This window comes from Camarhynchus parvulus, chromosome 26 (assembly GCF_901933205.1).
Source record: "Camarhynchus parvulus chromosome 26, STF_HiC, whole genome shotgun sequence".
In the NCBI taxonomy this organism is placed as follows: domain Eukaryota; kingdom Metazoa; phylum Chordata; class Aves; order Passeriformes; family Thraupidae; genus Camarhynchus; species Camarhynchus parvulus.
Genome location: NC_044596.1, coordinates 2383619 through 2501149, shown reverse-complemented (window position 1 = coordinate 2501149; position 117531 = coordinate 2383619). Strand labels below are relative to the sequence as shown.

The following is a 117531-nucleotide window of genomic DNA, read 5'->3' as shown; positions in this document are numbered from 1 at the left end:
GGAATCATGTCGGATTTGCAATTCAACATGGCAGCCGGAGCAAACGTGGTGGGAGACGCTGGGCACGGGCACTCCCGGCAGCGCCAGCGCAGGGTGGGGGCACGGCAAGAGCGGATGCACGGACAGGGAGGACGAGAGGACAGCGGGGCGGACAGCGGGGCGAGGTCAGAGCAGGAGGATCATTTTATTTCATTTCATTTGAAGGGGGTGAGTTGCACCAGGAGCGGTCTGGGAAGGAGGGAACTCAAGCCGCCTGGTTTTGTCAGCATTAACTGTTTAGAAGCTGGCTGGTTCCCCACGCTGGCACGGCGTGCCCGGGCGGGCGCGGGGCTGGGAGATGCCCGGCAGCGGGGTGGGACGGGGCACTCCGGAGGCGGCTTTTCCTGGAGCCACGGCGGCCTCGGGGATGGGCCGGGCGCTGCTGGAGGAAGCCCTGAGAAGGCTCGGGGTGGAGGAAGCCCTGCGAAGGCTCGGGATGTTCCCAGCCTCTGCTGGAGGGAGCCCTGCGAAGGTTTGGGATGTTCCCAGCCTCTGCAAAGGCTCAGGATGTTCCCAGCCTCTGCTGGAGGGAGCCCTGCGAAGGTTTGGGATGTTCCCAGCCTCTGTGAAGGCTCAGGGTGTTCCCAGCCTCTGCTGGAGGGAGCCCTGCGAAGGTTTGGGATGTTCCCGGGCCCTGCGGCTCCTCCGGCCTCGTGCAGGTTCGCGCCTCGCACCGGGGCGAGGTTTGGCACGGCCGAGGCTCCGCAGGGTGGCCCGGCCCTACCCGAGCCCAGGGCTTGCCCCAGCGTGGGGGAATATGCCCTCTTTCTGTCAAACTTAATTTAGGCCTGGCTGGGACACAACAAAAGCAGCTTGTTTGCAGGGCAGGGTCCTCCTTCCTGGCTGCTGCGCACTCCGCAGGCGCTCGGAGCCATGGAAGCCACCCCTCCTCCTTCACCAAATTTTTCCTCCCCGCTCCTCCTCCTTTTTCTGAAAAAAAACCCCTTTTTCAGTGAGTAACGCATGGCCCTACAGTAAAACCTTCAAACTGGCCACAAAGCGCCCAAATGCTGCGGCCCTTCTGTGCCTCTGTGACCCAGCAGCCTGCGCTGGCTGTATCAGCCCTGCCCTGGGGACATTCCCAAAACTGCCTTACCCACCAGGATGGTGACAGCCTCCCAGAGAGGGTGTCCTGGGCATTTCACATCTTCCTGACCCCACAGGGAGCTCTGTGGCCTCGTGCACCCTGGTTTGGTGGCTGGGACTCTACGGTCCTGTCCTGGACCTTGCTTGTTGTGCTGTTTCCACAACACTCCACGGCTGGTTTGGCATCTGAAATCCCCCCATTGTGAGGGATTTCAGGCATTTGTGGGGTCTGACCCCCAAAATGTGCCAGGATGGTCTCTTCAGCAGAGCACGTGGACACAGTGGGTTACATCCAGACCCTCGATTCCAGTGAAAAGGCAGCACAAGTGTTTTACTCATCATTGCAGCTTTTCCTTCGCAGATTATTTACACAAAGAGGGGCTGGGGTGAAACCAGACCTTTCCCAATTTGCTCACAATCCCTATTGCTTTCCTGTGAAAATCTGGTGGAGAAAAAATATTTTTAAAAAAACCCCAAAACCCCACTGAAGCTCCTGCAAGCAGCCTGAGAGGAAAAAAAGTCTGAACTCAAGCAAGGCTCTTCTGACGTGTCCTAAGCAAAACATCTGGCACCCCTGGAAGAGCCATCCAGCCAAGGGACACAGCTGTTTTATTCCACAGCTCGCAGCACAACAGGGCTCGTGCTTCCAGAACATGGCTCAGCAGAAAGGGTGAATTCTTGAAAGGGGGAGTCAGATCTTTCTGCTGTTTATTGCTTCTGAATCCCCAGTTTGCTCTCAGGCTGTTCTGGTGTGAGCTCTGCTCCATCTCCTGGCAGGAGACCAGGAGCTTTGCTCTGAGGCTGGAGCCTCGTTCAGCTGCTGTAACCCCCAGCAGGCAGCAGAGCCACTCTGGATTTGCACAGACATTCCTCACAGCAGGATCAGGCCCCCAGGTTTCTCGAGGGTGGCTCTGGGTAATTTCCTTTCCTTAAAAGGACCAAGTTTGGCCAAGGCAGAGTTTGAATTGTGATTTCCTTTTTTCTTTTTCCTCTTTTTTTTTTTTTTAATCCCCTACAACTCACAGCAAAATTTGTATTGGTGAGAACTGCCTGATTTACAGCTGCAGAAAATGCTGAGCTCTGTGTCTCCACAGGCCAGACCTGAGGGGGAAAGGTTCCCCCATGCTGGACCATCCATGTAAGCAGCTTCACCACTCCAGGAACCACTTCTGGTGGGGAAAGAAGGGGTAAAAGGCAATGAAACTAATTTGACCTCTGTGGGCTCCACCCTCAGCCTTTCTACTAATTGTTCCAAGGGATTTGGGGGTGCAAGTTTCATGAGATCCTTGCAGAAGCCCATCCAAGGCAGAGCTGATGCTGGCAGGCTCCCTGGGGAACATGGTGCCTGAGCACAGCCAGATTGAATTCACCCTCTGTACCACCCCATAGAAGAATCAATCCCATTTATTTTTCCCTCTGCAGTGTTTTTCTCTCTCTGCCACCTCTCCTCATTTCTCTCTACCTTTTTTCTGTGGTACTGGTTTTTTATGTTGGAGTTGCTCATAGCTACTGTTTAACTTTGGTGAGAATTGGCTCTGTGAAAGGTGAGGTCTGGGAGGACACAGGAGGTGACCAGTTTGTTATTGTAGGGCTGCTCATGGGCACTGAGCTGTGCTGTCTGGCTCTGCAGCTGGAAAGCCCAGGAGACACGCAGGGTTTGGCATGCTAAGGCTGCTCTCCAGATAGTCCTGGCCACAGGAAATGTGAGAGAAGTGGCCCTGCAAAGGACACAACCACCACTGCATGAAGTGAGGTCTGCGCAGTCAGAGGGGTGGGGGCTGTGTTGCTGAGGTGATGGCAGCCAAATGTCACCCTGGGGGTGGCTTCACTGCACCTCTGCTGCTCATTCCCACACCAGGGTTTCCCCCAGCACTGCTTTTCCCCTCTGTGGTTGCTGCCAGCATCACCGTCCTGCTGGGCTTGGGGGCCCTGCCCAAGGGAGGTGGCCGTGCATCCCTGGCTCCTGCAAGGCTGGGCAGGAGCTTTCTCCTCATCTGCACAACAAGCATTGTGCTTCTTCCTCCTTTCTCCTTCCTCCTCTTCCCCCCAGCTTTAGGGCAGCCACCTTTATCTCAATTTTGGGTCTGGTGTGGACTCACAGGATGGTCCATGCTGATGTTTCATTGCCAGATGTGAAGACCTGAAGCAGCTTTGTAGCCTGGCAGTTTCTGGGAGTAACACCAAGAGTTCAGGTTCTCTCATCCTTCAGTCTGGGTTTGCCTGGCACTGGGCATCAGCTCTGATGAGGGGAAGGGAGGCTGTGGGGCAGCACAAGGCATCCTGGCACATGAGCCAGAGTGAATCTGGGTGGGGAGCAGGCACAAACATGGGAGCATTAATTGCATCAATTTTGGCAACAGAAAGGTGAGCTCAGGCTGGTAGTGGAGGCACCCTGGGCATGCAAGGGGAGAAGGTCCCAAAATCCCAACTCAGAGCAACAAGCTGGGTTATAGAGTTTTCTGAGCAGGAAACTCCTCACAGAGACTCCACCCAAAGTCAGGGCAGCTGCTGATGCCAGTGTGATTGATAGCTTTAGTGTCTGCACATCTGCATACCTGCTCCCAGAGCTCCAGTTTCTGGGAGGAGGGTTGGGCTAAGGCCCCTGGAGCTGAGCAGCCCCACAGGGAGGATGCCTGGGACCATCCCCACAGCTGCTGTGTGACAGTGGTCACAAGGGTTCTCGGATGAGGGAAGAGACGAGAATGTTGACTCTATGTTCAGAAGGCTTGATTTATTATTTTATGATACATATATATTACATTATAACTATACTAAAAAGAAAAGAAGGAAAGGTTTTTTCAGAAGGCTAAGCTAAGAATAGAATAGGAAAGAATGATAACAAAAGCAGCTGGCTCGGACAGAGAGCAAGAGCCAGCTCTGCCGTGACTGGTCACTGAATCAAAACATCCACACGAGACCAACCATGGATCTACCTGTTGCATTCCACAGCAGCAGATAACCATTGTTTACATTCTGTTTCTGAGGCCTCAGCTTCTCAGAAGGGAAAATCCTAAAGAAAAGGATTTTCACAAAAATGACTGTGACACTGCTGTGTGTTGGGAGCACTTTGCTGCCTCTGAAGAGAGCTGGGATGAACACAGAGGGACATGGATAAAAGGAGGGCTTTGCTGCTTCCTCCAAGGTGGCACTGCACAAAATCCAAGCTGGTGATTAAACCCATCCACTTGGCATGTTTCAGTGTCCCAGATATAATACAGATGAGGTTTCCAACATCACCTCCCAATTCAGTCTGGCCAGCCATCCCACAACGTGGAATTGCTTCTGCTGCTTTAAATCCACAAAACTTCCTTCTCTCCCTGTCCCCAACAGCCACACACCAAACCCCACCCTCGGGGCAGCTGCATCTCAGCAGAGATGAGGAGACACACAGTGAATGATGTGTCAAACCCAACAGTCTTTGTTGTTGGCCTTGCTAACCCTGAAATCTTCCTGGCTCTTCAGAGAGGCAGCAGCAGCAGAAGAGCCTGGCTACAAACTCACAGAGCAGGGAGAGCTGAGCTGATGGAGCCGGGCTGTGCAGGATCTGCCCCTGCCCCGGGGCTGGTCCAGCCGTGCCTGAGCACGGTGGGAGCTCCCATCTGGATGTGCATGTCAGCTTTGCAGTCCCGGCCCTCCCCTGCCCGGGGGATTAACAGAGCTGCGGTTCCCAGGGCGGGGGAGGGCCTAATGAGCACAGACAGGATAACCAAGCAGGTATGGGCTTCCTGTACTTTAGGGCTCAGGAGGAAATCCTGCAGCTGGTGAATCTGGATACGATTAGTGTCCATTTCTCCCTGTGTAATCAACCCATCTGTTCATCCTTGTGCATCAGCCACGCACGCCCCACTGCAGGCAGATGCCTCTGGGGCACTGTGCTCATCCCTGCCACAGCCCCACTGCAGGCAGATGTCTGTCTCAGGCACTGTGTCCATCCCTCTCTGCCCCTCTGCAGGCAGATGTCTGTCTCAGGCACTGTGTCCATCCCTCTCTGCCCCACTGCAGGCAGATGTCTGTCTCAGGCACTGTGTCCATCCCTCTCTGCCCCTCTGCAGGCAGATGTCTGTCTCAGGCACTGTGTCCATCCCTCTCTGCCCCACTGCAGGCAGATGTCTGTCTCAGGCACTGTGTCCATCCCTCTCTGCCCTTTTCTCTGCCCCCTGCAGGCAGATGTCTGTCTCAGGCACTGTGTCCATCCTTCCTCCTCCCCCCACTGCAGGCAGATGTCTGTCTCAGGCACTGTGTCCATCCCTCTCTGCCGCAGCCACTCAGGCAGGATGGGAACAAGGCTCGCTCTGAGCCCGGCCAGCCCGCCTGCTCCTCTCCCTGCTGGGTTGGGGCAGCCCTGGAGGAGCTGCAGCCAACACAGCACAGTCCCAAACAGCAGCACCCAGCCCTTTTCTGCCTCCCCTTGTCCTTTTTTGCCATGTGCTTGAGCCTCATGGGGCAACTTCCCGCAGCGGGCGGTGTCGCAGGTTGATTTTTTGGGAGGCAGCAGGGCCTCCAGTGCAGGAATTCCTGCCAGCTCGCCTTTGTGCCATCCTCCTTTGGCTTTGGGTGTCTCATTTGGATGGAGCCTGGCATTCAGGAAAAGCCACTGCTGTGGCAGGAGGGAGGGTGGCTGCTCCTGAGGGCCTGGAGCAGTTCAGAGGGATCGCTGTGACACACAGATAAGCTCAGCTTTCCAGACTCTGCCTGCTCATCCCAGCTCAGCTGTGCCACAAGCAGGTAAAGGTGGATTATGTTTGGCTGCCTGACTTCAAAGCCTTGTTCATCCCATGGGATGCTGAGCACAGGACACACGGGCCCCTCATGGTCAGGAGAGGGACTGAACTCTCAGTCCTGCTCTGTAAGAACACTGGGAAAGTTCATAGGTGCTGTGCAGGATCCTCAGGGCTCATTTCAGCTTCTTTGCCTTGGCAAATTTTGTCCAACTATGCCAAAAAAACGACAGCCCTGTGGTGGGTTACAAATGTCAGGTAATGCACCAGCCTGGGCTGAAATGAAATCAGAAGAGGAGCTGGTGTGTGGATCAGTGGGTGTTATTTTTTTGTAGGGCAGTGGCTGAAGTTTGCATGGTCCTTTAGGGTCTTCTGAAAGGTCCAGCTTGGTGACAGAGGTGGGACAAAACTCAGGGTTACAATTCCCAGTCCTGGTGTCCTGACCCTGCTGTTGACCTCCACTGAAACAGCCCTTCCTGGTGGTCACTGGAGTGTCCTGGGGATCTGTCACACCAAGTGCTGTCCATGTGAGGGTGAAGGTTGTCCCTACCCAGGGCAGTTCACATGCACAGCCCAGTCCTCCCCCGTGTGAGGTGTTCAGGGATGCAGGCACCTGAGCTCCTGCCAAAGAGTCATTACAGCCAGCAACAATCTCAGGAATGCAGCCCAGGTTAAACATTTCATTTGCTTTCAAGGGCTACTTGTTGCTTCATTTCTAAATGCAACCTGTCCTCAGCCCCCCGGGCTGCTCTGTGGCTCCTAAATCTTCTGATTTTTGTTTGGTTTGGAACGCACTGATTTACCATAAGGAATAAATGAAAAGCAAAAGAAAACAGCAGTACTTGTTTGCATAGGCCCTACGTTGTTCTGTGCTCTGCTGCTGCTGAAATAGGAGTGACAAATCCCAATCCCTGGACAGAGGTTTTTTGGGTGGTGGCTGTGTGCAAACAGGGCTGGGGAAGATAAACAAGCAGGAAAAAAATGGGTTCAGGAAATGACAGTTGAGGATGGTCAATCAGCTGATGGGTCAAAGCCAGCACAAGACCATCAATTAGCAAAGCCATATTGATATTGTTTCTCCAAAGCATTTTTGCATCCACAGAGAGGTCTGAGAGCTGGATCTGTGGTCAAACTTGGCTGCAGTTAGGAATCTGTACAGTTTCTATGTTGCAAAGGGGGAGTTTTAGAAAGGATTCTGCCTGTAGAAAATATGTCCACAGTTCCAGAAGGGCTCAGCCAAAAGGGTGATGAAAATCTGTCTGTTGGTGTCATCGTCAGAACTGCTGGAGGTGGGAACATTTGCTAATCTTGCTTATTTTAGGGGCCCTGCTTTCAGAAGCAGTTCAGTTCTGAAAATGCAGCTCTGAAAACTCAGCTCTTCAGAGTCTCATACAATACACCTCAGACTAGACTAAAGAGGGATGAATTTTTCAGACTGTAGGTTCTTGCTTGCTTAATTATGATTTTCAGCTTCTTTCCATTCGGTCTTTGCATTGTGTAAATGTGACACAGAAGGAATAGCTGTGACATTGCCTGGTGTTTTCTGTTCCAGCTGAGGAGGAGCCAGCTAAACCTGCAGGGTTGGTGTGGAAGGAGAATTTAATTTCACATTTGGGAATCAAACTCAGTTCCCTGAGTAATCTAAATTGTCACAATTTCTCTTCCTCCAGCGCCCTCAGGCCTGGGGACAGTGTCACTCTTAAGGGGTAACTTTGGCACCCTGAGGCAGTGCAGGCTTGAGCAGGATTGTTGTATTCATACCAAACATGAATTCAAGCTCCTGTGGTTACATCTCTATTGGAACCTTTCAGTGGGTTAAAATCTCCACTGTGGGCTTTGACTTCCCTGTTCAGTTGCCTCAATAGACACATTAGGTGCCTGAAGCTGCCGAAAATGGTTTTTGGATGAGCTCAGGACTGGCCAAAGCCTAAACTGGTTTGGCTTGCAGGATTTGTGGCAGCTGCAGCTCCAAATCCAGCCTGGGATGGGTCCCGGAGAGATGGACAGAGAAGGCATGTCTCACTTCAGAGAGTTCTCTGCCACCATCCAGCTTCTGGAAGAGAGAGGAGGAGCAGCCCTGGGTGTGAGCAGAGCTCCAGAGCAGGGTGAGATGTGGGTCACAGACTGCTGGGCATGAATTAGAGAGGTCAGCAATGTTGTCAAAACCCTGGCTTGGGGTTTTTCTGGAGCCCCAGAGCTCGGTCTGTGATGTGGCAGCTCCATCTTCATCCGTGGTGGGAGCAGGAAGGAGCTTGGATGGGCTCAGCCTTTGTACTTCAGGAGTGCCAACAGTATGAATAATGTATAGAGTTCAATTCTTCTCTCCCTGGCCAGGGGCAAGGTGTCCCAGCTGATAAGAACTGGGAGCCCAGTCTTGTTAAAGCCAGTGTTAGACTTAGACCTTCATGAGATCCACTGCCTCAAGCAATTCTATTGTTCAAAGCGCATTTGGTTAATTAGTACATTAACTAATAACCTTCTCAGCATCCCAGGTAGGGAATATCTGTCTCCCAAAGGAGGAAACAGGCAAAGTGACTCACTAAGACTGCATGCAGAAGCTTAGCAATGCAGCTGTTAAGTCTGGGTTTTTCTGTCCCAAATGGTTTTGTGTGACTGCTGCTGCCTTATGCACATAATTTCCCTGAGACAGAAATGGAGGAGTCCTAAAAACTCCCAAGAGAGTGCTGAGGCCCAGTGAGGGAAGGTACCCCTGGACAGACCTGAGAAGAACTGAATCCATCCAAATACTCAGAGGACGCAATTTGCTTCACCCACATGCACCAGCTGAGGAATAAAACCAAAACAACTTCTCCTCATTTTCAAGGAAATTTTTTCTCACCACTTTGGCTTTTCACTCACATCTTCATCTGCTCTAAATTTCATGAGCAAATGGCCAGTGTGGGGAGGAGAGAGCACACGAGGAATGGCAGTGGGGCTTTTTGTACAGGCTCCCTGGGATGGGATCAGAGCAGAGGGATAATTCCTGAAGAGATTCAGACAAACAGCCAGAGGGGAAACTTTGATGCTGAGGAAGCCCTTCAACTCCAACACATGATGGTGAGCAGCTGATTTACACAGCTTTGCAGCGTGGTTGGAAAATACCCTGAGCTGAAGCACAAGGGCAGAGTTCTTTGGCTTGCCAGACCCATGACAGCACCACAGACCCTTTCTCACGAGCCCTGATCCCAAACAGAAAGGAGAAGCTTGTTCCCTCCACCCAGCTCTGACCTGAAGCCTCTCAAATGACAATTCTCAGCAGTGAGGATGTGTGTGCAGAGGAATGAGAACCAGCTCCTGCATGCAGGGATCCATCCCTGAGGAGGAGAGTCTCACAGGGTTTAATTGTGGAGCCACGTGTGCCTTATCAGTCTGCTGGCTTCCACCAGCCCAGGCAGCCACAGCCCTGCTCAACACTGGAATGTCAAGGGAGTGCCTGGAATGAGGGACTGGCGAGGTCACAGAAGCAGAAGGCACCAAAGCAAGTGGCCTGTCCTGTAGGAGGGACTCCTTTCATGACCACAGCTTAATCCACCACCAGTTTGCTGAGCCCACAGCAGCCCAGATTGGAGGCTACAAAAATATCCCTGTTCAGCAACTCCTCCCTTGTCCTTTGTGAAGCTCCAGCATTTTAATCATGTTCACACCTCCCTCTCCTGACACAAACCATCTCAGCTCCCTCCCAGGTCCACAAAACCTGTGCATTCCTGGTCTCATTCTCTTGCTGATGCATCAGACACTCTCCCCTCCATCAGCCTCCCAAAAATCCCCATTTCTTATTCTCTGTATTCCCATCTTTCCCCTCCTGCACCCTAATTTGACTAAGATTTGAATTTGACTAAGAGTTGAATAACCAGCTAGTGCTGAGGGGCTACATGCAGCTCTGGGGGTGCTGCTGATAGATTGAGCAGCCCCAGCCCCTGGCATGTCCCCAGTTCTGTATTTCTCCATCTCAGGACCACCAGGAAGGTGCTGCTGATGTAGGGGAGCTGTTATTGGGAAAGGCAAAACACCCCAAATGTGTCTTCTAAATGTGTCTCATCCTGCTCTGTTCATTTTCACTCGGAATAAGGGTAAAAACAGAGTTCCTCAGGTTGTTGGGGGTTTCTAGAAGAGAATATTGGATGCCAGAGCAGCTGAAATTGGTTTTCATTCTTAGCTTCAGCCTGACATGCTGCATGTGGCCATTCTTGGTCTTTTCCATGCACATCTAGAGCCCTTTGAGCATCATTCTCCAACCTGTCTTGCTGGTTTTCCTGGAAGAATATTACACAAGAAATGCACTATTCTCTCCATGCACAGGTGTTCTCAAGCAAGCCTTGTCTTCTCAAAGCCCAGTAAAATAAACCAGACTTGGATCTCTCAAATTCCTTCAAAATTCCCAGACTTTGAGGTTAATACAAAGGGCACAAACCCACCTGTGGGGTCACATGGCTCCGCATCAAACCCATACCAGAAATCAGCAGGCCCTCAGTGGAGTTTGTTGCAGGTGATACTTCTTTTTAGGGACATTTTAATAAGCCTAATCAATCGCAACAAATTACTAATAAATCATAACAATTTTCACCTGGAGATCTTAGGTTACTCTGCCAGAAATTGCAGTGAGGAATAGTGGTTATTAAAAAAGATCTAAAGATTTAACTTTTTTCACAGAATAGTTCAAGATGTTGCCATTATGCTTCTGCTCTGAATTACTCTGCAGAGAAATTACCCTCCCCACTGGCTTGAGAAAGCTGAGCAGGTCCAGCCTCCTGTGCTTAAATTTATCCCATGTAAATATGGCACAAAGTGCCTCATCCTATTGACAGCCTTCCTTACAGGCTTTTCCTACAGGCCCTGTAACAGCTTCACAGCTCTGCTGGGTTTTGGCATTTCCAGTTCCCTGCATCCTTAAGGGATAGGACTTCTAATGGGGAGATCTTACCAGTCCTAAATCTTTGAATACTCCTGATTTTCACAGCTTGTCCCATCTACACAAGCAGACAGCCCAGGGGCTATTTGATTTGTGTCCTCCTAAGGGTCTTCCCATGCCAGGTACTCCCAGACAGGTTTGTGATGTGTTTGCCTTGCTGTAAAAACCTGTCATTTGTTTTGGTGAGGATTTGGAGGAACATCACACCTGTGGTGGAGGGTGGGATTCATCTGTGTGTCTCTTTGGATGAAACTGGGACTTCAGCCCTGTGCTTTTGGGAGAAGAGCGTCCAGTGAGAGGCGTCTCTGGTTCCTCAAGCCATGGGACAGGCAGCTGTGGTGCTGCTCTGTGGAAAGGCAGCAAGATAAAAGTTGTGGAGGCTTTTTGTGGGCACAAGGTGCTGCTGGAGAGAGCCTCTGCTTCTGAGGCAGGTTCGTCCTGGCGGGAGCGAGAGCGAGCGGGGAAAGCCGGGATTGCTGCTGGGATTGCTGCTGGGATTGCTGCTCCCGCGGGTGCCGTTGGGATCCGAGCTGTGGAGGCCACGCTGTCCCCAAGGCGGGTTCCTCTCCCCCTCTCTGCAGGTGTTATTTACACCATTTCCTGCCCAGGGAAGTTCAGGAGTTTGACGTTGCTGCGTTGGTTTCCGCTCTCCTGCCTGGTTCCCTTCGGGAGCTCTCGCAGAGCCCGGCAGCAGCTGGGCTGGACCCCGCGGGCGGGATGGCGGTGCCAGCCTGGCCCAGGGAGGGAAATGTCACCCACATCAGCCCAAGCAACTTGGGCTCAGCCATCTTGGGAGGGCTGGGAAACCAACCCTGCGTCCATCCCTGCGGCTCAGTCCTGCTGTGGAGGAGGAAGGAGGACGCGCCCGGGCATGGCTGCAGAGCTTTTGGGTTCCTGCCGAATCGACGCCCTCCCCTCTCCCCCCTCATCCTTCCCGCCTGGCCTGCGTCTCCCCTCCCTTCCCTTCTCCCTCCCATCCCGCAGCAAACAAAATGGCTGCTCCATGGCCATTTTGTTTCCCGTCTGGAAGGGGGAAGCCGGGACGCTGGGACTTGGCTCTTTTTTGGAGGCTGCGGCCATGTCCGAGCCCAACTCTCCCGTCTCTACGTGGCACCGGCTGTAGCAAGAGAGAGAAAGGGAAAGAAAAAAAAAAAAAAAAAAAAAAAAAGGACATTTTGGAATGAGACCAAAGGCAGAGGCAGAGAGTGGGTAGTTTTGGCGTATGTTGAGCACTGAAAATGCCTGGAATTGCCAAACTGAGCTTTTGTATGAGCAGCGTAAGGGCTACTCGGTGCACGCAGAGCCGCGGGGCTGCACGGAATAGCCGGACAGAAAGGTTTGTTCGCTACATTCAATAAAACAGCCGTCCTTTCTTCTGGATTTATAAAGTACCAGAGAGCACTGTTGTCTTAATTTGTTTTTGGACGGGCGGATGGTTTTACACATCGGCTTGGTATGACCAGAGCCGGTCACTGCCGGACGGTAGCGTTTTAACCTGTTGTGTGTCCTCTTGTTTTTGGTGCTTACGGGACCTGACCTTTCCACCGAGCTGGCACTGCCTGGATTTAGCTGATGTAATCCGGAGGATATTTTTTTAGGGATTTTTTTTGTTTGTTTATTGCCTTCTTGCCTTGAAAGTTTTCATCTCAGGAATAAAAACATCTTCATTTAAATATTTAAAGCAATAGCTGTTCTTGGCTTTTTAAGCCCTTGCTTTTCTCCCAAGGCTGGAGCTGTACTATGCTCACAAGCTGTTTACTGCACTCTGTGTTATCCTGCACACGTTAAGGTGTGATACACAACAGAAACACCATCAACAGGAACACGCCTTGAAAGTTTAAAGCAACTTGGTGGCGTTACCGTAAAATTCTGCGCAGAAGCAGGGCAAAAACACCAGAACATGCGCCAAATAAAAGTGATTTTTTTTTTAAAGTGATTCTGCATTTCCTTCAGTAGCCTGGATGTCTTGGCGTTAGTAGCCACGTCACTTTGTTCGTGGACACTCTGAGGAGCAGATCCCTGCCCTGTGGCACGGGGAGGATCAGGCTCTGATAAGGTGCTGGAATGATCATCCTGCTGTTCCTTGAGTGGCTTTCCAGACATGTGGAGAGAAGCAGACACTTCCAGAGCGGAGCTGGGAAGGAGAGCAGAAAGAGGTGAAAAATGGCTTTCCTTGCACAGAAAGGTATTTGATTTGCCTCCATATCCCCTTGGCTTGTTTGCAAACAGACAATAGACAGAATGGCAGGGCCACAGTGGTCCCGGAGCTGGGGCAGCACGGGCGGGTGCTGGGCGGGTGCTTCACGGTGCAAATTTAATGTTTTGGTCCAAATCTGCGTTAGAAGTGGACATTACCTGCACACCTTTCATGAGCAGCTTATGAACTCAACATTGAGAAGGTTAACAGTATTAATAGAACAGTTTTATAGAGTATTACAGAAAAAAAAAAGGTTTTTTCTTTCAATTTTTGAGTTAGACTATAGAATTGAGTGCAGAACAGGTAAAAATAAGCCTGAAGGATATTTTTTCCTCTTATTTTTAGTATTTAATGAAATTACACTGTGAAATATCAGTCGCGGCTATCTTTTATGACAAAAATTCTGGGGCTTTTTTTGCTTCAGGAGAGGGTGAGGTATATACAAATTTAGAAGGAAAATACTTAGAAAATATTTAGAAAAATTTAGGAAAATATTTAGAAAAAGCATTACCTTTATGGTCACCTTTAATAATGCATTTAGGAAGGGTTAATAAAAGATAAGTCATATAACAAGCAGGTTACAGATGCCTGCATTATAGATAACAATATCAGATTCATTGATAATGATCCAGATGTTTAGAAACATCTGATAAGACTCAAGACAACCCCTTAGTGATAAGCAATTGTTTATAAAGATACCTGCTAATTGTTTAATAATAAATGCGATGACAAAATTGGTGTGAAACATTCCCTATGTCATTAAAAGTGTGTGGAGTAAAAGCATTGCTGAGAGACACAGGCTGTTGCAGCATTGAACTGTAAATATTTTTACTTCCATTTCTCTTTCCCTATTCATGGTGTCTTTGATTAATTGTTTCAAAGTGTGATATTTAATATTGACTTTAGGATGGGGCGTTTGCGAAGGTGGTTGGCCTTCCTTTGCTGAGAGGTTTTCCTGGCCTGGGAGAAGTTATAAACAACATGTCTTCATGGCTAGTTTGGCAAATGTCATTTTTTATTGCTTTCCCGTGGCACAGGGTGTGGCCAAGATGGGTTTTTGGTTTGTTTTCTGCTTTTTGTGTGAGCGGGTTCCTCGCTGCCGGCCGGATCGGCAGCTCCAATTGGCGCTGTGGGTCCCCACAATATTGGGGAATTACTGAAAACCTTCCACCCTTCTTTTCGCTTATTTTTGGTTTGAATTTTATTTTATTTTATTTTATTTTTTGGTCTGTTTGGGTTTTTTTGTTTTTCCAGCCAGGTTGGGAGGACACGAAGCCAAGAGAACAAAATGGCCACACTCGGCCATTTTGTGCCAACGCCGCCGTTCCAGGGAGCCGGGGCTGGTTCTGCCCCAGCTCCAGGAGGCTGAAAATCCTCTTGGACACTCAGGGTCCTGATTTCCCACTGAGAAGCCCTCCCTGTCCCTGGCATGTTTCGGCACCGACACAAAGGCTGAAAGTGGTGTCAGCTTTTAAAGCAGAGACTTTGTTGTTTTCTGGTTTCCTCCTCCCCCCTCCTCCATTTCATTCAGTGCTCCTTAATGAACCAGATCAGCTCCTTCAGGCTTCAGAGCCTCTCCAGCTCCTCTCTGAGGTGGGCTCCTTTTAAATGCAGACACTTGGCCGTGCTCAGGAATTTCTGGTGCAAAGATGTTTCAAAATTTGGGGGACAGCATCTTGGGTTTTCTGCTGGGGTCATCTCAAGCCACCCTGACCCCTGATAAACAAGGAGCAGTTTAGGTCACTTGGATCCCAAAAACAAGTCTGAAAGCTGGACTGCAAATGCCATTTTTATTGCAGCCTGGAGGATCTTGCTGTGAAAAAATACCCTTTACCTCCCAATTTTCCTCACCCCTCCAAGTACCCGTAGACAGTGGGACCATGTAGTGACACACTCTGTGCACAGGGACCTTCATGCAGTGGTTTGCAGAAACTAATGAAGTGTTTTCACAGAAATCAGATTTGATCAGTTTTGAGAGATTCCTATGAATCTGGAAAGTGGAAATTACAGGGCCATTGCCTTAAGGCCTGCATAGAAAGTGGTGTTTTTGAAGAGGTTCTTGGCAACCAAGGATCCAAAAATCTTTCAAAACTGGGTTTCATCTGAGAAGGCAGTGAGAGGCTTTGGGTGTGGGTCTCTGACCCCTACAGACCCTGTTGGCTGTTTTATCCAGAATTTTGCATAGCTGCTTCACATCCAGGCAAATTTGGGCACATCTCCTTCCTTCCATGTCTTTTGTCTTGATGGTTTAGACCTCGGGCCATGAGCAGAGGGAATTCCTGTCATTGCAATTTGTGTAGGACAAACAAGTGTGGCAGTGATACTAAGGGTAGGATGCTCTTAGTCATCCTTTCTGGGCATAAAAAACTCCCCCTGTTTGATCCATAAATCCTCCTGTTTGACTCCTTTCTTCACAGATCCTGTTAAAATCAGGATTCCAGAGTCAGCAGCTGGGTATTCCCAAAACCTATACTCATTAAGACAATTATTATAATTAAGTCTTCTGTTTTCAGGTTTACTTATAGAAGTCAGAAGGGATTTTTTTTTCTCTCTCCATGTATAATTACATCTATGTGAGCTCAGAGTTATTTAATGTAATTTTCCACCAACAGTTTGAGATTGGCCCAAATGCCTGCTGTCTGCAATGGTATCAAGAGTGACCTTTGAAATGCCTGCCTGATACATCTGGCTTATGTGGTTAAAGTAATAAAAACCACCAGATTGGGAATCAGGAAAAATTATTCCTCCAGGCAAGTTGCTAAAAGTCTCCTTGGAGAAGACAAGCATCCTCTGCCTCTATGCATCACCCAGGAGTCATCTAGACCACCACCCTCCCAGTCCCTGACCAGTGCAGCATCTGGTGGTTTTCTTGCCACCCTTCTGCTTGATGCTTGTGGTAGCATCTTAATTTTTGGGAAGCTGAAACATTTTGGTTTAAACTAACCCTTCTGTCCCCAAGGAGCTGAGCAGTGACAGACCTGATGGACCCCAAAGCCTGGCTGTCACCTCACCTCAGCTCTGGCTGGTTGAGGAGGGATGTGCAACCCCTGTGCATCACTTTCTGTGCTGATAAAACCAGGAGAAACAGCATTTCCCATCAGGAGGCTGTTTGGGATGCACTTGGCACCAGGGATGGGCTGGGCGCTCCAGTGCTGTAGGATCCAGTTCTGCCATGTTGGGTTTTGATGTTGTTCATGCCCTGTTCCACCAGGAGAGGCCTGGGCCAGGTGGTCCAGCACAGTGGGTCACTCCCTGTCAAGGACCAGTTTGGCAAAGGAAATGAAGAGAATTACCTGGACTGTGCTGAATGCCAGTGAGGAGAGCCTGTGGAGAGCTGTGGAAGAGAGCACTTCCCAGCCCTGCTGCAGAGACACCCTTGCACCTGAGGCCATCCTAAACTCCCCCAAGGATTCCAACTACAGTAGTTGACCAAAGCTTTAGCCTGTTGCCTGGTAGCTGTGGAAGCACAAAGCATTAGGCAGCTTTTATCCCTTTGGAAACTTCTCCCTGAGCCCCCTCCTCTCCCACCACAGCGCTCAGCAGATGCTTGTGGAGGCTGGGGACATCTCCTGCTGAGCTCCCATGGGAAGTTATCCTTTGGGGCTGTGCAGGGCTGCACATGCAGCCTGCTTGGCGTGGCTCCCTCGTTGTTAGGGCCTCTTTCATCTCCAAGGGGAATTCTTTCTTCTCCTTGCAAAAGAGCCTCACACGTTCCTTTCAAACTCCCAGATTAATACCTCGCCTCTGTATTTGGGTGTACAGAGAGTGAAGAAGCCTCAGAAGGTGAGCCAAGGGCTTGGGGGGAAGCCAGTCTGTCTCAGATCCATGCTAATACTGCTTGGCTGGGCTGCAGCATTAGAGGGACAGCACGGCTGCATGTTGCTCATTTGTTTAGGAAATAAGATCTGCCTTGATGTACTCGATACCATTACATTTGCAGCCTAAAAGCTTCCTTGTACTTAGTTATTTCTAATCTGCTCAATTCCCTGGAGTGCACAGCAGCTAAATTGATGGATTCTCTTATCTGGTCTGGCAGGTTTGTTCTAGATATGCTGTGTGTTCAGGAGGTGAGGTCAGCCTGGCTGGGTGCGCTTGGCGCTGCTGCAGCTTCCCGAGAGCTCTGCTATCTCCTTGTGCAGCCCCAGGTTCCAAGGGCAGGGCTGCTGCTTTTCTGCACCCTTGGGTGCAGGAAGTCTGCAGCTGGTGTGATTGCCCAGCACAAGGTATAGTCCAAGTGGGCTGAAGGAGGTTTGAAGAAGGAGAAAGTGCTCCAGGACAAGGCTGGTTATGAGTCCTCTCCCCTGCCATCAGGAATTCTGATTTTTCATGCATTCCTTCTTGCAGGACCTGTGGAGCAGCCAATGCCTGGATAAGGCTCATCCCAGTGCCTGGATAAGAATCATCCCAGTGCCTGGATAAGGATCATGTCAGTGCCTGGATAAGGATCATCTCAGTGCATGGATAAAAATCGTCTCAGTGCCTGGATAAGAATCATCTCAGTGCCTGGATAAGAATCATCTCAGTGCATAGATAAAAATCATCTCAGTGTCTGGATAAGGATCATCTCATAGCCTGGATAAGGATCATCTCAGTGTCTGGATAAGGATCATCTCATAGCCTGGAAAGGATCATCTCAGTGTCTGGATAAGGATCATCTCAGTGCCTTAGGCTGCCACGGTCCCAAGCTGTCCTTGAGGCTGAGGTAGTAGATTGAATAGTTGTGGAGTCTGGTCCTCCCTCTGAGCTAACTATACAATCTACTGTCTTTCCTAAGGAGACAGTCAGGTCTTCAGCTCTGCTCATCCACTTCTACACCAGGTGTGGGGCAGGTGGTGCCAGAAAAGCACATCCATGCCCGCGACCCGTCTGTTCTGCTCTGTGGAGGTGAGGTAGTAGGTTGTATAGTTTGGTGGGAGGGATTTGATCCCATTTCAGGTGACAACTATACAGTCTATTGCCTTCCTTAAAGAGCAGCAAAACCACGGAGGAGCTCCCGAGGCATCGCTTCTTTTGTTGAGGATCCAAAAAAGCAGCATGGCATTGTTAAACAACTCAGTGGGTGTTTCTCTTACAGCATCCAGAATTGCATTCTTCCAGGAATTGCTTCATGCCTCAGGCACTGGAGCATGGAGCCACCTGCTTCCAGGGAACCCACCTCTCTTTAAGATTCCAGAGAACCAGGGAAATGGGTTTGCACAGCAGCTCCCAGCATTCAGTTCTATTCTTTTTTTTTTTTTTTTTTTTTGCAGGAGATGGATTCAAGTTGTAAAGTGTTTAAATGTGTTGATCTTTTCTGGTCTCTCCTCAGGTCTGGAGGGGAGCAGATACTTTTGTATAAATGGGACAGATCTGAGCTCATGATTTAATTTTGTTGTGCCCAGTTCTGAAGTTTGGGTTCAGAACCAGGCCCAGGGGCAAGCTCAGCCTGTGGACTCAGAGCCCTGGGAGCTGATCAGATTTGGCTGCTTGGCCCCTGCTCAGGAAGTGCATTTTGTTTTGGCCAAGTTCCCAGCCTGTCCCATGGAACAGAGTTAGAGGGTGGTTCTTTCTGATCTGATAATCCCTTATCAACTGAACTCCCTCACATGCAAACCCTGTCAGGGAATTTTGGGGCTCTTGGGTATTTACATAGGATGAACCAATGATTCCAACTAAAATGTTGTCCTAAAGTGGAGACAGGTAAGGAAGAGACATGAGGCAGAAGGAGCAGGTTCTAATCCTTCTGGGTTCTCCCCTGACAACAGGCATGAGAGAAGTCATCACGCCTCAGAGCTCCGGCCCTTGGCAAGGGACAGGGAACTGTTAATTCTTCTGTTTCTTCGGAGCAGATGGGACGATCCCTCTGCCGTTTTCCAGAGTGAGTAGGATCAAGACCAGGAGTGGAGCTGTAACACGATCAGGGCTGCACCAGGAAGGCCATTTCAGGCCATTATCACGACCATCTTACTGCCAGGGAGACTGTGAGACCCGAGACTCCGGGGAGCGAGGGCAAGCAGAGGACACCTTCTCAGATGAAGTGGGAGGGAGAGAGCACAGAGAAATTGGAGCCCTCCAATTTCACCCTGAGCAGAGGCACGGGGAGGGCCAGAGCTGGCTGCTGGGATCCCCAGAGTGAAGCAGAATTTCAGGCCCCTCTGCTGGGACAGGGCGGAGCTGCAGCGGGGCCGGGACGCAGCTGCTGGGTGGGGATGCTGCAGCTCCAAGCAGAGAAGGAATGCAGCCCTCTCTCCATAAATCTGGCTTTTCAGCAGTCCTGGCGACTTGCTGTGCAAAACTACAGCTTGGTCCTCTGAGCTGCATTATTATCCTCCAGCTGCTTGCTCAGGGGCAGGGCTCCTGCCCACAGATTGCCTGGAAGGTACCAAAATAGCAAGGATGGGAACAGGGCAGCATATCCACTTCATCTGGAGAGGTGTCCCCTGGAAAGAGCTAATCCCACATGTCCCAGATGGAATCCCTTCAGCCCCCCCCACCCCCCATGCCATTGATATTAACTCAGAGAATCTCAAACAGTGGAACTGTGCGAGCTGGAACCCATGAATAAAATATTACTGGACATATTCCCTCATGAAAATAAACTTGGTTTGCCTTTTTTAAAAGCAGAGTCTTTTTATTGCCCTGAAGTGAGCTTGGCTGGTGAACTGGGTCCTGTTGAGGGGTGATCACTGTTCCTGACTGACCAAAATCCTGGGTGTGAAGGGGAAGCCACAGGATGAGGATGTGGGGCAGACTGAGACCATGTGTGTTGGCTGTCAGCAGGTGCTTTCCTGACACAAATTTTCAGCACAACTCTTACACAAAGCCTGACCTGCTTCCTCACCCTCAGTCAGATCAAGGGTTGCAGGTTGGGCTTCCCTCTGCCCTGGATAGCCCTTGCTATAAACACATTTATAATGTGTATACCAGCAAGAAGAGAACACAGCGTTCACTAACCCAAATAAATCCCACCAAGGGCTAAGAAACCAGCCCAGGTAATGTTTAATTGCTCCAGTGGATCCTGGCACAAAGGAAAGGGCATCTTTGCCCAGGAGGAGGGTGACCAGCCTGGCTGAGCTTACACCCATGGATCTGTGGGACACAAACCTGACCCAGCAGCCAGGATCCCAGAGCACATGGCACTGGGGCAGCCACATCATCCCTGACCACAATGGCAGGCAGGAATGGGCACCTCCTTTTAGCAAAAAGCAGCCAGGAAGCAAGATCAAGAAAGGTGGGTTGTCCCCAGAACCTCTTAAGCCACAGTGGGACGAGAGCATTTTCAGCCCAAACACTCTGAGGGAACACTTGGAAGCTGGATGGAACTGCCAGCAGCATAACCCCAAATACCCAGCAGGGTGTCGGTGCTCACCCCAACCTTTCAGACCCACTGCATCCATGGGAGATCCAGGAGCTGAAGCAAAGGAAGCTCCTCTCACTCAACCAGCAGCAAAAACCTCCCTGCTGGAAACAGGCCCAGGGATGGAGGGAACCCAGCAGGTGAGGTTGATAAAGAAGCCAGGCCTCATGAACACCACAAATGCCACCATTTCACCCCAGGTGACCAAGACCTCCTCCCAGAAAAAAGGCCATAAGGGTGTAAGAACCTGGCAGAATCTTTGCCAGGGTCACCCCAGTGCCAGAGTCCCCTTTATGCCAACCCCAGAAATGGAGTGGAAATGCTGCAAAAGCCTGCCTTGAATGTTTCTGTGCACCACACCAAACCCTGCCCTGGCCTAAACCCCCACATTCAGCATGAAGCCAAGCCCCCCAAACGCCTGTGTGGGCAGGCTCAGCCCTGCTGTCCCGGGGAGCAGGGTAAGAGGAAAGCGGATTTCCTTCTGGGTAGGAGTTTTCTCCTGCAAGGATCTCTATAAATAGGTCCTTGCACAACAGCCTGTCCCCACAAGTCAAAACCTCCAGGAAAACAAAACTCAAGGGTTCTCACAGCCCCACATCAGTGATAAAACACTGCAATCCTGGAATTCTGTTGGTGCCTGATAATCAGCAGCAGCAGCGTTGTGCCTCCATGGCTCTCAGCAGGGTGGGGGATCCAGCACTGAAACAAATCAGGGTTTGCCTGAGTGCCCTGATCTTGCTGGGAGGAGAAATGCTTTTCTGCTCTTGGTAGTGTTTCTAGGGAACTTGTAGGGAATGCCACACTGTCCGTCACTCAGATGCAAAAGCAGAGGAGGTCCTGAAATGCTGTCCCAGCTCCGAGCCCTCTCCCCTCGCAGGGCTGAGGAGCAGCCCCTGGGGCTGTGTTTTTATCATCTGTCCACAAGGCACGGAGGGATTTCTCCCCCAAGGCAGCTTGGCAGCAGGAGATAAGAAGCAGCCACAGCACCTGGGCACGAGGTTATTTCTAATCTGATTCTTAACTACACCTGAGGCTGGCAGTGAAATAAAGCTCAGAGCTGCGGGCAGGGCGTGCGGGGAGAGTTGAGCTGCCAAGTTCTCAGCGGTGCCTCTCCCAGTGCCATCTGCTGGTCACCTCCTGGCTGGGCCGGGCTGGGCTGGGCCGGGCTGGGCTCAGAGCTCAGAGCAGCCTGCAGGCAGCTGGGCTCCTGCTGCACTGCTGGGGCTGCCCGGCTCCTGCAGAGGGGCTCGGGACATAGGGAATGAGGAGCATCAGGGCAGCTCTGCTGGGAAAAGCAGGGGCAGGAGGATGGGGAAAAGCAAAAGGCAAAGTCAGATACCAGCATCAGTGCAATGCTGATTCTGCCTCTCAAGGTCCTTGCCCCTTATGCTGCTCCCAGATTTGTGTTCTGATGTGAAAACACTGCAAAAACAATCTGGGGATGTAGACTTGGAATTTAAATTTTTTCTGTGCTGCAAGGATGAAATTGTGTTTAGGGTGTGAGAGACTTGTGCTGGGCTTCCTAAAACAGGGAACCAGATGTGCTCCAGCCATAGTTTTTATTTCTTGTTTTGCTCCGAGTTCTTTTTCTCTTGCTTCCCTTGCCCAAGAATTCCTGGTGGGGACACATTTTTACTTTACACTCAGCTGGATGCTCAAGAAAAATTCCCTACGTCATCCTCAATCCCCATGGCCTCCTGCTGCTTTTATAAAGGTTTAAAAACATTAAGTTACACCCTTAGAAAAGGCAGCACATGGATGCTTTTGGAAAGCCCAAAAACCCCTTCAGGACCCACAGAAGTCACGTTGTCTTTTAGCAGTTCTATGTAAGCACATAATTAAGAGCATTTTAATAGTAAGCAGCTCCCAGGTGTCCAGATCCCCAAGAGAGAGAGTGAACAGACTTTCACAACAGGATTTATTCAGTGCATGCTCTGGAGATGCACAGGACAGAGCAGCAGTGGAGGATCTGAATAATGGCCTTCAGGTCATCCTCCACCTCATCTGTAAGAAATGAAAAGCTGCAATGACCAGAGCAGGGGCTGTACCTCCCCATTATCTTCCTTCCACCTGTCTGCAAAGCTTGGCACAGATTCAACACACCTGACTGGGAATCCTCAGGTGAAGGGAGGAGAGATTTGGGGTGACAAAACACAGTGGCCCAGACAATGCCAGTGGTCCTGCAAGAGGCCCAGGAGCCACCAATAACCTCTAACAATGTCACTTGTACCTCTGGAGCTCAGATTGTACCAGCACAAGTGGGGACTTGTTCTCCTTGACCACACACACACAAGTTACACGTCAAGAGGAATCTGTATCTAAATTCAAATACACTGAAATTATGCAAAGAATGAAGCCATGCAGGGAAAAGCTACATGAAGGAGCTGGTGGCCTCTCTCAGCTCTGAAGGTTTCTCTTCTGTGTGTGCACACAGGTGCAGGCACAGGCGTAAAATGAATATTGGGAGGAGGCAAGGGCTGCAGAATGGAGGAGGAGAGGGGAGAACAGCTGGGCAGTACTGGCCAGAGCTCCACCAGAACCAGGAGGAAACAGAAATCCTCAAAACAGCCACTCTCTTTGGACAAGAAGGGAAAGAGGTAAAACTTGTCCAAAATTGAGACAGACACACTGGGAAAGAAAAGAGCATTCCTGCTGGGAAAAAACACCAAAGCCAACCACTGTGTCTCATCTACAAACACCAAAGCCAACCACCATGTCTCATTGTCCCCAAGTCACCCTGCTGTCCCCGGGGTCAGGCTGTGGCAGGACCTGCCAGCCATGTGGGCAGATGGGTGGGAGAGCTCAACACTTCCAGCCTGGAAACGGAACGAAAGCCAGGAAAAAGGAGAAGCATCCAAGGTCACCAGCATTATGGCAAACACCCTCCTGCCCTCAGGTCTCCTCAGGAAGGGGGCAAAGCTCCCCCAGCATCAGCTGCCCTTGGCTCTCTGGGGCTGCAGCAGAGAAGGCAGCACAAGGAGGGAGCGCAGGAATTGTCCAAGGAGCTCCTGAGCCTGCCAGGGCTGTGGAACAACCAGCGCTGACAAAAGCCTTGGTGAGGGGTGCAGGGAGAGCTGAGGAAGACCCTTCAGAGCAGAAGGCCCACCAGGATGGCACTGGGGAGGAGGAAGAGCAAGAGGCCCAAGCAGGTACTGGGGGCTCCTCCTTTGAGTGGATCCACACTTGTCTGGTCCGAGTTTGTCTCCAGTTCTTCTGTGTCCAGGGCACCTGCTGGAAGAAGAGAGGAAAATGTGGGGTTAGAGGGGAAGATCTGGCAAAGGAGAAGCTCCCACTCATGCAGGTGTGTCATGACGTGCTCCGTGAGGCAGCAGAGCTCTGTTCCAGGGAAGCTGTGCGTTAGTGGGAGCAGGCTGTGAACGGGACCATGCTGCAGGGATGGGACATCCAACAGCCCCTCAGGGTTAGAGCAGAGAGTGAGGGAAAGGCTTGGTGCCACATACAAGAGGAGGATCCAAAGGACCAGTCTGACACTGCTCCTCCCAAGCCCTCTCCATGCTGCTTGGGGATCTCTGAATGTCCGAGTGTCCATGCCAGGACAAACTCCATGGTCGCCTTACCTGAGAGGGAGGTCTGGAAATGGGGGCTCGGCCCTTTTTTGTCTTTGGAGGATGATGTTAAGCGCAAGAACGTGGGCTCTTCAGGGCTGAGGACCACTGACTTGGAGGGGGTTATGAGCTCAGCTCTATTGAAACCTAGCTTCATCTCTGGAACAGCTTGGCTGAGGGATGGAGATGGACTGGGAAAGGCTGATTTCTCCTCCCCATGCTCTTTGACACCTTTCTTTATTTCTGGGACTGATCTGGGGCTGAAGGCTGTGCCCATACTTTCTAATAAGGCTGGATCCTCTGTAGTGAAGGAGCTTACAGGCTCTCCAGTGTCTGCCTCTGGAGATACTTTATAATCTGGGTCTAAGGTGGGCTCAAAGGAAAGAGTGATCTTGGTTGCCTCAGTAGGATCAGGCCTTTCTGGTTCTGGCTTTGTGGTTGTGGCAGTTTTCAGTTGTGTCTTTGCTGTTGTGGCAGGTGCTGGCTTGGCTGTAGTGGTGGTGGATGTTGGGGTGGTGGGTGTTGGTTTGGCTGTGGCTGCAGCAAGTTTTGGCTTAGCTGAAGTTGGGGTGGATTTTGGTGTGGTGGGTGTTGGCTTGGCCATAGTTGTGGTTGGCTTTGGCCTGGCTGTAGGGGTGGTTGTGGTGGGGTTTGGTGTGGTGGGCGTTGGTTTGGTGGTGGTGGGTGTTGGTTTGGTGGTTGTGGTGGTGGTGGTTGTGGTGGGTGTTGGTTTGGTGGTGGTGGTGGTTGTGGTGGGTGTTGGTTTGGTGGTGCTGTTGGTTGTGGTGGGTTTCAGGGGGGTGAGTGTTGTCTTGGTAGCAGTGGTGGTTGTTGGCTTAGTGGCAGTGGTTGTTAGGTTGGGTTTTGGTGTGCTGGGTGTTGTCTTGGCCACAGTTGTGGTGGGCTTTGGCTTGGCTGCAGTGCTGGTGGCTGCTGGCACGGTGGGTTTTGGCTTGGCCATGGCTGTGGTGGCTGCTGGCACGGTGGGTTTTGGCTTGGCCATGGCTGTGGTGGCTGCTGGCATGGTGGGTTTTGGCCTGGCTGGGGTTGTTGTTGGGAGTGTGCTGGCAGGTTTTGGCTTGGCTGTGCTGAAGGGTGCCTGTGCTGGGGGTTTGGGCTTGGCTGTGGTTGGGAGTGTGGCTGTGGGTTTTGGCTCGGCTGTGGTAGACACTGGTTTTGTGGGCTCAGATTTGGCTGTGGTGGACACTGGTGAGGGTTCAGGTTTTGCTGTGGTGTGAACCAGTGTTGTAGGTGCTGGTTTGGCTGTGGTGGACACGGGTGTGAGTTCTGGTTCAGCTGTGGTGTGAACTGGTGCTGTGGGCTCTGGTTTGGCTTTAGGCTCTGGTTTAGCTGTGGGTTCAGGTTTAGCTGTGACTGTGGGCTCTGGTTTGGCTGTGGGTTCAGATTTGGCTGAGGGCTCTGGTTTGGCTGTGGGCTCTGGTTTGGCTGTGGGTTCAGATTTGGCTGTGGGCTCTGGTTTGGCTGTGGGCTCTGGTTTAGCTGTGGGTTCAGGTTTAGCTGTGACTGTGGGCTCTGGTTTGGCTGTGGGTTCAGATTTGGCTGTGGGCTCTGGTTTGGCTGTGGGCTCTGGTTTGGCTGTGCCTGAGGGTTCAGGTCTGGCTGTGGGCTCTGGTTTGGCTGTGGGCTCTGTTTTGCCTGTGGCTTCAGGTTTGGCTGTGGGTTCAGGTTTGGCTGTGGGCTCTGGTTTGGCTGTGGGCTCTGGTTTGGCTGTGGGTTCAGGTTTGGCTGTGGGTTCAGGTTTGGCTGTGGGCTCTGTTTTGGCTGTGGGCTCTGTTTTGGCTGTGGGTTCAGGTTTGGCTGTGGGTTCAGGTTTGGCTGTGGCTGGGGTGGATGGCCTTGCCTTTGTTGTCACAGAGGCCGGAGTGGTCTCTTCTACAACGAGTTCTGGTGAGAGATGAAAAGTGCTGTGGGTTAGGGCTGGCTCAGCTCACCTCAATGGATCCCCTGCACTGAGCAGGTCCAGCAGAAACCAACAAGGGGCTGAAACAGCAGCCGACGCCTCTCGGGTCACTCTGGGCCATCCCCCACTCTGGGGTTCCCAACCTGGGGACATCTCATGGCCCTCACAACCTCCTGCCATGCAAGGGGCAAATAATGCTGCCTAACAGGGTACAAGCCCCTCCTTATCTTAAGGCAGTTGTCCTGTCTCATGGTCCAGCCCTGGAACTGCAGTTCAGGGGCTTCCTGACAGCTCCAGGAGGGTTCAGAGCTCAGACCAGCCTGGGGTCTCAGTCCCAACAATCCCCCAAAGCCATATGTGGCTCTGCTCACTCACCACACAGGTTGTTCACACAGACTGTGTCCATGGGGCACATTTTACATGAGGGTCCTTCCACGTAGGGCTTTTTGCCTTTCATGTTACCCCTGGAAGCAGAAAATGCCAAGATGAAGAATGTTGTGGTGTGATGTGCTGGCCTGTCTCAGTCATCCCAGTTCTTTCCCCAGGTGTGCCAATCACCTCTCCCTTCCCCTCCCTTGCCCCTGCTGAGAGCTGTCCGTCAATCTTGGCATTCCAGAATGGGCGTTGTGTGATTGGCGAAGTTCAAAAGATGCCTCTCAGCCCTGGGGACATTGGGCCATCCAGGTGTCATTTGTCCCCTGAGACTTTGCCCCCCTTACCTGGTTGGTGGGATCCCTACCCCTTCCCTGCCCCTCTCCCTGGGGTTAAAAGGAACAGCAACCACGGGGTTCTTTGTTCTGTTGGAATGCCAAGATTGACAGACAGCACTCAGCAAGGGGCAAGGGAGGGGAAGGGAGAGGTTGTTGGCACACTCGGGGAAAGAACCGGGACAACCGAGACAGGCCAGCACATCACACTGCAACAAAAGGAGACATGAGGAAAGGGGGAACACCCATCCCAGAGAGGGGGCTGATTCAGCTGGGATATCCCAGCCAAGGCAAAACTTGGGATTAATGTAGAAAACAGGTCTTGGTCTCCTGCCACAGCCTGTCAGGGCTGTTTACTCACCAGCCTGACCCCAAGGCAGCTAAAGCCAGGGCAGACAACTCTGTGGGGTGAGCAGATCCCTCACCCCCCTCAGAACAGAGCAGGGGATGGACATTGGGACAGGGAATTCTGTCTCACTTCTGCTCCAGACCCCAGGAAGTTCAGCAGCCACCCGCCACTCTTGGTGCTCTCAGCAGCTCCAAGCCAGTGGTGCCAAGGCTGGTCCCAGGGCTGGGAAGGGGATACCCAGCTCTCCTCCCACATCCAACCCTTCCTGCTTCTGCAAAAGGGCTTCTCCACCCCAGGGAACGGCTGCTGCAGGCAGGGAAGAACAAGGCCCAGGGCAGGGAGAGTTTGTACCCTCAGCTACTGCCACCTCAGCCTTGAGCAGCTCTCGGGGAAGAAGGTCCCTCCCTGGGTGTGTTCCAGGAGCTGAACCAGCACTCAGCAGCAACAATCATGGGCCAGGATCTCCAGACAACCTTTCCGTAGTCTGGGACCAACCCAAGATAACAGAAGCATTATTTGGAACTTCTATTTCTGACCAAGGACAAACCCTGCTGTGACATGAGGGCATTTCCAGCACAGAAACCCCACTGAGATGCACCAATCCATGCAGGGCCTGGGACTTACGGGGGATAATAGTTGCAGACCAGCAGGTGCATGTTCTCTGTTTCAATTCCATCGATCTTCTCGCAGAAATGTGCCCCACAGCCAATCTGATGCGTGCTTGACCAGACCACCTAAGGCAAAGACCAGGTTGGAGGTGAGGGGATTGGGTGAAGGCAACCTATCCCTTAAAGGCTGCTCCAAAGACCTCCTCATCCCACAGAGTGTGCCCCAGATCCCACATCCACACATTGCTTTGGCATTCAAGATCCACCACTGTCACCCTGATTTTTTAAGATTTTCTAAGCCTTCTGATGTTGACATTCTTGTAGCGAACTTTCTCACACACTTTCTGTAAATAACTGATTGTTTTGCATTCCTTTATGGAGGAGGAGAAATGTGATGGACTGTTGGTTTGTCCAGTGTCATTGGAGAGGTGGCACTGCCACCCTCCAATCCACTGTCACTTTTGGAAAACTATAAATGTTGGAGTCAGCAAATAAACTTCCCTTTTTTTCTTCACCTTGAGAGCAGCAGTGTGCGCTTGTGTTCTTTGGTGTCCTATAGCGACACACCACCATCTCTGCTCCTACCCAGGCTGTGAAGAAACACTCAGACTTCATCTTTCTGAGAAATTCTGGCACCCAGCTCTGCTGAGCAGCCACCCCTCCACCCCAGCAGCTGTACCTGGGTGTAGTGGCCACACATCTGCCCGGGGACACACGTGGATGTTGTAAAGTTGTAGAATTTCTCCTCCCCATTCCAGTCTTCCACGGCGAATTCCAGTTCCAGGGTTGGGGCCATGGCAAAGAGGTTTTCTCCCCGTCGGCCTCTCTCCTTGTTGTGGTCCCAGATGCATTTCTCTGCATAGGATTGAGCAAGGGCCTCCAGCTCCTTGTCCCAGGTCTGAAAGGAGCTCAGAGTCAGCACACAGGGAGGGACACTGGGCTCTCCAACAGGAGCAAGGCACTCACCAAGGACCCCTGCACTGTCTGGCCAAAGTTTCCCCATGCATGAGGAAAATTCAAACCCCCACCCAACACAGTCCTCAGGAGAGGGGAGCTCCGTGGTCAGTCCCAGCACAAACTGATCCTTGGTTTATGGGTCAAACAGGAGAAGGTCAGGGCACCAGCACAATTCTCACAACATCTCCTGGAGCTCATCTAACACCATCATGGAGCATCCTCAACTCAGCATGGAGAAACCATGAAGTCATGGAAGAAAGAAGGAAACCCACTGTGGGTCACACCAGAGGGGTCTGGGGCCATCCCTCCTCACCCAGGGTGGGGACAGGAGGGGAATGGGACACGTCTCTCCTGGCAGCTGAACAAAGCCTGGGAGCACAGGCTCCTGGAAACATCATCTGTTTGCCTGGAGCCCAGACGTGGCTGCCAGCCAGGAGCCCCCTCTGGAGCAGCAGTGGCCCCACCACCAGCTGAGCTCCTGGCCACAGGGATGTGCAGGAGGAGAACAAGGAGGAGGAGGAGGAGGAGGAGGAGGAGGTTGTGGAGAGCTTTTCTCACTGGGATGCATATGGGTAATCCTGCACTGCAGCTGTTTGGACCATCCTTGATGGAGAAAGCAGCTTGGCCCTGCAAACAGGGTCCTGAGGGGGAACCTTCCTGGACAGAGCCAGGGCTGGATCCAAAAGGTGCCGGACAGGAGGACATGGCACCACTGGGGTGTTGGGGGGATGGGGACAGGCCTGAAGGCACTGGGGGAGGAAACACCTGGATGGGACACAGAGTGTTGGTTCAGCTCCCACCATGGCCCCAAGCCACACTGACAGAGATGGCTGGAGACCCAATTTGGGGAGCACACACCCCCTGGCACAGAGCTGGGCTCCATAAATGGGGGACTCACACCTGCAGATTTGCCTCATTAGCAAAGGGGCTTTAGGCTACAGATTTCCCCCCTCAACTAAATATTTCCAAAGCAAGCAGCCCCATGTCCCAAAAGGAGGCACGGAGTGACCTCAGCCAGGCACAGTGCCACGGCAGCAGGTGAATCCAGAGCAAACTCAGCCCAAGCAAATGTCCCAGGAGGGAGGTGAGGACGATGTTCTCATGGAAAACCTCTGCTGAGAAATCATCAGGGCTGCTGTGAGCTAAACATTTGCTGGGCTTCAAAATGAAAAAGCCTTTGGCCCCAGACCAAGAGCAGGTCCTGTGTGTTCAAGCAGGAGCAGAAGCTGCAGAGGGAGCATCTCGAAGCACAGGGGCTGCAATCAAAGATTCAGCCAGGAGCAGCCCCCAGAGGTTTGGAATTGACTTAAGGACCCTGAGAGATCATTTCCCTCAGGCTTTCTCTAAGACTTTGGCTCCAATGCCCTGATACTCTGAGTTTGCTGTGCCTGGTGGGTTCCATGGGATCATGTTGATGAGGGTTCTGTCTCTGTCCCCTTTGATTCTGCAGTCACTGCTCAGGTCTCCTCTCCCTGAGTTTAACTTTTTGCTTCTTCTACTTGTTAAGCTCCCACTTGCCAGCCCACAAAGGTTTTACTCATTCTGGGCAACTTCTGGGCCAGGCAGGGAGGTGTCCTCCAAGCACACTGCAACCCAAAGAGGAAAGGGCTCCAACTCTCCATGATAAACAATTGTTCTTCTCTGTGTGATTTGCAAACAGTGAGGAAAAATCACATGTGGTGCAAGATAAAACTTCATAGCCAAGTTATAATCAAATCAAGAGTCTGAGCAAGACAGAAAGCAGCACCAGCACCAAGCTTGCTTTTGGTCCTACTACAGGTCCCACTGATGACCTGACTTGATTTCCTCAAGCAAAACAGGGGATCCTGCACCTCCAAGACACCAAGTCATGGTGAGGATTAGGAGTGTGATGAGCCCAAATAACTGAAAGACCTTGACTGACAAGTTGACATTTCCTCCAATAGATAAAAATACATTCACCTGCAAAGCCAAATACAGAGCACTGTGTGATGTCCCACATGGCAGGATTCCCCCACCACCTCTTGGCAACAACCATGGCCAAGTCTCCAGGTCATGGCACCTGCTCATGGCAGGGTCTCACCTGCCCTTCCTGCCATCACAGGGAGCTCCAGCAGGCACTCATGTGACTGAGAGCTGCACCACTCTCATGGAACAGCATCTGGGCACTCACTTCACGCTCAGGAACTTCCCGAAAATGATCAAAGACAACTCCAAAGGTAAAGGAAACTCTTCTGTTTAGAGGCAGTTTAGGGAACCCCTCCATTAACACCTACTTGTAACCCTTCACGAGAATTGCTCTGCCTCCCCTAAGGAACTCCCTGACCCCTCCTTGCATTAAAATCGAGCCTTGGACCACACAAACACCCCAATATTGCTCTGTAATAAAAGCCACTTACCATCTTCATCATAGCCTGGGCAGGAGGAGAGACCTGGGAGCGATATTTATTATGCTCATCCAAGATGATCTTCTTTTCTTCATCACTCAGGCACCAGCTCAGCTCCAGCACTGAGAGCACCAGGAGAACGGGAGGAAGACCTGAGCTCAGCATCGTGCAGGCAGCTTCTGCTCTCAGCAGCCCACGGCTCTGGCAGTCAGATTTAAAGCACCTCCCAAAAGCAAGGAACACCCAACAGCTTGAAGACTGGGGAGGAAATGTATTTATTAGAGTTTTGGAGCCATGCAGAACACACCCATCTCACATATCGGCCTTGATGGGGAGGCAGCAGTGCCAACGACCACGCAGGGTCCTCTCCCTGGGACGGACCCTGTTCCTAAATCCCAATCCCTGGATTGGCATTGTTCATCCAAACCTCTGCTGCTCCAAACCTCAGCCATCCCCTGAGCCCTCAGTTGCGGGTCCTCTCTTCCACCTCCTGTTCCATTTCTCCTAATCTGTAACAACAATCCCACAGCATTTGACAAAGCCCTGTTTCCACACGGGTCTTCCCCCGTGCCTGGAATGCAGCTGCGTTAGAAACAAAGGCAGCAGGATGCAATTGCTGAGAGCAGTTTGCAGCACAGCAACTCCCCAGACAGAGGCAGAGCCCACCTCTGTGATGGGGGGGACAGCGTTTGGCAGCTGAGCAACAGCCCCTGGGCTGCCCAGCCTGCTGGCAACAGGGGCAAGCTGAGGGGTGATGCCTCTGCCCTAAACCATCAGGAGAGGGGGGAGCAGGAGAGGAAGAACAGGGTACAGAGCTGAGATGGCCCCAAACAGGAGGCTGTGGCTGGCTGGACTAACCAAGCCATGGCTCTGCGGGGACAGGCTGCGCTCCCTCCCGCAGACACCTGGGGGGTTCCGCGCCCGAGTCCCGCAGCCCCGGAGCTGGAGCGGCTCCAGCCTCGGTTCCCATCTGCGATTGTGCAACGGCCCGGCCCGGCTCCAGGAGCTCCGCTGGGACCGCAGAGGATCAGCGGGTGGGCAGCTCTGAGAGCGGAGCCAAGTTCATCACAGCCGCCGGCTCTGCCTCCCCTCCCCACTCCCCAGGCAATGCTCTGTCGGTTTTCCTCCGGTTTTGGGCCACACGGGTCACCTCTCCCACCACAACAGCTCTGCTGCTGCCCCCCAGGTCTCTGAGCTCTGTGCATTATTTGTTCTTCACTAGCTCTGCGGTCAGCCATGCCCTCAATTGTCCAACAATTCCTGCAAGTGGGGTCTGAGGCCACGATCTCACCAGGTCTTCAACTCAGATGGTCAAACCAGAGACTCCCATGTATTGCTAAGTTAACTCTGTCTCTTAATGGAGACAACCTCCACACATTTGTAGTTATATCTCTGGAGACCTGGAGAAACATCTAGAAAACATCAACACGGGCTCCAGCTCCTGCTGGCCAGCTCACCATGGCCTGGCTTACAAGGAACAAGGCAGTGCTGAGAATCACAGAGCCATGGAATGGTTTGGGTTGGGAAGAACCTGAGAGCTCATCTCATTCCAACCCCTCTGCCATGAGCAGGACACCTTCCACTAGACCAGTGCAGGTTCTGGTCTCTCCAAAGGTGATGTGGAGATGCAGAGCAAAGCTCCCCATAGCCCCTGGTACTTCAGCATCCTGGCTGAGCCCTGCAGGAGATAACATGGCCACAAGGATGAAGGAAAATGGGATACACAGAGCTTGTGGGGAAGAGCAAACAGCCCTGGAGGAGTCATCACCAGGGCATGTGGCTCATGGGGAAACGTGAGTATGAGCTGATGCCTTTGGCAAGTGCAGGGCGGCTGCCAAAGGGGTGCAGGGCCATTTCTCAACTCCCAACCTGCTGTGACAGCTTCTTCTGGAGCCAGTGTCAGAAGCATCAAGATTAGCAGTGCAAGGTCCAAGCCCCACCCTGGAGCTGAGACTCTCGTGTCCAGCCGGCATTAGGTAAGTGTGTGTGGAATGCAGCTTTCCTTCTGCTCACTCAAGGAACAGCCCGTCCCCCACCCTGGGGAGCAGCAGCCACTGCATGGGGACAAGGACAGGAGCCACACACCAACACCTGACAGGCTCTGCTCCAGCCTGCTGGCTCCAAAAGGCCCCACTCTGCAGCACAGAAGTGACCAAGCCTGGGTTTCTACTGACTCACATCTCAAGTGGGGCTGGCCGGTGTCTAACAGGCTCCTGCTCTGCTGTGGGAGTAACAGGATCTCTCTTTTCTCCCTACTCACCCAGATTTATGAGCTCTGGAGGAGTTTGTCATCTTCCACACTATTTATCCATTAATCCATTCTATTATTTAAAAATGCTGGGACACAAGGGTTGACAGGGAGTTCCTCTGAGCTGGGCAGGGTGACAGTGGGGTATTGTCCAAACCAGTACAATGAGTGAGTGCTAAGGAGACCTGAGGTGAGGGAGGCCACGGTGAGACACCTCATCTGCGACTCATTCAATTGTGTCTGTCACCACAATGCCTCAACAGTTGCAGGAACAGCCCCATCCCCACCCAGTTCCACCTCAGCAGGTCACTAGGAACACCAGGCTCTCTAGGGAGGTCCCAGCCTCCTGCAGCCTTTCCAAGCATCTGTGAAACTGGAGCTCAAGATGAGGAAAATGACCAGGGCTCACTTGCAGCTCTTTGGCCAAGGTATCAAAACCTCCCCTTGGTCATCCCAGTTTTGCCATTCTGGGTTTCCCACCCTGGCAATGAAGAAGGTGTGAGCACCACTCCCCTCTGGCAGCAGAAGACAGGAGCTACTCTGGAAGCTGTGCTGCAGACTGGGGCTTGGCAGATTTGGAAAAAATAGATCCCTTACTCCCAGGAGAACTGCCCTCCTGTTTTAGTTTTGCAGATGGCTGCAATGGCCTGGAAACAGGCCCTGGGATAGAGGGAACCAAGCAGGTGAGGTTGATAAAGAAGCCAGGCCTCACAAACACCACAAATGCCACCATTTCACCCCAGGCAGCACAGCTGATGGGTAATGCCTTCTCCTCCTTCCAGTAAAAAAGGCCATAAGGGTGTAAGAACCTGGCAGAATCTTTGCCAGGGTCACCCCAGTGCCAGAGTCCCCTTTATGCCAACCCCAGAAATGGAGTGGAAATGCTGCAAAAGCCTGCCTTGAATGTTTCTGTGCACCACACCAAACCCTGCCCTGGCCTAAACCCCCACATTCAGCATGAAGCCAAGCCCCCCAAACGCCTGTGTGGGCAGGCTCAGCCCTGCTGTCCCGGGGAGCAGGGCAAGAGGAAAGCGGATTTCCTTCTGGGTAGGAGTTTTCTCCTGCAAGGATCTCTATAAATAGGTCCTTGCACAACAGCCTGTCCCCACAAGTCAAAACCTCCAGGAAAACAAAACTCAAGGGTTCTCACAGCCCCACATCAGTGATAAAACACTGCAATCCTGGAATTCTGTTGGTGCCTGATAATCAGCAGCAGCAGCGTTGTGCCTCCATGGCTCTCAGCAGGGTGGGAGATCCAGCACTGAAACAAATCAGAGTTTGCCTGAGTGCCCTGATCTTGCTGGGAGGAGAAATGCTTTTCTGCTCTTGGTAGTGTTTCTAGGGAACTTGTAGGGAATGCCACACTGTCCGTCACTCAGATGCAAAAGCAGAGGAGGTCCTGAAATGCTGTCCCAGCTCCGAGCCCTCTCCCCTCGCAGGGCTGAGGAGCAGCCCCTGGGGCTGTGTTTTTATCATCTGTCCACAAGGCAGGGATGGATTTCTCCCCCAAGGCAGCTCGGCAGCAGGAGATAAGAAGCAGCCACAGCACCTGGGCACGAGGTTATTTCTAATCTGATTCTTAACTACACCTGAGGCTGGCAGTGAAATAAAGCTCAGAGCTGCGGGCAGGGCGTGCGGGGAGAGTTGAGCTGCCAAGTTCTCAGCGGTGCCTCTCCCAGTGCCATCTGCTGGTCACCTCCTGGCTGGGCCGGGCTGGGCCGGGCTGGGCCGGGCTGGGCTGGGCTGGGCTGGGCTCAGAGCTCAGAGCAGCCTGCAGGCAGCTGGGCTCCTGCTGCACTGCTGGGGCTGCTGGGCAGCAGAGCCACCCGTGACTTGTAACAGCATCACTTGTACCTCTGGAGCTCAGATTGTACCAACACGCGGGGACTTGTTCTCCCTGACCACACACACACAAGTTACACATCAAGCAGGGTCTGTATTTAAATTCAAATACACTGAAATTATGCAATGAAGCCATGCAGGGAAAAGCTACACGAAGGAGCTGGTGGCCCCTCTCAGCTCTGAAGGTTTCTCTTCTGTGTGTGCACACAGGTGCAGGCACACATGAAAATAAATCTGTGGCATTGGAGTGACTGAGGAATGGGATATGTGCCAGAGAGCAAGACAGAGGGAGGAGGCAAGGGCTGCAGAGTGTGAGGAGGAGAGTGGAGAACAGCTGGGCAGTACTGGCTAGAGCAACACCAGAACCAGGAGGAAACAGAAATCCTCAAAAAAGACATTCTATTTGGGTAAGATAGGAAAAAGATCAAATATGTCCAAAACTGAAAGAAACACACTGGGAGGGAAAAGAGCCTTTCTGTGGGAAACTCCTCCTGACAAACACCAAAGCCAACCACCATGTCTCATTGTCCCCAAGTCACCCTGCTGTCCCCGGGGTCAGGACCTGCCAGCCATGTGGGCAGATGGGTGGGAGAGGTCAACACTTCCAGCCTGGAAACGGAACAAAAGCCAGGAAAAAGGAGAAGCATCCAAGGTCACCAGCATTATGGCAAACACCCTCCTGCCCTCAGGTCTCCTCAGGAAGGGGGCAAAGCTCCCCCAGCATCAGCTGCCCTTGGCTCTCTGGGGCTGCAGCAGAGAAGGCAGCGCAAGGAGGGAGCGCAGGAATTGTCCAAGGAGCTCCTGAGCCTGCCAGGGCTGTGGAACAACCAGCGCTGACAAAAGCCTTGGTGAGGGGTGCAGGGAGAGCTGAGGAAGACCCTTCAGAGCAGAAGGCCTACCAGGATGGGAAGGAGGAAGAGTGAAAGGCCCAAGCAGGTACTGGGGGCTCCTCCTTCGGGCAGATCCACACTTGTCAGGTCTGAGTTTGTCTCCGGTTTTGCTGTGTCCAGGGCAGATATGAAAGGAAAAGAAGAAGAAGTTAGAGTAGAAGATCCTCTTTAGTGAAGGAGCTAAGAAGCTCTCCATTGCCTGTCTTAACCTCTGGAGATGGGTCTAACTTGGGCTCACAGGAAAGAGTGATCCTGGTTGCCTCAACAGGATCAGGTCTCTGTGCTCTGGCCTTGTGGTTGTGGCACTTTTCAGTCGTGTCTTTGCCATTGTGGCACGTGCTGGTGTTGTAGCAGCAGATATTGGCTTAGCCAGAGTTGTGGTGGGTTTTGGCTTAGCCAGACTTGTGATGGGTTTTGGTGTTGTGGGTTTTGGCCTGGCTGGGGTTGTTGTTGAGAGAGTGGTGGCAGGTTTTGGTTTGGCTCTTGTGATGGGTGAGAGGTTTGGGGGTTTGGGCTTGGCTGTGTTTGGCAGTGTGGCTGTGGCGGTGGCTTGGCCATGATTGTGGTTGGAAGTGAGTTCTTGGATGGTGGCTTGGCTGTGGTTATGGTGGCCTCTGATGCTGTGGGTTCTGTTCTGGCTGTGAGTTTTGGCAGGGCTGTTAGGGTGGGTGAAAGAGATCCAGAGATGAAAAGTGCCATGGGTTAGGGCTGGCTCACCTCCACATGTCCATGCACTGAGCAGGACAACAGAAACCAAGGAGGGGCTGAAATAGCAGCCAACCCCTCTCATTGGGGCCATCCCCCACTCTGGGGTTCCCAACCTGGAGACATCTCATCTCCCTCACAACCTCCTGCCCCACAAGGGGCAAAAAACGCTCCCTAATGGGGTACAAGGCCCTTGACCAATCCTCCTCATCTTGAGGCAGTTGACCTCTGTTTGGAGCAGCAGTTGCTCCTGATGTCTCATGGTCCAGCCCAGGAACTGCAGTTCAGGAGCTTCCTGACAGCTCTGGGAGGGCTTAGAGCTCAGACCAGCCCAGGGTCTCAGTCCCAACAGCCCCCCCAGAGCCATGTGTGGCTCTGCTCACTCACCACACAGGTTCTTCACACAGACTGTGCCCCTGGGACACCTTTTACACGAGGGTCCTTCCCGGTAGGCCTTTTTTTCCTTTATATTACTCCTGGAACCAGAAAATGCCAAGATAAAGAAGACATGAGGAAAGGGGGAACACCCATCCCAGAGAGGGGGCTGATTCAGCTGGGATATCCCAGCCAAGGCAAAACTTGGGATTAATGTAGAAAACAGGTCTTGGTCTCCTGCCACAGCCTGTCAGGGCTGTTTACTCACCAGCCTGACCCCAAGGCAGCTAAAGCCAGGGCAGACAACTCTCAGAACAGAGCAGGGGATGGATATTGGGGCCTGGGACTTACGGGGGATAATAGTTGCAGACAAGCAGGTGCATGTTCTCTGTTTCCATTCCATTGATCTTCTCACAATAATTGCTCCCACAGCCAACACGAGTTGTTGCTGCCCAGATCACCTAAGGCAAAGACCAGGGTTGAAGGTGAGGGGACAGGCTGAAGGCAGTCTCTCCCCTAGCCTTAAAGACTGCTCCAATATCTTCCTCATCTCCCAGCATGTGCCCCAGATCCCCATCCCCATGTTGCTTTGGCATTCGGGATCTTCCCCCTTTCCCCCATCTGAACCACCTTCCCAAGGTCATATATTCCAGTGCCACAGCTTTCCTACCATATAGTCTGCCCAGGCAGAGCATCACCACCTCTGCTTTGGTCTTGGAACCAGCCATCCATCCATCCATGCATCCATCCATCCATGCATCCATCCATCCATGCATCCATCCATCCATCCATCCATCCATCCATCCATCCATCCATCCATCCATCCATCCATCCATTACCACCACCATCACTTCTCCTCCTTGCTCCCACCCAAGCTGTGAAGAAACACTCAGACCTCATCCTTGTACCCAAGACAAGCTGGCACTGAGCTGGCACTGCTGAGCAGCCAAAAAAAGTTCTGCAGAACTTGTCTCAAAAAAGTTCTTCTCCAAAAGGCCACTCATGACTGACACCATGCCCAGGTCTGCCTCTATCATTGTGAATCCCACCTGGTTTCCTGTCCTTTTGCAAAGATTTTGGGAGGAACTGGGGCAGTGATCCACCCCAACAGTCCCTCCACCCCAGCAGCTGGTACCTGGACGTAGTTGTTACACGACTGCACGGGGACACACTCGGATGTTGCCAGGTTGAAGAATTTCCTCTCCCTGTTCCATTCTTCAATGGCCAATTTTACATCCAGGGTTGAAGGTGTAGCAAAGAGGTTTAACCTGCCTGGGCCCCCATTCTGGCCCCAGATGCATTTCTCTGCATGCCTTTGAGCATCAACCTCCAGGTCGGTGTCCCAGGTCTGAAAGAAACTCGGTGTCAGCACACAGGGAGGGACACTGGGCTCTCCAACAGGAGCAAGGCACTCACCAAGGACCCCTGCACTGTCTGGCCAAAGTTTCCCCATGCATGAGGAAAATTCAAACCCCCACCCAACACAGTCCTCAGGAGAGGGCAGCTCCATGGTCAGTCCCAGCACAAGCCTTGGTTTATGGGTCAAACAGGAGAAGGTCAGGGCACCAGCACAACTCTCACAACCTCTCCTAATTAATCTAACACCATCATGGAGCATCCTCAACTCAGCGTGGAGAAACCATCACAGTGCTGAGGGTTCTGGCTCTGTCCCCTTTGAGTCTGCAGTCACCGGTTAGGTCTCCTCTCCCTGAATTTTTGGCTTTGTTTGGTTGTTAAACTCCCATTTACCAACCCACAAAGGCTTCACTCATTCTGGGCAACTTCTGGGCCAGGCAGGGAGGTGTGCTCCAAACACATTGTGACCCAAGAAGGAAAGGGCTCCAACTTTCCAGGATAAACAGTTGTCCTCCTCCTCCCCATAATTTGCAAACAGTGAGGAAAAATCACATGTGGTGCAAGATAAGACTTCATAGCCAAGTTATAATCAAATCAAGAGTCAGAGCAAGACAAAAAGCACCAGCTCTAGAGCTTAGTTTTGTTCCTGCTGCAGCCACATGTGATGTGAGACCTGATTTGATTTCCTCAAGCAAAACAGGGGATCCCTCACATCCAAGGCAGCCCTGCACAAGGCATGGGGAGGAGTAGGAGCATGATGGGCCCAAATAAATGACAGATTTGACCAACACATTTGAAGATGATGCTGTGTGATATCCCACACAGTAGGATTCTCCCACCACCTCTTGGCAACAACCATGGCCAAGTCTCCAGGTCATGGCACCTGCTCATGGCAGGGTCTCACCTGCCCTTCCTGCCATCACAGGGAGCTCCAGCAGGCACTCATGTGACTGAGAGCTGCACCACTCTCATGGAAGAGCATCTGGGCACTCACTTCACGCTCAGGAACTTCCCGAAAATTATCAAAGACAACTCCAAAGGTAAAGGAAACTCTTCTGTTTAGAGGCAGTTTAGGGAACCCCTCCATTAACATCTACATGTAACCCTAGATGGGAATTGCTCTGCCTCCCCTAAGGAACTCCCTGACCCCTCCTTGCATTAAAATCGAGCCTTGGACCACACAAACACCCCAATATTGCTCTGTAATAAAAGCCACTTACCATCTTCATCATAGCCTGGGCAGGAGGAGAGACCTGGGAGCGATATTTATTATGCTCATCCAAGATGATCTTCTTTTCTTCATCACTCAGGCACCAGCTCAGCTCCAGCACTGAGAGCACCAGGAGAACGGGAGGAAGACCTGAGCTCAGCATCGTGCAGGCAGCTTCTGCTCTCAGCAGCCCACGGCTCTGGCAGTCAGATTTAAAGCACCTCCCAAGAGCCAGGAACACCCAACAGCTTGAAGATTGGGGAGGAAATGTATTTATTAGAGTTTTGAAGCCACGTGGGACACACCCGTGTTACATATCGGCCTTGATGGAGAGGGTGCACTGGGGCTGGTGCCAACGAACACGCAGGGTCACTGTCCATGCCTGAATCCCAATCCCTGGATTGGCATTGTTCATCCAAACCTCTGCTGCTCCAAACCTCAGCCAACCCCTGAGCCCTCAGCTATGGGTCCCCTTGTTTACCTCATGCTCTTTTTCTCAAAATCACAGAATTTGAGAATTCTGAGCTGAGGTTGGAAGGGCCCTCTAGAAATCATCCAGTCCAACCCCTCTGCAAGATCACCTGGAACAGGTGATACAGGAACATATCCTGGTGGGTTTGGGATATCTCCAGAGTGACAGACTCCATAACTCCCTGGGCACCTGTTCCAGTGCTCTGCCACCCTCCATGGAATGATTTTTTTTTTCCTGAGGTGGAACTTCTTGTATTTTGAGCTTATGGCCATTGCTCCTTGTCCTGTTGCTGGGCATCACTAAAGAGTCTGACACCATCCTCTGACACCTCCTGGATATATTTATCTGGATTGATGAGATCCCTCCTCAGTCCTCTCTTCTTCAGACTAACCAGGCCCAGGTCCAGCAGTCTCCCCTCATCAGAGGGATGCTCCAGTCCCTTAATCTTTATGGCCTCCATTGGACTCTCTCCAGTAACTCCTGTCTTGAACTTGGAGGCCAGAACTGAGCACAGATATGGCCTCCCCAGGGCAGAGCAGAGGGCAAGGATCACCTCCCTGACCTTCTCATCACACTCTTCCCTGCCCCCCAGGATCCCATTGTCCCTCCTGGCCCCAGGGCACACTGCTGGCTCATGGTCAACTCTTGATCCACCTCACTGTCCATTCATCCAATTCACACTTCCTGAGTTTATCCATGGGGATGTTACAGGACAGAGAGTCAAAATTCTGCTGAAGTCAAGGCAGACACCACCCACTGCCCTCCTCTCATCAACCCATCCTGCCATGCCATCATAGAGGGCATCAGATTGGTCAAGCAGGATTGCCTCTGGGTGAATCCATGCTGACCACTCCCAATAACCTTCTTTAACTTTCAGGTGTTTGTGATGATCTTCAGAATGAGCTGTTCCATCACATTTCTGGGGATGAAGGTGAGGCTGACTAGCTGGGAGTTTCCCAGATCCTCCTCCTTGCCCTTTCTGAAGACAGGATTTAACACTGGCTTTTCTCCAATCATTGGGCACCTCTCTCATTCTCCAGGGGTTTTAAAAGATGATGAAGAGTGGCTAAACAACAACTTCTGCCAGCTCCCTCAGCACCTGTGGGTGCATCCCACCATGGATTTATGGGTGTTACCTCTGCCTGGCTGATCTCTCTCAACTTGCTGCGACCAAGGGGAAGTTTTCCTTTTTCCACCCTTCATCTCTTACTTCCAACATCTGGGATTCCTGAGGGCTGCTCTCAGCAGTAAAGACTGAGGCAAAGAAGGTGTTGAGTAATTTCACCTTCTCTGTGTATTCCATGCCCAGGACACCCACTGGATTCAGCAGCAGCCCCACATTTTCCCTACTCTTCCTTTTGCTGCTGATGCACTTGGAGTAGCCCTTCTTGTTCTTGATATCCCTTGCCAGACTCAATTCCAAGTGGACTGCAGCCTTCCTTCTTGCATCCCTACATACCCCAAAGATGCTGCTCTCAGGGCTGGCTGGAATAACCAAACTATCTGACAGGGTATGTGCAATGCAGCTTTCCTTCTGCTCACTCAAGGAACAGCCCATGCCCCACCCCAGGGAGCAGCAGCCACTGCATGGGGACAGGGACAGGAGCCAAACCCATCATGACCCCAAACACCCCATTAACCTTTCCTATGTCTGGTAGTGTCACCTGCTCATCCTTGGGAACCCAGCAGGGACGGATTCAAAGTGTGCAAGGAAAAAGGGCTGCACCCTTTCAACCCCACCACAGGGATCAAGGGGGTCTCACACTGGGTTTAAGCTCCAGAAACCCTTTGTGCACTGTCCCAAAGCTTTGGGATCCCAGAATTACCTCAGCTTTTCCAGGGAGTTTCTGGCCAGAGTCATATCCCTGTTGTCCCATCCCTTCCTCCACCCTCCTGAAGGTTTCTTCACCCCAAAACTGCTGCCACCCAGGACTGTCCACCACCACCTGACAGGCTCTGCTCCAGCCTGCTGGCTCCAAAAGGCCCCACTCTGCAGCACTGAAGTGACCAAGCCTGGGTTTCTACTGACTCACATCTTGAGGGTCTCCAGTGGGGCTGGCCGGTGTCTAACAGGCTCCTGCACTGCTGTGGGAGTAACAGGATCTCTCTTTTCTCCCTACTCGCCTGGATTTATGAGCTCTGGAGGAGTTTATCGCCTTCCACGCCTCAAAGTTTGGCTAAAATCAACTGGATTGTGAAGGGAAGATGGAGATTGTTGCTGGGAAGAAAAGAAAGGAGGGACAGGCGAAGCTGTTGCATCAACTTTGTCCAGAAAATCGGGCTAAAACCTTTCCCAAACTGCTCCTTTATCACAAAGTGTTTCTTATGACATTTTCCTAACAAAAGTGTTCTGACTTTTTATTTAAAATTACACTTCCCTTAGAAAAAGTGTACCAAAAAAGGTTAAAGAACCCCTCAACAGCGGACATGCAACGTGAGAATAAAAATCAGGAAAAGGGAAAAGGGTCATTAACACTTGTATTTAATTGCAAAAATTAAAAACTTTTTTATTCTTCTTACATACAAATCTCATTTATTTACATACTTTACAGGCTTTTCCCAAGTATTTACAAAGTTTGCAATATATTAAATTAGGACCATCCATAAAATTCTGCATTAAGTGCATATTCACATTCTTTTTTTTTTTAATCCATCACTAAGTTTAGTGTTCAGCATTGAAACAGTCTTTATGCATATATAGCTTTACTTCCCAGCACCTCTGAGCCTTTAGAATGTGGCTCCCCTCCCCAAGACAAGGAGATAATGCTAAAAATAAATCACCTGCCATTTGTTTGAATCTCCAAAGCAAAGGGAAGTCCAGCATCTCCCTTGTCTAACTCAGCAGGACACTAAATCTGCCCTTTACAAGGAGGAGGTTCCTGAAGAGGAGGATATCAAGTTCTACCTACAAAATTTACCAAGAGGAGAAAGTTTAGTTTGCAGGAAGCAAAAACTCTTTGTGCACCCATCAAAATGGCCTCACCCCACGAAACATTCAATTCTCTTGGGGGCCATGGGGCTGAATGAGGACCTGGGATTGGGGTGTGGAAATTTCCCTCCTGGAGGGAGGGAACAAGAGGGTTCCAAGGCAGAAGGATCCCCATTTCTGAGACACTGGGGATTACAGAGCTCACATCTCTACCATGAGATGCTCTCCTGCTGCTGCTGGAGCCCAGGAGGCCATGAGGGAAGGGATTTGATCCAGCCCAGACAAAGCAGCTTCTCCTCCAGAATGTTCCAAAAACAGGCCTGGTGGGAGAAGCTGCAGTCTGGAGACTCATGGGGAATCTGACTCAAAGCTCTCCAGGGCCTTGCAAAGAGACCCCTCAGGGGAATCAATGTGTGCAATAACAGTGGGCAGGGAAAAAAATGAAAAGGAACAAAGAAAGCGAAAAAAAAGAATCAATAGAAACTGCCAGGTTGGCTCCCGTGGGGGCCGCTGATTTCCTGGTACTGCAGTAAATCATAATAATCCTTTCTCCTCCTTTCAGTTACCCTGAGTTCAGGACTGACTGACAGCACTGGTCAGTGACCCCTGCTTTGGGGAGCAGCTTCAAACCACGATCCTCCTGCCCAGCTGATGGGGACAGCCTGTCCTTCCAGCCTGGCAAGGGCAGAGGTGCCCCCTCCTCTGGGCTCGTGGGTAGTACCAATTTCTGGTGTGATTTTAGAGCAGCTTTGCAACCTTTGGGATGTGGGGTGAGGAGGAATCCATCTCCCAGCTCACAGGCAATGAGCTCTGAAGCACACAAAGGGATTTTAAAATGTATTAACTGGGAAGTTGTGTGAGCTGGGCAGAGGGGGAGTGGGAGATTGTCCAAACCAGCACAGAGTGCAAAAGGGGAGCTGAGGTGAGGGAGACCATGGTGGGACACCCCCTCTGTGAATCATGGCTGTGAAACCTCAATAGCTGCAGGAACAGCCCTGTTCCACCCCAGCAGGCCACTAGGACCACCAGCCCCTCCAGGGAAGTCCTGCAGCCTTTCCAAGGACTCTGGGAAGCTGGAGTTCTGGATGTGGAAGACGACCAGGGCTTAATTGCAATAAAGGTATCAAAACCTCCCTTTGGCCATCCCAGTTCTGCCATTGTGGCCTCACCTCCGGGTTTCCCACCGTGGCTCCTTGCCTGCCCTGGGATGTGGAAGGTGTGAGCACCACTCCTCTGGCAGCTGGAGACAGGAGCTGCTCTGGAAGCTGTGCTGCAGACTGGGGCTCTGCACTTCGGCCAAAATTGACTCTTTATCAGCAGGAGAACTGCCCTCCTGTTTTAGTTTAGCAGCTAATTCCTTACAGCCTTTGGAAGAGGAAGAGAAAATATACCGGAGAGCTTAAAAACAAATGATGTAAGCTCCGAAGGGAGCGAGGCTGGGACATATGCAATGTATCTGAGACAGAGCTGGAAACTTATGCAGAGCCCATAAAGTGCACTTGGAAGGCTGCTCTGCAAACAGGCCAGACTCACCAGCTCCTGTCCAACCAGCTGCAACTCTTCGAGGAAGGCTGCAACTCTTCGAGGAAGGGAGAAGCACTACGTGAGAACATTTCTGCTAAACAGGCACAAACCTGCCCCTTCCTCCCCCTAGTCCAAACAGCAACTGTAAATAGATCCATTTTCTCTGCTTCTTCCTGAAAGAGCCAGACAGCCACAATGGCTTAAGTGTGACTCTCAAAATCCAGGCATTTCACAGACACTTGGGAATTGTCTCCGCAGCTCTTCTACAAGTTACAGTCAAGGACACTTAGCAGTGACAGTGTCACCAAACCGCCGCAATCTCAGCAAGAATGGCTCCAGCAGCATCTTTGAGCAAATGTTTTACAAAAATGGGTCAGATACAAAAGCAGTAAGAGGTGAAGTAACCTGGTCAGCCTTTGAGTTTGATTTGAGAAGCTGCCAAAGTGTAAATAGCAACAGTCACTAATGAGGCCCTAATTCTGCCATCACTGAACTCCCAAATTTCCATTAACTAAGACCCAGGCTTTAAGAGGAGGGAGAGGGGTGGTGTGTGTGTGTGTGTCTTGGCATGTACAAGATTGAATGTAGTGTCATGAGTGTGAAATACACTCCAAGCAGTGAGAACACTAATGGAAGTTCTATTAGTCCAATTCCCTTTAATACTTGGTAACAAATTATATTAGTCCTTTTCTATCCTGAGAGAGCCAGACTCTCCCCTTTTGGTTCTACTAGATCTGGTGTGTGTCCAGCACCAAGGGCCATGCACAGACTGACACAGGTGCTGGGCTTGTTCTCATTGTTTTGATAGGAGAAAAACAAGGGTTATGCATAGAAATGTTTGTAATGTCAAGGCCTCAGACTAAATTCTTTGGAGCAGGAACTGTCCTCTGCCTTATTCTTGTACAGGAGCCAGAAGTGGTCATCCCACTTGGCAGCTTTTGTCAACTCCTAATCAGATTAGCACAATGTTTGCTCCCATTCTCCTCAAAAACAAAGGCTGGACAGACATTTTCCCAATCTGTCATTTTACATGTACCTAAAATATTTACAGAGAAAAAGGCTCTTGCTCCTGAGAACAGAGTTAACTCGCTGTCAACCAAAACCCCTCCCAACTCCATATTAACAAGTGTGAGAGTATGTCCTGAACTCCAGCCCTGGCCTATGAGTTCAGCCTGACACATCTGTAAATGATCTTCAGCAGTGGGATCAGACCCAAAGGATCAGGCTTGGAAGGGACCGGAGCATCCACAGTCTGCAAACCCCGAACCCGAGCCTCTCTCAGGGCACTGGAGACAGCGCTGCTCCAGCAGCAGGAAACACGCAAAGGCAGCTTGGAAAGGACCCAGGAAAAACCAACGTTCATTCTGAAGACAGAGTTCCAGGTCTGGAAGGAGTCAATGCAAAAATATGCCAAGGAAGAGGGAGGTTTCAGGTGCTCCCAGAGGTACCGTGGGCTGGGAACGCAGGCAGTGCCTCCAAACACAAGGAGCAGCTGAGAATGGCTGGGCAGCTCTTGGTGTCTGTGGTGAAAGCTGGACAGAGCTGCTCTCTCCCAGCCCCAGCTCCATCCACAACTCCTGCACTGCCAGCACCTCTAAGATGTGTGTTGGTGTTTTTGCAGGAAAGGAAGCGGAGGTGAAGAAAAGCACAATTATCATTTGACTCACTCACAACCTGCTGACAGAGAGCTGCAGAAGGGTGATCACAACACAGAGAGGCCTGAAGGGATTCTTTTGGTACAAGAAGGACGCAGTGGGTGAGAGTTTCTGCCCTCAGGCTCAAGGCTGTCCCCATCCAGGGAGCAGGAGCCAAGGTCAGCTCTGCAGGGCTCACACAGCTACGGACGTGAGGGAGAGCTGGGACGCATCACCAATTCATTCCCTTTATAGAACTGGCCTGACTACACAGGCTCAAAGCTTCCTCCTCAGGAGGAATGTACACAGAAATGTCACACACCTCATCCACTCCCAAACCCCCCAGGAAGTTTCAGAAGTGCCATAATCCACAAAGAACATAAGGTGAATCTCATCCTGAGAAATCCATCTGCTGCTCCTGGAAAAAAAACCCTTTGCTGCAAACTCAGGGCTTACCTGAGGGGACAGGGAGGGTCATAAATAGCTTGAGCTTCTCCCAAAATACATTTGAGGAAAGGCAAAGGATTACCTCAAGGGTCAGGAAAATAGTCCTTTTGAAACACTGTAAACATGCAGGGTGGCAAAGCTGCCTGCCCCAGTTGCCCTGGCTTGCTCCTCTCAAGACGTTGCCTTGGCTTCAAAGCTGAAAGTCTTCTTGTCCTGGGAACAGCTCTGTTTTCCCACCCCAGCATCCTTAGCTGGCAGCTCCATCACAAATCACAGCTGGCTCTGTCCCTCTGGCCACGAAGCTCATTGTCCAGTGATCTGTGCTGGCATAACCTTGGGAAGAGGCAATGGAGAGGCTCTGTTAGATGAACCCATCCTTAATGAGTGCTCCCATTTCCCACAAAGGGATGTGGTCATGCTGGAGCTCTTTGGAAAGACACTTCCCTCAGTGGGCACTGGGTTTGTAATACTCATTGTGTACCCACACTGCTCAGCTTGGAGCATCTCCAGTGTTGGAGTTCCAGGTCACAAGCTCCCAGTCCAGGAGGATCACTCCCTGTGCTGTGACAAGCAGGCACACACCAGTCTGGAGGTGACAATGGCACAAACCACCATCCCAGGTGTCAGACAGAAAAGGCCCAGCTGGAAGCAGTCTCCTGATTCCACTCCCAGCCCCTGCAAGCCACAGCTCTGGTACTCACCCAAATCCCCAGCTTCCAGCTCCACCTTGAACACCTCACAGTGTCCTCTGCACGTGTCCAGAGGTGCAACAGTCAGGGTGAGCTGCCCACTCCCAACAGCAAAGAGGCTGTGCAGGCTGTAGCTCTAGGACAAGAGGAGAGGATTTCAAAAGCTTTCCTTGGCTCTGTCTGCCCAAAGCAGGGACAGTCACTGCCCTGCAGGCAAGTGAGACAGAGCAAACAACAAGTTTGCTGCTCCACCAGTTACCAGTGGAGCACAGAATTTCAGCTGAGGTCAGCTGCATGCAAGAGTTCTCCTCTGCTCCAAGGCAAGGCAGGGCCTGTACATCCCCACAACTCAGGAAAACACAGAGGAGGAGATCAGGCCAGTGAAGTGTCTCAGAATGAGACTCACTGCTAGGAACAGCTCCTAAAATGCAGCTCTTAAAACAATTCTGCCCCACTGTGCACAGAAAGACCTCACCCAACTACAGAGCAAGGTCAGACACACGAGTGGAGCAGGCAAGGGGTGTTGGAACAAGGTGATCTTTAAAGTCCCTCTGTTTCTGTGACATCTCCAGCTCCAAGGGAGATGGGCACAGGGTATCTCCTGCCCCAAACTGGACACAAGTGCTGGGAGGCACAGCCACCTTGAGATGCCACTTTACACAGGGATGGACAGAACCCCAAAAGCTCCTTTCCAGGACTGTATCAGCTAAAAATACCCTGCAAATCCCATAAAAACTCAGAACTGCTGGGAGACAACTCATGGACAGAAGAGAATGCCTTTGGAATTAATTTCTCACCTTATTCCCCAAGTCTGGGTGGCGGATGAGGAAGCAGCTCTCCAGAGACACTGTCTTGGGGAAGGACAGCAAAGAGGAAGCAGGGAAAAATTCCTGGAGAATCCGGGATCTATTCACAGACTTGTTCCTAAACAAACCAGCCCATATTAAAGAATCATCATACAATGATAATGTTTGCATTTAAAAGCTACTTTCAGATAAAAATTCTTGCCAAATGTTCATGCTTGATAAACAGCACGACAGACCAGCCCTTGGAGTCAGGAGCAAAATTCAACCTCAGCCTCTAAATCTGCTCCTTCCCACTTTCCTCTGGACTCTTGCACCAGGACTATGTAAAGAGGGAGCAAACAGATCCTTATGGATACCTGAACTTCATTTCCCTCCCCTTTTCCTTTAAAATGATCCAAGTCATTGACCAGATCCATTAATTACAAAAGATGCAGAGAGGTAGCATCATACAAAACCATAACTGAACCCACACTGTGAGGCAGGGGGGATCCAAGCTATTCTCTAGACCAGGAAATGTAACTGGAAAAGGCCAGGTGGGGCTTGTTATCTTTACATCCCTGTCTAGGGGACTGACATGATTAATTCTTCTGTACCCTGACCATCCCTCTACCAGTGCTGGCTCTGAGACCTTAGAGAGCTCTGAGATGCTCACATGTCTTGTTCCCATTAAAATCTTTGGCAAAGAGCTTTTGGATAACAGGAGCAGGAAGAGAGTTGGCTGTATTTCTGCACAAGACCAAACACAAACTGCAGGATTCTTTGACTTCCACTTTTCAGTGTTTGCAGAAGTCATAGCATCTCTTCTCAGTCAGCACCAGCAGTGGAGGATTTCCACTGAGCAGACAGAGGTGATAGAAATGTGAACCAGTTGTCTCAGGTGATCAGAGCACAGCCCAGATGATTTACAGACTGAAGAACAGTCCCTAGGATAATTTTATCTTATAAGGGGAACAATAGCTGGAGACCAAGCACCAACTCTCCATTTTTAGTGCAGAAGTCTCATCCTCAGAACAAATCAGTGCCAGCAAGCAGAAGCAGCCTGAAACCCACTCCTGTACACCTTCCCTCCAGTTAAACTGCAACTTGCAGGCACTGGTGGTTCACACAGGCAGAGCCTGAGCACCCCTACAGAAATGATGTGTCCATCCATCACATGGTTTGTCTGACTCACCAGGGAAAGAAAAATGGGCAGCTCCATAATCCAGCTGAATTTTCTTCTATTATAACCTCTGCCAGTTCTGGATCCTGGGATTGAAAATGCTTCAGTTCTTCATAGGAGAGGTGCTGCCCTGTCTTAAAGAACATGAAACAAAGATAAAAGCTGTGCCCACAGGGTTGCCCCCTGCTCCCATTTCCCTCCCACTAGAAAATATCCAAGAGCAACAGCCACATGGATTGCTAAGTGTCCAAATGCAATGATCATTAGGCAGAGGAACAATGCAGGGAGCTCTCTCCTCCCACATCTTTACAGGAGTGAAATGTCTTCTTAGACACATGTCCTGAATGAGCAGTTTGAGTTCATGGGTGAAAATACTGGGCAGGGGTTTTGGGCTTGTGCTGTTCAAGCGTTTGGACTCATCACCCTCACAAATCCCTGCTGCATTACCTTGATTAGAAAAGGCTGATGCTTCTGGAGCTTTTCTGATAGCTCTCTGAAGTCTGTCACTATGTGAAGGCTTTTCACAGCAGAACAGACTGTGCAGTTTGCAGGAAGTGCAGAAGTGTTCTGTCTGCAACCTGCTGCCCACCAGTCCTGGCATTCTGGGGAAGAAACAAGGGAAACCTCTTCAGTAAGACCAAAAACAGAATGGAAATGAGACAAATTCAATTACAAACTCATTATCCCTAACATGAAACACTGAGATTTCTTATCGTTTCTGATGGCTGTAACTCAAAAAGAAGCAGCTTTACCAGGCAGGGAACTGGAGGGAATGTTTCCAGCACATTTTGGAGATAAGAGATGAAGGTTGTGAGCAATGGGAGAGCTCATGGAAATTCCATTTCTCTGTACATGAGGCACACAAGCTCAGCAACCCTTCCATGAGCAACAGAGGAATGGCAACCATCACATGTAGTGTAATTAAACTGAAACAACTCCATAAGCAAACGAGCAACCCAAAGGTGTTATCAAGGAGGTAACACCCAGTAAACCAAAAAAAGATCCAGGGTGGAAAGAGTAACTCCCACACGGCTGGCACTGGTGTCATGAACCCTGCTAGGATCTACCTGAAATCATCACCCTCCCCTTTACCACTGTGTTAATTTAGAAATTTGTCCCAGGCAATGGTTGCCCAATCTCTGATGTGCAGAAGATGCTGGGAAAATGTCAGATTTCACCAAGACATGCTGCTGCTGTTTTCATTCATCCCATGCATTGACTTGAAGATGAAACTGGGAGAAAAGTCCCAGCACGAGCAACCCCTGGGCCACAGCCACATTCATTTTAAATTCCAAAAATTGTTGTTACACCACAATCAGCTGAACTGGCCTACAACAAACAATCCATATGTTTACATCTTCAAAAATTTAATTTTTACAATAAAACACAACTTGATGCCTCTATCCAGCCTCCCTCCTCCAATTAACAGCTCTCCCCAAAAAACAAAGAAACATTAAAAGAAAGGACTTGTTGCAGCAGGGAATGAGCAGGACAATGCTGAACACCCCCAGGCATTTCTATGTAAAGGATGTGCAGAGCAGCCACCACTCTGAAAGGGTGTGGCTCTAATTTGCAGAACCACACAAAGATCAAATTCCAACTCCGGGCCCTGCACAGAGACATCCCAAACTCCCACCCTGTGTCTGAGAGTGTTGTCCAAACACTCCTGGAGCTCCAGCAGCCTCAGGGCTGTGCCCATTCCCTGGGGAGCCTGTTCAGTGCCCAGCATCCTCTGGAGGAAGAACCCTTCCCTGATGTCCACTCTAAACGCCCCCAACACAAATTTTTCATTTGGAGATACAGCAGCAGATTGTGAGAAATGGGAGAGCTTAATGGAAATTCCACTTCAAACACAAATTTTATGGCAGTGACAGCCTTAATCCAACAGGAGAGGCTTAACTTGGGCAGTGGCAGCAAACCCATCCCAGGCCTGATCTGTCAGGGTGGGTCAGGAAAAACCCAAGGCCTGGGACACATGTGAAATATCCAGGGATCTGTCCTCACCAGCAGCCCACCCTGCCAGCACATGTCAAAACAGCCCCAGAGTCTCCTGGACATGGCTGCAGGCAAGCTTGGAAAAATGGACAGGATGGCAAAGGGAGAAAGAAGAGTGAAGTCTGGCTGAAAAATCAAGTTGGGAAACAAAGATGCACAGCAGCTTTTTGGGGCAAAAAAGACCATGCACAAACTGCTTATCACTGCCATTGCAATTTCCAGCCACACTCATGCTCCTGCACATGCTAAGAAGGGATGAGCAGCACTTCAGAGGGAAACTCTTGTTTTATTTTCCCCTCTGACATCTGCAACGGGCCACGAGGAATGCTACAGAGGATTTATGTTCATTGGGACATAACAACAAGGAGCAGACTGGGATTCATTTTGCTTCTTTCTTGCTGAGTATTTCCAGCTCCCAAATGCTGCATTTCCCACCCTACTGCTGGGATATGGACTGAAAGGGATCAGGATATAACTCCTAGTCTTTCTGGAAGAGGCATCTACACTGCTTTCAGGGAAAGGGCAAAAAAGGCAAAACAAAGTGTAAAATCCTTCTTGCAAGCAGAAGTCCCAGTCCCATGAGAAACTGCTCCAATGTACTTTCCCTCCCCGCTCACAAGAGAAAAAAGAAAATCTTTGTTCCACTGCCTGTGGAAAGCTTCAGTTTTACAACAACAAAAAAACTCAACTCACAAAAAACAGCTGGTCAGTGACAGGAAACAAAAGGCTGAAAGATCTCACCAGAGAAAGGGCAGTCGCTGTGAAGAGAACACGAAAACATCTCTATGGTCTGTCATCAGATGGGGCGTAGCAAGGCTGTAATTTCTCTCTGGGCAAAACTCAGAAACCTCATCCCTAAGCATTAAGCACAGTTGTCCCCAAATTTTCCCTCTGGGCTCAGGGCAGTACCCCACAGAACAGGATGCTAATCAGCTTGACAGTACAGAGCTTGATTCCTCTTTTGAGCCAGGCTGGAATATTTGCATTCTCAATTGCTCGATTCAGGGGGTGATTTCTTTTCCCCATGAATAACCAGAGCAGAGGACTGGCTGAGATGCATTTCAAATGCTGCAAGTGGGGTTGTGGGATTTTTTTTTCCCCTAGTAATTAATCTTTTAGATTTATTGTGGAGGGTGTTAGTCTGTGCACCAGCATGTGTGTGACTGGCATGACAAGTACGGGCAGCGCCTGCCCTTCCCAGGGAGGGCGGGAGGAGAGATGGTGCACACAGGAGCCAACTGCCACTGGGGACCAGGGCAGGATTTTACCCAGGATGCTGATTTTGTCTCCTTACACTCCCTGCATTCCTTTTACATTATCACCCTGCCTGCCCAGACACCCTGGGGATTGCTCTGGTGGAGGCTCGGCGCTGTCTGTGCACACACACACTGCTCAGGGATGCAAATGGAAGATGCTCTTTTCATCCCAGCACAGCCCTCACACCACGGTCCCATCCACTCCCATCCACACGCTGAAGCGCTGGGCGTGGGCAATTATCCCTGAGGAGCTGGAGTGCAGGAGAGCAGCTGGAGCAGTGACACATCCAACTATCCATTACACGACAGAAGTGTGGCCAACTTCTCTCTGCTTTCTCACCCCTTTTTGAGGGGCAGCCTTTGGTTTGTTCAACAGAACTTCAGTTCCCTATCGGCCATAACCACCTCATATTTCCTTTTATGTGTTATTATTTCTCCAGAACAAGAGCTGCCTCCTCCCCCGTGTCAGGAGAGCTCCTAGCAGAGCTAGGGCTGGGATTTTCAGCTGCTAACACAGCACAGACCAAAAGACAACAACCTTCCCTGAAAACACATCTATGATTAATACTACAAGGAGTTTATGACTCTACTTTCCACTATGCAGAAAAATAATTTTCAAGTCACCCTCAATTTAAAATGAGTACCCCGCCCTTCTTGGCTGTTTTCACAGAGGATCTCCCAAATTTTTGGCTGCCCACAGCACAAGAGAGGGGTGTGTGTGCACAGCCCCAGAGATGCTGGGTGTGGATGATCAGATTGTAAACTCAAGGCTCCTGAGAAGATCTGGCCCTGCTTCTGCCCATTGCAGCAAAGCAAATTAACTGCTGGAAACTTGCCCACATGGATGTGAAAGCAGGATCTCAGCAAGCCCTGCTCTCTTAGGGACCATACAGAGGGTGCAGGATCAATCTGCCACTGCAGAAGGTTCAAAGGGAAGCCTCTAGAAGGGGGAACTTTTGTTCCTGCAGGATACAGAGCCTAGGGCTGCTCCTGACCCTAACAAAGTGTTCAAAACACAAAACCTCCTGCTTGCAGGTGCACTGCAGGTGCTGAGGCAGTTTGCTGGCTCCCCACCACACTGGTTTGCTCCCTAGCACTCAGGGCTGCAAGGCTGTAGCAATCTCCACCAGGCAAGTGCCAGCCAGGTCTGCACAGAGAAGTCTGGTCCCAGGGAGACCCCCCAGGACTTCACAGCCCCACAGGTGTTGTGTCTGCAGGGGCTGTTGCTGCCATCACCCACAGTCACTGACAGGAAGCTCCCCAGAGGACTGGCTGATGTACTGAGCAGCTCCACAATGTGCAAAGGCTGGTTCCAAATCCCAGATCCCTCTTTCTGAGGATGAGGCTATGCCCCAGACCTACCACATACTTCACTGGGGCCAATCCTTGGAATATTCAAGCAAACATAGAATGAAATCCTTGGAATATTCAAGCAATTTCAGCACGCACTGGATGAACTCAGGACTCCCAAAAATGGCTGTGCACTGAATATTCCTCAGACATTTCTCTGTCCTTTCTTGTAGTGCATTGAACAAACCTGGGTGTTTCATTAAAAGGGGATTCTGTCTCTCTGCCCTGCTCAGGTGAGACCCCACCTGCAGAGCTGCCTCCACTCTGGGACCCCAACACAAGAAGGATGTGGAGCTGGAGTGAGTCCCAAGGAAGCCCCAGAAATGCTCTGAGGGCTGGAGCCCCTCTGCTCTGGAGCCAGGCTGGGAGAGCTGGGGTTGTTCATCTGGAGAAGAAAAGAGACCTTGGCTCCCCTTCCAGTGCCTAAAGGAGATCCCAGAGAGCTGGAGAGGGATCTGGGACAAGGTCAGGATGAGGGGGAACGGCTTCCACTGCCAGAGGACAGGGACAGATGGGATATTGGAAGGAAATTCTTCCCTGGGAGGGTGGGGAGGCCCTGGCACAGGTTGCCCAGAGAAGTTGTGGCTGCCCCATCTCTGGAAATGTTCAAGGCCAGGCTTGAAGGGGCTTGGAATAACCTGGGATAGTGAAACAATTTAGGCATGAATTCATGATCACAACATTTACACAGGTAAATCCCTTCATTCTTACTTTACAGATCTAGGAATTCCAAGCTCTGTAGTTACCAGCGGCACAGTTTGGAAGAGGCATTTGGAGCACTTTGTTGCACAAGCAATGTTTCCATCTTGCTGCAAATTCTTCACAAGGCTAAAAATTAATTTGATCATTTATAATGTCATGTCAAAGTCAGACTAAACTGATGGGCTCTTAAGTAAGTCAGGCAGGAAACAAGGATTATTAATTACAGCCTGCAAGTCCTGATTAAGGACTGCATTACAGTGGGGCTTTAAATATATACTACAAAGAATGTCCCTGTTCAGCACCAGATCCTCACCCCTCCCTCATATTGAACTTTTATTGTAGCTCTGGGTATACTGAATATATTTATGCCACGACAAGAAAGTACCTCCCAGTTTGGTTCACAGCATTTTTAGGAACAGCTAGGAACAAAATAACAACTACAAAAAACCCCATCAAGAACCCCTTTATTGTTGTTCTGAGTAGAAGTCAACAGCTTGAAGAACTACTCGTTCATCTCACTAATGGGTAACGGCTGCTCCACCAGCACAGGGATCATTAGTCAACCCCGAGCAAAGCATGAAAATGATTTTGATCCAACCAGACATTGTGAAATCAAGTCTGCTAAGCCGAGCCCAAGAGGAATTCACAGTCCACTGGGGCAAAGGAGCATTATTTCCAGGAGAAATCTGCACCTACCATTCTCAAGAATGGAAGGCAGGGGCCAAGCTGTCAGGAAAGCATCCACAGTCCAGCTGCACCTCTGGTTACCTGCCCCAGTGACAGCTTGTGCTGCATGAGCAATCTGCCTCAGAGGAACAGCTTTGGAAACAAATCCCTCCCAGCTGCTGTCACCTGCCTGATGGTGGCCTCAGCCTGTAAAAGGTTTGACATGTCTGTGTCACAAGTGCACAGACAGCTCTGCCAGGCTGCTAAATGCCTCTGCAAGAGGCCACCTATGGCAAATGCTGATCCCAGGAAAGCAAATCCAAAGTAAGGATTCACTCTGGAAATGAGGAAACTAGAAACTTTGGAGGCTTCACAATATAGAAGCAAAAGGAAGAGTATTTTGTGTTCCACAGCACCACAATGGTTTGGGGTTAGTTTACTGCCAGCAAACCCAAATAAACAGCTCACTGGCTGAACCAAGGCCAAAGTAACAGAGTATGAACAGCTTGGCACCACCCCGCCCTGCGAAGTCAGCCGTTTTTTTTCCCCTTTGAACGAGCCAACACATGTCTGCTGGTTGCTTTCAGGTTATATCATAAAAGGGTTGTTTACATACACAAAAGATCAGATAAACTGGCAGCTGTGCAGTGATGGGAGGGAGCCCTGCACATGCTGTGACCCACAACCACCTCCAAATGCTTCAGCCCCCAAAGCGGGCGCATGAAAAACAAGAGCAAAAACCAGCTCAACTCTGCTGAGGAAAAAAAACCAACATCCTTCGAGAGCAAGAGGAGAGGAAACAAGTTAGAAATCAGATCCTGCCTTACCTCCCAAGCAGCCTTATTGCTCAACCCTTCATTCAGAGCAGGCCCATGCTCCTTGGGCTCAGGAATGGGTCAGACAGAGCATGGGCTGCAAAGCCCATGGGGAAAGGCTGGATGAACCCCTGGGTGCTCAGCTCATGGGAAAAGGCTGGATGAACACCTGGGTGCTCAGCTCACAAAGAAAGGCTGAACCCCTGAGAGCTGAGCTCACAGGGAAAGGCTGGATGAACCCCTGAGTGCCCAGCTCACAAAGAAAGGCTTGATGAACACCTGGGTGCCCAGCTCACAGGGAAAGGCTGGATGAACCCCTGAGTGCCCAGCTCACAGGGAAAGGCTGGATGAACACCTGGGTGCTCAGCTCACAGGGAAAGGCTGGATGAACACCTGGGTGCCCAGCTCACAGGGAAAGGCTGGATGAACATTTGTGTGCTCAGCCCATGGGGAAAGGCTGGATGAACCCCTGAGTGCCCAGCTCACAGGGAAAGGCTGGATGAACATTTGTGTGCTCAGCCCATGGGGAAAGGCTGGATGAACCCCTGGGTGCTCAGCTCACAGGGAAAGGCTGAACCTCTGAGAGCTCAGCTCACATGGAAAGGCAGGATGAGCACCAGGCTGCTCTCAAGAAGCAGCAACTCTCCTTGCAAGGCAGGCATGCTGGATGCTTCCCTTCTGCACAAAGCTTTGCCAAGGATAAAACCTCTCCAAGGCTGGAGTGAAAGAAGCATAGGGAAAGGAGTTTTGCCTGCAAAGGGTTAAGATCAGGGAAGAGACAGGGGCTGGCCAAGTGCCAAGGCAAGCCTCCAGCTAAACCCAAGGTGGGCCAGCCAAGAGGCAGAGGCTGCTGCCCTCTCCCAGTAACCAGCTGCTGCCCTCCCCCAGTAACCCAGCCTGCTGTGACCCATCCCCACAAATAGCTCTGGCACCCAGCAGGCTTTAGTAACACAGTGACAGGCCATTTACAAGGTGTTGCTAAACACTGCTCCTCCAGCTGGGCTCCTTTCTCTACAATAATTACACATAAAGCTGTAAACATGATTTTAGCCCTAATGATCTAGGCAAAAAGGGGTATTTAACACTTCTTCTCCATGCTGGGGATAACTTGCACAGGATCTCCTCTCCAGCACTGAGATCCATGTGTGCTTTTGTCTGATTTTAGGTGTGCTGAGCATTTACTGACCCAGCTGATTCTGTGCTATGCAGGATGTGTGTGCCCAGGACCAAGTATCATTATTAAAAGCAAAGCTGGATTTTCCTTGAGGTCATTACAAGCACTGCTACCAGTACAACGTGCAAATTGTCACAGCCTGTTCCCCATTGACAGACCTGCTCTGCTGAGGATTTTGAGCTGCAAGGATGGAACTTACCATGGGCAGACACATGAGTTAATGTGAGAGCAGCTTAATGCTCTGCTCATCACATCATTGCATGGCTGGCAGGGAACAGTTACCAACCAGCTGACATCAAAAATCATATTTAGATATCAGCAAAGCTATAGGGATGACACAGTCGTGAAGGAAAGAAACATCAGATGAGTGACTACCAGTGTGGTTTTAAAATTTCTGTTAAAAGAATAGAAAACCCCTTTTCATTTGGCTTTACTGAAGACTTTGAGAGCTCATGTATCCCTAATGCTTGCAGGGGAGAGAGGAGCACTTGTACCCCTATTTTGCACCAGAGAACTGAAACACAGAGGGAATTGTCCATCCCAGCCTGTGTGAGAAATTAATCCACAATGCACAGGTCCTAAATTTCCCTGGAACAGCATTAGATAGCTGTGAGTTAACCCATCAAAATACACCGTGTTCCTTACAGCAGGTAAACCCAGAGGTCTGACAGCCTGCTGCCATTTATAACCTCTCTGGGGTTATACATGAAGGGCTGATGTGCCAAGAGCTGCAGGCCCAGAGCAGCCAATGTGACCCAGCAACAGGGCTTTCACAAGCTCTGCATAAACACCAGCTCAGGAAGAGCAAATGCAAACCACATTTCCACAGACCTTTTCCCCAACCACAGGGACCTTGCCCTGCAAAAACAGCTGGAAGAGAGGCACAGACCCAAGGGTCTAAGAGTCAGCTATCAAGGAACAAAGGGTGGGAACATAAGGTTTAATATGGGAATTGATCCGGGGAAAAAAGTCAGCAAGAAAAGAGAGCACAGAGACAGGCAAAAAGGAAATTTACTTTGGACTCAATCCTATAAACAATGCAAGAGAGTTTTGTGGATGCTGCTCCTCACCTCAGCTGCTCAAAGGTCCACCCACAGCCTCTGACAGACAGGCAGCCCTTGTCACCCACAGCACATCTCTTGGGTGGAAGGCACAAGGATGGAGGGCAGGCCACCATCAGCAGGAGGGAGGGGGGAGCACATCCTGCACCTCTGCACCTCCCAAAGCCTCACCATGACTCTGACTGGAGCTCTTGCCTCTCAGGGGAAACCCAACAACTGAGCTGCCCTTGTTCTGCAACACAAACCTGGCTGCTCAGCCCACACCTCCCAGCAGAGCAGGCTCCAACCTCAAGCCCAGAAAGCTTCCTCAACAGGAACAGAACCTCAACAGGAAAGCTGCCCCAAAGCTCAGGAGGGACAGCACAGCCCAGGCTGCCCCTGCCTGCCCAGGCACAGAGGAAGGAGCCAGACCACCCATGTCCATGGCAGGGTAACCTGTGCCAGCACAGCCTCCAGCTGACAACAGGTGGTTTCCAACAGGAACAGCCCAAGCTGGCTTTGAACTGGTGCCCAAGCACAGAAAGCTCCAAGCTGCATCCTCAGCCCCCTCAGAATTTTCTTCCCAGAACCCAGATTGGGAAAGGAAGAGGAGTCTGTACGTCGAGTCCCTTCATTAGTGGTTTTCTCTGCTGCTCAGGCACAGTGCAAACATCTCCCTTCTAGAGACAGGAGACTCAGAGGGGATCTCATTAAGGCATATAAATATCTCCAAGGGATGCCAAGAGGATGTGCCAGGACTTTTCCATGGCGCCCAACAACATGTTTTAGCCACAAAGTAAAACACAGGAAATTCCACCTCAACCTGAGGACAAACTTCTTTCCATGGAGGGTGGCAGAGCACTGGAACAGCTGCCAGGGGTGCCATGTCCCCACCTCTGTGCCCATTCCAAACCCACCTGTTCCAGGTGACCCTGCCTTGGCAGTGGGGTTGGACTGGGGGACCTGCAAAGGTCCCTCCCAACCCAAACTATTCTGGCATTCTGTGATCAGAGAACACCAAACCTGCCTGCAAGACCTCCTGGACTTAAACTCTCATCAACAAAGAAGACCCAAAATGCAGCTTTGCCCCTTCCCTTCAGTAGACCACAAGGCCAAAATTAGGGGCAAAATAATACAACAAACAAAAAGCAGGGCTGAAAAGGCTTGGGGGATCACTCAGCCCCAAACCATGGAGCTGCCTCTTCCAGACCCCTGCTGGATGGCTTCACCAGTGTCCTCTGGGCAGCAAGCTGTGATGGTGACACCAGTGTCACTGGGACAGTGTCGGTGGCTGCAGCTGCCTGCTGGGAAGCCAGGACATGAGGGATTCCCACAGGAGCCCAGCCAAGGTTCAGCCTGCGTGCTGCACTCTCCCATTTAAATAGCCAGGGTCTTGTCCAGGATCAAAGTCACTCCAGCCAACCCCAAGTCAATCTGTTAACTGGGAAATGCTGTGGCTTCCACCACAAACAAATTCTGTGAAAAAGAGAGCAGGAACTGCCTCCCCCCTCTCCTCTTTTCCCCAGAATTGGATTGCTGCCCACCCTTTTGCTCATCACTTCTGAAGACTTACAGGACTCACAGAGACATGAAGGATTTTATGAGCATTTAAATAACAACACTGCATCCTTCCTCTCTATACATCCTTCCCTTTTCCCCTGTTCCTCTGGATGTTTCCCCATCTCCTCATCATGCAGCTGGTTTTTCCAAAGGTAGGCCAGAACTGCTCCTGCTCTTATTTATCTTTACAAGGAGATCCTCATGGTTTCAGGCAGCCCTTGTCCTACAAACCTTTAGCTGTGCCAAGGAACCTCCCTGGGCTCTTCTCATCCAAAGGGACCCTGTGGTACCTGAAGGAAGAACCTGTCAACTTTCTGGACAAAATCTGATTGAACAAACACAACAGAACCACAGAATGGTTTGGGTTGGAAGGGACCTTAAAATTCACCTTGCTTCACCCTATGCCATGGGCAGGGACACCTTCCACTGTCCCAGGTTGCTCCAAGCCCTGTCCAACCTGGCCTTGAAAGCTTCCAGAGGTGGGGCAGCCACAGCTTCTCTGAGCAACCTGTGCCAGGGCCTCCCCACCCTCACAGGGAAGAATTTCCTCCTAATGTCCAACCTGCCTTTAAATTTAGGCCATTCCCCCTTGTCCTGTCACTCCTGGCCTTTGTGAAAAGTGAAATGAGCATTAAAATTGGATTCCATCTCAATACAGGAGCAGGGAGGGGTTCACCCATGGAAAAGCTGGAATGCAGTAGATAAGCAGGCTCCTAATGTCAAGTGCTTATCAGAGCCATCTTCTCACCTTTGTTTTTCACTCCCAGAGATATCCTAATCCATAAGGAATAAGAGGAACAATGGGGGATACCCTGTCCCACCCATATAAACTGGAATCAGCAGAAATCCCATGTCAGCAAGAGGGAGGGAGAGAATGCAGAATGGTGCTGGCATTTCAGGGAGCCCTTTTTAGCTCTGGCAGGAAGGTCAGAGCCAACACAGACAACTCCAACACAATGAGGTGCCCAAGCTAAATATAAACATGACAAGGGCACGGCTACAGGAGTTTGTTTTTACAGTGAGCCACCAGACCATCAACATTGTGCCACATCCCTGCTCAAAATAATTCACAGCTTTATCATCACTGACAGTCTTTGTGTTCCAGCAGAGGCAGAGCCCAGGCTTGCATCCACCTGCCAGGCTAAGTCAGTGAAATGATTAACCAAGAATGAGAAATAGCCAAACTTTTCCATTGCTATTGTGCCATTCTAGGAAAATCTAGGATGTTGCTCTCCTGTGATGGGATCACCTCACAGGGAACCCTTATCTGACTTCCTCACACACACACACACTGCCCTCCATGTCACGTAAGCATGACAGCACTCAACCCCCCAGGCCTTTCACAATATGCCACTTGGCAAAAACTCCTTTTCCTTAAACCAGGCCAAAAGTTGAGGTTTTTACACTTTGCTCACAGATATCAAGATTTGGTTGAGAAACTGGTTTTGCCTTACTCAGAAAAAACAAGAAAAGGTGACATTTCCCTAGCAGAGCTATCTCAGTTCTGGTTCTCAGAAGTGCAAAGATTTCTAGAGAAAAGGGAACTCTTGTGGAAGAAAGACCCGAGGTGTTAAAAGCAAGGAAAAGAGAATGTGCAAGAACAAAATTATCAAGTTAGAGATAAAATATGCTTCAGTCCCAGCGAAGCTAGAACTCAGGCTGCTATTTTTAAGTACAGTGGTAAGAAAAGAGAAAACCATGATGCCAAGCCAGCAACACATTTGTGGCACCCTGGAGACATTCGAGTGACTCTTGTGGCTGGCATTTAAGTTGGTATTTCTTGCTAGGCTTCTGTTATAGCAGGGAAAACATTTCCTTACTCTCCAACATGTACTTCTTGGCAATGGGCAGGGACAGCAGCCGGATGTGCCCGACGAGGGAGCCCCAGGCCTGGGCTCTGGAGAGTGGTGCTTCGGGTGGCAGAGGGTTGTAGGGCTGGATCACCAAGTAAACAGTCAGCAACACCAAGCCCAGGGTGAGCAGTCCCTGCAAGGGAAAACAGGCATGGAGTTAATTGCACTGCAAGGAGCTGAGGTGTCCTCACACCAGGACACACCTTCTGCTGGTATCAAAGGGCTGTGGCTGTGCACCACAGCATGAACACTTTTATTTTTGCTGTGTCTCCTCGTTCAGCTGCAATGCTATTTATGTACACAGAGTTGTCAGCCAGTTTTATTATTAGGGCTGTCCACAGATGAAATTAAGCAGCCTTCAAACCCAAGCCACACAAACAGCTTTGTTCCTGTATTTTAGCACTGCAAATAATCCAGCATGAGATCAATCAGGATTATCTACAGATAGTTCCTTTTCCTCTCTACCTAATCAAATAAAAGCTTGCACTCTTGCCATGCCTCTTACACAAGGAAAACCCTGTGGCTTTTGCAAACATCCGTCAAGCCTCGAAATACTTTGGCAGAGTTGGCACCAGCTCCCTCCTCCATACCAGAATCCCAAATAAGCCTTAAAGAGATGACATGACGCATTTCTCCCCCTGGCCAAAGTCAAACTGAATCAACAGCAAAAACAAGAACAGAAGCTGAAAGTTCAAATTTGCAGTTTCCTGTTCTCCTGCCTCATTTTACAGCTTTTTATAGGACATGAGGAAGAGAGCTTGAATTTTTTTCCAAATAAAATCCATTGCAATGAATTTGTAGAGATGACACTAAAGTATTACTGAATATTATGTCAGTGGGAAGCTTTTTAGACTTGAAGCAAACATCTAGTCTAGTGGAAGGAGTCCTGCCCATGGAATGGACTTGGAACTGGATCATCTTTAAGATTTCTTCCAACCCAAACCAGTCTGGGATTGAATGGTCTCAAACCTACCTAACAATAGCATCCTTTCACTCACTTTGTAAAAGTTTTTACAGAATCTTTTAGTTAAGGCTTTTAAAACATTTTTCTACCATCAAGCATGATGACAATAGCTTTATTCCATAGACCAGAAGGAGAATAAAGACATTTAGAAGTTTGTGGCAGGGTCAGAAAGAGAGCCATGTTCACTTCGTGACTCAACCCTGAACTTCAAGGATCTCTTTCTTTCCTCACATTTCCATCCAGGATGCCAACACCAGGAATCTTAGTCTGAAAAATCAATCCAAATCTCATTATTTAATAATTTATGGGAGAGGAAGATGTGGACAACATAAATTTACAGCACATATGAGCAATTCCAAATCTTGAGCAGATATCTCCTGTTCTCAAAGCAGCTCATGGCATGAAGGAAAGAAGCTACACTTCACAGCTTTTTAAATAAAGATCTCGGAAAATTCATCAAGAAAAAGTAATGGGAAATAAAAAGCTCAGGTGCAAAAGAGAACCCTGACCCTCAAATGCTGTGTTCATGCACAAAAGTCATCTTACCTTGTAGAGAGCCACTAAGACAGGGTAGCGTGGAGGGCCCCTCTGGGGTTCGTTTCTTTCCAGGAGCTGCTTGATGAACTTCTCAATGGCTTTTTCTGACATGCCACACTGGTGGCCAGTCTGCCTCACCAGATCAATGGTTTCTGAGAGCTTGTCATAGATGCTGAGCTCGTTGGCTGAAAGCTCCATGGCCTCCAAGGAGAAATCCCTGAGGAGAGATGGGGTGTGTTAACAGGAATCAACTGCAGCCACACAGCCCTGTAGCACAGCCATCCCAGGAATGTGGCAGTGCCCAGGAAAGAAGGAAGGCTCCTCTGGAGCAAACCTGCTCCCAGCCAACAGCACAACACTGAGCTGCACTCTAATAGTCTCTGCTGCTTCAGGATCTCCCACCGACTCAAAGAAGCCGTGAAATTTCCTGACAAGAGCAGAACCGGCCGAGATTCGCAGCTTATGTAAATGAACAAAGCTTCCCAGAAATCCATGAAACTCCATTTATTCATCTCCTCCAAATGAATCCGTCCCATAAAGCAATTGCTCACCGAGTACAAAAGCCAACAATACAAAGCTGATCATCACACACAGCAGCCCTGCTAAGCCCTCCCGTGCTATGATTTCAGTCGCTTATTTTAACCCAGACTTGTTTCCATTAAATCCCCCGTCAGCAGTGGGACAGGACAGAGAAACAAGCAGAATGAGTCGGGCAAAGTTCGGCAGTTTACAATTTGTTTAAATTTTCGCAACCTAATGTCAAAGCCAACTGATTATTGAGTAACAGCAACGGTGAGAGCAGCTGCCCTGCAGGCAACAAAGCCCCCACCTTCCTCTCCAAGTTTGCCTGCAGGTCAGAGATGCCACAGAACTAAATATCCCAGCAAGAAGTGCATTGTGCTGGGTGACAAAATGGCATTTGACAGCAAATTATTTCTCACTTATATAAGAACATACCCATGAGAGATCAACATTAAGTTGCAAAAAAAAAAAGTATATTCCTCTACCACTTTCACTTTGCCACAAAGGCCTCTTTGAGAGCAGCTGATGGGCTCAAGAAAAGATGTAAAGAAATTGCTGGACAAGGTACAAGCTGCCAATGTGAGAATCACGCTGTAAAAACTTTTCCCATTGCCTGGGAAAAAACACTGGCACTGCCTGGGGGAAAGGCAGAATCTGCAGAGTTTTGCTTTGCCTCTTGTTTCTGATGTGGGTAACACTAACCTGATCAAACTGGGCCAGCTGGGAGAGAGCTGAGCAATGCTCTGCCCTGAGAGCACAGCCTGAGGATCATCACATAAGAACACAATAATCACAGCTGAAAATTGAAATCACACCCCTGTCCCCATTTTGCTCTACAGTTTCCTGGCCCCAGGCACCAGCTCACGAATCCACTTCACCCAATTCACCACAGATTCTGTCCCTGCACTGTGAGAACTTTAACTATTGACAGGGCTCTGGGAAAGCACAGACCTGCTCTGCTCACCTGAGCACACACAACCAGCCCTGAGTAACAAATCACCTAAACTCAGATTTGCTCAGCTGTGATTTGTTCTGGCTGCTCCCACGGCACAAATCAGCCACAACTCTATGTATGGACAGAACTAGAGACACGATAAAGTTCAGGTTTGAACTCTGATTTGCCTTTAAAGAACTGGCTGACAGCTCTCCCCCTAAACCACCTACAAGTCACAACTCAAGCAAGGGTGATGTTAATATCTTCTTTTTAGTGCAACACTGGGATGTATTTTCAAAAACTCTCAGTTTCACAGCTTCAGTGATTGCTCTTCTCCCCACAAGATCCCCCTGTTGTGCCCTTGCACACTTATTTATGTGGTCACATGGAGCATCAGATCAGGAAAACTATCAAAATTATCTGGCTGAAAAATAACCCTGATTTGTTTCAGCAGCTGCCTAAGCATTCAACTCCAGCAGTAATGTCAGATGTTATATTAACATCAGTGTCAAATTTCTAGCCACAGCCACAGAAACACCAAAAAGGTAAAAATGCCAAATTAAACCCCAACTCTGAGAACATACTGCACTGCATTACCAGGTTAATTAGCTCCTCGCCCTCTTCTACCAGCATTCCCTGCATTCCACACAAATATTTGTCCCAGATCTTGCCACCTGAGCAGCCCCATGGGCAAGCAAAGCAGGTTGGGTCAATAATATCTCATATTAACCTCTCCGAGACAAGGACTTCTTTTTCTCACCTGTAAAGCACCTGCCACGCACGTGACAATAAAAACAAGCCACTGCTTTACTAACTCTTTCATTCATGCAATACCCTGATTCATGGAACAAGCAGGAGCCAGCACATCTGCAGGATATTAAAACCCTTTTTTTTTTCCCCTCCAGCTTTTCTGGTTACTCCAGTTGCCTGGACACTGTAAGTGGCGTGCTAAGTGGTCTGAAAGATTATCTAGTGTCCTCTGGCTCCTGAGTGCCAAAGCTTTCCCCCCTGAAGCTGTCCCATACAGAATTCCAGCAGATTCAACAAGCTTCTCCTGCTTGCAGCATCTGCCTGGAACCACTTATAACAAACATCCCCACAGAAATGCTGTCAAACACTGTGGTTTCCCCTTTTCCAAACAACACAAAAATCCTGCTAAAATACAACACTGAGCTATATTCCAGTTCCCACCCCTCTCCATTTACATTCCACTCTGAGCGAACACCTTTGTAGACAGCCCCTGTAAATCACAGACACTGAAAACCCAATCCAGCTCCTTGACAAATTCAAGAGTAACTCAATCCTCCAGCTAGGAAATAAGGCATTATGCTCCCACATTGCTGGGAGAACAGATGAGGCCTTAAAAAACAAATAACAACCCATTATTTCCCTTCCTATCCCTACAAAATAATAACAACAGGCTACTGTACCCTCTTTGCCACCGTACACACTGAGCAGGGCTCACCCCTTGCAAACTCCTTAGAGAGAGGCCTTTGAACGAGGAACCCATATGTTATTCTGGCTTTTTATGAACCCCGGGAGGAATCAGCAGCTCTCTTCACGAACAGAAACAGTGATGGCACTTGGCTGGCAGGGTTTGCACCCCAGCGCCCAGCTCTGCCCACAGACCCCAGCGTGGTTAGTCCAAGGCTTTACAAGGTAAATATTTAGACAGAAACGGTGCTGGAGGAGTCTTTAAAAGGGAAAGCTCGCTCGCCTTGCGGGTGAACCTACAATGATGTACATATATATAGATATAAAAATATATTCCCATCTGCTTGATGCCGCCTCTCTCGCCCTGCCAGGGGATCAGGTCCCAGCCTTGCTCTGAAACCCCTCCAGAGGGACCCTGACCCGGCCACAGCCCCACGGCCTCGCCCGTGTTCCTCTGAGGCAGAGGAGCCCCAGCTAAGGGGCATCCTTAAAAATAAATCAATAAACTAAGCAGGACACCCCCCACCCCGGCTCCGGCCTCCACAAGCCGGGGACCCCCCCGGCCCAGCCCGCGGTCAGAGGCCGCAATCCGGGCCCCCCGCGACCCCCGCCCGCGGCCTCACCCCGCTCGCGTCCCGCCCGGCGGCTCCTCCCGCTCCGGCTGCGGCCCCGCCCGCCCCGCTCCGCTCCGACTCCAGCTCCGGCCCCGGCCCCGGCCCCGGCCCCGGCTCCTCCCGCGGCGGGGCGGGCACGGCTGCAGCCCCGCTTCCGGCTTCCGGCACGGTCCGGCACGGCACGGCACGGCACGGCACGGCTGGGGCCTCCGCACCGACTGGGGACATTGACCGGAGAACCAACACTGCCCGGGGAACCCCCACATTACCCGGGGAACCCCCACATTGCCCGTGGACTGCCACATTGCTCGGGGAACCAACACTGCCCGGGGAACCGACACTGCCCGGGGAACCGACACTGGCCCGATGAGCCGACACTGCCCCGGGACCGCCACATCACCCAGAGAACACTGTCCGGGGAACCCCAGCACTGCCTGGGGACGCCACACCGCCCGGGGAACCAACACCGCCCCGGAACCGCCACACCGCCCGGGGACCAACACCGCCCGGGGACCACCACATCGCCCAAGGACTTAACACTGCCCCGGGGGCCGCCAACACTGCCCGGGGAACCCCCACATTGCCCGGGGACTGCCACATTGCCCGGGGAACCGACGCGGCCTGGGGAACCGGCACCACCTCGGGACCGCCATATCGCCCAGGGAGCACCGTCTGAGGAACACGAACGCTCCCCGGGACTCCCAACACCGCCCAGGGAACCCAACCCTGCCCGGGGAACACCGCCGTGCCCGGGACCCCCCTCACCACCCGGGCTCTCAACACCCGGGCCGGCCTAGCCTGGGCCCCCAGCACTGCCCAGGATTCCCAGCACGCTGCTCAGCCCAAAACCTCAATATTCCCCAGGGCCCCACCAACACCTGTCCCTCTGCTGTCCCAAACACCCCTCAGGATCCCCCAACACCACCCTGGGACCACCAACACTGTCCAGGACCCCCCAACACCCCAGAGCCTCACAGTGCCACCAACGTCCCTCAGGACCCCCAACCACCCCAGTACCTCCCAACAGCCCCCAGCACCCGCATCCCTCCCCGCTGGCACCCCCAATGTCGCCTGAGACTCCCTGCACACGTTTCATCCCAGAATATGGAGACCCCCTTTTCCAGCACCCGTCTCAGTCCATGATTATCCCCAGCCCAGACCAGCCTGAGGCTCCCCTGGATCATCAGAGCTCCTCAGGACCTCTAAGAGCCTTCCTAGCACCCATCTGAGCCCATAAATACATTGAGACCATCCCCAACGTCTGCCTGACCCTGTCATTACACACAGGCACCCCACCAGGACCTACCTGAGCCCATAAACACCTTGAGACCACCCTCAACAACTGCCTAACCCCGTCATTACACAGAGACACCCCACCAGGACCTACCTGAGCCCATAAACACCTTGAGACCACCCCCAGCACCTGCCTGATCCCTCATCACTCACAGACCCCCCAAGAAACACCTGAGCCCCCACCAGCACCTTGAGACATCCCACACAGCCTCCACAGGAACCCCCAGCATCTTCCTGAGCCCACAGCACACCCAACAACCTCCAGAACCCCCAAAATCTTTCAAATCCCATAGCATCCCTAACACCTCCCTCCACCCCCCAGCACCCCATTAGTGCCCAGTATCACCCCACAGCCCCCCAGACCCTCCAGCACCTCCTGGGAGACCCTCACAATGCCCCCTGAACCCCACTTACCCCCAGCCCCATGGGGGACATGGATGCCCTTTCCCACAGGTCAAGTGACAAGCACTGAGCACACAGTTAACACCTCCTAAAAATATGTGGAAAGCCCTAAAAATTATGGGAAAGGCTTCAAGGACTAAAGGGCTGGAAATGGGGCAAAAGAATGTCCCTGGAGCCACCCCTGGTATGAAAAGCTTGGGAAAATGCAGGAGCCAGGGGTCTCAGCCTCACCCTTCTCTCAGGCATGAGCTTCAGTATTTAACTGCAATTAAACATATTTTCAGTCAGCTCTTGATTGTGGATGTGATGTGTGTTTTTGGTATATCTCAGATGCATTTTCATAGAATACTGGAATGGTTTGGGTTGGAAGAACCTTAGAGATCATCTCATTCCACTCCCCCTGTTCCACCAGACCAGATCCCTTTAGAGCAACCTTGTTTAAATTTCAGCCTTGTTTAAGTTCTCAGCCTCAACAACTTCCTGCAGCGAGGAGTTCTGCAGATGAATTAAACATTGCAAGAAAAAGGACTTCCTCTACTCAGGTTTGGATTTCCTGCCCTGTCAATCCCAGCCCAGCGGAGTGGGGTTGTCTCCTCATCTCAATTTTACTGCCTTTCCAGGGAAATGGGGTGAAATTCTGGGAAACACTCCTGGGCAAAACTCAAATCCCACGGCTGGGGCACTGAAAGCTGTGGTTGAAGATTTGTTCCAACTTGTCAGAAGCTCGTGTGGGTTCTCTGCTTCCCAGGTGGATTCATCCAAGCAGGATGATGGTAAATCCCTGCTGACTTTGGCTGGGATCCGAGATCTTCCCAATCTTGGCTTGGCTGAGGCGGCTCCTCTAATTCTTGTGGAGTGCCTTGAGGAATTTCAAACAGCTTAAAAGGAAACCACCTGATTTAAAAAAAAAAAACAAAAAACATCCCGTGGTCCAAACAAATATGCATTTCCCTCTTGCTATTAATATCCCAGGCCTTGATCCTCCTCCAAACACTTGTGCAGGCGTTTAATGGCTTGCAAAGGAGCAGTGCCTTTGATCCCAGAGTGGGAATGTTTGCTGGAATGTGAATTATTAAAGGTGAAAGATGCTCTCAAGTGCAACATGCTGCCCATTTTTTTCCAGTGCGATTTGTTCCCTGCCCCGTGTTTCTCCCAGCCTGGCAACGAAAAACTCATTTCCAAGTTTGGAGTGTAGTAACTCATGCTTTGGGCACAAACTCCATCCTTTTTTCTAGAGATGATTTCCAGGGGAATAAGATAGACATTTCTTTCTGCCTGCTGTTCTGGGAAGCCTTTTTTTTTCAGCTCCCACTTCGGGCCCTGTTGGAGCTCCCTGGTCCTTCCCTGCAGCAGCAATATTGCAGTGGGGAGGAATTGCTGCAGCTGCTGCCATCTAATGGGAAAATTCAGCCTCCACGGCCTCAACTCTTCATTTTGGAATCAGATAAAATCGTTTCTTGCACAATCCTGCTGCCACTCGGCCAAGCAGAATCTTCCATGTGCAATCCCAGCATATTTAGGCAAAATAAAAGCTGATCTGATGGGTAGCTTTACATGGGAAGTGTTACAGACCCAGTTTTGGGTTGATCAGACTGAAATGGTGCTTCTCTTATAATGGATCAAATTTGCAAAGTACACTTGGATTTATATTATTTTTAAATAAAAGAAGAAATAGTGAAGAGAGTCCCAAACAATAAGAAAAAGCAATTCCAGATACCCCAAATACCAAACCCCCCAGGCACAGCTCTGAGCTGAGCCACATAAATCCTTCCTGAGGAGCTGCTCCATCACTAAAAATATTGTATAAAGAGATATGGTTAAGAGGGATGGACAGGGAATGGGAGCATTAAATATATTGCACTAAGAAAATAAAGTGTTTTAATGATGGGGCCAAAGGAAAATTATTTGAGGTAGGCTGGGGGGAGACACAGGGGATGGAGACTTAGGATACAGAGGTACTGGAGTGATAAATTGTGGTGTGCAAGAGAAATAAATCATCCTTAAAAGACCCCGAAATTCCAGAGTCACTGCAAAGTTGGACCCTGGCTGGTGAAGCTGATATATATAATATATATATAATTATATATGAAAATATATAGTGTTGCTAGAAGCCTAACTCCTGCTTTCACTTTATTTTTCAAAGGCACAAACTGGCTACTATTATGCTTTGCCATTATGCACATATAAATAATAATGGCAACAAAAAGCAAACCCAACTAGGCAGAATTATTTCTGCAAACTCTGCACATAAGTACAGTCTTTAAACACACCGGTTGAACTGCTGGGAATTTGCATGGAGCATATAAAATACTAAAATATAGCATTTGTATTCTTATTTATTTAGTCTGTATGTCTTTTTTTTTTCCTGCAAAAATATAATTCAATCAAGCTGTAAAAAGAGAAAAAAAAATCCCTTGAAATTGTGACATCTGCTTATTTAGATTTTTCAAGCTGGATTTAAAACAAATTCACCACTTCACAAAGAGCAGAAGGGCAGGATGCAGCAGCTCATTCTTCTCTGCCCAGCCTGAAATTTGTTGCAATAATCCAGAATTCTGCTCTGGGGACAACACAATGAAAGAAACCTCTTGCAAGCATTTATCTTCTTCTTATCTTGGATGTGCTCTTGGGGCTTTTGAATTTATTTTGAGCAAAATATTCAGTAGCTTCTGTCAAGCCCCATCACTGCTCACTGGCAGGATAAACCACGGAAGGGAAAAATTAGCTTTACCTTGTGTCATTGGAGAGATTTAAGTGCATTTAGAATATATTGAATATTTCATTGTTCCTGATCAAATCCAATCACATTGCAAAGCCAGAGGAGAAGTCCCCACAGCCCAGAGCACCAACAGCACTAAACCCCTTTGGTTTATACACTTGGATGGCTTCAGGCTTTCATTTCTTCTCTCCCAAGGCTTGGGTTTACTCCCTGCTGCTTCCAGTATCATTGCAGCATCTCAGACCCAGCTGGGTTCCTTTTCTGCCTCTTTTCTTGACCTGTCTTTGGTCTCCAAAAGAAAGTGGTAAAGTTCCCTGAGAAGTATTTTGGAGGGCTGGTGTGCTCTGGGGGAATGGCAGGGGGTCCCCACAGCAGCTTTTGCTCTCAGCATCCGAGGAAGATCAGGTAAGGAAGACACACAGGAAAAAAGAAGGTGTCCAAGGATTATTTTTATGCTTTTCTGGCTGTTGGTGCAGTTTCAGATCAGTGGGTGGGGTGTCTCTCCATCACCAGCAGCAGCCCTTTTTCTTCTGAGGTGCCTTTGGTACCTCTTCTGTTTTATTTTTCAATTCATCTTCACGACTTTTGAGCAACCTGGGAGAAAAGGAAGCAAATTAGCTGGGTATTTCCCCCATATTTTGTATTGCTGTGCTGTTTGTTTTGAGATACAAGGGGCCCAGCACAGCTGAAAGGAGTCAGGATCCTTCCGGTTCCATGTGATCCTAGAGCTATGGATGCTGCTAAAAATTCCAACCTAAATCAAATCACAGACAGAACTTGTTTCAATCAAGCCAGGGAGAAATCAGCAGCATCCCCAAGAGGGTTTAATTCACCTCCTTGCAATGCTGGTTGTTCAAGAGACAAGTTAGAGCAGTGCTAAATGCTCATCTCAGCATGAGCTTCCCTGAGTTTTCCCTGACATTTGGGTATGGATTCTCTGGTGATAGTGACATCCAGTATTTGGAGTTAAAAAAAGCAGGGAGGGAGCCCATTAAATTGAGGACAGGTGGAAAAATCCAAGCACATGGCTCACCTGGTGAAGCTGACCATGGACTCAAAGACATTGTGGCCCGAGGCAGCGCTGCACTCATAAAACATGAGCTGGTGCTCCTGGAAAACACAAACCCCCAGCAGAAATGTAATGTTCCTGCACCGGAATAGCTTAATGTGGGAATAAATAGCAATGGGACAGTCCCAGTCAAGGGGAAACAGGAGGGAATCAAGGAAACAAAGAACTCAGTAACTTATTTACTGGAACATGAGGGTGAAATCCAGATTTTCTGGTTGCTACGACATCAGCTTTTAATACCAAGGGAAAGGATGACTGTGCAGACAGAAGAATTTGTGATGCCTTCTGGTTATGGGAGCAAACACAGAGAGAGGCACAACTAGATGTTCCCAACTCTTTTGCTCCTTATCAGTTTGGGAAAATAAGCATACCCCTCATCTCTATTAGCAAAACTGGTCCATGCATTCTGTTCCAAATCCCATAAGGTTTAAAATTAAGTCAGTAAAGGTGAGATTCTTCTCATTCTCCTCATCTAATTTTTATTAGCCATCTATATATGAAGAGATTAATCAAACTTTGATCATTTCAGTATCTTTGAGGATAGTGCTCAGCGTGTTTATTATTTTTATGATGCTGAGAAGATACTCAACACTTCACAGCAAAGATAAGCAGAGCTGAAAATGTTTTAATTTACAAACCCAGTTCCATAAACCAATTTACTGGGATGGTGCTGAGGCAAAATTGAAGTGGCAAAGGGAAAGCAAGGCAGGGAAGGGTGAGAGATGGGTTCAGAGAACATTTTGTCAGTCACTGATGCATGAGGGGTAAATTAAGAGCTTTCCCCTTTCTCCAGCTCTTTGGGTTGGTGGTGTTGATCCTTAGCTGTCCCTGCCTCTCTTGGCTGGCTGTGCTTCACCACCTACCTTGGCCAGGCATTCACCCTCCTTTGTAGGCACCTGTCTCTGGGCAGCACAGTCGGTTTTGTTCCCAAGAAGCAGAACAGCAACTCCATCCTCTGCTCCTTCCTGAGTGAGAAAGAAGGGAAGATCAGGACAGCTTCAAAATCTTCCTTGAATCCCAGCTGGCCACACTGTCTACACATATCCTGGAATACCATAACTGACACCCATGGATTTGGGCTAAAACAGATTTGGTTCAGCAGCATTTAAGATTTTTTTTCCCCTTAAATCATCTGCCTATGTCTATTAGCATGACAGAGCACTGGATGAGTTACACTTGTAATGAATTCACTTTGTGCTCAACTGCAGCAGTCTCTGAAGGTGCTCTGGCTGGGATTTACAGCCACCAACTGAGGCAATATCCTATTTTGTTTCAGCATTTTTAAACACTGGCTTTGTGTCAAATGGAAATCTTTGAAAAGAGGTTTTAATAGGCCTTGAATAACCTCCCATTCCCTAGGATTCAAAGTGGACCATTCTTGATGTAAAAGCAACGTTTTCCATTCCTTTGCTCTAGTTTTTAATTGTTTAAGAGTTGATCATTACCCTACTGGTTCTATTGTGAAAAATGCATATTTTATGATTGGCTTTTTGCAACTATTAAAATTAATATTATATGTGTTGTGTTAGAAAGTGATGCTGTATTAATTCTCTTAAGTAGTGTGTTAAATATAGCTTTAGGTTATAACATAATGTTAAAATAGAAACTATGCTATGTAGGATACTTTTTTTCTAAACAAAGGACTTGCACTGAGATAGCAGCCACAGGACACCTAAATCTTTCAGAGAAAGAAAATTTATTGCTCCATTAGCAGGAGAAACGAACTTCTTCCTGCCTCGCTCAGGCTTGAAGACACCGTCAAGATTAAGAGGAAGAAGCTGACACTGCTCAGACAGAATCCTGTGTTTGAATGGAATTTATGCATCATGGATGAGGTGTATGAATATGCAACAGGCTGTTGTTTTTAAGGGTTAATCCTCTGTTAATGTGGTACTTTTTTTGGGCTTCTGCTGCCCAGAAAAAGGTACCCGGACTGTTCATAACTCTTTGTTTCTATTGTCTCATATTGTCCTAATTCAAATGGTCCAAAATTTTTATTACTCTAATTATATTACTATTTTTATAACCATTTTATTACTATTAAACTTTAAAAATTTTAAAAACAAGCGAATGGAGTTTTTCACACAATCAACAAATTACCCTGGGAAACACTGCCAGCGTGTGAACAATCTGTTTGTATCTGCCTTAAATCCTCCACGAAAAAAAAATTATTTTATAATGAAAGCAATGCAGGATACCCTTTCCAAAGGGCTTGGCCACTCCTGTCAGTCCCAGGAGCTTTTGACCGCCCCCACCTGGATGCAGCTGAGCCAGTAGCGCACGTCGGAGAAGGAGTACTCGGAGGTGATGTCGTACATCAGCACCACCCCGTCCGCCTTCCGGAAGAACTGCTTGGTCATGCTGCGGTACCTGCGGGCATTTGGGATGATCACCAGCACGGTCTAAGGAGGTTCTGCCTAGGTGTGATGGGGAAAGGTGGGACTGCATGTCTACAAAACAGGCAGCCCCCAGATTTGGCTCTTGTCCTGATGGCAGGGCCATAGGAACAGCCTGAGCGCCAGCTTTATCTTAATGACTTCCTTTATTATGCTTTATCAGATCACATACTGTACAGAGTCCCTCCTTGAGCAATCTCACCTTTGCTTAGCAAAGCAAAGGATATCAATTACCCCTAAACTACAGGGGAAAAAATGCAGATTGTGTCCTTAAGCAGCACCAGCACCTCACCTTTCCTGTCCAGCTGAGTCCCACAGGCGCAGAGCAAAGCGCTTGTTATCCACAACGAGGTTTTTGATCTGGTAATCCAGTCCTGGAAAACACAAAAGAAGATATTTTGATACTGTAGAGTTCTGCCCTGTGACAGAAGTTGGATGGAGAAGAAACATGGGGCAGGCTGGTCTGAAGCAGCAGCTCTGGGGGTTGGTCCCAAGCGAGCCTCTGGCTTTTAGATGTTTAATCACTGGATTTTGGGAAGGTCTGTCATCTCATGATGAATAAAACCAGGTTGATGGAGAAGGGAGAATGGAGCTGAAAGGCAAAGCAGAGAGGAAAGCACTGGGCCACTGCTGCTAGGAAGGACAAGGAGAAGCAGCATTTCCTGCCCATGAGCACCCAGGCGTGGGGACTTGGTGGTTCTGCTTGGCCCTGGGGACTGCTTGTACAACACGCTTGGTGTGAGCTGTAACAGGCATGTGGGGACCTCCAGCAGCTTGTGGGGTGGAGGAAAGGGAAGTGCAGCTGTGATCTAAGTGAGTTCTTGGAGGGGGGGCTGGAGGAGACCTACCCACAGTGGCCGTCAGGTGGGGGTTGAAGGTGTCGGCGTGCAAACGGTACAGGAACGACGTTTTGCCCACGTGGGAGTCCCCAACAAACAGCACGTTGTACAGGTGGTCTGGGTCCAGGGCAGCTTTAGGACAACCCTGTGGGGCAGCTCCTGCCCCACCTGCAGTCACAGCCCCTGGCTCTCCTGAGCTGGGCTCACCTTCCTGGCTCATTTTCTCACCAAACTCTTGCATCTTCTCTCGTTGACCAACACTGGTGTCTTTGCTCTGTTCTCCCAAGAGCTGCCTTTGCCCCAGTGAGTTTTCCCTGAGGACCACCCCCAGCTGATCACTGCCAGCATCTCCAGGTTGCACCGCTGTGTGCAGTGATGATGCTGGTGGCACCTCTTGCTTCGGATGCTCAGCAGCTCCAGCAGCCGTGTGCTCCAGTTCCATCACGGGTGGTGTCTCCCTCTCTGGCTGTTGGGTCACCATGTGAAGCCTCCCCTCATGTCCCTGTGCTGAAACCTGCTCCTGAAGCTCCCTTTGGGCTGCCTGTCCCGGAGCACAAAGCCGCCACACATCTGGAATGAGAACATCCTCCTGCATCATCGTTTCCAGCTTTAGGGGGCTGAGTTGTGACAGCACGTCGGAGACCAGGGAGGCCAACTCAGCATCACCATGGCCCTGGTTTAGTGCTAGACCCTGAGTTTTCACTGCATTCCTCACCCCTGCCTCCAGCCTCTCTCCCTGTGCCACTTCCAGACCATGAGCTCCATCCAGAGGCTTCCCCTCTGCAGGAGCCCTCTCTCCCTGCAGTAATTCCTGTGCCTCCAGAATCTGCCCCTCAGGACCAATGCATGCTCCCAGTTTTGCTTCCAGACCAGGGCCCTCTGCAGCAGTGGCAGGCTCAGGACACAAAGCAGCCTCAGCTGGAGGGGGCACATCTGCAGCAGCAGCTCCTTCCCATGGCTTTGCAGTGGGAGATGCACCCAGAACTGCCTCCAAACTGAGAGTCAGGCCCTGCTCCCCTTCCCACAACCCAGCTACACCCAGAGGTGTCAGATCTGCCTCTGTGCTCCCTCCTGAGCCTGACTGGGGCATCTGCTGACCTGTGAACAGCTGCACACCAGCATCAGTGCTCTGGGCCTCCAGTGTGTGCAGCCTTTCAGCCTCCTCCTGTGCCTGTGCACCAGGCCCCTCTCCCTGTCGGCCTCCTGCTCCTTCAGGAGCAAGCACAGACTCCTGTGGCAGCCCATTCTCACCTTGCACTTGTGCCCCACTCTCCTCTTCCTCCTCATTCTGAACGGCTCTTCCCCGCTCCCCTCCCCATAGAGCCCCTGAGCTGAGACCCTCTGACAGCTGCAGATCTGCCTGGGCATCCTCTGCCTCCCCTTCCACTAACTCTGCTTTATTCACCTGATCCAGAGGCTGCACCTCTGGATCCACACTCCCTCCCTGCTCTGTCCCTGAGGATCCAGCCTCATTCCAGACCTGCAGATCTGCCTCTGTGCTCTCTCCTGGGCTCAGTCTGAGCTCATCCCCCCCTGCAATCAGCTGCCCACTGGCACCACTGCTCTGCTCCTCAGTAGTGCCCAGGCTTTCAGCCTCCTTCTGTGCTTGCATGTCTTCATCAGCTGCCCCTCCTTGTCTGACCCCTGTTTCATGTAGATCAAGCTCAGGCTCCTGTGACAGCCCATGCTCACCCTGTCCTTGTGCCTCATCCTCCTCCTCCTCCAGCTGAGCAGCTCTTTCACACTCTCCTCCCCATGGAGCCCCTGGGCTGGGACCCTCATGGAACACCACATCTTCCTGGGCATCCTCTGCCTCCCCTTCCACTAACTCTGCTTTATCCCCCTGATCCAGGGGCTGCACCTCTGGATCCACACTCCCTCCCTGCTCTGTCTCTGTGGATCCAGCCATGAGCTGCAGATCTGCCTCTGTGCTCCCTCCTGGTGTCACTCTGAGCTCATCCCCCCCTGCAATCAGCTGCACATTGGCACCACTGCTCTGGTCTCCCACTGTGTCCAGGCTTTCAGCCTCCTCCACTGGCTGCACACCTGCACCTGTCCCCCTCCTCTGTCTGATGGTCGCTTCAGATGCGTCAGGCACCAGCTCCTGCATCTGCCCACGCCCACCCTGTCCCTGTTCCCCATCCCCAGCCCCATCCCTGGGCTGCACAGCTGCACAGTGCTCCCCTCCCTGGGGAGTTTCTGGGCTGGCAGTCACACACAGCTGAGTGTCTGTCCAGGAGTCCTCTGCCTCCCTTTCCACTACCTTTGCTTTGTCCCCCTGATCCCGGGGCTGCACATCTGGAGCCACATTCCCCCCCTGCTCTGTGCCCGTGGAGTCAGTCTGGATTAAGGGCTGCAGATCTGCCTCTGTGCTTTCTCCTGAGGCTGATTTGAGCTCATCCCCCCCTGCAATCAGCTGCACACTGGCACCACTGCTCTGCTCCTCAGTAGCATCCAGGCTTTCAGCCTCCTTCTGTGCTTGCATGTCTTCATCAGCCCCCACTCCCTGCCTGACTTCTGATCCACACAGATCAAGTTCAGGCTCCTGTGGCAGCTCATCCTCACCCTGTCCTTGTGCCCCATCCTCCTCCTCCTCCTCCATCTGAACATTTGTTCCAATTTCTCCTCCCCGTGGGACTCCTGAGCTGAGACCCTCTGACAGCTGGGTGTCTTCCTGGGCATCCTCTGCCTCCCCTTCCACTAACTCTGCTTTATTCACCTGATCCAGAGGCTGCACCTCTGGATCCACACTCCCTCCCTGCTCTGTCTCTGAGGATCCAGCCTCATTCCAGACCTGCAGATCTGCCTCTGTGCTCTCTCCTGGGCTCAGTCTGAGCTCATCCCCCTCTGCAATCAGCTGCCCACTGGCACCACTGCTCTGCTCCTCAGTAGTGTGCAGGTTTTCAGCCTCCTTCTGTGCTTGCATGTCTTCATCAGCCCCTCCTCCCTGCCTGACCCCTGATCCCTGCAGATCAAGCTCAGGCTCCTGTGACAGCTCATCCTCACCCTGTCTTTGTGTCCAATCCTCCTTCTCCTCAATCTGAACATTTGTTCCAATTTCTCCTCCCCGTGGGGCTCCTGAGCTGAACCCCTCTGACAGCTGCAGATCTGCCTGGGCATCCTCTGCTTTCCTTTCCACTAACTCTTCTTTATCCCCCTGATCCAGGGGCTGCACATCTGGATCCACACTCCCTCCCTGCTCTGTCCCTGAGGATCCAGCCATGAGCTGCAGATCTGCCTCTGTGCTCCCTCCTGGTGTCACTCTGAGCTCATCCCCCCCTGCAATCAGCTGCACACTGGCACCACTGCTCTGCTCCTCAGTAGTGCCCAGGCTTTCAGCACTCTCCTTTAGCTCTAGCCCTGCACCAGCCCCCTCCCCCTGACCCATGGTCACTGCACTGGGATGAGGCACTGGCTGGTGTGGCTCACCCTGTCCTTGTGCCCCATCCTCTTCCTCACTGTCTGGGAGCTGAGCAGCTCTTTCCCCCTTCCCTCCCTGGGGGTTTTCTGGGCTGAGACCCCCAGAGAGCTGCAGATCTCCCTCCACCAGTGCCTGGGATGTACCTGGGAACAGCCCACACCAGTCTGGGCTGCCCACAGGTGTTTCTGCAGGGGAAGGACCCTCACTGTGCACTGCAGCAGCCTCAATTTCCTCTCCCAGCCCTACCTCTGGTTTATCCTTTTCCAGCTGCACGCCTGGATCCAGTCTCCCTCCCTGCTGTGTCCCTGGGGATGCAGCCTCACTCCAGACCTGCAGATCTGCCTCCACCTCTGCCAGCAGCTCCATGTTGGTGCTGCTGGGGGCCTCCACGAGTCCCACATCTGTTCCCCCTCCTCCCTGCCCGTGGGTGGGTGGCACAGCTGCTGCCAGTGGCTCCAGAGCACCCACGCTCCCTCTCCACCCTGCGCCTCCCCTGGCACACTCACCCTGCAGCTGCTGCTCTGCCTCCCTGGGCTCTGCTTCCTCCACCTGCTCTTCCTCACCCCCGGCTCTGCTGCTCCCTGCACGCTCAGCCCGGGCTGGCAGCACCTCCAGCACTTTGGAATCCGTGGTCTCTCCCCGGGGCTGCTCCTCCATCCTGGCACGCTCCTCGTCCAGCACTCCTGGGCCTGCAGCCACCTCAGGGACACTGCCCCCATGGGCTGCTGCCTCTTGTGCCTCACCCCAGGATGGGGGCTGTGGCTCCAGGTGCTCTCCCAGCTCAGTTTCCAGGTTCCCAGGGAGCCCTGATGTGGGGTCAGCCTGTTCCTGCAGCTCTGTGCCCGGGGCCTGCACACCCAGCATCCTGCCTGGCTGCTGCTCATCCATGGCAAGGCACTGTCCCACTGCTACACCTTCCTGCCCAGCCTCAGCCGGCCCCAGACCTGCCTCCAAATCTTCTCTCTGGCTTATCTCCACTTCCTCAGCTTCTCCCAGGAGCTGTGGTTTTGCCCAAGCTGTTGTTTCCTGCAGCCACCCTGCTCCTCCCACCTCCATCAGCACCTGCTCTCCTGCCTCCACGCTCTCTCCCAGATGCTCAGCCTCCTTCAGCACCATCTCCTCCTCACCAGCTCCCTTTCCTTGCTGGAATAACATCCTCTGTGCCTCCTCTGGGCTCTCTCCCTGCTCTGCCCCTGGCTCCTGAGGCGTGCAGTGCCCGGCTCCTGCAGACCCACCAGCCTGTGTCACATCCAGAGCACGAAGCTCAGCTGTGCCTGGTCCCTCCTGCAGGTCTCCTTCCAGCAGCTCATGATGGATGTGGCCAGGGAGGGTCTCCTGCAGGACCCCAGGGGTTGTTTCCTGGGCTGTGGCTGCCTCTGGCCCCGTGTGGGGCTCAGCATTGTCCCAGGGGTGACAGGCAGTGTCTGCCAGGGCAGGGGGTGCGCCCAGTGCCTGTGCCTTCAGATGTTTGCTCAGAGCTGCTATTGCATCATTCATCTCTCTTAGCAAAGAGCTTTGGTCAGAGACACCTTCCTCTTTCAAAGGTTCTGGGAAGGGGTCTTCTTCTGCAGAGCTTGCTTTCCGTGGGGCTCCTGAAAGGTTTGTTTCTGCTGGCAGCATTTCCCAAACCCTGGAAAGGGCAGAAAATGGGGGCAATGAACCAGCTCCCAGCTCAGGCTCCAGCTCCCTGCCATCCCCAGTCAGTCCCAGAGGGCCTCTGATCTACATCCCCACCCCATCCCTCTCCAAACCTGATTTTACTTCCCCCCATTGCACTTGGAGTTCACACAGGCAGCAATGGGGGCAGGGGAAAGGGGGAGGCACACACAGGCAGCCAGACCCAGGGCTGCATCCTGGCCCATTCCCAGCACCCATATTGACATTATCAGACAGGAAAAGACAACTCTCAGCCAGGTACAGCCAGTTCCTGAGCCAAGGGAGTGATGAGCTGGGATAAGGGATGGGAGCTCCAGGGTGAGAGATGAGTGGGTGGGAGAGGAGTGCTAAAAGGACAAAATCCCATTGTTTGCCTGGGGAGGGTGGAGGGAGGGCCTGGGGCTCAGCCCCAGCTCGCAGAGCCCAGGGGCACACAGGGGACCCCTTACACTTGGTGGGAGCTCTTGGCTTTGCTCTCGCTGCTCTGGGATCCCAGCCTGATCCGCATCTCAGAGCGGAACTTCTCGCTCTTCCCAGGACTCAGCTGCAGGAAACAGGGTGGGAAGAGGAGAGAAAAAAACACTTGGTGAGGGACAATATCCACCTGAAATGATGTGGGTTCTCCAGCAGGTATCCAGCTGTACCCATCCAAAATCTTGGGGGTACCAGAAGTAAGGTGCTGCAACCCCCTCCCTTCCCAAACATCTGCACCAGCCCTGTTTGAGAGAGATCTTAAGGGAGACAGTGCTGCAGGTGCTCCCTGTGCTCTTGAGCTCCTCAGCAGTCCCATACACAACAGCACAAGGTTCTTGTCCTGTCCCCACACACCCAGCTGAAATACCTGTGGGGACATTGGCACCTCGATGGGTAACTCTGCCACCACTCTGTCCCTGCAAACACAGAGCACAAGGGTCAAAACAGGAACTCCATCCCCTCCACCACATCCACCCCAGCACCAGGGCTGTCAGGGCAGGTCAGCAAAACCCAGGATCCTTGGATCAGTCCTACTGAGCCCTCCTGGGTGAAGGACACCTGCCACTGACATCTTTTATGAAAAATCCTTTCCTCGGGATTTTTCCTCCGGAGAAGCTGAGAGGCCTCAGGAACAAAATGTAAACAATGGTTATCTGCTGCTGTGGAATGCAACAGGTGCATCTGTGATTGGTCTCATGTGGTTGTTTCTAATTAATGGCCAATCACAGCCCAGCTGGCTCAGACAGAGAGTCCAAGACAGAGCCTTTGTGATCATTCTTTCCTATTCTATTCTTAGCTAGCCTTCTGATGAAATCATTTCTTCTATTCTTTTAGTATAGTTTTAATATAATATATATCATAAAATAATAAATCAGCCTTCTGAAACATGGAGTCAGCTCCTCGTCTCTTCCCTCATCCTCAGACCACTGTGAGCACGGTCACAGACACCCCCACCTCTCTGGCACTGCCCTGCAGGCACACATTCATGGTGCTGGTAGTCCTGCTTTTTCCTCTGATGCTTTGCACGCGATTAACCTGCACCACGGGCAGCACTGGAGCACCGTGATGCCTGAGGCCCATCCAGCTCATTCCCCATCCAGGAGGAAATGACGTCTGTGGGGACACAGAGTGACACACGGTCACTCAGCCACTCACCCGGGCTCCCCCCTGTGCTCCCAAGCCACTGTGGCCCTCATGGTCCTCAGGTGGCCCTGGGTGTGCTGCAGCTGCTGGTGCAGGTGCTGCAGGTGCTGCTGCAGGGCCCGGTTGCTCTCCTGCAGCTGCTGGTTCTCCGTGCTGGTCACTTGCTGGGAGCTCTGGAGGCTGCGGCAGCGCCGCTCCAGCTGCGGGATGGCAACCAGGACACTCAGAGCCAAAAATCCCCCCACAAAATAATTCACAACCACCTCCTCTAGACCCGGGCTGTATTTTACACACCCCCCCTGCCCAAGGATGGCGGGTGGGAAATTCAGCTTGTGTCCTCTGGTGTCACCCTGGTTTTTTAAGATTTTCTAAGCCTTCTGATGTTGACATTCTTGTAGTGAACTTTCTCACACACTTTCTGTAAATAACTCATTGTTTTGCATTCCTTTATGGAAGAGGAGAACTGTTGGTTTGTCCAGTGTCACTGGAGAGGTGGCACTGCCACCCTCCAATCCACCGTCACTCTTAGAAAACTATAAATGTTGGAGTCAGAAAATAAACTTCCCTTTTTCCTTCACCTTAAGAACAGCGCTGTGAGCTTGTGTTCTTTCGTGTCCTATAGCCACACTCTGGGCATGGAGGGGAGGGCAGGGATGGGGGTGTAGAGGGTCCTGTGTGACAACCTGCAGCCAGAGCTGGTGGGGACACACCAGGACAGGCTGTGCAGCACCGAGGGGTTGTTACAGCACAGCCCAGAGACCCCTGACTCACGACGGGGGGGTTGGGGGCAGCTCACCTCCATCTGCGCCGCGACCAAGCGCTGCACCTCCCTCTCGCTGGCATCCAGCACTCGCTGCAGCTCCTCGCCCTGCTGGCGGCTCCGGGCCATGCTCTGGGTGGCACAAGGACACTGGCACCCTCTGACCCCCCGGCAGCTGCCCAGGGGTTCGGGGTGCTGGGTCCCCCCGGCTGGGACAGCAGGGGGACAGGGGGAGCTGGGCACCCACCTGCTGCTGCAGCCGCAGCTGCTCCTGCTGGATCTGCTGCTCCAGGAGCTCGCAGAGCTGCTGCACGTCCTTGTCGTGCTCGGCCACACGCCTGTGGTGACAGCAGGGCAGGGCAGGGGGGTGAGACCCCGCTCCAGCACCCCACAGTGCCCTCGGAGCCTCGGGCTGCCGGGCTGGGTTTGCAGGAGGGTGTCCCCCAGCACGGAGTGTCCGGCAGTCCGTCCGGCCCTTTTGCCATCGCTTCCGTGACTGTAGAGGGAGCCCGACCCCAAACATTGGCAAAACCTCTGCTCCGGCTGCTGGTGGAGATGCTGAAGGCACGCAGGTTCCTCCACACGGCTGGGGTGGCCCTCCAGAGCCCCATCCCTGTCCCCATCCCTCCTGTCCCATCCCAGTACACTGTCCTGGGGTGACTCACTTGTTCAGAGTCAGCTCCAAAGCCTCCTTCTCGCTCCCGGCTTCCCGGATGTGCTGCCTCATCTTGGCCAGGAATCCCTCCAGGGCGCCATCCCTGTCCCCATCCCTCCTGTCCCATTCCTGTGCACTGTCCTGGGGTGACTCACTTGTTCAGAGTCAGCTCCAGAGCCTCCTTCTCGCTCCTGGCTTCCCGGATGCGCTGCCTCATCTTGGCCAGGAATCCCTCCAGGTCGTCGAGCAGCTGGGGCTCGTCCTGCCGGAGCTTCACCCAGAGCTGCCACACCTCCTGTCTGCAGGGACAGGGGTGTTTTGGGGTGAGCATCCCCCCAGAACCCCCAAAGCCAGGCCAGCTGAGTCACTGAACTCACACTGTTTGAGGTGTGAGAGCTCTGGGGTTGCTGTGACGCCGCTCCTGTGCTCAGGCCCAAGGCACCTCCACAGCATTTCTGAGCTCCCTGCCCCAAGCTTTCCCCCTCTGTCCATCCTGCAGGACACCCACGGGTGCCACGCAGGGCACTCACTCTTCAGAGGGGTTGTGTGTGCCCAGCTGCTCCATGAAGGCTCTGAAGTGCCTGCTCTCCTCGCTGTCCCCCTGTTCCAGGGCCGGGCTGGGCAGCACCAGCCGCACCCTCCGCGACGCCGTCTTCCTCCTCCGGTGCTCCCTGGCAGCGTTTTGGGAGCTCAGGAACTGCCCTGCTGACAGATACCCCAAATCCTTAGTGCCCAGCAACAGCAAAGCCCAAACCCCAACATTTTCCTTTCCATGGCTTCAACAAAGCGGTTCAGCACAGCAGGACCCCGCTCCAGATGAGCCAAGAGCTGAGAGCTACTCATGGGGACGATTCATCCTGTGCCACACAGCAAAGGCAGCACCTCACATCCCCCAGGAGAGCCCCAGGACTGTGTCCAGGCTGCACTTACGGAGCCCAGCCGTGAACTCCTCTGTGCCCAAGTGCCCGGTGCCAGCAGCATCCAGCCCATCAAACACCAGCTCCAGCTCCTCCCTGCTGCACGGCAAACCTTCCTCCTGCAGCTTCTAAAACCAAAGCAAATCAGGGTAAAACCCACCTGTGACAGCATCTCCAGTGACCCTGGCAGTGCTGGAGCCCAGGGCACAGCCCCATCCTCACCTGCATGTCCGAGCGGGTGACGACTCCCGCCTGCTCCGTGTCCCTGGTGCTGAGCAGCTGCTGCACCCTCTGCACTATCTCAGATGCCCATGGTGGCTCCTCACTGGGGCCGGGTGCTGGTGCTGGTGCCTGCCCAGGGCCCTCCTGCAGCTGCTTGCGCCGGCTGGAGCCCAAGCGCCGGCCCTTGGTGCCCGCCCGGCGCCCGGACATGGCCTGGCCTGGCCTGGCCTGGCCTGGAGGGGACACTGGGCCAGCCCTGCCCTCACTGGGCACCTTTGTTCCAGCCTGGTGGGAGACAGCAGAGAGGGACCGAGCTGGAAATTCATTTTGCTGCTGTCAAGGCCCAAAGGCTGATTGCTGAGGAGAGTTTGGCAACAGGAAGGGAAGGGAAGTCCTTATCTCTGATTGCACAGCACAAATGGAGCCTGGATCTGCAGCAGCAACAGCTGCTCCTGCCAGCCCTCCCAGGGGCTCCCAGCCCAGCTCCCACCTGCTGAACACTGCTCCTGCCGCCAGCCAAGCACCCATCCCAAATCTCCCCACATCTTTCCCATGGAAATCTCTTCCCTGGCTGTGGAAGATGCACAGGGCGCCAGCAAGGGCCACCCAGGAGGTGACACAGCCAGGAAGTGACACCAGGAAAGGAGCAGCCAAGGTGATGCTGGAGGTCTGAGCAAGACGTGCTGGTTCCACCTGCCTTGTCAGAGCTCAGCAGCAGCTTTTGAAATCCTCCCCCAGTTTTCACAGCCGTGAGTCACCTCCGGGCAGAGCGCAGGAGCCCTCGGCAGGTTTCCACCGCGCTGCTGCTCGCCCAGGCTCGTGGAGCCTCAGCTGGGGACCCCCAGTGCCCTGTCCCCAGCCTGGGTGGGGGCTTGTGTCACCAAGAGCCACCGTGCCATCCCCAAGAGGGGCTGTCCTTTGTGTGGCAAAGCTGAAGCTGTGAGGGAAGGAAAGCGTGGGGAGCGCTGACGCAGAGCTGGGGCCGTGCTGGGTCTGGCTGAGCCCAGCTCTCCCCTCCCAGCCTGGGGGCACTGCAGCTCCTCCAGCCCTCTGCCCCCTCCCTTTGCCATGAGAAACAGATCCTGCTACATCTCAGTGTGCACCAGAAATGGGAACGGAGCCCAAAACCAGCCCAAACCCCTTCAAGCAAGAAGAGGGTCTTGTGGAGTCCCACAGGACCAGAAACAGCCTTGCGGTGGTCCCAGCCTCTAAGGCAGCAGAAGTGGGAGCTCTGGGGGGCAGGGGGGCTGTTTAAGGCATGGAGAAGCCCCTGGATCCTGTTCCAGCTCCAGGGCAGGTGAGCTGAGCCCGCAGCATGATGGAGGCACTGAAAGAGCAGGGGGAGGGAAGGGAAGGGAAGGGAAGGGAAGGGAAGGGAAGGGAAGGGAAGGGAAGGGAAGGGAAGGGAAGGGAAGGGAAGGGAAGGGAAGGGAAGGGAAGGGAAGGGAAGGGAAGGAAGGGAAGGGAAGGAAGGAAGGGAAGGGAAGGGAAGGGAAGGGAAGGGAAGGGAAGGGAAGGGAAGGGAAGGGAAGGGGGGAAGGGAAGGGGGAATTGTGCCCCCACCCCAGCCCAGCAGGGCCCCCCATGGCATCCCCAGCTCCGTGTCCTGCCTCCCTCCACAGCACCCTGCGCTGCTCCCAGCCCTCAGAAAGGAGCCCCCAGCCACAGTCCCTCACAGGCAGCAGGAAAAAACCCTTGGATCACAACAGCAAGAAAAAACCCCTTATTTCCCTCACTTTTCTCTTCCTGAAGGTGATGCCCGAGCCATCCCCAGAGCAGCAGGACTTACCCTCCCCACGAGGGACGCTCAGAGTGGGGCCCAGGGGCTCCCCAGCTCAGAGGGACGGAGCTGCCCCCTCTCTCATCTCTCTTACTCAAGGCACCTTCCGTTCTGGGTGACACCAACTGCCGGCGCTCACACGTTTCCTGTTTGCTGCCTTGCAAGTGGGGTGAGGGAAGGAGCCATCCAGAGGGTCTCAGTGCCCCCAGAGTGCCCAGGTCCCAAGGCAGCTCTGCAAAGGCACTGCCAGCGCCATCAGGAAGGGCAGCAAAGTCTCCATCCTTCCCTGGTTTGCAGTGTCTGGGGCTGGGGGGGTTTTGGAGTGGGGCAAGAACAGCAACAAACAGCAAATGTTATTTTAAGACTCCAACTAACCCAAAATACCAGATTATCTATAGCCCCCGGATTATAACATCCTACCAAGGACAGAACAACCTGAAAATCCCCCCTGTGGAGGTTCTTTGCCCCCAGAATTTGAAGATGACCCCCCTGTGCTGTTCTCTGATGGTTTTTTAAAGGTTCCTGCCTGAATTATAGACTTGGCTTTAAACCCACTGGCTGCCCAAGGGCTGCAGCCACTCTGCTTCACGAGGGACAAGGGAATCAGATGGACCACAGGCATTTTTCCTGCTCTTTAACTGCAAAACATGAAGTCAGGCAGGAGGAAACTGTTATCTCTAGGGCATAACTCAAACATCCCCTGGCCCAGATCTGAGCCCAGGCTCCCAGGGCAGGAGCTGTGGGCTGGGAGCTGATGCCTGTCTTGGTTTGGAAAGGCAGGTGTCTGCTAAGGAAGGCAGGAGCCTCTCCTGAAATGGAGAATGTAAACCCTCCCCACCCCTCTGAGTTGCTATAAATTTTAGATTAAGGGGCTCTCAGGCAAAAAATATGGGAGCAGGAATAGCAGTTCTTTAATAGGGAAGAAAATAAAAGGATAAAATAAACAATGCAGTGAACTAAAAACAACACTGCCAGAGTCAGAACCCAAGCTGACACCCTGTGGGTCAGGGTGCTGGCAGCAGTGCCATTGGAATTGTGGCTCAGCCCTCCTGCAGTGTCAGGGGTGGTTCTGCTGGAGCAGGGATCCTGGAGAAAGGTGCAGTCTCTGCCTCTGGAGATCCAGGGCAAGAGGCAGCTGCTGTTCCTCTGGGCAATCCAGTGCAGAAGCCGTGCTGGTGTTCCAGAATCTCCAGATTCTATCCGGGTAGGAATGCTTGGCTCCTCCCTCTGGGCTCACATCTCCCAATGGGATGCTGTAGTTCTTATCAGCCATGCAGGGACATTCAATGGCTGTTATCAGCAGGTGTCCTGGGAGGAGTGATTGTGGTCACTCAAAGAGAGAGATAAGGCAAACTGCCCACTTGACAAAAGGTAATCTGCCATACAGATGGTAATAGAAAACATCTTGCCTTGATGGTAATATAAAACAATGCCCCAGCTCTCTCTGCCCATCTGAACAGGTGAAATCCCTCACTGGGAACCAGCCACACTCCGCTCATTTGCTGTTTAACCTCAGGGAGCAGCAGCCAGCTCGGGGCCATCTGCTCCGCCAGGGCCAGCTAAAGCTCAGCTGGTTCTTCTCCACACTCTGGGCAAAGCTGCTGCTGCTCACCCCAAACTGAAGCATCCCCTCGGTCAGGCTGGGGGCTCACTGTCCCCTCACCCTCCAACCCTCTGCAAGGTTTGCTGCTGCACAGAGAAGGCTGGATTTCGGCTTCCCCTAAGGATTGGAGGAGAAAATTTTCCCTTTTGAAGGGAAAACCCTAAATATCCCTAGGACACCTTGATTTGTGCTCTCTGCCCAGCAAGGCTCTGGCTCCCAGAGGATCAGCAGTGGTCACCAGAGGGCACAGCCCAGGAGGGCACAGCCTGGGAGGGAGGGCACGATCCAACCCCGAGGAGGTGCTGGAAGGTGCCAGTGAAAGGGGATTGAATGTGGACAAGGGAAGGGAAGCACCTGAGCCTCCCCCTGTGGGGGTTTCACCCTCAGCATCCCTGCTCTGTGCTGGGCTGGGAGCAGCAAACACAGCCTGGGCTGAGGGTGGGAGGTTTCCATCCTTTCCCCAGCTGCCATCACTGCTTTGTGTCCCAAAGCTGGGGGGACACAGTCCTGGAGTGTCCTGGGGACTCAGAGCTGAACCCTGCAGAGCCCAGCCTGGCTGTCCCCAGAGCCACAAACACAGACAAGGAGGTTTCACTGGTTTATTTCTCATTTCCCTCATTGCTCCTTCTGGCAAGCAGGAGGTGACAGCCAAGGGGAGCTCCTGGCAGCAGCCAGGGGGGTTTGGAAGGACTGACGTAAGGGGAAAGATTACAGGGGCTAAATCTGTAGGGTTTGACTCAGCAGCAGCTCAAAGGCTGAGTGTGTGTCAAGGGCCATGGGCCTGCAAGGATGTCACCCCTCACTCCAGGGACAGGCAGAGGCTTTAGGGACCCTCAGCTGAGCAATGACACGAGGTTGTTCATGGCCATCAGCTTTCTTTTCATCTGGATCCTCTGCAAATCTGGGCATTTCTCACATTAACCAGAACCTGAGTCTGCATCCAAGCTTTGCCCAGTCCTCCAAGGAAGCAGCCAGTGGCAGAGACATCCCTGACTCCCCTGGGATCTCAGTGCCACCCAGGAAATGCCACTGCACATTTCCACCACCGCATGCTCTTGTGTCCCCACCCCACAGCGTGGGTCACCCTGTGGGCCCCCAGCACCCCTGAAAGGCACAGGGAGGGGAGCAGCTTGCCCATGGCTAACGGCCACGTGCTGAGGGGTAGGGGGAACAGGGTCACAGTGGGGCAGGGGGAATGATGGGGGCAACAGAGGAGCCACAGGGAGCCTCCAGGGACACCCCACAGCTTCTGCTGGGGACATGGTGGCAGCACCAGACCACGGTCCCCAGGGAATGGGGTCAAGCACAGAGGCTGTGGCAAGGCTTTGTCCCTCTCAGCCCTCACAAAGGCAGATCCCAGCTCAGGGCTGCACCCCCAGAGGGATCCCCAGCCCCTGGAACACCCCCCTGCCCCAGCCAGGCCCTGCTCCCATCACCCACATTAACCAGAATGCCTTTGCACAGGTGTTTATTCAGAGTTAACACTTACAGACAAACAGGTATTTCCCCTCTCCCCACATAACTTCATAGCATTATTTTAAATATAAATAAACATTTAGTGCTGGGAGCTTGCCAGCTTCACCGACAGCAAAGTGCATGGTGGTGCAAGGCGGGAGATCAACCCTGTCCCTTTTCTTCCTGGGACCATCTTGCACCAGTTTCCAGAGTCCAAATCCAGCAGAGCAGCAGATGAACTCCATGAAAGTGCCAAGATCTGACAGTGTTGAGTCCCTCAGGGACTCATCCTTCAGTGCTGGAACTGAGCAGCCTCTGCTCCAGGCATCCTTGGTCCCAGAGCAGAGCCAGGTGAGGGTCCTCTCCCCACCAGCCCCAAAAGAGAAAGAGTCCAGGAGAACAAGCTACAATTCCTTATTTCAGCATCATCCCTGTTGCTGAGCAGGCCTTCTTCCTAGAGGAGCCCAGCAGAGCCAGAGCAGGGGCTCCCCAGGCTGGTGTCAGTGCTGAGGCAGGCAGGGGCACGGGGAAGCAGCACCACTCAACAAGCCAACAACAAGGTGAGAAAGTGGGATTTGGGGCCAGCAGAGTGCAGGGGATCCCAAAGCCTCCCAGGGCAGTGTTGGTCCCCCACGGCTGCTCCCAGGGAAGGTTTGTCCAGGGAACAGCTTCCTCTGCCCAGAGCCGTGGGAAGGAGCAGCCTCCACATCCCTCTGCTCCCACACATGGACGAGTGCTCAGTCCATCCTGCTGGGACAGAGGGCCACCCCCCGTCCCAGGGCTCCACAACCCACACCAGTGACATTTCTTAAAGATATCTGGTGCCACCAGGTGGTTGGGACACAAGTGTCCCCCAGGACCGCCCCCTAGGCAGGGGACAGACCACGGCAGGACAGCAGGACAGCACAAGGACGGCGTTTGGACCCACAGGCACAGGGCACTTCTGCAGGCAGGGCAGTGCCTTCATCCCACCAGGTCCATCTCAGTCTTCCTTCAGCCCCACCGTGGGGCTCCTCCTCTACATTGCACACAGTGAAGGTCCCTCAGGACCCCAGAGCAACTCATAAATAGGGAACTACAGATCTACATGGCTACAGGAGAGCACAGCACAGCTCAGGGTGGGGAGCCACGCTCCTGGTGGCAGCGGCTGCCCAGCAGGTCACGGCCGGGGCCGGGCAGGGACGATCCTCCTCTTGGCACTGTAGAAGTCTGGAAGGAAGAAGGAAAGGGTTGGAAAGTGGCTCCAGCCCGTTGGGAACAGCAGGGCAGGGAGAGGGAGGTGTCCCCAGGGAGGCAGCCCAAGCCCAGCCCAGGTGGTTTCACCCTAAAGCCCCCATGCAAAGCTGCTGGAGAGCAGAGCTGTAAATCTGCATCGTCTCTGCTGTTTGGCTCAGCTGCAGTCCTACTCCAGGCCCTGATCATGGAGCACAGGAAGAAACTTTTCACTGTGAGGGAGGTGAGACACTGGCACAGGCTGCCCAGGGAGGTTCTGGATGCTCCAACCCTGGAAGTGTTCAAAGCCAGGTGGATAAAAGCTTTGAGGAACCTGGGCTAGTAGGAGGTGTTCCTGCCTATGGGACCTTGAAGATGATCTTTAAGGTCCATTCCAACCCCTTAACATTCTGTGATTCTAGGATTGGGGCAGGTCATTGGAACTGAAGGTGATGAACTTGGGGGCATCTTCAGCTACTAAACCCACAGAACCAATGCCAATCCCCTGCACAAACCCCAGCAGCCAAAAGGCACCCAGCTGGTGGCCTTGTACCCTTTGGAAGATGGGCTCTGCTTCCCTAGGAGAGATCCAGGGACGGTGGGACCCCTCCCCATGCCCAAGAGCCAGGCAGGGCTCTGGCACCCACGTCCCCTCTGTCTGTCCCTGCCATGACAATGCCACCAAGCCCCCAAGGAGTGACACCAACCCCCAGTGCTCACCTTTGATCGTGGTCTGCCCACGTTTCAAGCCCTGCAGGGAACCAGCCCTGCAAACCTTCGAGCTCTGCTGAGCCTCCTCGGGGCAAATCCTGCCAACACGCTCCTTGGGGGGGACCCTGTGGGCCAGGGAGCTCCTGCTGTCACTGCTGATGACAGCCCTGACCAGGCTGTGAACCTCGTGGGGTGCCTGCTCAGCCACCAGCACCCTCTCCCACTTGAAGGGCCCTTCCAGGGGAGTCTCTGTCTCAAAGTTGAAGTTCCAGCGCTGCTGAGCTTCTTCCAGCTGTTGTTTCATCTGGTCCTCAAAGTCCTGCTGGAGCTGCTCGTGGTCCACAGGGCCAAAGAGGTTCCTGCAGGCCTTGCTGCTGCAGGGGCTCTGCCCAGCCCTGCTCTGGGACAGCGGCATCGCGGCGGCTGCGGGGAAAGCAGAGCGAGTTACGGGGCTGGGGTGACAGGAGCAAACGCAAGGCAGCCAAGGTGGGACAAGCTGGGCTGGGTCTGCAGTGAGGCAGCCCAGAGGGGACTGACACATCTGGATTCTGACTTTGGAGATTTTAGCAAAGGCTCGAGCGTGGCTGAGGTCAGACACAGCCCAGCGCGAGACAGGAGAGTGGGGAAGGTGCAGATTCAACACTCCCTACTCCCCCTCCAGCAGGCAAAGCCCTGCCAGTTCAGAGCATCCAGCACCTCACTGCTCCACCCACAACACCCCTCGGGCTGCCAGCCTCAGAGCCACAGCAGGATGATGCTCCCCCGGTCCCCAGACACTGCCCAACCTGCTCATCCCCACCTCCATGCAGGCAAGGGCAAGTTGGCACACGGGCAAGTGAAGCAACAGGATGTTTTTCTGGCCAGTTTCTTCATCTCAAGAACTCAGACCCGGTGGTAAGGAAACCTTCAAGCAGCTGCAAGAACATGCCACAAGCTTGACCACTTTGTTAACCACCCTCCTTATCTGCAAGGAGCTGTTGGGTAACCAGAAACAAGACCTTGTTTGTTTTTTTTCAAATCGGTGCCAAAAGCCTTGACCTTCCCAGAAAGTGACAAAGCCTTTCCATCAGAGCAGTCTTTCCCCTGACACACATGTGGGGATAACGGACCCCTCACTACACCTCACTTATGAGGAACCTCAACATACAATCAGAATTGTTCAGGTTGGAAAACACCTACAAGATCATCGAGTCCAGCTGATAAGAGTCAGCACTGCTCTGGGATTTGAGTTTTCAGAGCTTAGGCTTGTCCCCACTGCAACAGCCACACTCACTAAATCAGCTTTAAAAAGGAAAATTCATAGCTCCCATTTCCCACCTAATCTGGGACTCTCAAAACCAGGCCACAAAAGATCCTCCCCATCCCCAAACTTCCCCAAGAAGTGACTTCTCAGCCTCCTGCAGGGAAGATTTCTCCCCAAATTCAGCGCCTGCAGCCCCTTTGGATTGCCTGTGCCACATTGTCTTCCCCACATTCCACCCCCTGAAATGTGCAAGAAACGACTGGATGTGGCACTCAGAGCTCTGGTCTAGCTGACAGGGTGAGGTCGGTCAGATTTTGGACTCGAGGACCTTGGAGGTCTCTGCAAAAAGGTGAATTTTCCAGCCTTAATGACTGAATGATCCTATTACCAGGCATGTCACCAGCCCAGCGTGCCAGTGGGGAGCTGGGGAGTGCCCAGCCCGGGGGCTGGGGGGCCACATTCAGCCCCTGTGGCCACCCCCGTGGGCACCCTGCGCTCAGACTCAGCACCCCGAGTAAAAATAGAAATCCAGCTTCCTATCTCCGGGCAGTGTGAGCGCACAGACAGGGGTGACCTCACTGCCAGGCAAGTCCCAGCATGTCCAGGCAAGCCCGGGCAGGTGGCGGGAGGGGGACACATTCGTCACCCTGGCCAGACACCCCCGGCCCTCCCCGTCCGCCCCACGAGCCGATGTCCCCATTCCCAGGTCACCGGCGCGACTCAGGTGCCACCCTGGAGCCTCAAGATAACACCCTGGCTCTGACTCATGGCTGCAGATTGCCAAAGCCACCACCGAGGGAGGGACCGGCGCCGGGCCATCGTCCCCTCCCGTGGGGCTGGTGCCGCTTCCAGCGACCTCTGCCCAGCCGGAGCTCCGCGGCTCCCGGCACCGCAGGGAACCCCAAGATTCGGGCGAGGAAGCGGCAGGTGCACGGCCCCGTTAAAGCCTCTGCCAGCCGAGAGCAGCGCTGGGGGACACCCAGCGGGGCTCCACAGACACCTGCGGCAGCCAGGACCAGTCTCACCAGTTTGGGGAAGGCTGGGCGAGCAGGAGGGGCTGGGGGCACCCCCATCCGGGAGCGGCTGCAGCCGCTGATCCCGCGCAGAGAACGCTCGGTGCGCGACACCGATGGGTCCGGAGGGGCTGGCACGGGGGTGGCCGGTCCCCGCAGGATGCTCGGCGGTGAGACCGCGCCCGCCCCGTACCCAGCACTGTACCCTGCACCGCACCCTCTACAAACAACACCGTACAGCACCGCGCCCCGCACAGCACCGCCGCCACCGGGGGGCGAGCGTGACCCAGCCCGGGGGCTCCGCATCCCCCAGGGGGCTCCGCACCGCCACCCCCGGGCACCGCCACCCCGCTGTTGGCGCGGCCCCGCTCTCTCCCAGCGCTGGGGACGCGGCTCCAGGCGGAGCCGCCCCCGCTCCAGGCACCGGCGCTTCCCGGGGGAAACCGGCGCTCGCTCGCCCGCCCTCCCTGGGTAGCGCAGGAGCGGAGCCGCCCGGCCCGGCCACAGCCCAGCCCCGCCCGCACTCACCGCCGGCTCCGGGCGTCTGCCCGTGCGTGGCGCGTCCCTCGCCCTTTATAGCGAGATGGGCCCCGCCCCGGAACCGGCTCCGTGACGCGTGTGCATCCTCGCACCCGTAGCCGTCGCAGCCGCTTCCATCCCGGTTCCCGGGAATGTGGGCAGGGCCAGGAGGGAATTCCCGACGATTCCGGGCCCGGCTACCGGCCCCGGCCCGGACCGGCCCCGTTCTGCGTGTGCATCCTCGCCCCCATAGCCTCCATAGCTCCTTCCTCTCCCATCCCGGTTGCCAGGAATGTGCGCGGTGCCAGGGGAGACCCGACCATGCCAGGACCGTGGGCGCCGGGACCCCCTTGCTCGGGACGGTGGGGAGCTGTGTCAGGGGATAGCGGGACCGGTGGGTGCAGGGCCCCGGCATCAGGGACCAGAGGGAAACCTCAGGCAGGAGATAAAGGAAACCCCAGCCAGGAGATACAGGGCCCTCCTCCCTGGGAGGTGCAGGGATCTCCCCCATCAGGAAATACAGGCCGCCCCCTCCATGAGGAAATGCAGAGACTCCCTTCCTAGAGGGGTCAGGGGACAGGGAGATGCCCCCTGAGGGAGGCAGAGATCTTGTCAAGGGCACGAGGAGCCCCCTGCAGTGGATCCAGGGGTGCCACATTCCAGCCAGGACATGCAGGAGCTCAGCCAGCCCCAACAGGGTCCTGTGCTACCCAGGCTGTCCCACCCACCCGGCACTGCAGGAAGGAGATTCATGGATTAAGGAGGGGGTGGCTCAGCCCCTTGGGGTGCCAACCTGAGAACCACACGGTGATGATCCTCCCCTGGCCCCCAGGCGCTGCCCAACCCATCCCGGGCCGCCCCCGGCCTCTCCAGCTGCATTGTCTCCCCCAGGCCTGGCTCTGCTCCACCAGCTGAGCCCCAGCACCCACTGTGGGTGCAAAAAAGTGTTTGGAGTAGGATCTGCTGCTCTGAGTCCTGCGGATGTCCAGGCAGGGATGAGGAGGAGGAACAAGTCTGTGCATGTCCTGCAAGAACCTGTGGCAAGGATTCGAGGGGATCTGTGGCTTAGCTGGAAAATGCATCCAAGGGAAGGTGTGAAGACAGGTCAGCTCCTGCTGGGGTTACTCTGTGGGCCTGGAGGGAGCTGCCCTGAGCCTGGCTGGTGGCTCCATCCCTGCCTGGCAGCCCGAGGAGGGAAGGGAAGCCCTCAGAGCGAGCCCAGCCGGGCACAGGGGCCCTGTCCTGCAGCCCCCTCACGGCTCGGGCACACAGAGACAAACACAACCTGCTCCTGCGGGCACAAGGAGGTGACAGCACAATTCCAGGTGACAAAGGCCATGGTAAAGTGATCCCTTGGGAGTGCCAGGTCTCCTCAAAAGCCCCTGGAGGCAGCAGGTGCCGGGGTGCTGAGGAGGACCCTTGGTGTGCAGACCATTCCTGCTTTTTCCAGCTGGAGCAGCAGCTTCTCACTGGCCAGAGCAGCTAAGAACTGTGTTGGGGCATGTTTAGCTCCTGCCACAAGCTGCAGGAGTATTTCACAATCACTCGTCCCCACTCTGCAGAGCTGTGCCAAGGTGCTGGAATTTGGTTCAGTGGTGGCTGTGCAGTCCCCCAGAGAGGCACAGCTGGATGGACAGGAAAGGTGAAAAGAAGATGGGGAATGGGAAGTCACAATTCCAAGTGACAAGGTGACAGTGGGAAAAGTGTGGAAAGTGTGGGAAGTGTGAACTGGGTGTTGCCACTCTGCAGAGCTGTGCCAAGTTCAGTGGTGCCTGCCTGCTTCCATCCCTGTGGCTGCCTCCAGAGGGGCATAGTTGGATGGACAGGAAATGAGGATGAGGAATGCTAAATTCATGTTACACTGCTGAAAACCCTGTCAAGATCCTGTAACAATGCAGCCTGAACTTAAACCCTCCAAAATTCATCCTGTCTTTCTGTTTGCAATAGGCAGGGAGAGGAGGGGGCAAGTTGGGACAGGGAAGCTGTCACTGGTTTTTCCACCTAGGAGTGATTTCTGCTCCTGGGTGGAAGGAGCAGCTTTCAGAGCCTTATGCAGAGGAAGCTTGCAGATCATTTCCTTGCCAAGCTCCAGCCCTGCTCCAGCTGCAGGTGTGGGTTTGCTCCCTCTGGATGTGAGGGATGCAATCAGCACCACCCCAGCCCAGGCATCCCCCAGGTCAGTGCAGCTCCAGTGCCACCTGGGACTCTGGGATGAAGCAGCATTTACCAGAGGATGCTCCCTGGTTAAAACACATCCCTTTTTTCCATAGAAGACTCCCTCCCTCCTGCCCCCCAGTACACAGAAGGAAATGGGAACATCAAACCAGCAGCTTTTTGAAGTGGCAGAGGAAGGAGCTTGTGCAACCCAGAGTAGCCCCAGAGCCACTGGTGCAAGATTGAGGGATTCAAAAAGTGAGATAAGCCAACCAGCCTGGCTGCTGGGAACATCCCAGTTACTCCAGGGGTTCATCCCAGTACTAAACCAGCAAGAAAATCAATCAGATGTAGATTTTCCCTCAGGAAAGTAACTCTCAGTGGTTTTGTGGTGAGGGTTCACTCCCCACACCCTGGGATGGGGGGCATGGGGAGGTTTCTGGCTCTTGCAAACTCCACTCGCGCTTCCCTTCCCCCGGGAGAGGGGAGCTCCAGCCACCAAGGGGGTAATTGGAAATGGGAAGTGGGAGAGGGATGGCGTCAGGGTCTGGGTCAGGAAGTCCATGGGCACGTCTGCAGTGGCATTACCCGAGAAAGAAAAAAGGGGTGGGGGGGGTAGGAGGAGGAAGAGTGATTAAGACGACGATACAGAAACTTTAAAAAAAAATAGAAAATCCCAAAGGTGATTCATGGTGTTTGATCCCACAACATGGAGGAGGAGGAGGAAGGCAGACACAGGACTGGGGACCAGGATCAGTGCCGAGGGCTGATGGGCTATTTCCTTCTCACCATTTATAGCCACCGTGTGGGATCTGTCACTTCCCCTGTGCCGGGCTCGCTCTCCCCGGGGCTCCCAGACCCCCACCCGGGAGGAGGGTGTTCGCGGGAGAATCCGTGTTTATCATTTCCTTGAATAACCCGTCCCAATGCCTGGAAGCAAAAGGAATAATATGAAACCACTGCATACTTCACAGCCTTCAAAGGAACCTCCTTCCCAGCACCGGGGGCACCCAAATACTGAGCAGCGGCCGCAGGGAGCCCTCGGGAGCGCTGAATTCCCAGGGGATCTCCCCAGGTGGGTGCCGCAGAAGCCGAGGGGAGTGGAAGCAGCCACGGAAGCAAACACATCACTCTGGGCAGGCAGAGCCGAGGGTGACTCAGCCCATCCTCCTCACAGATCTGACAGAGAACGTGCCCGGGCACAGCGCTCCTGACAGGCTCGTCCCTGCCCCGTGTCCTCCTCTGACTCGAGAAGCAGCACCCCAAAAAGCCACGGGGACAGGGTGGCAGCTCCAGCACGGAGCAGGGAATGGCTTGGATCGGATGGAGGGATCAGGGTTGGAATGCTCCAGCCTTGGAAAATGGGGAAATGTGGCTTGGTGGAGCTGTGTTTACAGGAGTAACACAGCGAGGCCCACCCCGCGCTCATCGGGACTGTTTTAAATGCACACAGATTCCTGTGTGGAAGGATTTTACACGGGTTTGAGATTTAGTGGTCAAAGGTCTTATGCGAAAAGCGTTTTTTGGGGCAGGGAAGTAATATTCCTGTTAGATCAACCAGCATAGAGGGGAAAACAGCCAAGATTTGGGCAGATGAGCATCCCTCAGGTCTTTTGGGATAAAAATGGCAGAGATTGGGGCACACTTTTTCTTATGTTTATCTCACCTATTTCTCAAGGTGAGATAAACACAAACTCTGCAAAAAGGTGAATTTCTACCCAGAGAAACACCCTGAAAATGGGGGGAATTAACACAGGACCTCTGCCCCAGCACGGACAGTGGGGAGATAGCACATAGGGTTGGGGTTCAGTCCTGCAGAACACCCATCCTACACCCCAAATGTCCAGCCAGGCTGTGTCCCACTCCATGGGGCACAGGGGTGATTTTTTTTCCCCTCTTCAAACAGCTTTCATTCACCAGAACATCCCAGGCAGGTGGAAATTACTCAACTCAGGACAGCAGATTGCCAGTGACAAAGTCCTGAGTATTCCAGCACTAAAAAGCCTCTTCAGCAAGATTCAAATCACCAAGAGTTTTTTTCTCTGTGGTTTTTTTTTTTTTTATTATCTCTGCTAACAAGCTTTTTTCTTTTAAGTGGGAAACGTGAAGGCTCTTAATGAAACCCTCATGCTCCAGCAGAAGTCTAAATGAGCCCAGTGTTCGGCTGGAGGCGTTTGTATCCCAGCAAAGCCTGTTTTCCCATCAGCTCTTTGAAGTGCCCTATTAAGTGATTTTATACTAATAGGATTTTCCCAGGAAAGAAAGACAAGAATGACAAAACGCTGAATGCTTGATTAACTCTGCCCCTAAAAGAACTCGGATCGTGTTAATTGACTGTTCCCCTGCCATATCCAGCCCTTGTTTGCCCCATTTATGAAGGCATTTTGATGAGACACCAGACCCAGCAGAGTGGAAATAGAGTCCCACCAAGCACAAATAGGGGATGAGACAGTCCTAAAACAAGGCCTTTGCTTACTGGAAATATTCCTGGATGCGAGAGCCAGGCTATGAATTGGTTGCTTCATTCAGCCCCTCACTCATTTTCATCCAAGATTGTTTTTAGCCCCATTCATAGTCATTAACGTAATTGCTTCACTGACTTTCCATGAGCAGCTTGGAAGCTTTGTGGGGTTTTTTTGCTGGCAGCAAAGGCCTCATTGTTCCGGGTACAGCCGGGCGGCCGCAGTACCTGGCTCCAGACCCTGCACCCGGCTGTCCCTTTATTCCCCTGCTGCTCCACCTCACTGCCCACGGCCTGGAGCACGGCAGGATGGGGCAGACACCCACAGGAGGGGACACAGACACCCACAGCAGGGGACACAGACACCCACAGCAGGGGACACAGACACAGACACCCACAGGAGGGGACACAGACACCCACAGGAGGGGACACAGACACCCACTGGGATCCGGGGGCAAGCGGCTCCAGCCTCTTGCCGTGCTTCCTGCAGGGAATAAGCTCCATCCAAAATGCTCACTGGGGGTTATTTTGCAGCCAGCAGTTCCCCATGGGCATCTCAGTGAGGGCAGGTGGAGGACAGCAGGACCTTACCCAGCAAGATAAGCGAGTGGAGGGAGCCTGGGGGAGGATTGCTCCTGTCCATGCAGCCCCAATGGAAGCTGTCAATGGATGTAACTTCTTCCCAATGCACAGCACGTGTGGCACAGTGCTGCTGCTGAAGGGTTTGCTGCTCTCCAAGCCATGGATGGTTTGAAGTCCATTGGGAGCTCGATCTGGCCCTTTATAGCCAAGAGAAGGAGGTGAGGATGGGGAGCTCTCACTAAGAACTTGCTCACAATGTCACCTCTGAACCAACCCCAATTCCATGGGGCACCCTCTGCCTGGAGCACCCAGACACCAGGATGGGGCATCTCCACCCCAAATGCTGAGGTTTGGGTTGTCCCACACAAACCTGGCTCTGGGACGTGCACACTGACCTGCCTGCCCATCCCAACACCTGCTGGCTCAGCGTGTGTCACCATCTCCTGGGATCTCCAGTCACAGCTTTCGGGAATGCCCCAGTCCAGCACAGCCTCATGATTCACTTTGTGCTGGGGGGCGAGGAGTGCGGCTGGGCGTGGGCACAGGGAGGGAAGGGGCAGAGCAGGGGCAGACAGACCCTGAACATCATGAAATGGGATCTGCAGGAGGTCAGGATCAGGACCCAGACCCAGACAGACCCTGAACATGTCATGAAATGGATCTGTAGGAGGTCAGGACCAGGACCCAGACCCCAGACAGACAGATGGACAGACACAGCCCTGCCTTGTGCAGTGACTCGTGCACAGCCCAGAGCAGAGCAGAGGTAATGGGAGGGGACAGCTGAGATGGCAATAAAGGCAGAGGTGATGATATGGCAGCCACCACCTTGACACAGGGTAAGGGTCGATTGCACTTTTCCTCCTACCTGTCAGTCAGGCAGAGCAGAATTTCCAGGAGTGGGGATGGAGGAGCAGCTTTCACCCCACTGGTCCCCCAAGCTGGCCATGGGGGTGGACATGCTCCACACACCAGAGAGGCTCTGCCCAGTTTCAGAGATTAAAGTTGGGGAGTTCCAGGTGCCAAAATAAAACTTTCAGTTTCAGGGAAAAAAAGAAAATTTGCTGGAACTTGGAGCTGTGGTCAGCAGTGCCACAGAGGATGGAAACAGGGTTTAAAATGTTCTGTACTTCACCCACCAGCAGCAATGCTGCACCAGAGCCCTTCCCACCTCTGCACAAACCTCAGCTTGGCAGAACACTGGGAGATTTATAGATTATCAATTGTAAATCCACAATGGGAGCAGGAGGGAGACAAAGGGAGAGGGATGTTGTAAAGCTGGGAAGTGCCCCTGCCCCTGTGCTGAGCACTGCTAAGGCCACACCTTGAGAACTGTGTTCAGTTTTGGGCCCCTCATGGCAAGAAAGACATTGAGGGGCTGGAGTGTGTCCAGAGAATGGAACAGAGTTGGGGAAGGGTCTGGAGCACCAGGAGGGGCTGAGGGAGCTGGGGGGACTCAACCTGGAGAAAAGGAGGCTCAGGGGGGCCCTTCTGGCTCTGCAAAACTCCTGACAGGAGGGGACAGCTGGGGGGGTCAAGCTCTGCTGCAAGGAAACAGGGACAGAATGAGAGGAAACAGCCTCAAGCTGCCCCAGAAGAAGTTTAGTTTGGATATTCACAAAAATTCCTTCACCAGAAGGGTTGGCAAGCACATGCACAGGCTGTTCAGAGCAGTGGCAGAGTCACCATCTCTGGACACATTTCAAAAAATGTATGGATGGGTTAGTGCTGGACCTGGCAGTGCTTGAGGAAACAGACCTGATGATCTTAGAGGGCTTTTCCAACCTAAATGATTTCATGATTCTATGAAACAGGAAACACTGAAAATATCTACAGATCAAAAAATACCCCATGGGTCCCTGTCAAACATTCCCTGCACAGGGGAACTCCTGACTCCAAACCTGGCGGGGTTTCATCCACGAGTTCCTGGGTGGCACGTGTCAGCCAGGCAGCTGCAAGGACAACTTGGCAGGAGGGGCAGCAAACCACACCTGGAGCTTATCTCCCCAGCTGGGCAACCTCCTCCCACAAAGTTTATAGTACAAGTGCATGAAAAGCTGATCAATCCAGCACCAGGAAGAGCAGCACCCAGTGCACGAGGTGCAATAACACTGGTGTTGGGCAGAACTCCTTCCCTGCAATGAGCATGAGGCCCTGGCATGCTTGGGCATGAGGTTGCCCAGAGAAGCTGTGGCTGCCCCAGACTTGGAAATGTCCAAGGCCAGGTTGGATGGGGTTTTTGGAGCAACCTGGGCTAATGGAAGGTGCTCCTGCCCATAGCAGGGGGTGGAACAAAATGAGTTTTAAGGTCCCTCCCAACCCAAACCATTCCGGGATTCTGACCGCAAACACTTTGTATCAAACACTGACAGCAAACCCTCCATCAGCAGGGAGGGCTGGGACAGCGCCGAGACTTCCTGCTGAATATTTTTGAATATTCATGTTCTGAGCAGCCTCTGCCCAAGAGGAGATAATGGCTGTCTGACAGCTGGCAGGGGTGATGTTCCCAAGTGACAGCCTGAGTGACACAGTGCCCCACCCTGATACCCCTGCTGCACCCCGATAGCGCGGTCCCGACAGAGCCTGGGGCTGCCCAGGGCCTGTCACACACCTCGGGGTGTTCTGGGGGTGGCATCAGCCAGTGGCACATGACAACTTCTGTGCTACCCAGAAAAATGCCAAAGAACAACAGTGTGACTGTAGCAGGAGGAATCTCCTCACGGTCAGGGAGGTTGTGGAGTGACATCACTGGCCATGGTGACAGGATTCGGATGGGAAGGACATGTGCTTCCCTTTTCCAACTGGGATCACTCCCACAGAAAATCTGACGGCTAAAATGACTTAGAGGAGCAAGCAGAAACACCACCCGAATCAATGTGAAGATTTGTTCAACTCCAAGTTATGTCAGCCACTAAATTATTAAATAATAGCCACATGAATCACTTGGGAACGAACATAGTGTTCCTCTTGCATGTCTATTTTATATTTGTCTGGATGCCGTGTTTATTTCAGTCCCCAGACGTGTTTGTTTGAAAGGCATTAACAGAGGAACTGTGGCCGTGCCCCAGTGAAACTGCAGAAACGAAAGAGCAACCCCAGACAGTGATGGTGCTTGGAGGAAACCAAACACTTCTCATGTCAGAGCCTGGGATAAGGCTTCAGCTCCAGCAAGCCCCTGACTGACTGCAAACATGGGCAAGCAAAAATTAGCTTTATTCTGCCAGTTTCTGTCAGGCTGAGGGGTGAAGCTGGAGCCATTCCAACAGCAGGGCAATGGGGAGCTGCCTCTTAGGGCAGGTATGGCACAGTGCCATGGCCCCGTGCAGGAGCTAAGGTCAAACCAGAGCTACTGGAATTCCACTCCTGCCCTTCAGCCTTTTGTTTGCAGAAGGGGCTGATGCTCCAGTTTTTTCACTTGCTTTTTAACTTAGCTCTGCACTACGACAGCACCAGAGCAGGCTGACTTGTGGGGGGGACTGCAGCTCAGGTTTTGGGACTGTACTTCTGGGGCAGGATTTGAACAGGGGTACAGAGACAGGGATTAAAATCCAGCAGTAGTATGTTTGTCCAACATTCACCCACTTTGAGGATCTGTGTATCAAGAGACATTGAGGCAGCTCATGGTGATGACATCACGGCAAATGAAAGTAAAACTGGAAACTGAAAAATGGTGATAAGAGCAGTAAAAAGCAGCAGAAATGTTCAGGCACTGCTGGGGGAATGGTTGGACTCAATGTTAGAGGGCTTTTCTAACCTTAGTGATTCCATGATTTTATTAATAAACACAAAACCCTGAAAACATCTATACGTCAAAAAATCCTTCCAGCACCGGGTTCTGCTGCCAGACCCCACCAAAGCAGGAGAGGTTCACAACTACAAGGTATAACCTGTGCCAGGCTGCTGCAGAAGATCCATGGGCACTGTGTGGTGTCTCTCTAGTTTCAAAAAGAAGGAAATGCAAAGGCAGAGGATGAAATGCAAAGCCCTTCCATCAGTAACACACTGCAGCTCCAGTTGTGGCTGGAGGATAGAAGAGCAAAGCTGCAGAATCAGACTGGGTTTGGAGGATGGAGGGGGTAACACAGCACACTTGTTTGTCCAAGAGTAAAAAAGCTTTTTTCATTGAGCAATGTTTGGCTCTGGACTTCTGCAGCTCTTTTCTGCTCTCAGAGGGGAGGAAATCAATTTAATAGAGGAGAAACCAGAAACTGCCAGGCTGCACCTCTGGACAGGGGTCTGGCAATCCTTCCCAAAGCTCAGCTTTGAAATCAACAGTGGTATGGTCCATACTGGCTCCCTTCAGCTTTCTGAACAGAGTCAGGATAAGGTATCCTAAAACCTGATGAATTTGAGTGGAACAGACAAAAACTAATCTTTCATGGGATTTTTTCCTTGTTTTTCTAACATTATATGTCAGCTCTCCTTTTCTCCAGTTTTTGTCCTAACTAGCATTATGTATATGGACATGTCATCCTGCACATGGAGCAGCCTAACAAGAACCACTGTCAGTGCTTGGGATGATCCCAACTCCTCACCCAAGCACGACCCTGTCTGAAGGCCAGTGGAACAAATCCCAACAAAAAAAAGAAAGTGGAGAAGTTAAGGATGTCCTAAAGTGCAAGGCACATTCTTAACATGATCTTTGGTCATAAACAAAGAGTAGCATGTACATAAAAAGAAAAAACAAGATCCTCTTCTTTGCAAACCCATTTGCACACAATGGTCTCCCCAGGGAGAGTGTATAAAACAACTGGGATGTGCTCAGGCACTGCTGAGGACCGCTGAGGATTAACCCCAGGATGCTTCTGCCTGAAGCAGGGGAAGTTAAACTTCTCCCCAAATTAGAAACACTGTGTAAACCATTACTGTCAGCACCATGAAACCAGGCCCTGAAACAATTTGGAAGGTGTCAGGCAGCAGCAATTGCTCCATCACTCCAGGTGTCTCCAGAGCAGGGCTGTGGCTGAGGTTGTGCCAAGGAGCCTTGGATAGTGTCGCTCTGTCCTACCCTGGCAGGGATAAACTGCTTGGTGATTCTTCCTGGTGTCAGAATCTTTGGGGAAAGGCAAGGGATGTCCCTGGCCTTAGAACACCAACACTTCCTTGTATATTTAATTTGAGAGCAAACTTTTTAAACACAACACTCCCAGGCTGGTCACTCCCTCAGACAGGAAGGAGATGCCTGAAATCCACAAATGTGCTGGTACATCAAAAATAGCTCATTACCTATACCCTGTGGGAAGGGCTGTCCAGTCAGTGTTTATATATATTTATAAATTTCCCATCTTTCTCTAGAAGCTGTTTGTTGTGTTCTACTTCAAACCTCCACCCAATTACATAAAACCAGCACACTTCTGATCTAAGGAGCAACTTCTTCATTCAGCTGGAGAGTAAAATAGTCAGAAAGCTGAAACTGAAATGCTTCTGCAAGAGTGTTACGTATGAAAACCACAACCTGCTTCCCACTGTCTCCGGCACTTCAGATTTCTCTCCTTGCAGCAGCTGAACTGAAGGCTCCTTGTTCCTCCAGGTAACCACAGGAAGAATGTCTGTGCCGGCAGAGGCACCACAAGCCGTGACCCTTCTGCACATCCGACACTGCCAGAGGCACGTAGGGAAAGGGAAAGGAACTGAGCAGGGCCAGGGGCAGCCCCCGGCCCCACCCGGAGCTGGGCTGGAGCCCCGGGCAGCCCCCGGCCCCACCCGGAGCTGGGCTGGAGCCCCGGGCAGCCCCCCGGCCCCACCCGGAGCTGGGCTGGGGCATCCGGAGAGCGAAGAACAGGCCCCGGGCCAGAGGCGTGCTGACCTCTGCCGGGCACCAGCGGCACTGCACGGCCCGAGCCGGCTCCACCCGCTGTTCTCACCCTGCGCAGGTGAAACGGGGCCCTGCAAAAGGCGGGACGGGCCTGGGCATTCCCAGCTCACCGCTGGATCCCAGCTCCAGGGGCAGTTCGGCCTGTGAGTGCCTCTCGCAGCACCTGCGGCCACCCTGCGTTTCTGGGACAGGTGGGAGACACAGCAACACTCAAGTCTTTAACTCATCAACACAACCTCAGAGGGGTTGGAAGAGACCTTCAAGACCCAGCCCAACCAACACTGTTATTAAAAAACTAAATCAATCCAGACCCTGAGCTCAGCAGCACCAGCACCTCCTTCCCTTATGCTTCACTGTCTCCCTTGTCCCTGCCTGGAAACCACCAAGCAAAGGAAACTCCACCACTGTTACAGACATCTTTTATAAAAAATCCTTTCCTTAGTATTTTTCCTCCTGAGAAGCTGAGAGGCCTCAGGAACAAAATGTAAACAATGGTTATCTGCTGCTGTGGAATGCAACAGGTGCATCTGTGATTGGTCTCATGGGGTTGTTTCTAATTAATGGCCAATCACAGTCAGCTGGCTTGGACTCTGTCTGAGCCACAAGCCTTTGTTAGGATTTCATCAGAAGGCTAGCTGAGAATAGAAAAAGAAGAAATTATTTCTTCTAATCTTTTAGTACAGTTTTAATGTAATATATATAATAAAATAATAAATCAGCCTTCTGAAACATGGAGGCAGATCCTCTTCTCTTCCCTCATCCTAAGACCCCTGTGAGCACAGTCACACACCACCAGTGTTTATCATGAGGGATTTCATCTAAACCACACAACTGAACCAATGGAGCAATCTGGGATTCAGGTGCAAGGGAGTCCTTGGGCAGTGTGGCAGCTCCACCTGCTCTCCAGCCATGCTGCATTTCTACAGAAAGTGAATCTTCAGGGTAAATTTTGGTTTCCAGACTGAGATGGGATGAATACCTTAACTGCTGTTCCCAACCCCCAGCTGGCATACAGAGTTCATGGTGAACCTTTGCATCTCCAGCTGGTTTTCCAAGGAATCACTACAGGGCTCCCTGTCAGGCAAGGAGTCAGGTGGCATTAGCTACTGAGCACCCCAGCTGGACCTGTAAAACAGACTGCCATGGTAGAGTGAGACTGCACCTCACCACGGACAGGTGAGCAGGTACAGCTGTGCTGGACACTTCCCAGCTGTGTTACAGCCAGGTGGGGTGACTGTCACAGTCAGGGACAAGTTAAATACTGAACAACGAGTTGTAACCAAAACTTTAATCCCAAGGATTTCACAAAAGACATTTTACAAGTGACATGAAAATTCTTATACAGTAAAGAAATGTTTAATAACTAATGTTTACAATGTACCATTAGACATAACACATCCACTCCAGGTGTCAGTTCTGCTGTGGATTTGGTCTATTCAGAGCTTCTGGAATACATGGTCAATCAACAATCACCTAATTAAGGACTCTACTCATACCGAGTACAAAATTAACTGACCCTATAGCTACAAAATTTTAATTTATGGAATATAAAGCAGCTCAGTCAGAACTGGAGCTGGATGAAGCTGCAGCCCCCAACCCTTACCCTCCCCCTGCCTCACTACTCCCTTTCCCAGACATGGGCTATGGAGCACCTGTGTCCTGCTCTGCTCCTGGCCTGATCCCACAAGGAACACACCATCCCTGCACACTTCTTGAGCTGAGCCCCAGCCACCCCCAGCCCAGCTCTCCCAGCTACACAACACAGATCATTTGCCATTCCACATACACACCCCTCATGTCTAATGGTACATTGGAAAACCATTAATATTACAAATCATAGGATCTGCTCAGAACCATATACAGATTCACATCTTTACATATGCCACCTGTTACAAGATACAAGGAACAAAGCAAGTTCAACAGCTAAAACATTTTAAAAATGCACCAAGCTTTATGAAGTCTCAAAACAAAACAATGTTCTGTACATACTCCTGGCCTCGGATCTCATGACTTCCTGTACACAGCTCCTTCCCACAGTCCTATTTCCTCTCATTTGACCTGGAGCGACTGAAGAACAACAGACAGGTAAGGTTAGGATCAGGTGTCAGGAACAGATTTTCCTTTAAGCCCCCCAGCCACAATCAGCAGGTGATACTTAAGCATTTTAAAAATACTGTTCATTTAATAAAACTGAGTATTTTGTTGTTTTAAGGTGAAGAATCTCCTGACACTAGAGGTGATTCTCCAACAAGGCACTAAGTTACTTTCACATTTACTCAGAACCACAAACACTGAAGGCTCTCCTTACCTGCGAGACCTGGAGAAGGAGCGAGAGGGCTTGTGGTTCCTCTCCCGTGAGAGTGATCTCTCTCTTCTTCTGTCTCTGGAGAGGGACCTGGGACAGACCACAACAGCACACCATCAGAGCAAAGCTTCATCCGGCCAAGGAGGCTCCCTGAGGAGCTTCCCTTCAGGAGTGAAGGTTTCTAACTGTTCAACCAGGGGAAACCTGTTACCCATGCTGCTATTAACCTTTTCTTGAGGGAAGAATGATCAGCCTGAGCCAACAGCTTATAATGTACTATAAACAGGCATGTAGTAAACTTTGTAAAAATTTTTTTGTGTGTTTGGGTTTTGGTTTTTTTGTTGTTTTTTTTTTTTTCAGAATCCCACTCAAATCACATTCTGATTTATGCCTGGAATTAACCTTAATTGTCTTTTCCCACATCAGGGCTCAATGACCCTTTGCTCACAGTATCCGTGAGAGAGTACCACATTAACACTTAAACTTTGGGGAAAACTGACAGAAGATGCCAGGCAGCTGCAGAACGGAAATGACTTCTGTTCTCAGTATCCTTCCACTGCTCTTCCTGGAATCTCAAACAGCTCAGTAATTCCAGGCAAGCAATATGACAGAAGCAAATCTGTTTCTGTTTTAACAAACTACTGATTGTGCACAGCCCACACATGGAGCTGTTTTGGGCTGTTCTTTTCAGCCCCCCAGGCTGGAGCAGTCCACGGGGTAGGGAAGGGATCAGTACCTGCTGCGGCTCCGGGAGAAGCTTCTCCTTCGCGGTGATCTAGAACCAGAAAACCAAATGTGAGGCACTTGATCCATTCTTTGAGCTTTAATGGGCTGAGGCACTTCCCAACTTGTCAAACTCATTGTTGGGCCCAGGGAACGTGCCACGAATAACTGGCATCCATCATCCAGTAAAAGGCATGGAAAGATTAGGCAGTAAAACCAAGCTCAGTGTGAACAGCACGTTTCCAACCACGAATTCACTTAACTAAGAACGCGTCAGAGCAGAGTTGTCCAATGCAACACTTTCCATTTCAACTAAATACACTGCCCAGAACACCACACCAAAGTCCCACAGGTGGTTCCAAAAAAAAAAAAAAAATAGCACAGAGCAAATGTTTTGGAACCCATGCAAGCCAAAAAGGTCCATAACAAGACATAAGAGATATCAAGTGGAAAAAAAAAAGTGAAAATGCGCTCAGTGTCAATATTGATAATGCCATTAAGTGCTACATTAGAACTGCATATTTGTGATTGTCATTTTTAATGCCATAGAGTGTGTTTAGACTATTTTCTTATAAAAAATAAAAAATTAAAAAATATAACCTTAGCTCGGCCCAGTTCATCCCAAAAAGTAATTGTTTTAAGTTTTGAAAACTGTTAGTAAAACCATTTAAAGGTGATAGGATTTTTGTGGCAAGGAAAAGCTACATTTGTTAGAGCTTTATTAAAAATTTAGTTTGGCATCTCACATGCAAATATCCTGGTTTTTACATTATTCACAGTGTAAGAGCTTCCATATCACCCTTAAAAGTTTTCTCAAGCAACATATGTACGTTACCACTCAATTATGCACAGCCAGCCTTTGATTGAGAAAAGTAATTACTTATAAGCCGCTTACTCCTTATTTTAACCAGCAGTAAACTGTATAAGCAGGAAAAACTTACAAGTCTTTGGTTTCAACAAGCTAGAAATGGTGAGGTGAGGCTGCCGGACTGACTGCCAAGAAGAATTTGCTGAAAAGGTTTTGCCAGATGTTGCGTTGTATTTAGTTGGTTGGCGAAGGGGGTGTTGTGGATTTTTCCTGCTTTTTTGTTAGCCGAAGGCTGCTGCTGTAGTTGTTGTGAAGACATTTGGTAAATAAACAGCTGAGCTGATTGGCCGGGAATGTGTGGGCGGTCGAGGTGGCTGCTGCCGATTTGGTTAAGGTTGGAGAGAAGGCTGAGAGAAAACAGCATGCTCGGGAACCAAAGGGCGGTGCAACCTGACGACTGGCCATGCCTGGGTCATGTGAAACGACACCAGCCAAGCTGCATGGGGCGCGCTGGTCACATGACGCTGAAAGGGCTAGTTGGCTGGCTAATGCAGACTCAGAGGGTGGTGAGAAGAGACATGATGGTGACTCTGTAACGGGTTCATTTTTATTAATAGATGGACCAAAAAAGCATAAAAAAAATGAAAAACAAGCCATCAGTACAACCATCTATTAGCTAACAAATACTCCTAATGTGTTATTTTTTTTTTCAACAGCAAAAGGGTAAGCTTTGAAACCCTGGCTCAGGAGGACTTCACTCACCTGCCACAGGCAAATTCAGTCCTGTAAAAACCACGGTGCACACTTAAACTGCCAGACAAACTAGTCTGGGTCCAAGAACGTGCCAGTTCCCAAAAATCCTGCTATATGCTAGAGCTGGGTTTGCAAACTTCAAGTGACAGGATCGTCACACGATGCTTTATTTCCACGCTAACACTAAAGTGTCAAGATTCCAGATGTTTAGAGCAACTGTTACTCAATCTATTATTAAACAGCTGCCTGCTTGGGAAGGATTTTAGTTCTGCAAACAAAGTGGAAAAACCCATTGGTATGGAAATGCTATACTGCTGTATGTCATGTTTTGCCAATATGGAGTAAAGGAAAGGAACAGCCTAAGTTGAAGTATGGGGAAGAAAGGCAAAGTGTGACTAGAAGATGAGCAGGTTTTAAGAGGAAGGAGAATAAGCCCAGGACAGAGGGCACTGACTACCAACTGCACAGTCACCTATGGACAAAAGCCAACAACATTCAACACAACTCAAATTCACCTCGATTTTGTGGGGGGGTGGTTTGGGTTTTTTCCTTTTTTAGCATCTGTCATTTCCGAATCATGATCAGATAGATGAATGCCATCCATCAACATGCCTTTAACAAGCCTGCTCCTAGGATGCTAGGTGGTAACTGTGCCAAGGGCTCTAGGAGTGCACTGTGCCCAGGTACCTGCGCCGAGGAGGGGGACTCCTCCTGCGATAGTCATCCCGAGGGCGCCGGCCCCACGACGGAGGGGGGCCGCGGTTCCGACTCCGCTTCTCCCCGTTGGAGAGCTCCACCCGGACGCGACATCCACACAGCGTTCTGGGGAGAGGGGCACTCTGGTTAGCACTGCCAGGGAGAAGGCAGCGTGGAATAAAGGATACGTGATCCACAAGGTGGAAAAACAATGCAAAAGGGAAAAATGTTTTGTCATCAAAGCACAGTGCCCAGAGTCAGCTGGAGCACTTCCCTTCCCTGGAAGTGTCCAAGGCCAGGTTGGACAGGCATGGAGCAGCCCAGGCTACCCAGTGGAAGGTGTCCCTGCCCACAGCAGTGGGTGGAACCGGATGGGCTTCCAGCCCAAACCATTCTGGGATTCTTTGGCAGACAAAAGGATTGGCTGCTTCTCAAAACTGCTGTGCCAGTAAAGCAGGCAGGGAAAGAGCAAAGGAGAGTCTCCACAATCAGTTTTACCTCTTTATAATAACACCATCTGCAATTTAATTAACACACAAAGAGATGCAAATAATTCCTAACTTGGGAGTTCAACTGGGAAATGCAAAATTAAACATTACAATGCTATTCATGAAGGAGAGCAGGGATAGGTGGGATATTGGGAAGGAATTATTCCCTGTGAGGGTGGGCAGGCCCCGGCACAGGGTGCCCAGAGCAGCTGTGGCTGCTCCTGGATTCCTGAAGTGCCCAAGGCCAGGCTGAATGGGACCTGGAGCAGCCTGGGACAGTGGAAGGCGTCCCTGCCCACGGGGAGAGTGGGACTGAATGATCTTTGAGGTTCCTTCCAGCCCAAACCATTCTGGGATTCCATTGCTGCACCATAAGAACACCCTTATAGTACCATACAAAACAGCGCATAAGAAATGCATCAAGACTTTAGTCCCGCAGTTTAAGTTTCACAATTTAAAACTGTATCACTTCTATAATGTCCCATATTTTGACCAGCCAAGCCAAGCACACTTTACCTTCCATCTAGCTCTCTTACTGCATCAGCTGCATCTCGGGGATCTTCAAACTCCACAAAGGCAAACCCAGGAGGATTTCTCGCCACCCATACACTGCGCAGTGGTCCATAGTAGCCAAAAGCTCGCTCTAATTCTGTTTTGTTGCCATTGTTTCCAAGGTTACCCACATAGACCTTGCAGTCCAGCGGACAAGAATCACGATGCATTGCTAGGACAAGAAAAAAAGAAGTTCACATATATTTAACCCAGCGCATGTGCTTGTTGACTTCCAAGGGAAATCACTCTGTTGGCTACTTCCCCCTGAAACTTGAGCAGTGATGCATTGTGATGGAGACACTGTTTGGAACGGGCGAGCGGGGTGAGAGAAAACTTAAAACCCAACAAGATAGCTGGTATGCCACAGTGTGATCAAAATTCACTATTTCGAGGAATTTCGGTTACTTTTACTGTTTAGATTTGTGGGGGGAAGGTCTTTCCGCCTTTTTTCCCGCTTAGCGCACGGGGGTCTGCAGAGGGCGCTGCGCGGGGGAGGCTCCATTGTTCCCGGATCGGGATTAGGATCAGGGCGATCCGCGCACCAAGGGGGTGGGCAGCGCCATCTCCCGCCGAGCCCCGCGGGCAATGCTCGGGGACTCGCTCCGGAGCCGCTCCTCGGCGCGCTTTGAGGGACCGGCGCTGCCACTGGCGGACGGGCCGGCGCCACACCGCCCCCGCGGCACTTCCCACCCCGCCTGGCCTCACACCCCGCGGGGAACAGGCCGAGAACGGGCTCCTCCCGGCAACCCGCCGCCTCCCCGCCCGGTTCCGCTCAGGGCCGCGGCAGCCGCCGCCCCAGGCCCGGCGTTACAAAATGGCGGCTGCTCTTTGTTTGCCGCCGCCGCTTCCATCCGCCCTGCCGGGCACCAAGACCGCGGCAGCCGCCTCCCCCCCCGCCCTCCGGGGTGAAGATCCTCACCGGTGCTTAGAGGGAGGGCGCGCGAAGGGAGCCCGCGCTAAACTCAGCCGACTCGACCCTCAGCGAGACCCCAGCTCCGCTTTTCCTCACTGGACAAAATGGCGGCTAGAAACGACCCCGCCCGCGTTTATATAACGCCAGTCCTCTCCCACGTGATGCCGGGCGACAGCGAATCAGAGGGCGCCGTTGCGCTGATTGACAGGCGGCGTCACGGCGCGCTCGCGCGCGGGCGGGCGGGCTGTTGGCGGCAATGGCGGGAGCGCTGAGGGGGCCCCGCCCGGGCCCTGGAATCCGGAGCGGTCACAGCCCCAGAGCTGCTGATTTTCCGGCTGACGTGAAAAATAAAGTTTTATTTCCTTGTGTCTCTGGCCCGATGAGGTCCCTCCAGGTAGGGTTTACACCTCTGAACGCTTCGATTCTCTCAGACCCGTTTCTGCCCCTGAGCTTTAAATAGGTGTGTTGAGCAAACTGCTGTAAGCCGAAGTTTTTGGTAAATTTTAAACTTTATGTCCGGGCTTTGCTTACTGAGGCACAAAGGACGGAACTGATTTTTTTTTTTTTTCTGAACTAGAGAAAATGAGAAGGATTTGAACGGAGGAGTTTCAGTTACAAATACACAGTGCTGTTGATGTGCTTTGCCAAACTCTCATTCATACACAACATTTGTACATACAACATGGGGTTTTAACCTCTAATTAAACAATGAACTTGTTCCAAAGGGGTTGCCTTTGATAACAAACCTCCTGATTTCTGTTTTCAGGTAAAATAAGAAATCCACCCAGGGTTGTTGCTGCAATAACCTCCCAAAAACCTCCCCTTACAGCCAGGCTGAGTTTAATCCAGACTTCAACTCTTTGTCATGGGCCAGAGAAGACAAATTTATCTGGTACACGTATAATTAATAATAGTTTTAATCACGTAATACACAAAAAGGCATTTTGAGTACAAATTAATGCTTGTTGACTCTGCTTTCCAAACAGGAACTGAGCAGAGCATGGGATGTCCTTGTCTACCAGAATTCCAGAAACCCAACTGGAATTAAAAACAACCAGCTGATATAATTAATTGGAATTTTCAAAATCTTTTGCAGCATCCCCCGTTATTTTTAAGAGCTTTTTCTCAATAAAATCCTCAAAGGGTGAAAACTGGCCAAGGGACAGAAACACAACAATGACTTTGAGGTAATGAATGCTCCAAAGTATCTTTATTGTGTATACAGTTATCTGAGAGTTACCTGCCTTTAATTAAGGAAATCTAATCCGTTGTAATCTAAATTAGCTGATGGCTAATTTCCTGAGGCAACACAAACAAAGGAAATAATTTGAGGGTTGGAGCTGTTCAGCCATTTCACTTTGTGACTTCTTTGAGAAGGTGATTTCCAGCACTCACCTCCCTTCTCCAAGGGGGTTTGCAGCATTCCTAGAACCCCTCACATCACATAATGTGCATTTCAAACACGATTTAAGTTTTGCAATAATGGATATTTTAAAAAGAAACAGAACAAATATTAGAGAGCAACTTGGACAAGCTTGTAATCCTAACATAACTTTTAATTTCATACCAAAGTTACACATGATGTATGAAGATCATTCCAGGTGACAGACTTGGGAACAAAGGATTTATTCAGAAGTCAGCTCACCTGCTGCAAAGCAAACAGAGCACTCAGCACTCACCTAGGACATGTTACCTGCTCCATTCAAGCACTTCTTCCCTGGGGTTAAGCCTGTCACCACATTTTATAAATCACAGCCCACAAAAATCACATCATCCAAACATAATCTGTTTTCAGTTTGTTTCTGGTGTTATTCAGAAACTGAACATGGCCCATCACAGGGCACGAGGCAGAGCTCAGAGTGCTCAGCCAAATTCCCAGAGCTGGGGTTGGGATGTGCCAGCAATTCCTGTGTCATTCCAAAGCCAGTGCTTTGATTGTGACCCAAAGCTGGTCCCCAAACCAGCCCTGTGCATGTCACATATGTGGGAGCTTTGTGCTACATCACTTCCCTCCTTCTTCCAAGTTTGTGAGTGTTTGGAAAATCCTGCTGTGTTTGGAAAATCCTGCGCTGTTTGGAAAATCCTGCTGCATCGCACTCGCTGCTTTTACCACCTGTGTCCAATATCATTGGTTAAATGTTTTATAAACCCCCAGAGCAGGATCCAAGACCCTACTGGTCTGCAGTAAGGTGTTCTAGTCAAGCTGTTGCTGTGGTTTCTGAGATTTCAGTCTCAGGGGAAAATGAACACATTCTATACGTTATGATTTCGAAGAAACCTCAGCTGTGTGAGCCAAATTTAAAGGATCACTGAATCACAGAATATCCTGAGCTGGAAAGGAACCATAAGAACCATCAAAAATCTATTCCTGGCCCTCCACAGGACACCCCAAAATCCCACCATGTGACTGAGAGCTTTGGACTTATTGTCCAAATGCTCCTGGAGCTCTGGATACCTCAGGAGACAGATAATATTTACTGGAGAACACTTCTATCTGCAAGAGGATCTCTGAGAGCTGCTCCTCAAGCAAAACCAGACACCAGCAAAACCAGTTATTTACTGGCACAGTTCTGCCCACAGAAAGGCCTTTTGTGGGAAATGTCACTGCTCAAACACAACAGGAACTGGTGGAGGGGATGCATCTTCAGTCAGAAACCGACTGCACAAGGGCTCCTCTGAGCCTGCTGTCATGGGGCTCCTGTGGATTCACCCCATTTCCACATCCTGCCCATCAGCCGACCTTGGTGAAAGCTGTTTTCTGAAGAAACAGACTTACACAAGCCTGATCTTTTAGATATATTTCAGTGCATGAGCTTATTCCCACACACTCTTCTGTTTAAAGGGTACAAGTCCCTTATTTCCTCACTTTTAAAACATGTATTTTTACACAGTGAAAGCTTTTATCTCTACATCAGACTTCATGTAAAGAGAGAGGGAAACAACAGACTGTAATTTATATATCATAGACCTAGAATAAGGCACAGCACCAAGCACAGCATGTCCCCAAGACTCAGCACTTGGGGATTAATCAGTGTGACATTTCTTTACTTGGATGACATTTAATTGCTCATCCTTCATCCTCACCTTTCCAGGTGGGAGGTTTCTCCCACTGCTGGGGTCTCATGTCTGAGCTATTGACAGCGCAGTGACATCCTCTTGCAGGGGCAGATCCCAGAGAGTTCCTTGTCATGGAGACAGGGCTCATGGCGCTGGGAAACATCCCTCCTTTTTTTGTTTTGTTTTGTTTTTACTCAGGTGAGGTCTTCAGGAGAGTTCTGCAACGCTGTGGAACCTGGGATAAGCTCAGAGAGCCCAGTGGGTGTTACAGAAGCTGCAAAAGGGACCTGAGGCTTTGTCTCAGCTTCACCTGAATTTGTTTTGCACACATAAAATATTCCATCTGGAGACAATTTTGGGCAGAAAAGAGAACCAGCCCCAGGCTTGGCTTCAGGGTAGGTTTTGGAGGACAAAACACTCACCCTTGCTACCGTATTCAGACAGAGCTGTGAGTCCCAGGAGCTTCTGTAGATCTGGCTTGGAAACAGAAAATGGAAAATGAAAACAGTGAGCCTGAGTCACTGCTGTTCAACTCTAATTTTAATTCCCTGGAAGATGGGAGTTTTCTCTGGAGTGACACAGTGCGCAGGGGCCACGATTTCAAACTGCTCCTGCAACAGTTTGCCCCTTCCCAAATGAGATTGCTGGCATCTCTCCAGATGGCACAGGACTGTCCCCAGCGACAAGGAGGTGACACAGAAGAGCTAAAAGCACCCAGAAAGGAGGGGAAGCCTGGAGCTGAACTTCACCTCTTGAAATGGTGATGGAAGCCATGGGTCTGCTGGCTCCTTCCCCAAGGACAGAGAGCTGGTGATGCCCCTGGAGCACCGAGTGCAGGTGCGATGGTGCCAAAATCTTCGTGGTTTGCTGTGAGGTGTCATTTCCTCCTGTATCTGAGTGGGGGAGGCCAGGGAGGGCAAACAGCCGTTTGGCAGCTGCTGCTTCTCCAGCAGCTCTGTTTGCCCTGAGTGTGGTCAGAGCGTTTCCTCTCGGCAGGGCGTGCCCAGCTTTCCACTCACGGCACAGCAGCTCGCAGGATTTCGGGTCTGTTGGGCTAAGAGCAGTAAGGGGAAAAAAAAAAAACACAACCCAAAAATAATGGTAATAAAAAAAGAGTTGATGTTTTTGTCAGGGAAACAGGAAGACTTCTGGAGCCCACACTCCTGTTACTGGTGAGTAACAGAGAACAGCACATGGAAAAAATTCCTCAGATCTCTCAGCCCTCTCCCTACAGATAGAGGATCCCTTTGATGCAGCACAGTCTTTGTTTAATTAAGTTTTCAAATCCCAGGCCAGAGGATCCTCCTTACCCTAACGAGGCTATTTGCACATTTGCTTTGCTTTCTGTTCCCTCCCCCAGCTCCTTCTTCCCCCTCAGCTGGGCCTCCAGGCTTTCTCTTCCCTTTTTCTTTCATGCCCTGCAGCAGGCCATATTCCCTTCCTCCCCCACCTGGCTCCCCGGGGAAAGGGCTGGAAAGCAAAACAAAAGAATCACTCCCTGGGAAACTATAATTGGCACAACCCTCCTGCTCCAAAACTCCCGCTGAAGGTGAGGGAACAGCGAAAGGCCCTCCCAGGCAGGGAGCAGGGAAAGCTAGAGGGAGGGAGAGAAGCCTTTGAAGCCAAGGCTGGAACCTTTGATGGCTCCAAGAATGCTGTGGAGGATGCCCTGAGGGGGGACAAAGCTCTGGTCAGTCCAAATCCCTCCAACAGAAGAGGCTCCTGCTCCTCTCTGCACCGCTCAGGCCTCTCACAGAGGTCAATTCATCCCAGCTAAAAATATCACCTGGGAGTGCTGGTGGTACAATTTCCCCCTGTGACATTAGCACTGACCCCATTACAGCCGGGAACATTTCCTCCTGGGGGAGTGCCTGCAGTGTGCAATGGACACATTTTATGTTTTCTTTAGAAATGTTGTATCTCTCATGGATATAGGGTGACCCTGGCCCAGTCTGACCTCAGGGAGATGTCACAAAGTGATGACTGTGGTTATTCTGACTTCTCCAGAGTCCTTGGTGGAAGGAAATGGCCGGTGGAAGGGCAAAGGCACGGCAGTGTGAGATGTCACAAAGTGATGAACATGGTTATTCTGACTTCTCCAGGGTCCTTGGTGGAAGGGCAAAGCCATGGCAGTGTGCTGTGACCACCAGAACGCTCTCCAAGTGCCCCTGTCCTCATCCCACGTCACCATCTCTGCTTGTGGTCGCTCAATTGATGTTTTTCTGGTGGAGATGCCATAACTGCATCCAATGAAAACCCATTGT

General features: G+C 51.7%; 6 protein-coding genes across 7 annotated transcripts; all 6 read right to left on the bottom strand.

Annotated features, from left to right (window-relative positions):
* Positions 1–22188: 22188 nt before the first annotated feature.
* On the bottom strand, positions 22189–24495 carry LOC115913664 (proteoglycan 4-like). 2 transcript variants are annotated; one of them, XM_030965816.1, is made up of 2 exons: positions 23864–24495; positions 22189–23516 (listed from the first exon to the last, which is right to left on the bottom strand). In XM_030965816.1, the coding sequence occupies exons 1-2, from the start codon at positions 24453–24455 to the stop codon at positions 23374–23376; spliced, it is 735 nt and encodes a 244-aa protein (XP_030821676.1). In that variant the 5' UTR covers positions 24456–24495; the 3' UTR covers positions 22189–23373. The 2 variants fall into 2 exon arrangements, with proteins under 2 accessions (XP_030821676.1, XP_030821677.1); XM_030965817.1 differs by having other exon boundaries at positions 22189–23513.
* Positions 24496–25068: 573 nt separating this feature from the next.
* Positions 25069–30927, bottom strand: PI16 (peptidase inhibitor 16). Its single transcript, XM_030965541.1, has 6 exons — positions 30772–30927; positions 28116–28334; positions 27453–27562; positions 26148–26236; positions 25552–25756; positions 25069–25114 (listed from the first exon to the last, which is right to left on the bottom strand). The coding sequence occupies exons 1-6, from the start codon at positions 30922–30924 to the stop codon at positions 25069–25071; spliced, it is 822 nt and encodes a 273-aa protein (XP_030821401.1). The 5' UTR covers positions 30925–30927.
* An 11420-nt stretch (positions 30928–42347) lies between these two features.
* C26H6orf89 (chromosome 26 C6orf89 homolog) lies at positions 42348–66513 on the bottom strand. The gene is made up of 8 exons (XM_030965993.1): positions 66471–66513; positions 62967–63174; positions 61424–61589; positions 49493–49647; positions 49058–49179; positions 47878–48004; positions 47093–47216; positions 42348–46724 (listed from the first exon to the last, which is right to left on the bottom strand). The coding sequence occupies exons 2-8, from the start codon at positions 63153–63155 to the stop codon at positions 46639–46641; spliced, it is 969 nt and encodes a 322-aa protein (XP_030821853.1). The 5' UTR covers positions 63156–63174; positions 66471–66513; the 3' UTR covers positions 42348–46638.
* A 4868-nt stretch (positions 66514–71381) lies between these two features.
* Positions 71382–84637, bottom strand: RAB44 (RAB44, member RAS oncogene family). The gene is made up of 16 exons (XM_030965929.1): positions 84428–84637; positions 84219–84333; positions 83819–83990; positions 83444–83587; positions 82881–82971; positions 82670–82765; positions 81886–82073; positions 81098–81146; positions 80706–80800; positions 79836–80230; positions 75189–75749; positions 74633–74714; positions 74200–74314; positions 72808–72909; positions 71909–71985; positions 71382–71469 (listed from the first exon to the last, which is right to left on the bottom strand). The coding sequence occupies exons 1-16, from the start codon at positions 84635–84637 to the stop codon at positions 71382–71384; spliced, it is 2580 nt and encodes an 859-aa protein (XP_030821789.1).
* A 4630-nt stretch (positions 84638–89267) lies between these two features.
* CDKN1A (cyclin dependent kinase inhibitor 1A) lies at positions 89268–94010 on the bottom strand. The gene is made up of 3 exons (XM_030965808.1): positions 93973–94010; positions 91198–91611; positions 89268–90474 (listed from the first exon to the last, which is right to left on the bottom strand). Exons 2-3 carry the CDS (start codon positions 91601–91603, stop codon positions 90425–90427), a joined length of 456 nt encoding a protein of 151 aa, XP_030821668.1. The 5' UTR covers positions 91604–91611; positions 93973–94010; the 3' UTR covers positions 89268–90424.
* Positions 94011–106245: 12235 nt separating this feature from the next.
* SRSF3 (serine and arginine rich splicing factor 3) lies at positions 106246–112328 on the bottom strand. Its single transcript, XM_030965797.1, has 6 exons — positions 112217–112328; positions 111262–111469; positions 110249–110383; positions 108014–108052; positions 107281–107367; positions 106246–107039 (listed from the first exon to the last, which is right to left on the bottom strand). Exons 2-6 carry the CDS (start codon positions 111465–111467, stop codon positions 107012–107014), a joined length of 495 nt encoding a protein of 164 aa, XP_030821657.1. The 5' UTR covers positions 111468–111469; positions 112217–112328; the 3' UTR covers positions 106246–107011.
* Positions 112329–117531: the final 5203 nt, after the last annotated feature.

Coding starts and splice junctions, on each gene's coding strand:
- PI16 (XM_030965541.1), bottom strand. CDS start 30,924: ATGCTGAGCTCAGGTCTTCCTCCCGTTCTCCTGGTGCTCTCAGTGCTG. Junction 27,563..28,115: donor TGTGTGGCCACTACACCCAG/GTACAGCTGCTG, acceptor TCTTTGCCTTAG/GTGGTCTGGTCAAGCACGCA. Junction 25,115..25,551: donor GAGCCCACAGCCAAACCAGA/GCCCACAGCCAA, acceptor TGTCCACCACAG/CCAAACCAGCACCTACAACA.
- SRSF3 (XM_030965797.1), bottom strand. CDS start 111,467: ATGCATCGTGATTCTTGTCCGCTGGACTGCAAGGTCTATGTGGGTAAC. Junction 110,384..111,261: donor GTAAGAGAGCTAGATGGAAG/GTAAAGTGTGCT, acceptor CCCTCTCCCCAG/AACGCTGTGTGGATGTCGCG. Junction 107,368..108,013: donor TTCTCCCGGAGCCGCAGCAG/GTACTGATCCCT, acceptor GGTCTGTCCCAG/GTCCCTCTCCAGAGACAGAA.
- CDKN1A (XM_030965808.1), bottom strand. CDS start 91,603: ATGCCGCTGTCCCAGAGCAGGGCTGGGCAGAGCCCCTGCAGCAGCAAG. Junction 90,475..91,197: donor TGGGCAGACCACGATCAAAG/GTGAGCACTGGG, acceptor TCTTCCTTCCAG/ACTTCTACAGTGCCAAGAGG.
- RAB44 (XM_030965929.1), bottom strand. CDS start 84,637: ATGTCCGGGCGCCGGGCGGGCACCAAGGGCCGGCGCTTGGGCTCCAGC. Junction 75,750..79,835: donor TCTGGATGTGACACAGGCTG/GTGGGTCTGCAG, acceptor TTCTCATTCCAG/ATGTGTGGCGGCTTTGTGCT. Junction 74,315..74,632: donor GACTCAGCTGGACAGGAAAG/GTGAGGTGCTGG, acceptor AAATGCCCGCAG/GTACCGCAGCATGACCAAGC.
- LOC115913664 (XM_030965816.1), bottom strand. CDS start 24,455: ATGGCCAAGCCAACACCCACCACACCAAAATCCACCCCAACTTCAGCT. Junction 23,517..23,863: donor TTTCCAGACCTCCCTCTCAG/GTAAGGCGACCA, acceptor CTCTTCTTCCAG/CAGGTGCCCTGGACACAGAA.
- C26H6orf89 (XM_030965993.1), bottom strand. CDS start 63,155: ATGGAGCTTTCAGCCAACGAGCTCAGCATCTATGACAAGCTCTCAGAA. Junction 49,648..61,423: donor CAAGAAGTACATGTTGGAGA/GTAAGGAAATGT, acceptor TTTCTTCCCCAG/AATGCCAGGACTGGTGGGCA. Junction 48,005..49,057: donor TGCCCATTTTTCTTTCCCTG/GTGAGTCAGACA, acceptor TGGTTTGTTTAG/GAACAAGTCTGTGAATAGAT.